The sequence below is a fragment of the Bactrocera tryoni genome, chromosome 1 (assembly GCF_016617805.1).
Source record: "Bactrocera tryoni isolate S06 chromosome 1, CSIRO_BtryS06_freeze2, whole genome shotgun sequence".
Taxonomy (NCBI): domain Eukaryota; kingdom Metazoa; phylum Arthropoda; class Insecta; order Diptera; family Tephritidae; genus Bactrocera; species Bactrocera tryoni.
Window position 1 is genome coordinate 3,660,091 of NC_052499.1, and position 106,459 is coordinate 3,766,549.

The following is a 106,459-nucleotide window of genomic DNA, read 5'->3' on the forward strand; positions in this document are numbered from 1 at the left end:
CATTTTCAAGAGCATCAGATATGGCTTATTGAATAAGAACTTGCAAACGCCAGCCGAAGCAGCAGCACTTGAAAACTTTTGGTTTTTGAATTAGCCACCTTTCGAGCCACGACCCTAAAAATGTATGTTTGTGTGTGGGTGTGTGCTGTGCAACAACATAATTTGCATAAAATTGACGTTAAAAGGTTACATTAGGAATTGCCAAACATTTGCACAGGATGGCTGAGCCAGTCAGCCTGCGCCAGGCGGTAGCCAAGAAGTTCATAAACAGCGCGCCATCGCCAACAAGATGGAGCGCATTGCGCGACCGCCTTCCCAATTTGCGTGCGCCACACATTTCTGCTGAATTCGAATTCCGTTGTGGCCCGTGGCCTATGAATGGCATGTGTAGTGAGTTGGAAATATATATAAAAGTATGTACATGTATGTATGTATATAGAAGTGCATGGACCGGCATTCGCGAAGCGCTTGGCTCCAACATATTTTAATAACAGTAAATCAATGTGCTTGCTACTTCTTTTTGCTGGCCGTGTGAGTAACGGCAGCGCCTTCAAAAACATGACTTTAATTAATTTTTTGCGTTTTGTAAACAAATTATAATTGCATGTGTGGCATATGAAAGGCTCTAGAATATTTAAATTTGTAATAAGCGTAATGTGTAAGTGATATGTGTGTATTTAGTAGCATAATAAACGAATCGCTAGAATTTTTAACACACACGCGAAAGTAGAAAGTGATAAATATGGTGCAAATATATATATATATGTATATACATATGTATGTGCATATGAAAACGCATTAATTATAACCTGCTGTGCAAAACATGTTGAATACATGCACATACACATACAAACATGCAAACACTCCCACTAAAATCTGTGCAAGCTCTTTTCATACGAAATACAGCACTGCAGCTTACGACTTACATACATATGTATATGGCAAGTATACATCTGTAGTGGGCGCCTCTTTCCGTTGGACGATGTGAAAAAGGTACCGAAAACTTTTTAATCACTGACAATAAAAAAGCATTTTGCAGCCAACAGTAGCTTTTCTGGTACTTAGTAAACTACTATGTGTGTAGAGGTGTAATATGCGGGGATTTTTGTGAACCATATACGTATGTATGTATGGCATGTATTTTATTTTGAATTGAAATGACAGTGTGTGATTTGTGAAGTTCCACTACTAAGCTGTTAAAACATCGATCTGGGAGGTTCTACATGTTTTAAGGACGAAGGAAAAAAAGTTCAGAGAAATACTTTCAGCGGCTTCATTTTTTTAAGGGGTTACATAGGTTTACAGGTTTCAAAAATCGAATATTTTTATTTCTTATCAAATTCTACAACACCTCTAGAATATTGCCCTAAATCAAGTTGATCTGAGTAATAGTTTCGGAAATGCAGTCTTGAGAACTTGTCCGCTCGAGGCTAGCTCGGCAGGTCTTTGAAATAATTCTAATTCTTAAAGACTTTGACGAAAGATTTTTTCAATTACAACTATTTGAAAGCAAAGATGTCACGAAATTTTCACTAAATTTTTCTTTTTGTAAAAACGTCTAATTTTCAGTTTTTTTTCCTCCGTCAATTAAGGTTTTAACTAAAACACATATTTTTTTAATTTTATATGATACTGTAAGGACTTATCCTGTCAACTCGGGCGCATCTTTTTCTGAAGGGTCACCGGAAATGACGTCGCAATGGCCGAGTATAAAATATTTGTTTCAAAAATTTCAGAATTTCTTTGTTAATAGTGTATGTTTGTAACAATAAAATTTTTTTATAAAATATTCCATTTTTTATATAAGAAAACAATTTTTAAAAAAGGCTGTCTTTTAACCTAGGAAACCCATGTGACCCCTTAAGCTGGATTTAGTACCTACACTCAAGATACTCAAGCAGTTCGGGGTTTCCTAACACCGTTCGCCGTATTTTATTCCAACAGAATTACAAAATCGTGTTGTCATCCAACTTCTGCCAAACATTAAACAAAGCTTTTAGGAAAAGCGAACGGCTATATGGATTCTTTCGTAATTAAAACAAATAATTCAAGAAATATATAATAAGTGTATAAATAAATCATATAATATAATTTTTACCCTAGTTCGAACAACGAAACTCCTAATTTATGGGCTGGTACGAAATGCATGGGGAAATTCTGGACTCCAAGTATTTCTTCTTTATTTTTCCTAATATTTTCTTGTTTAACTTTAAATGAGAAATCTACGAAAAGATCCCGAAAAAGTTTCTAAAACTTTCGCGAAGTCTTTCACAATACTCGTACCTTAGTTTATTGTTGTGCTTCATAACATGTTGATTCCAGTCTTATAATATTTTACCTTTGTTTTAAATCTGATTCACAATATAATACAGAATTATTTTATGGAAATGGGAAACAAAGCGCCTCCACTGGCAAAAGTTTCGAGGCCTTTAGAGTTCAAATAGGCTGTAATTGATATGTATATAGTATGTTAGATCCAAAGATCGCACTGCAATTTTGCAAGAATTTCTATATTTTATTTTATTTTCCTTTATATGTAGGCATTATAACGAATGAAAGAAGCAAATACGACAATAAATGTTAAAAAAAAAATATATGTATGTATGTATGATAAACGGCTAATTTACATTATTTAAATCTTAATATCCAGTCTCCAAGCAGTTGTGGAGTTAATGCTGAATCTGTTCATAGTTGTGGTTTTGTCAAGACCGTTACAATCGGTATCCAAGGCTTCTAACTTGGCATGTAAGTACTTGATCGAAAATATATTCTCCGTCGGTGCAGTTTTATAAAAATGTTTGCCTAATTGAATAAGATACACAAAACCCAACGGTTCAAGACGACAGAACATTTTAGTGAGACCAAATCAGTTGTTTTGCAAGACAATAGTATATAAAAATCACTTAATTCAACAAATGCTGTCATAATTAAACACTTCAACAACACTTTCCTTAACTTCAGCTCACTTACGCCAACGACTAGAATGTATTGTTCAAACTCCGAAAAGGCTAATCCACCTGCAGAAATGAAATGTTACTACATTCATTCAAAAACCTCGAGTCTTAGTACATTCATAAACGTCAGCAACATTTTTCCATGACAGCAACAAGCATCCAACACCCCAACAATCTCCATATGAGTTTCAATTGTAACTGACCGACTGTGTTTGCGATAAACCTGCAAAACGAATGGTTGGGGACGATTGCAAAGGCAGTGATTTAGTATTTCCATTTGGACGGTGTTAGTTTCGTGCACATTTATTATTTTAATAAAATTGTATGGAGATATCATAAAGACAGCGTTCTCTGGAGCGAGTAAAATTTCTCATAAGCGAAATTGTCATGCATTCACATGTGTAGTTAAGTCAAAAAATGTGGCTATCAGGATAGTAAACCAGAGCAGGCAAATCCGCTTAAATGTTATGGTGATTCTGGAGCTCCAAACTCGTGGTTTAAAAGTTAGTGAAATTTGTATAAAAGTGTTAAAAGGTGTGCGTTGCAGATAAACAAGCTAAAATCACATAAAATGTGGATATGGTAATCATTTAACTCAAACAAATTCATTGAGAATTGAATATACTAAATATGTAAATATTATTCTTTTGCAAGAGTACAAATCTCAAATAGAGCAGAGAAGTGGTTAATCGAAATCGGCTAATAGACGCAATATTTTGGTGATTTACTTCACCTGATGATCATTATCTTATCCTTATTTGAAAAGTCCTAAAAATTATTACTTTAAATCACAAGTTTCGCTGGTTATTTAAAGATCTACCAAAGTTTTTCTTCTGCTTCTTTAAGTGGACTGTAAACAGCGAAGGGAATTCTTTAGGTACATCGAATTTTTTTTATTGTCTTATAAAATTCTACAACGCCTCGAGAATATTGTCTAAATTTTCAAGTTGATTCGAGTAATAGTTTAGGAGATATAGCCTTGAGAACTTTTGCGCTCAAGGCTAGCTAGGCTAAATGCGCTGTCTTTACACGCATTTTTCTCGAAACTGTGTCTTTAAAGTCGGTTGGTAAGATTTGTCGAAAACTACTCAACCGAACTTCATGAAATTTTACAGGTCTTAGAAATTTTTTTCGATTACAACTATTTGAAAAAAAAAATTCGCGAAATTTTTACAAAAATTTTCATTTTATTGTAGAAATGTCTGCCTAAAATCCAATTTTCAGTTAATATCCATATTTTAAATTTAAGGTTTTAGCTAAAACACGTATTTTTTCTCACTTTCTTTCATCCTGTAAGAAGTTATCCTGTCACCGGAAATGGCGTCGCAATGGTTGAGTTTAAAATATTTTTATTCAAAAATTTCAGAATTTCTTTGTTAATAGCGTATGTTTGTTACAATAAAAAATTTAATTTTTTATATGGGGAAATAATTGTTGAAAAAAGGCTGTTTTTTACCCGAGGAAAACCATGTACATAACTCCTTAGGGGGTATTCTCATGTAATCACTTCGAAAAATCGATTTTTTTTATTTTGACAGTAAAACCTATTGACAACATGCTGTGAAAAATTCAGACCGAAATGTATAGTATTTGATAAGTTACAGCTCATAATCGCCGACGTGTCGTAAGCGACTGTCTACCAGGCGCCATGACAAGTCTGCCTTTTTCTCGAATCATCATCTTCTGAAACTGTCATGGTCCTAAAAAAACAAGTATTCAACCGATTGCTTTAAAATTTACATATGTTCTTCTACTCGTTTATTGTTATCGTCCCTACCAGAATTGTTTATTTTCGAAAATATTTTCATACTTTTTTAAACGATTTTTAACGAAAAAAAAAGATGTTCGTGATTTTTTTTGGAGTTCGACATTTTTTTTTAATGAAATTGATTATATTTGGTAGGGACGATAGTCGCAGAAGTACTGAATAATAATCCATTAGTGTTTTTTTATTTCAGACAACATGAATAGCCGCTATCACCATGACCAGTGAACTACTTTTTTTGTTGGGGACTACTTTGATTTAAAAAAATTTATTAAAAATGTAATAAACGAAAAAAAAAAAATTTTTGTACATTTTAAAATACAAACAAAAATATATTAAAAAATTAAAATGATTGGATTTTGTTGTCGCATAAAAAAATCTTCCTAAAAAGTGGTAAAATGCATGCGTTCACATGAGAGTACCCCCTTAATACCCAACAGTGAAAACATTATTTTTGGGTGCTATAAAGCCAAAACCAATTTGTTTTTGTAGCTCAAATTGAGTCGGCTCAAACAAACGGTCAAAGCTTTCCAAAAACATTGTCATCAAATCCAATTCTAAACCTCTCTGTGCTAGAGCTAGAAGGAACAATTTTTTAAAACTTCGAAGTTTTGACAATCAGCCATAACTTGATAGCCAAACATATTACCTGCGTCTTCCGTTAGTTCATCGAGTTCCATTCCATTATTACTGCATTACCATATTATTAGGAATATTTAATGCCATTAATTGTCCATTCTGAAGACTTAAAATGAGACTTATTCTATACAAATATTTGTTATTTGTGTTTCATATAAGAATAGGCATAACCTGCCGCCTCCTTCATGCACCCTCAACTTTATAATTCTCAACATTTATTGCGAAAACAATTTAATAATATTTAAAGAAGACCAAAAAGTCGAAAAAGTTTCTGCTGCCGAACCACTTAAACGATTTGTTGGTTTTGCCATTAACTTAGACCGACCCCGCACCCGCTTACCAATTTTAATGGAGCAACTTCGCCTAGTCCCGCTAAATAGCTACAGTCCCAAACAAGTGGGGTAAGTCGCATTATCCAAGCGTATTGTTAAATAATTTCCAGCCGACATGCCCGTGGCAGTGAGTGAAGCAGGAAAGTGGAAATTCGGAAACCAACACCCCCGCCAGCACATGCTCATTATAACGGCTACGTCAAAAACTTTAAAAAACCATTAAAACAATTTAATCTCTCTTGAAAATAATGCAAAACTTTACTTTTCATTGCGATTTGTGCGAGGCGGGCATAAACACGCTGCACTGAAGCAGATAGAAACCGCAACGGCATCCGAGCACCAACCACCGTAGCCACCAAATAACAACAAACCGACAACCAGTAACCAATTGACGCCAAGCAAAAAACATACAAAAAACAACAATAATAATCAGCTAAGGAGTCGTGTAATTTTGTACGATCAAGTAAATCGTTGAATCTTACTTGATTTCCTAAGAAATGATTCCCAGTGGTACACTCCAGTGGCAATTTCGTTGCCGGCTGCAACAACAAAAGCAAACAGAGCAATAATAAAAACAAAATATATGCAAAGTAAGTGAAAGCACTTTCTTCAAGCAGTCTCCGCAACACTTTTTACGCTTTTTTGCACACAAGGCACGCGAAACGTTTCAACGCCAGTAAGTATGCTTCGACTTTTGTATTACTCTGAGCATTTAAGTAGCTGCTTCTGGTAATGTGCGCCGTGCGACTTATAGGTGTTGCCCGGTTGGCGCTAGCAAGTTAATTTCTTGAAGGCGGCATCCTCACGACATTGAATTGACGCCATGCGCGCTTTTAAAATTTGTGGAAAGTGAGCCAAGTGGATGTGCGTGCGAGTGCAAGGTGTAAGACCACAACCGACTCCAGTTTTGTGTCAAGGTTTCTTTCTGATATAAATATCATACTCGTAAAAAAATTGTAATATTTTTATAAATAACTTCTCCTATAGAGTCTAATTTGGTTGAGATCGGTCAAGTGGGTCGATTGTGGTCGATCATGTGATTCATGGAACATGAACCCGCGACTATCAGTCAATAGTTTCATAGGTAACGTTCTTTTAGCACAAAATGTGTGAAAAACGGGAAGGCTTGTTTTGAATAATACTAAATTGGTTTGTTAGCCAATGTCCTTCTTTCATTTTTATTTCTCCTTCCTAAGATGTGTATTATCTTATATGAGCGCCTCAAGTTTAAATACAAGCGAAAATAGTTTCTTCCTCAAATAAAGATGCTAATAATAACTTAAAAATAATCTCAATATAATTTTGTTTTTAAAATACTGCAACAAACCGGTGATTTTTGAAGACAAGCATATTTTCGGCAAAAAAAATATTACTCTCAGAATCAAATTATTTTCAGAACGAGACATACTACATATGTATATATACTCGTATTATAAATAATCTTAATTTCCCTTTAAAAATACCTCTTCCTATGAAAGCTTCTTTTTTAAACTTTAAAGCTTTGGAATTCTTATTATTTAAAAATTTTAAAGCATTGAAGACTTTCTATAGCGTAATATTGCTCGCTCTTACCACATCCCTTTCAATGCTAATTATCATTTCTGGTTGTTTTGATTTTTACTTTTTTCCATTGTTGTAAACGGTTTCGAATTTCCTGCGGCAGCGTACGGTAAGTTTTGACAGAATTACCAAAACTTTCAGCAATTTAAGTTTCAGGCAAATAAACAAAGAAGCTAAGCAAAAATCTAGCTCAAAATAGAATGGAAGAGAGTAGCAGGGAGGAGAAGAAGTGTAGAGAAGGCAACAGGCAATAAAGGAATGCCGTTGGCCGTCAACATAATTTTTATGCCTTCTTAGTGATTTCGCTGCGGTAATGACGCACAGAAGCGCAAGCAAGCTGGGGTAGCGGGCCTTCCCTTTTCTTAGTAAAAGTAAAGGATTTGTGTGCACTGGGCGCCCGGCACTCACAGCCATTGTCTTTATAGTGGCACTAATTTTGATTGCCACACAAAATGTTGATGATAATTTTTGCACAACGATTTGCTGTGATTTTTATACCGAATTTGCGACTTTTATGTGGGAGATAATTTTCGATAATTTATGTTTGGCAACGCCGCCAATATATTAAACAGTTTCGAACGACTTCGGCAGAAAACAATTTGTTGTATTACTGTAATTGCAGCATTGGCGCCAAGTGAAACAGTTTGTTAAACCAAAAACAACAATTTCGTTGTCAGGACACCCAGCAAGGCCAACAATAAATGCCGCTCACTTCGCGTGCGACATGGCGTATGAGTAACCAGCGTCCGAATGAGTGATGCCCGCATTTGCACGATTCGTTTAACAAAAGGACACGTTATTAACAACAACAACAAGGCACAAAACAGCAATGAAAAGAAAAAATTGAAACACAAGGCAACACACCGAACATGGAATTGTAAAAAAAAAATCTGCTTAAATTGTACGAATGAATGCATTTCATATGAGTAAATTTTGCCAACTCAACAACAACTCCCGCGCACCAATCCTTCTTAACCTTCAAAGCAACAATGTGACAGTAAACAAATACTCGCACACAAGCACACATACACACGAGTGTAATGGCATGCTGAAAAACGGTTGTGCGCCCATTGCTTTTAACTTTTGTTTACTTAAAAATTTTTGCATTCACATAGAGTATAACTTCAGCATGCTGCCAGCACAGACATTGGTCCACCAACTTGCTTGCCACTCGGAACTACGTACGTTAATGTGGCATGCAGCAGTCATACTACACAAAGGTATACCCGCGCGTTATGCAATCGTCATAAGCTTGAGTTTTTCTCTTTTTTTTTTTGTTTTTTTATGCTTCAATATTTCATTGTCCAGCTTTCGTCATATGTCGTCAGTTTTTTCCTCAATTTGGTTGGGCGTAAAAATGTAAAATTGTTGGCAAATATTGAATTTGCAACATACTCGTTAAAAGAACAATAAAAAGGGATCACTTTATCAACATTTACTTCGGTAATCAGTGACATATCAAAAATTATATCTACATTTCCATATAAGTATTGTATATATGAAGGTTTATCTGCTTCTTTATACTTTTGGATGGGCATTTTTTGTGATAAATTAAATAGGATTTTTTTTTAATATTTTTATTCCTCATTTTTTATGTAGAGAATATCTAATAATTAGGACTTTCATGCGCCAATAATTATTTATAACACATGCAAATCTTAACCAGTAATTAATTCTTCCTTCAGGTTCTGGGAATATTATAATAAATGCGTATACCGTATCACTGTATCTCAAATTTAGTTAAAAATTAACTTTATCCGACGATAATACATATTCGTTAGAACAGGTGAATACTGTTATCGTCAATAACCAACCATAGGGCGATGATAACACCAGTTTACAGTCATTTTGCGACTGTGGTGTTAGAGTTATTTCTTGCTAATTTTGGGTTGCTAAACGCGAAAATTATAGTCAAAATTTCCCAACATTTAAGATTTTTTATGTTGTAGTCAAGGGCTGTAGGGGTCAAACAACCATCATTTACTAAAATAACAAAAATAGCTGTACATAATGGAACATTTTTTAACTCAAATTCATAATCAGAACATCTCAAATACCTCACAGACCTCTTAGCACATTAGTCCCCGATTTTTCCTTCAGATTTGTCGAGTAGTGTAATCAGCATTCTGTTAGAAGTAAAATATCTTCTTAGGCGGCTGTCTCTAGACGAACTCTATATTAATTTGCATTGCATTACATATAAAACTTTTTTGATGATAACAATATGCCACCCCTTTAATAGATAACTCAAAGCACTCACATTAAACACTATAGAACCTGTCCAAAATAATAACGGTCTAATTTTATTTACCCCATATATCATTTTCCACACACGTCGCCACGAACTAAATATGTAGCGTGTGTGTATAAATCGTTAAAAACAATTTCTTGCTCGTAAACATTAAACCAACTTTTTGAGCAGAAAGAACAGCTTGGAAGCTTGAGCAGCACAAGCGCTGAAAAATGCGCTTATTTAAAGCGTAAAAAGGCAAACCTTACGCCCTAACCTAAATTTATATGCCATTTTTATGGATGACCCATACCGTTGCATCTCAGCTTAATAGTTAAGTTGCTCATATTTCTATTTTTATGACAACGTTTAGAATTTGCCATTGTTTTGTTAGACCATAGCCACCACCGCTGCGCCCACTCCAGTCAGCACTCAGCTCCGTTTGGGCAAACAAACTTCTGTTTCAGTTGTTGGCTATTTTGTTGTTATTGTTGTCGTTCGATTTTCCACACCATCGGAGTGGGTTTTGACTTTGCCTGCAACGTAATTTTGCTTACCGTATTGACATTTGATCTTTATGTTCTCATAAGTTGGCTTACTCCCTCCCTTTCAAGGTTTCTCTTGTCACTCTTGGCTCTCTTGTTACTATTGTGTACGTTTTCAATGGTACGGATTCAGATTTCTTCGCTTCGTTTCGCTTTGTTTGCCTTGCGGCATCTTTTTATGACTCGAGTGTGTTTGTCTTTTGGCTTTTTATGCTTTCAACAATAAAAAATCAAACTTTTTCTTCAATGTCACAGACACGGACACATGCTGGCACTTGTGCGTAACATACGTGTGTGATGTAGGTATGTGTTTTGTTGGTATATCCTTTATGGCCACAAAAAATATGAGGTCATCTATTACTGACTTTCAAGCGACACTCATAAGACGCCAAATGTTTTGTAAGTCCTTTTGGCAAACACAAGGAAAAATACCCAGCAATCGTTTAGCAGACATAATTTCTTGGTGTCTACTGATGTTGTTGTTGTAATTTATCTATATACATTTGTCAATATAATTATGAATGGTTTGTTTGTTGAAATGAAGCATTTGAGATTGCCGAAAAGCTTTGGCAATTTTTTGAAACCTCTTTTAGAAATAAATATGCAGAAAAGTTCAATGAAATGTCGAGAAAAGAAAAGTTCGTCGGTAAACAAACGTATTATGAAGCCTCATATTAATCAAACATCAAACGCTTCCCTTAGAATTCGTAAATAAAATCTAAAAAAATATTAATGTTTGTTCGGTCATAGTTATTATTTGCAGTTAAGCCAAGCCTATGATAGATGGCCCCAGAGCTGAATTAATGCCAAAAAGTTAATTTATTGTCAGATTTAGCTCATATTTGAGATATAACCTAACGAAGATAGGCCAATTGGAGATTCCAAACTTCCTCTGCTTCCCCCGGCGAGTACTGCATTGAATACTTTCAGAGCTGCAGTGTTTTCCTCCATACGTAGGACATGATTTAGCCGGCACAGCCGCTGTCTCTTAATTCGTTAAACTATGTCAATGTCGTCGTAAATCTCGTACAGCTCATCGTTCCATCGAATGCGATATTCGCCGTGGCCAACGCGCAAAGGACCATAAATCTTTCGCAGAATCTTTCTCTCGAAAACTCGTAACGTCGATTCCAACAGATGTTATCATCATCCATGCCTCTGCACCATATAGCAGGACGGGAATAATGAGTGACTTATAGAGTTTGGTTTTTGTTCGTTGAGAGAGGACTTTACTTTTCAATTGCCTACGCAGTCCAAAGTAGCACCTGTAAGCAAAAGTTATTATGCGTTGGTTATCGAGGCTGACACTTCTGTTGCTGTTAATCCTGGTTCCAAGATAGGCGAAATTATCTACAACTTCGAAGTTATGACTGCGGTTAAGTTCTGCAGCTCGAAATATTATCTCTAGCAGCAGGTTGAAGAAGTCGCACGACAGGAAGTCGCCTTGTCTCAAACCTCGTTTGTTATCGAACGGCTCGGAGAGGTCCTGCCCGATCCTGACGGAGCCTTTAGAACTATCCTTGCTAATAATTCTACCGCTAGGTGCCTCCAAAGTTGTACTGATACCAAAACAGATATATTTGACCCAAATGATAACCAGAAGAAATCATATAACATCGTCAATTCCTGGCACCAAACCGCATTTTGTTAAGACGCATTGAAAATTAATTATCCTTCATAATCATAATCCTCGAAATTGGCTATATTGAAGCTAGGAAAAAGTCTGGACTCTCTTCATTTACTTTGGGGATTAAAAAATATGTTGAAGAAAATAATTCCAATGAATTTTATTATGATCATATTGGTCGAGATCATAATAAAATTCGTTGGAATTATTTTCTTCAACATATTTTTTAATATGTTCAGTATAAAGTTATCAAAAAAAAAATGCAAATAAAATTAAAATGGGGTTATTGCTACTATCAGAAAAAGATGTCCAGTTAGCTTCATTAAGATATCTCACAAATTTTTTGATATTCGGTATCTGGGGCGACGAAATATGGAGTCCGGTTTCCAGCATTTTAAAATGATAGCTGGCATATATTGGAGACACTATTTGTGCTCAGTTTTATGCCTAAATCTTCAGGTTAAGTTTGGATTATATAATGTGGTCCAATTTCTCCTCACCTGAGCACAAGCTTGATTGTCTTGTCCTAAAAGAGGTAAAGCTAGAGAACATAGACATTCACGCTTTGAAACAAACGACGTCATGCTAGGGATCGTGATATAGTCCGATTTGCATTTCTTTCTCACTATCTCCAATTTGAAATAAAGAAAGGGACTCAACTTAGAGCAAAGTATTGCACGCATTTACTCATTTCTACCATAAGCACCAGTGGTGCCGGAAATGCATACATAACAATCAAAGTAAAGCCTTTGAAAATTACGAATATCAAGTGAAATGACCATAAACGGCGGCGAAGACTAGAGAAAGGACAAGAAAATGAACTTGTCGCTTAATTAAAGTTAAGCCGCCGCCGAGCAACGACAAAGCTCAGCCACCTTTTTGCCAACAATAATAAGTATAATTTTAACAAGAAGTTATAATAACTGCGTGAAAAAGAAAAAACATAAAATCACGTAGAAAATTAGATGGCAGAAGATGTTGCAAAAGTAGAGACTGAGAGAGAGAGAGCGTGCTGGATATTAGTCGTACTCATATTGTACGCATAGATGACCAAGTTTAATTACAATTTTATTGTTAACAAAATTATGTAAATGTTGCATTGTATACCGCACAAATGTGGCTAACGTAATTAACATTAATTTTGCTAGTTAGAAAAACAAAACAGCTAGAAGAAGAGACAGCACGGAGCGCATAAGGAAATACCATCATCACTCATACCGCGCGTATGCAGACCGACCGCATGGAACGTGTGAACCAAACAGGAAAGTTGTTTTTGCTGCTGTCTATTTTGGTACGCTGGTTTGAGAAAATCTTAATTTAACAATTTATTTTCAAATTATACCAACATCTTAACGACATTATTAACTTTGGTCGACTCATTGCGAGTGAGAGGCTGAAAGTTACCTTGAACGCCTGAAAGCTGTGTGCGGACGAACGTGTTGTGGTTAGGCAAAAACAAGTTTTAAGATTGTTGTTATTGTTGTTTTTGCGGTTTGCACGAAGAAATACAAACAATTAAGAATTTATGGTACATATGATGCACGGTTAGTTAGATAAATCAGTAACATAAAATGCAATTTTAATGACTCAAAGAAGGTCTTTTTATTCAGATTTTTTATAAATAGAGAGTTTTGAAAGGAATGTAAAAAAAATGGGCATGTCAACGAAAAAGGTTTGCTAAGCTTAGTCGTGGTGAAATGAGCACTGGAAACGGTGAACGCAGTGAACCAAAAGAGGTTGTTACCGACGAAAACACCAAAAAAGTCCACAAAATAATTTTGGATGACCGTAAGATGAAGTTGTTCAAGATACTTAATGTGTACATCATATCATTCACGAATATTTTAGTATGAGAAAGATCTGTGAATTCCGCCCGAGCTTACTTCTGACCAAAATAACAACGTGTTGATGAATCGGACCAGTGTTTGGAGATGTTCCTGCGTAATAAACTCGAGTTTTTGCATCGATATTGGACAATGGATGAAACATGGCTCCATTATTTCACTCCGAAGTCCAATCGACAATCACCCGTGTGGACTGCACACGTTGAACCCGCGGAAAATCGTGGAAAAACGCAACAGTCGCTGGCGTGGTTATGACGTCTGTATTTTGGAATGCGTGTGAAATATTTTGTATTGACTACCAAAACGGTATCGAAAAGTTGCAGGGTCGCTATAATCAGTATATCACCCTTGAAGGGAAGAATAAAAAACTAATTTTTTCCTAAAAAATATGTTTTACACTTGTAGGCCGAGAACTTTTTAATTGACCTGTTTTAAGCTATATTCCAGATCACGGATTTATCGAACTCTCCTGTTATCGAAAGCAGAACATAGTATTGTTACACTAAGAATAGTGTCACTGATTCCGGACAAGTGGCAAGTCCTCACTGCGCGATAACAAGCAACAAAACGCTGCACGTACAACAAACTAAATTATTCATAACGCAAAATGTTAGTTTGTTTGCATGTTTATGTGTTTTGTTGCCTCTACAAAAGACAAATGTCCCTCATAACTTGAAAATGGCAGCATGTTTTGGGTCTGACTTGTTAGTCTGCAGGCGTAGCCACTACTCGACTGCCTTTGCTATGTAAAAACTAATTACTAAATGGTCCCTTTACGGTCAACTATCGAAAATATTATACACGTATGTATGTATGCACGTATGTATTGTATGTGTTTATACGTTCACATATGGACGATTGCTTGGAAATTCGTCTGTTTATCTTTGCATGTCTGCAGTTGTCTCAAGGCATTATCAACTCGCAAATACACCTAAGCAAACCTATAAATACATGCCCTCACATACACACAAGCAAATATATTAATAAACGTATGCTTGCGACCCGCATATGTTATGCTTAATAGTTTCATAAGCTCCATTTAAGATTCGCTGACACATGTTCCAAGGAGTCAAGTGGTAATTGCCAGAAGCATCCCTTCACATGTACCCCTTTCTGTGCCGCCTCCCTTTGTCGTGCAGTAGTTGTAGTTAAGCTAATTTAGTGGAATGTGTGACATGGCTGGAATAAATTAAATCAATGCTATCATGAGCGCTTAAACTATTATTAAGTACTGCCCTATCCTCTGACGCTTTAGTGGGGCGGCTACTTCTAGACAACATTGGCGCAAATTTCACTTTCTATGAGGGTACTTTCTTGCCTCGATTTTGATGAGACGCTGTACAAATATATAAGTATGTATAAATGTATGTTTGTATGTAAAATTAAATATTTACGTTGACATAAATTGATATAAGCAGGTTAATGTCTTCATTAAGGACAAGGGTAGCAAATTTCTTGAGATAAAATAATTATAGCAATAACAACATAACGTTTACATGTGCATTAGAAGTGTGATATACATATAGATACATACATAGACAGATAAGAAACGAGTTTGAAAACAAGTAAAAGCCTTAATTCATATAGAGAAATGGAGAACCAGCAGCATTTATCTAAGTTAACGAGAAACTTAATACTAAATTGGACTCTGTACTGTACAAGTCTTTTAGAATATAAAGGGAATAATAGAATAAATATATCACTTGATGAAATCTCACCCGGACTGGTTCATTTACCCTGCGCGCCGAATCGATAAATACTTTTTTCCCAGACTGGTACAATAGTTTTTATGTTCGCGTGAAGTTTGATCTTCCTAAGTCAATTGTCAATGTTTAGCAGCTTTTAGTTTAAAACGCGAACAGTTTGGCTGACGATTTTTGCCATGAAAAGAGTTATCAATGAGTTTGCTTGAAATTTTGTGTTTCCAATGAAATCACGGCTACGGAATCATTGAAAGTGTTGCACAAATATTTTGGGATGCCTACTTTAGTCTTTACCAATCAGGAACACAAATATTTGGTGGTACAGAACAATCAGTAAATGTCATGAAGACATCGAAAACTTGCCTCATGCGAGTGGTTTATCCATCTCTGTCGCTAACAAAGTTAGTGCAATTGTGTTTGAAATCGTTGTGTTGGCATCAGAGAGAGATCAAAAGATCTCAACATCTGATATAGATCGACTTACCACATTCTGATTAATATTTTATCAATCACATCAACGCTAAACTCGTACTTAAAGACTTGAAACTTTAGCAAAAACGACGTCGAGTAGAGGTCGCAAACGAGTGATACGGAGATGGCACTTTGAAATGGAGCCAGAATCGGAAAAAAAATATCTGTTGAAGGCAATAAAAGCACTCCAACCGAGGCTTATAAGAAGTTTATAGCTAATTGTACGAAGCGTTCTCATCCCTCTGCTGGATCAAGAATCTTTTTTGAAAGCAAGAAAATATTTGTCTTTTACCAGTCCGGGTCAAATATGATCAGATGCTGCATATGTATATTAAAACGAGCTAGACAGCGGTATTTTGAGAATTCAGGCTAGCCAGAGTTATGAATAGATTTCATTCATTTTCGAAATCAAAGAACATGGTAGTATTAAATTTATAGGGGCTTATCATTACAATCGATATTTTAAGCAATGTTGTCTTTGAGTTTGGATGAGATCTCTCAAATAAACAGGTTCTTCAAGTAACCCGCTTTTCTAACAAAAACTTTCTTAATTCCCATTCTTGGTTTAGTTTAAGGCCACCAAACTGAGACAAGGATGAATACTTACAGCCGAACTTGGACTTTTGTAACAACAATGCAATTGATTCCACACAGTTTTTTATGTACAATAGCGAAGGTATGAGCTACACCGGTGTTCCTAATCAGACATGGATGGTACCCCAGCTGAGTGCAGTAAAATAGACTATATTTTGATTAGCTCCATAACTATGGTTAATCCCCAATATGATTTGAAATCAGAGCTCCTAAAGCATTTAAAGTGAATACTTATTAGTATGGCTGTTTAATATAATCTGAACAATAAACTTTACTTAAAGTTTTTGAACAATACTTTCGCAAGTTTTTATAAAAACTATTTAATAATTGCGCAAACTTCTAAAGACCTGACACAATGAGTCATTTAATGTTCATTCTTCCGACTTTTCGTCTGCACGAGTCTAAGGAAGACGTCCACAATCGGTTGGCAATTTCAATTAATAACAAATCAGGCATTAAAATTGAATTAGCTGTAAATTCGAGTGGCAAATAACTTTACCACAAACTTGCAGAATAAGCAAATGCCAAAACTCAAATCATACAATGTCTTAGAAATTACAACTCCAACTACAACAGAAGAAGAAGTGAACAAGTTAAAAGTGCAAACGACGGCAGCCACATTGTTTAGCAATTTTGACGCTAATTTCCGAATTATGGCCAAAGGCATTTGGTGCGTTCCACGCCACGCACACACAAATGCATATACTTGTATGCGCATACCCAGCCAACAAGATGCATAAACAAACAGAAGCGGCTGTGATATTTTGCCAAAAAGTATATACAAAGGGCTTAATTATAAGAAAACACAGGCAATCGGGAGAAAGTGGAAGCTGGGAGGTGGCCGAGGTGGCTCCAAGAAAACAGCCAAATGAATGAGTGTAGAGATGGTGAGGGTGAAGGTGGCGACCACGCAGACGGCCAACATTTAGCGAAGAAAACTAAAAGTTTCTACATATTTAAGGAACAAGCGCGAACCGGAGAACAAGCTTGTGATGTTGGGTTATAGAGAAAAATAGTAAAACACGCGACAAGTTTTGTATGATTTTCAGTTATTTAAATATTTCAATTAAAAGAGTAATGTTAACATTTTAATCATTAATATTTTTGTCTTTTTAAAAATGAAATAAGTCTGCATTTCGAAGGTATGTAAGGGTATATACTTACTTATTTTCCGAATATGCTGTGTAAAAACAACTTAGGTCCAAATCGATACTATTTCTTGAAAGCCTATTGTCAAATTTCTTCAAAGTTTTGACTGTCAAGCAGCTTTTGAGATCCATGGAGAAATACGTAATGTATTTTCGTGTAAAACTCTATAATTTGTTCCGATCAAATAAGGGGAAATAAGATAAATCAATAAGAAAGAAGAGATCTTAAGCGCAGGTCCAAGAAAGGAAATATATTTAATATAGACTTGGTTCTTAATGAAACGAGGGCATTTGTTATAGCTATTGAGTTCGTTCATAAAATTAAAAAAAAAAATCTCAGGAGGATCCCACCCATATTGTATCGTAAATAATATTTTACCAGCTTTCTGATGACACTGTGCGTTACGCCATCGTGAAATCCAAATCACGCGAATTCTCTACAAACACTGCGGCTCTTCTGTGCATATTTTGGCAAGCCACGCGCTCATCAGTCGTGCCATGATATGTCAATCTTTGCTTGGGGTAAAAGTGGCTAGGAAACAAAAGGATTGTGTGTAGTTTATGCACTGGAATTGAGACATTTAACCTACGCCACTATAATTCAAACCGTCGTTTATGGCATTTAGGCGTTGAATCGCGCGGATGACGTGTTGCGAGGTTAAAAACGTGGGGTTACGATAAGAAAACATGATTTTACGACAGGAACAATGGCAAGCGACAACAAGCATTTAAACGAGAATGTATGTATATGCTGCCTGTTCAGGTTTCCATGCGAGGATGTACGAACGCGTCGATGCTATGTTTGTATTTTATGCTCATAACTGAGCGCTATTATTCTGCCGGCAATACTCGGTAGCCAAATTGGTTCACTGCATGGCAAGGCAGGTGAGGAAGGGCCAAACTTGCGCATAAACGACAGAACAAGTTGGTGTTATGAATAATTAAATATTTTACTTAAATGCAACCGTGATTTTAACGATATGACTATGCGCAAGGCTGTGGGAAAGAAGGAGGTTGCGCGTGAGTTTGTTATAGTTGAAAACGAAATTTGCCAAAATTGAAAATACAATGTAGTAAAACAAAATTGAATATATGTATGTATATATGTAAATGTTAACTTTCCACTCTTCTGCTAATATTCTTAATATTATTTTTTAAAGCACACACTTCACATTCAATTGCTTTTTGTTTCCACACTTTCAATTTTCCTGCGATTAACAAGCACTGATAAAGCGCTCAACCACGCAGGCAATACCAGCACTTCCTGTCACGGTGGTCGGCCAATTGTTGTTAGTTCTACGAAACAATGATAATCCAAAGGTATTAAAACGCCTACAAAACGCTAATCCCACTCAATTACGCTGACGACTGTACTTACTAACACTTTGTGCCTTAATCCTTAGTGACTAGCTAACAACAAAGTAATAAACTGAGTTGGTATACACTGCATGACGATTTACCGTTATTTCATACTCCATGCTGCTAAATGGAAGCCATGCAACGTTTAAAATTGCCGTAAATTAACGTTTTATGGTGGGAAACATTCACACTAAAAAAATCACTTTTTTGAAGTTTAAATGAACTTTTCTTTTGTTTGCACCGCCAAAGGGTGATAATGTTAATGAAAATAATTACGTTTGAGTCGCAATTGTGGCCACAGCAATAAGTCAGCCAAGTGGAAATTTCAAACGATTGGGTTCGGTGTGCCATTAGCTTCATTACAGAAACATTACATACTTGGAAAAAACATAAACTGCAATCCAAAAAATTTATGAATTACTAGTAAACATACATATGTACTAAATATGTACAGTTGTATTATAAAATAAATATAATTTTCTAGAACTTAGAAAACAAAAAACATAGCACATATAAGAACACTAGGCCTGAAATTTCTGCTTACATAGCTTCCATCCAAGCATTAGTCTTCTTTCCCGTGTAATAATTTAGTATGCATAATCCTAACAATACAACCCAGCGAGAGTGTTTCTTCCAGAACGCAACCGCATACATATGTATGTATCTACTTTCCTATATTCCAACATCTATTTTATTTTGTTTCTGCTTTTTATGCACGCAATTAATTTACGCAATTGTCTTATTCGTTTTTTTTATTATTTATTCCTTCTTATCATAATTTAAAACTGTCAATATTTGCACTCCGTCCTCGGGTTTACTCTAGTGAAAAAATACAATTTTCTTTCTTTCTGCACAAACAATTTTTATTGTTTTACTTTGGTTATCTCGGCGCCTGCTGATGCTTTACACATTTTTCGCGTTTCATTACGGCTTTGTTTTCCACATTTTCTGCACCTTTACCACCCAAATAACAACAACCTCTCCCACACCTACATACAGGCGCTGCGCTACAACGCATTGTACAGAAACTTTTGATGGAAGTCATTGCGCCATTTGTTTAGTCTGTTATTGTGCTTTTGTACCAACCTGCTGATGCATATAATTATGGAAATTTAAAATGTACGCAGCAGCAGTTGGTGCATTTGCTTTGTGACGCCAGCGTTGCTGCTCAAACACCCAACGGTTGTGATTTTCCATCACATTTGTAGTGGATTGCCGGATATGAGCTCTTATTGCTGTTTTTGTAGCAGCAATACGAAGATACATTTTTTATTAGAGCAAATCAGTAACGAACTTGTCACTGGAAATTTATATGTGTATTGGTAAGCGGAGGCTAATAAAAAGGCTTCTCTGCAGCTCTAGATGCAGACATTATCAATCACTGATAGGTATTATACATGCATGTTCATTATTTTAAACGCTACTTTCAGTCTAGTCTTAAATTTTCGATCCTCACTTACCTTACGATATTTCCTCGTGATTTCCGCTTTGAATTCATTTCCTTAAAAATAAGCACGCATGTTCCATCACACCCAGTGAAAGAACTCAATAGAATTTTCATATAAAACACTGCACATTTTTCACATTCACTTTTTTTCAACACTCGCACTTAGGTTAACCCTTAATAAAGACATTTACGTTATAATAATTTTATTAAGTCGCATATTTTGAAATAAAAAAGCTATTTAAATTTGCCAAAGAACTCGATTGGAAATTATAATTTTTAGCGCGTCTTTTACCGTTTCCACTGCAATTTTTATTGTCCATCGGCATTCAAACTGCTCCAGCTTACTTCCACAATAACACTAGTGTTGCCACTACAGTTTATTTGCTTTATTATTACATCATTATTTAATATTCCATGCGCTCCATCATCTACTGTGTAATATAGTTTTAATAAATTAGATCTAATCTATAATTTTATTTACTTTTATATAATTTCTTTATTGTATTTATATGAATAAGCAGCCTAAAAATACAAAACATTCTTTCATTAATATGTGTTTGCGTATGGCATCACTTGTATGCCAACAGCTGACGGCTCTCATCACATAGCTAAAGTAAAATGTGCGTAATCTTGCTCTTTTCAGAATAATATAGTTTAAATTGTCTTAAAATTAATGATATCTTGAAAATAATTGAAACATAAATTGTTAAAATGACGCAAGCAATATTTTCCGTTCATGGAAACGGTATCAAAGTGCCTGTGTTGTGAAAACGGTGAATGATGCCATTGTGTGCAGAGTCAAGTAAACAAGTTGGTCTGTGGAAGCGAACAATCACAAATAAGTTTACTGATAAAGTGTTTTGGTTAATTAATTAACTCATAGTTATTAAAATGGATATACCCAAATTGCAACCCATAACAAATAAAGCAAAACATAATTCCGGCAATGCAAATAATAGTGTACCGGACAATGAAGGCTCTACCGGCAACAGTTATGGAGGCAGCACTCACTTTAATAACAACAGCGGTGGGAATGGCTCTAACGTCAATGGAAGTGATGTCTCTAATCAGTCGTTTGGGTCAAACGAGTAAGTAGTAATGTTTATTATTAAAATGATTACAGATTAGGATTAAGTGATTTTTTATCTTTGAAAACCTAAAGCAGCTGTTTGCGTTTGTCTAATCAGATTTTTATCGCTATGTTTTGACTCATTAAATGTTTGTAGTCACAATAGACACTTGATAGAAAAAATTATAGTCTGGGGCAAATTATTTGCTGATATCTATTAATGACTTATTGCATCTTTCTACCACATAATAGTTATATTCCTGTATTAAGATTTTATTTAAAATAATTAAGGATCTTTTTATTTCATTAATTCAGCGAATAATTTTTTTCTCTGGAAGAGTATTAAATCTCACCGGGCAAATATTGATAAAAATATATGTATGTATGCATGTACATATATAAATCACCGAATATACGTGGAATGGTATTAATTTTAAGATACGATTTAATTTACAGTATTGAGACTCATTTGCTTGTTTTATTATTGGCTATTGTGTTATACTTATGGTTATGAGCTAATAAGAAGTCAAGTTTTGGATGTATCAGTATTTCATTGGAAATATAAGAATTTTTGGTGGAAGTGGTCGCTTAGAAATCTTCTCTGCAATGGCGGCCTTCCGCCGCGATTCAAAAAAAATATAAAAGCATTTTTATGCATTTGGCTTTATTTAGACAGCGAATTATCCCAAAATTTATTACACTTCTTTTCACTTTAATTTTGTCACTTTTTGTTTTCCAAATGAGCAATTTCTTACACGATATCTTATGTGCACACCGATCGAAAAAAATCTAAAATTTTTGCCAACATGAATTCGCATGCATACAAGCACATATACATACGAATAAATTTCATAATGAGAAACCATCAACACCATTTAAAGTATGTTATTTTCCCAACACTACACTTAGGTTATGGAGCAGAATTTAACTTCACCCCCACCACCTTAAAAAATCCAAAGGACTTATTTTATGCAATCCAAGCCAAACCATTTACAGTGAAACCTCTACTTGGGGACTCCTACAATAAGCGGACACCTCTCTTAACCGTACAAAAATTCAGGACCCAAGTTTCAAGCTGAGTTTTCAGAACAAATGCCACACTACAACCGAACACTCTCATGACCGGACGCGGAATTTTTTATTCTTTTTGATTTTCATTTAAAAATAATTATTGACGGCGTTACTGTATTCCAGCAAGCCAAAACTTTGAAAAATCGTCTTGAAAGCAGTTTTATAATACGGAATCAAGCATAAATTAACCATAATACATCTCGCAATAAAAATGAAATATATAAATTAAATTTGTCCTAAGCGGACAAAAGTTGTGGAACCATCAGTGTCCCGTTGTGCGAGGTTTCACTGCATATTGTATTTTGAGAATTTTTTACAAGCTGCGATGTCTGGTGTGGGCCGAATTCCTTTTTACCCCAAACCTATGGGACTGCTCGGTATCATCATAATAACATAACTGATATTAAAAGTATGCGATATTCAACATTCTCTCTGTTTTCGCGTATATCCTTGCTGTTGCGGCAAAACTGCTACCTCAACAATTTTTTTAAGTGGCTGTTGAGATTTCCTCAGCCCATGCACCACACTTGCGTACAAGCTCTTTCCCATCTCGTTTTCATATTTTTTTTTTGAAGAAAATTTTAACAGCACATAAAATACAGCTTGAATATTTGCTTTTATGCGCTCTTAAGTAGGCGAATTGTTGTTGTTTTGTTTTATACTCGTATGTACATAGGTGTATGAGTTCTATTTTTTGTTTGGCCACATGTGTTGCCCATCATATGTAACGCCAGTCATAACGATGAATTTTTCGTTTGGAGCCACCGTCTTATAGCTTTTCAATGTAGCAGCTGTTGTAAAAGAAATATTGTATATTGAAAATGGCGAAAACGTGTCGATTTGTTTCCAAACCAAATGATTTGTAATAGTCACAGCAGTGGATGTGTAAGGATATTAACTGTGGGCCACCTTCACATGTGACATGTATGGTAAATGCCCCTATGTATGTACGCAAATGTTAGAGAATTTGGCAAATTGTTACTTTCAACCTCCTCATGTTCTTTTGTGGACCGAATCATAGGAGACATTTAGCTTTAGGCAACTTAATTCATCTTGCTAACACAACAAGCTTCAAATTTCCCGCAATGCTGGCGATTAAGACAAAACCACAATTAACTACGGTTGTAAAAAATTGTTAGAACACAAGCAAAAAAATACAAAATAACAGTGTTTAACCGAAAGACATGCCAACTCTGTATGTCCTAGACACAATATTGCCAATATTTTTTTTGAATTTTTTTTAGAACTAACAGATTGCAAGCATCTTGACCGCAGGATAAATGTCTGCAGCTTCTCTACAACTCCAAATCGTGGATTTAGCATGAGTTGCTCAACTCAATTTTCCAGCAAATGAGCGCCACATGCTGTAGACTGGGCTCAAATTGAATCGGAGATGGGTTAATGTAAAGTAAGCTGTCCACTCAGCAGTAACTTCTTCTTTTACACCAACATATCTATGATTAGTAGTCACATTTTTCATTTTGCAATTTCTGACATCTACACAGTGTGTAAACAATTGTTTGTAATACGAAAGTCCAGCAACATTTGAAAAAAAAAGAACTCAAACTCCAAGTTATGCAAATCTCAAAGTTTGTGGTTCATCAGCGAACACATAGTGCGGATGAGAGCGAGTGCTCTGCTCATCATTTCATATATTCTTTCTACGATACTCTTATGGAAAGCTTGCGCACACTTGCACACACCAGCCTATTGGCCTTCGGCTCAAGTGTCCTTTACGATTTTCAGCCATGGTATGCATTTGGCTACTACATTTTTTCACACATTCCATCATTACAATGTTTACTTAACCGTTCAATGTGGAAGGTACGATTTTTCACGGCTAGTGAAATAACTTCACATGCGGCTTGTGGGAATTCAATTTACACGCCTGATTTTTTTTTAGCAAATCCTCATCGCCTTACCATTTTGTGAGTTCGACGAAACCAGACTTTTATCGATAATTGTTAAAACAATTTCAATATGCATGTCCGCCGTTTTTTCCTTTGCCAGTGGACAGAAAAAATAATGCCGGCAACATTTTTTCCAACCGTAACAAAAGGTAATTTATTGAAATTCCTGAGTGCTTCACATACACATAACTTTCATGAAAAAAAAACAAAAATGGAGGTAAATAGAAAAAACACATTCCTGAAATTAACGCAATTAATTTTGCATGTTAAAAAATTAGCGGCGCCATAGGACGATCAACGTTGTTGAGAAAAAAAGGCCAACCCATATCAAAGCAGAAAAATACTAAAGAAATTAATAATAAACAAATGACGTTGAAAATCCAAAGAATAATTCTTACCTGTTCAGAGAAGAACAAAAACGTAACAAATTATTTGCAAACGGCTGTTTTAGACACATAGCATAAATATATACGTACATACATATGTACATACCTAATGGTGTCCATCGGTGGTCCGCATACCTGTTAAAAGTTTGAAATATTTTTGAGTTATTTGCACAGCAGTGGTCACTCAAAAGGTCGTTTTGTTTATTATTAACTCATTTATTATCACGCTCATTTTTTATTTTATTTTATAACCTGCCTTGCGTTTCACTGACGTCTGTATTTGTGTGTTTTCTTCAGACCTCTGAAAAACTTCAACGCCCCTTGGCTTTCATTTGCACCTTTTGCGCATATTTCAGGAAAACTTCCTTACCAACGTCCTTAAGCACAAAATGTTTAAAGAAAACTCCAAAGTAACCAAAGCAATTTCAGTTTTTCATACTAGGGTAGCTGCACATGTTTTTGTTTTGAGTGGATACTGATAAACCGGTTATAACATCAGACCCGGTTTGGTTACGTATAGCCCGATCTTGTGGGTACGTATAGTATGGAAGGTACATGTAGAGAACTGCAATGTGTTTAAATAATTTTCAATTATAAAAAAGCCTAAAGAAAGCATATTCGTGTGAAATAAACAGATCCAAATCATTACTTATTTTCATCTTACTATGTCTCCCATAAAAAGCTAACCTTAAAAGTATTATTTGTAATTGGTTTAATTTAACATATACCAGATGATCGATATTTGCATATTTCCCATAAAAAACTAACCTTAAAAGTAATGAAAAAAGTTCTGCATATACTGGGATCAAATAAAACAACACAATGGTTTATTATTTACTGCTAAACTTCACATATTTCCAACAAAAAAGTATTAAGAATTACACAATAAAATACAAACTCAACTACCCACCCTCGTAAATGCATAAAAAGCACCCCTACAACAATATTTTATAAATGGCCACTAAAGTATTAAGGTGTGAATGAAAATTAACACATAAATTTTCAGCCTCCTCAGCGTAATAGCTTCAAACGTTGCGCCACGCTACTACCTCCTCACACCCGTATTCCCCAACTGCTTACCATTGCATATAGCCCATGGCCCATGATACTTTGGATCATTTTCTTATTTTACCTTGGCATTTTTCGTATGCTTTTTTGTATTCTAATGCCTTTCTTTTTTCGTTTTTGTACCTTAGATGGTTTGGTCGTTTCCGTGCGACTAGCTGCTGTCAAAGTTTTTCAATAGCCTTTGTGTGCATGTTTCGGATTTTTGCGCATTTTTTTGTTTGCCGGACTCCGAATTGAAGCCAATTGACGCCTTTGCTACGTGATGTCCTTCCACTTGTGGCTACTGCTGTTACTGATACTGACATTTTTATTATGTTTCATCGAATTGTATTGTTGATTACAATCGGCTATTCTACGCGCTGGCTTCTTCGCTTCATAGTGCCCCCTCTAACCGCTTACAAACGCGCGTATTAGATTGACAACAGCATCTTGTGTAGATGTGAGCACTCTATACGCCTCCCAGAGTGCTTTTGCGGTTGGTAGAATCATGTTTAATTTATTTTCTCAAACGTACTCGCTGCAAATTAAAAATAAACAAAACTTGTTTGCATTATTCCACAACGCTAACATACAAACAAACCTACATATTTACTTGCCACAAATGTGCTTGTATGTGTTTTAGCCATTTACCAATGCTTGCCGCCGGCACGGGAACGCTCTGCGTCAGCACGGCGTTGCAAGTTAATGAAAAATCGCGGATATCCTTTCTCTTTAATTATGATTTTAAATTAAAATATTCAAAACCAAATGCTGTGCTGAAATTCAAATTTGTATTTATAGTCTGCGCCAATGGCCAGACGACATTTATTTATACTACTTGTACTTTCTTAAGGCCGGCGTTAAGCAAATGCAAAAATAAAATCAGCTTCCTTTCGAGTATGACAATACGATGCGCGCCGCTTCCGCTTCTCCTAAGAATAAGAAAAGAATACGGAAATAAATAAACGTCAAGACTTTTTCACCAAGCAAAGACAAAAAAATATATATATAAAAAATCAAATATCCAATTGCTAGCCGCCTGCAATTTACTGTCAGCGCATAACTCATCCTCGCCCGCAGTATATCCAAAAGTAATCCTCAGCCAGTGCCAAACCTCCAGCAGCAACAGTCGGCAAAGGAAAATTCAAGACGACAGCAGGAAGACACCATTTTGAATAACAAAATTATCAGCTGTGCAAACTTTCACCTTGAGTCACAGAGCAAAGGAATAAAAGGTGAAGTAAAAAAATATGCACCCCTCCAGCAGGACCATGCTTGGCGCAAAAAAAGAGCCGAAAGAAAACTTATCCACAAGGCGGTGTGTGCAAACATGAAAAAATAGGACAGGCTTGCAAAAAAAACCAAAGCTCAAATACATATGCACGTAGCCACCTTCTTCAGTTTTAGTCCGCGTTAGTTGACGCTTCTAAATTCATTTGGGACGGCATTATTAACACTCGACTAAATATGCATTTCTTATGTCAACTCGCCGAAGTTGAAGAAAAACAACAAAAGGGGCACCAAGTCTTGTACAATTTATTGGTTTTGGTAGCAAAGAAAGCGTATGGAAGATGGTAAATTTGTGGCTTGAAAGCATTGTTGTGGATATTTTAGCTGAAGAGTTAGGTTTCCTCGAATACAAAAAATATTAAATTAACTAAAATTTTGTGATTTTTAAGCCGAAATATCTGAATAACAGGGGTGGAATTGCTAAAGTCTAACGCAGTCGAAGATTCTTCGAGGTTTTAATGCGAAATAAATCGTATATTTTTTAAATAAAACCGTTAAATTCTCCATTTCTCTGTACGCTAAGTTAGAGTTACGCTGAATGTACATTCAAGGCAATAGAAGCGATCAGTCCTATCTTCATTGGATTATACCAGTATCTTTTCATTATACCAGTTGTTTGTTCGTTTGGTTAGTTTCACAAATTTGCAGAACTGTTACGTTCAAACTATTCTCTGCCGAAAACTAAATAAATGCGGTTACTTATGATAAGAATAGATGTCTAAATTTGATGCCCACTGGCGAAATTGCCTAACGCTAGCAGTGCTCAAACATGTACAATAGAATCCGATATTGCCTACTAAGTTATCTTCTGTTAATATTATATTCACAGGATTACCAACGTTTTGAGTTTACAGAATTCTCATGTTTGAGGTGTATTTTCAATCAATGCCAATTTTTGTGAAGATATCAAATCAAAAATGTTTATACCTTAGTTAGTAGACTAGTTTGTATGGTGACCTCATATCGGCGGTTCCGACAAAAGATCAGCTTCTTGGAGAGTAAAGCACATTGTGCAAAATTTCAGATTGATGTTTCAAAAAAATTAAAAATCCAGTTACTATGCCGATTCGCAGTTATATTCTATCGCATAACTCATTTGAAAGTTACCATCATTTACGTAATTTTGCCACAGAAGAACGGCATTGCGAATTTTCAATCAACGTGTCCACGTCTCTAGAATATTCAACTCCAACTGAAACGAAAAATGCTTCGCAACAATTTGCTTCGGTAGAATTCGCCAATTGTAGTGTTCAAGGACATGCGCAGTAAATCACTTCCAACGACTTTCATTCATAACGTTTTTGGCGCGTTCTATAACTTTGCGACTGTTTTGCACGTTGCTCTCTCCAAAAGCAGTACATTCGCTCTCCCGAAACGTGTTTAGCACGTGCTGTTGTCGCACAATTCGATTACAATAACAAAGTTACGCTTACTTCAGGTTTTAATTGGATCAACACCACGTGATACTGATGCTGGTGAGATTTTTCATCCGACTACACCGTCCTGCTGTCTCCATGCTCTGCATTCTCACGGGTGAAGAATTTTGCGCTCAGCATTGTTTTACTTTTGCCCCACCCACTGCAGCTTAGCTCTGAGTTGTTGTTGCTATGAGTTTATAATTTGTTTTTTTTTTTTGTTGTTTGGTTGTTTCGTTTTGTTTTGATTTTTGCATTTATTTATTTAGTTTTTGATTTCGTTTTTCGCTCGAGAATCGTTCTGCAGAGGGTTGTTCGTACGTTCTCCGTAATAAAATGATATCTTTTGATTTTTGTTGCTCTGTTTATCTTTTTGTTGTTGCATACTGTTGTATTTTAAGCGAATACCCCTATGTCTATGCTACCAACTACTTATACACAATACAATTGTAGCGTTGCCTGTATAAATATGCTGCTACTCCTGCTGGTGCTTCTGCCGCTGCTCGTAAGTGGCTGGGTCCTCACGCCGACAAATCCAGCTGCCAGTCAGTCAGTGGTTGCCTGCTGGTTTTTCGTGGGTCTGTCCAATGTGTGGCGTTCGGTGATTTGGCATTTCATCGCACGACAGCTCCCAAATCGGTCGTTATTAACGCCGTCCGTATCGTTGCTGTGTGAGCGCGTGTCGCATGCGGTTCGCGGATACTTGCACAATCTCCGAGTAGGCACGGTGGTACTTTCTTTTTTCCCAACGGCCTAAAGCATGACTCGTGCCGTTTGCTCCGCTGGCCAGCAGTTTGGCTGCTTACGCTGTCAACAACATCAACCTTATCACCGTGTGTGGCCGTTTCCGGCTTTGATATCAACGCGACGCAACAAATTCGCACGCACCGCTTTTTCCACACCCACTACCGTGAGGTTGATGTGTATTTCGCCCAGCTGTGCTGTGAAACGTGAACTGGTTAATGGATATTTAAGTGGGTGTTAATTTTTTTGCGTTATGTGCTATGTGTGGTGTGTTTTTATTTGGCCGTTTTGTTGCCGGAAGTTAATGTGAGTCATAAATGATTAAGCGTTTTTCGTGGCCTTGTTCGTGGTGTATAAAATATCTGACTGATTGTGTTTTTTTTCCTGATATTCTTAATCGTATATGTGAGATTATCTATCTTGGATTGAGTGTCCGTTGTGATGAGTTTTTAAGTTTATTAAAATGCAATTTAATTGCAACTAATTGGCATAAATGACTGATTTTTCAAATTAAAGACTGCAGTTTACAAAATTGATAAGTTGAAGGAGAAGAAGAAGAAGCAACTTAGTTGCATTAGCGTTATATTTTCAAAGAAAGTCTGCGCGAAATTATTAAAAATAACAACAAAAAAAAAATAAAAATACTTTTCAAATAAATTAAAAAACAAAAACAAATATAAAAAACTTTTTCGAACCTAGAAAATATAATATTAATTACAGTGAATAAGAGCAAAAAAGTTCATGTGTGAGCGAAAGAGTTATGAATTCAATGCAGAAAGACATTATAAAAACGAAAGGTGAGATGTATAATAAATAAATAAAAAAAACATATGAAGTATTAATAAAAGTGTATTATAGGTTCATATTTTTGAAAACACGAAAGACACAAAATCGTTGTTTTCAATTTTTAATTTTGATCTAATCTTCTAAATCTGTAAGATCACCAATTTTATTCGAAAATTAATTAAAAATATCTCTTATATTGCTTTTAAAAGAGATTGTTTTATGACGTTTTTATTAAAATATATTTTTGAAAAACATTTTTTTTTTATTAAAATCTACATATTTTTAAAAACCAATGGCACAGTTTAGTAACACATTTGAAGAATATTCTGTTAAATTTCCATGGAGAAATATTAGAAAATGCGGCAATGGCAGCAATTATTCGGGATTGTCTCAGAAAATAGTTCAGTTGCATTAGCGTAACTCGTTGTTGCATCATCTAAAATTAAAAAAACTAAAATTATATCGTTAAAAAATTGTTTTATAAGAAAACGCTGGCGGTTTTTCGAAATTTAAATTTTTCAAATATTGCGAAAATTTTGAAAAAAGCGAGTTATTTTGTTATAGTAAAATGCCCCACTGTTACCTAGTCAATTATGTTTAGAATTAGTATTCAAAATTGAAAACGATTACTACATTAGTTTTAAAGGAATGAGTAGCACCGATTTTGATAACATGAGTTGTGGCGAAAACGCTTTAAAGTTTTGAAGTTAGATGTAAAATAGAAAGATACATATGTATTCAGTTAAGACACAAAAAATGTTAAAAAACTCTTGTTCCCTATTAATGCTCTTAATAATGTCCATCATGCAACCATTAAATAACACAATGAAACTTATAAAGCTGTGGGATCAATTGCAATCAATTATAGGTATTTGCGATTCCTATCTTTGGAGCAAGGCACTTTGCATAAGTTGCAGGCAGCAACAAAAATGCATTGAAATAATATTCTCGATATTATGACTTTTAGAAGATTTTTAAAAATAAATTCTAAAGCCCGATCTCACTAAAATTATATATTTAAATTTTTTTTTCGAGGAAGTGAACCCCAACATCATTTTTTTATATCAGAGTTCTTAAAGTTTTACGATCGTTATTGGAGAGACGGTGAATGAGGTTAATTTTCAACAAAATAAAAAAAAATTTTAAATATAAGATCTCTTTTTTCGACAAACCTATATAATAAAACAAATCTATTAATTTGTGAAATCAAAGCCCGCTCGCTATATCGGTTTAGTTTTATAAGGAGCTTATACTTTTTAACTGTGTGTGACGCAAATAAATATTGTATTTGCTGTGATTTAATATATTCGAAACTTGTCTTAAAACTAAAATGCAAAACAGAATCGTTGTGATCTGCAAATTTCAGATACGAAAAATATACAAAGAAGCCAATAACCAATTTTTTAGAAACTTTTATTTTATAGCATTTTTCTCAAGATGTTTCTTTTGTTAAGTGATGTCTCTAAAATAGCACACCGCACAGTTAATTTTTTTTTTTAAATAATTATAAATAAAAATACAATAATATATTTTTATTAAGATATACTCTTACAACGAATCGATGGATCCAGTAATAGAAGTTTCAATGCCATGTTTAAAATACCTCAATTCAGGGGTCATTTACTGTTAGAAGGCCGTAAGAAAGCGAATTTTTCTGAGAAAACTTTTAAATTTATTGATCCAAAAATTTCTACACATACTATTATGATATCTTCTTCTAACTGTATTTTAAAACTTAGTATTAGTAAAAATATTTATTTGGAAGCTGATCTCCGGGAGCTCCACTCAAAAAAGACGTTTTGTGGTGATCACTATATCTCTGAACTGGATCCTCTGAAATTAAAAAAAACCAAACAGATTTGGTTAAACTAATGTTAAATCTAGTAATTAAACGAAGGATTAAGCAAAATCAATTTTTTAACAAAATGGCGGTTTCTCAAAAAAAAATGGTTTTTTGACCAAGATTTCGGACTTAAGGGGCTATACCAGTGTGACGCCTAAAAAGTTATGCGATTTTCGTGAATTTTTTAAGAGAAAGTACGCGATTGAATATTTCGAACTTCTTTGAACATAATAAGGTATATTTTCAGCTTTATTTTACGATTTACATTTACAAAAATGTTGAAAAATAACGGAGTTATGGGCTATCTTTGGAGGTGCCAAAAAACAAAGTGCCACAACTCCGAGCATGATTCCGGCCGAATGAGTAGCTGAAACAAAAAAATTTGCAAAGTTTATTAAACTTAAATATATTTTCTATACAATGAACTACGATCTTTGAAAAATATCAAAAATTAACAAAATGGCGTAATTTTGAAAAAAAAAAAATTGTCAAATTATTTAAAAAAAAAAAATATTTATCGATGAGAAAAAATCTTCTTAATTACTTCAAAAATTTATTTAGAAGCTCGTGTTCAAAATTGAGACGGCTTAGCCGTTTTCGAGTAATATTGATCACTGACCGAAAACGATTTTTTGAAATTTCTAACTGTATATAACCCCTTCAATGGAATCAAAAAGAGATGTTTCTAAATATCGTCACCTAAAATGCAAAATAACGTAACAACATGTTCGAAAATTTACTGTGGCGTGAATGAAACACGAAATAAAATGGAACAAGAGTGAAAAAAAATTTTAACATCGGTTAAAACTGGTTTATATATGAGCGCAAAACCTGAAAATGTGGGACATATGTAATATTATGTATGTAATTTGAAGTAGTGAGTCGTAATCAATAAGATACTCAATTTCGAATTTTTTGATGATACGTTATTTTGGAATATATGTATTTTTGAACAGCAATGCAATTTTTCTGGTATTCTTTCGTAAACAATTTTTTACGGCTTCAACTTACTTCTTATCGATAGCTTTTCTTATTTACCAATTAAATAGCAATCTTTCAAGAAAACTAAATGCAGATATTAATTTATGTCGTCATACCGATAATTTTTATACAAAATTTTGTGTATCTACAATAACTACCTCGATTAGTTTTAGTTGTTACTGTAAGCTAAATGTAGTCACATATTAGAATTCTGGAACGGAAAAACTACGCGACGGTAAAGTTTATCGGACTGAAAAGCTACTATTTTGTGGCTCTCTGCATACAAATAATACCGCAGTATATCTGTTGACCGTTGCCGTTACGCCTCGTAATGATTTCCAGATCCCATTTCTCATATGCTATTTTCGTTCAATCTTTCCGGTTCCACACCGCTTTTCTCCAAAATAATATGAAACGCAGTAAGGCATTTATTTAGTCCAGACTGCTCAGATAACTGCATTTATGGTTAAAAAATTAGTTCGGGCTCAACCGGGATTTGAACCCGGGACCTCTCGCACCCAAAGCGAGAATCATACCCCTAGACCATTGAGCCGCTTATCGGTCACATTTTTAAACAATCTAAAATTTTATAAATAAAATATGTGTATTGCTAACTCTTGACTGTTGTTGTTTTTAGAAGTGCTTCAGCTGCTTAAGTTAAAACAACAAAATGTTTATTTTAGTTATCTCACTTTTTGTCGCTTTTCTTAAAAAAAAAACACATAAAGAACGGCAGCGGAGCTTACTTAATTAACTCAATAACGAAAGAAGTTGTAAATATTTATGCTCTAATGAAGCTCTTGCTTTTCTTATTAAAATTGAAATTCGACTAATCATAAGCAGGCGTCAAAGCACACACCAAATCCTCTTATTTGTTCATAAGCATCTGGCAATTGAAAGTTCCATTTTTAATTAAATTTGAAACACTTGCATAAACTTTTATTATTGTCTATTGCGGCGGTTAGCTGTGAGCGACACCATCAGTGGCAACATAAGTAATGTATAGTGCAAACAGTGGTGTTCAATAAAATAGCAGTAAGCCGGTGATAAAAACGAAATTCGCTATGTTTCCAAACAAACTTGTCTTCAATTTCTTGCAATAGTTTAAGAAAATCAGTAATATTTCAAGATCTAATCTTAATATATTTTCACTTTAAATGTTTGTGATTTTATGATAATGTCTCTCTCCCATCAATTTTTAAAAACTTCTGTTATCCCTTCGCTTGCCAAAAATAGAATAATCTGCTACATTTTTATAAAAATTTAAAAGTGGTAACCGTTTTGAACTGAATCGTTAATTATCAACAAATTACCTGATTCGAGCCAACCTGATATATGGTTTGTTTCAACTTATTTTAATGTACGTATGTATATTTCCTAGAGTATAATCTACACGCTACTACGAAAGCTCCCAGATATACATATTTGAGATTAAGTTTCAAGGAGGAAGTTGTTGATATTCTTAGGGGAATATGAGAGAGAGACATAAAGTGAAAGTTTGAAGCAACTGTGATTTCACTAGACAGCAATTTTGTACCCAAAAAAGAGGGCAAGACGAAATATCTCCTATCATCAAACAAACAGTCGTCGTACTCGCGACTTGGCTCCCACGTCACTGTTGACAGTCATAACTTCGAAGTCGTAGATAATTTCGTCTATTTAGGAACCAGTATTAACACCATCAACAATTTCAGCCTCGAAATTTAACGGAGAATAACTCTTGCCAACGGAAGCTACTTCGGGCTGAGTAGACAATTGGGAAAAAAGTCCTATTTCAACGAACGAAACCCAAACTCTATACATCATAGATGATGCGAACATCTGATGAGTCGATGTTACGAGTTTTCGAGAGAAAGGTGGGGGTGAAGATTTGTAGCCATTTGCGCATTGGCAACAGCGAATATCGCATTCGATGGAATGATGAGCTGTACGAGTTGTACGACGGCATTGACAAAGTTCAGCGAATTAAGGGACAGCGGCTACGCTGGTTAGGTCATGTCGTACGTATGGACGAAAACACTCCAGCTCTGAAAGTATTCGACGCAGTAACCGGCGAGGGAAGCAGAGGAGAGGAAGACCTCCACTTCAGGTGGAGAAAGACCTGCCTACACTTGAAATCTCCAATTGGTGGCAAGCAGCGAAGAGGAATACTGATTATTCTAAACTCCATGAAATAATAATAAGTTTAACTATACAAACCTTCAACTCTTCGATTATTATTTCATGTTTCTACTTCTTTTTATATATTTCTTACTATTTCTGATTATAAAAACGCAAACCGAACCGAAACGGAAGTTCAGAGACAAGACGCCGCTTTGGAAAACAATCTTAAAGTACAAATATATCTGGAACCGTAGATTGGCATTAAAGAGCAGTTATACAACACTGACTCCATTTTTTTTAACACAGCTGTAGCAAAATAATATACAGTTGTGACGGAGACAGCTGATAAAACACTGCCCATCGCACATTTTTGCCAGCACACAAATTATACTAGGCAAATTCGATGAGTTCCGCACACTCGCACTCACACACACACAACAATGGCACAGCGAACACGCTTAAATAAGTATTTGTCAATTTATGATAAAATTTTCATTTTTCATTATTGAGCATTATGACAGCTTTGGTGGCGTACTGAAAGAGCGTGCCATAAATAAGTATTCCGTGCACACTCTGCTTCGGAAGGAAATTGCTGTCTCACGAAGGTGACACTGGCAGGCAGCTATCGAGATATTGTTTGCCGATAAATGAGCAACAAATTATGTTGATTGAGCTCAATGCAAAGAAAATGCGGTGGCTGGCAGAGTGATGGTGTGATGTCTTCGCTACCAAAGCTAGCAGCAATCATGAGTTTGAAGTCTGCAAATGAAGAGCTTAAACCCTCAGCCGAATTAATGATTGTTGAGTGGAAAAATCGTAAATTAAGGCATGGCTAAATGCGAGCTCATATTTACGGATTACTTTTTTATTTGATTTTTATTCTTTTTTGTTGTAAAAAAGACAACTTCATCAAGCGTTGAGAGCACCAAATACTTGGGCAGACAAATTTTCGGGCACCAAGAAGGAACAATTACAATAATAAACCTCACCAGCCTCCAAACACGCGCCCTGCAACTTACGAGTATTTGGTGCGCAGGCAAGCAAAGCGGATTAATGCCCGGAAAAATGCGTATGAAAATTTCTTTGCATTATTTTAAAACTTTCTTCTTCACGAAAAACAACCACGTTCGGCAGTGCAAAGTGGCAAGTAAGACAACCGACAAACGCATGTTAGGAAGGTAGCCGCCACCTTGGTGTTGTATTGTTTTTGTTTTTATTGCATACATAAGGAAAAAGACTTAAAAGTAATTTTACGTCTGACTAAACATTAATGTGCCAATATTTTATTGTTTGTTTGAAAAACAAACGGCAAACAATGTGAAATCGGCAAATTGCGCACTCTGATTAGATGGCGGCGGTGGCAGAAGTTGCGGCAACAGCAACGACCATGTGGCAGCATCAGCGCATTTGTTTGCCAAAATCAGTATCAGCATAAAACTTTCGCATTACATATTTTTTTGTCAATACATTTTTACAGATTTGGTTATGAAAAAAATCGGTCGGGCTCAACCGGGATTTGAACCCGGGACCTCTCGCACCCAAAGCGAGAATCATACCCCTAGACCATTGAGCCGCTTAAAATCACCGCAACTAGATTAATAACGGTTTTTTAATATTTATTATTTGTTTTTGGTTTTCCTTTTTAATGATATTCACTTCAAAACTTGCTTAAATCAAGATTCCACTTTATGAATAGTTATCGCATTTGTTGGTGTGTGAATGCAACATTAAAAGTGATAAAATAAAAGAAACCGGCTAAATTGGTTAATTATTGAATAAGCGGCCTTGATTGTTGGCCTTTCACTATATGCAACTTTATTGTGCTTTGCTTTGTGTTACACCCAATGCATAAATAAATAACTATGTATTTTTTTAGGGGCGCATTGAATTAGACTCATTTTTATCGACCTACTCGATACCAAACAGTTTCATTTTCTTACGATAATCAAGCCCTTAGAATTGTATATTTTATATAAGCATGTAACTGGATTTCTTTTGCTCGACCACCACGGGCACGCGTGCAGAAGTCCAGACGCTGAACCTAATTTTCGACGGGTTTCAAGCATAAATCGGCCGATACTGCTGCAGTCAATCAATCGTCGCTGACTTGTTGATATAGACCATAGACTTGGCGTATCCCCACAGGAAATAGTCTAACAGCGTCAAGTCGCACGACCGAGGCGACCAATTGACTGGACCATTTCGTGAGATAGCACGTTCACCAAACTTGGTTTTCATTAAATCGATTGTGACATTCACTGTGTGGCTTACGGCGCCGTCCTGTTGGAACCACATATTGTCCAAGTCCATACAATCCAATTCGGGCTAAAAATAGTGGGTTATCATTGAGCGGTAGCGATCCGGTCTTGATCCATAAACCGCACCAAACCGTAATAGTGACTCATGAAGTACGTGTGGATTACTGCCTACCAACAACGCATATTTTGCTTATTGCCGAAGCCATTCAGCCAGAAATGAGCCTCGTCGCTTTCGATGAAAATCCGGATCATTTTCAAGTTGTTGCTCAGCTCAATCCACGAACATACGACGATTCTGGTGGTCAAGCGGCTTTAGTTCTTGTGTCAATTTGATTTTGTAAGGATGTAGGCCAAGATCTTTTCGCAAAATTAACCACGATGACGTCACAAAGATGCCCAACGCTTGAGAACGACATGTTAGAGACTGATTTGGGTCTTCCTCAATTGATGCGCTAGCGGCCACAATATTCTCAACAACAATATACGGGCATTTCTTTGTCTCACTGGCACGGGAACATTTTGTACTGTTCTTGTGAATTCAAATGTTTCCACTAGACGCTCAATTTTTGATCTGATACGACGATTATGACGGCCATAAATTGGGCTTTTTATGTTTAATTTCGGTAGTAAATTTTAATAATTTCGACTCGTTTTTGGTTCGTATACCATTCCATGATTAAATGGCAAACCTTACTGAAGAGAAATGTCAATAAAGCGGTGAAATATATGGCGTCGTTTGCTGTCCCTAACGGTCTACTTTTTTAGCGTCCCTATTGAAAACTGCATTATCATTCAAAAACATAAAGAGAGTAAAGAAATTATTTTGGGCCGTCAAAGGACTTTGAAATTAACTTGAGCAAAATATATGAAATTATACTATTTATTGAGAAAAGTAAGTTACAAAAATTTTGGAGATTTCATGCTTTCTTTACAGTAATTTGTTTGGAAACTTTGGTTTTTTTTAGTTTCTTGAAATATGACACCGCTATATTCATATGTTAGGAAATGGTCACAACAAAACTCTGTGTAAGACCAAAAATATACGCTGGGTATAAAAATGTAGCTCCATTTAAATGTAAATCAATTCATTGTCTATTTTGTTATTTAGTATTACTTTATTAATACTATATCTCTTGGACTTGGACTTTTGTTGACCACGTCTGCATTAACTGACAACAACAATGCCACTTGTTTTCAAAGAAAACCCGTTACGGTGAGACCAAATGCAACAATGGGGATGTAGCTCAGATGGTAGAGCGCTCGCTTAGCATGTGAGAGGTACGGGGATCGATGCCCCGCATCTCCAAAATTGTGTTAATTTTTTAATGAATAACTTATCGAACTAAATCCGAATGTTTTCTTTCAAAACTACTACCAATTTGTATATACATATATTTGCATGCATTGTGTTATGTGTAAATGGTTCTGTAATTACGTATGAAATGCTGTACATTTATTTTAGTCCTTTTGCCACATATGAGAAATTCCGCAGACGACAGCAACTTTTTTACCACTCCTTCCGCACGCCGATAAGCTTTCTTCTTCGTTGAAGTTTATCCGTTAAAAGTAATGAATATTCAAACAACGGTAAATGTCTTGAAAATAGCTGACTTGTAGAAAAGTAAGGAAGAAATTTTCTGAAGATAGGGTTGCCACTATACCTTTATGTAATAAAAATTCTATCCTATTAAATGTCTCATAAAATGTGTGAAATTGTTGTAAATCATTTTCTGAATATTTAAAAGATGATTCAGTTATCTCTCATCCTTATCTTACAAAGGAAATAATAAGAAAAATTTTAACTTTTTTTATTAAAAATTTTAATTAAGATATTTCACTTTGTCTCACAGGTAGTTCTTAACTCGAAATATTTACTGTGATTAACTATGTCCGTTATAAAACAAAATATTTTATCATTTCATTATGAAATATGTGCATATAGAATTCATAAAGTATTATGAAAATCAGTAATACATATAAATTTTTACTGAAAGAATCTTACATATACTTATAATATGTTTCAGCAATAATGTGTTGCAACACATTCATAAAAATCTTTACACTGTAATGGTCAAAAAACTATATCTGGAGATGCGGGGCATCGATCCCCGTACCTCTCACATGCTAAGCGAGCGCTCTACCATCTGAGCTACATCCCCGTTATAATTTCGAAAATATATTTTGAAATCCAAAATACCGTTATTCAAACATGCACAACGAAATGTATTTTTAAATTTAAAATATCGCTGATCATGCGCACATTGTTTACTACTTTATAATTAAAATGCAAGTCACATCTCTGCTGCGCAGACATTTAATTTCTACTATATGGTTTATGCACATATGTACATACATACATACATATGTATTAAATACAAAAGTCCATATGATCGGCAAATTCACATTTTAGACAAGCTTCTGTTGTTGGAGAAGGAAAGGATGCATGCAGGGAAGAATTACCTTTCTAAAGCACGTAATTCTGATTTATTTCTGGATCGTCTCTTATAGGACCCTCATAGATCTTTGTTTGACGAGTGGTTTCAACAGTGGTCGTGAGGACATACGCACAAATTGACTGACGACCAAAAATTGCTCAGAATCCAACATTCGAAGGAAGCTTGTGACCGATTATTTGACCAAAACTCACAGTTTAACCATTAACCACTCCCCTCATTCACCTGATATAGCACCGTGCGACTTCTGCCTTTTCGGAAAAATGCATTTGCTCATAAAAGGAGAGCGTTATGCAGACGTAGAGGCCATTCAAAAGGCTTGCACCGGCATACTGGCGGCCATACCGGCCAACGTGCTAAAACACTCGTTCGACATGATTTTGGACCGTGCAAAAAGCTGTATTGAAGCAGAAGGATACTATTTTGAATAAAATAAATTGATTTTGCCGAAAAAATCATTTTTTCTGTTTTTTTTAAGTCCTCTTTACTTTGGAATACTCCTTGTATATGTGGGCAAATTTGTAAACATTAATCTCAAATATATTTCGTTTCAAGTTTAATAAGTCTGCGATGAAAAATGAAGTTGGCAGTATGTATAGCGTGCGCTATAATTTTACTAAATATATCATTTTCTGAACAAAACTCGAAAAAATTAGGAAAAATTTATAACCGCATTCTGTGATCTCTGTCTTCATTTTTATGAAAAGCTGTAATGAAATCATTTCATTTCTTTTTGTTCATAATTAATTGGCAACTCGGCCTCTGCACATACATATGAACACATTCCAAAATCGTATATGCTCACATCCAGTATCACCCTTTCCTAAGAGCTTACCGCGCATAAATCCATTTATCTCACAACAACCCCTGCGATCGTTCATTCGCCCTCTCAATTTCATTGTAGAAGTTATAAATCAGACAATATGCCAATGTTTGCTCACTTGCTTTTTCATTTTCATCTTGACTGTTAAGCAATTAAACAGCAAAAAATTGCAATGTGTTGGATTCTGTATGGAGAGGCATTGTTGTACTATATGAACATATTTACATAAATATATAAAAAAGTATGTGCGTGTGTTCAAATGTGACTGGCGTCACACGCTCAATTGCGGTGGTCTAGTGGAGGATATGCCAATGATACACGACGTGCTATTTATGACGACAGCTTTTGTTTTAATTTTTAAACGAAAACATTAGTGAGATGTGGCGGCGCAAGGCACAGCGCACATCGAACGCAAGCAGGCTAGTAGACAGTTCAGTTGCGGCATGGACTGTTCGCCATAGCAGCGTTTGTTTGTTGTTTGCAAAAGCAACTTTTGAACTTCGTCCTCGGCAGTGTTTTGACGACAATGAAATGGAGTTACGCCTGGCCACCCAGCCGATTGACGATAGAAGGAAATGCCTCAAGAGGCCAACGTGGGGTTATTGCCGGGCTTACGATGACAGTTTGATAAGTCTTTGGGAATTTTAATGAAAACCAAGTGTATTAGACAGTTCTGATTGAGCTTTAAAAAAGTGTGAGCTTGCATTTATATCTCTCTGTATATCACATAGGGTTGGTTTTTTCTTACAGATCTAGAATTTTGTTACTTTGTTCGTTTAATAACGGTATTACACTCGGATACCTCTGTGAGGAAAAACTGGTTGCTGAACTTGACAGTTAGTCAATGTTTCTTCTCTAAGTCGCCGTCTTTCTGTCAATATTACCAGCGATGGACTTTTTTGTAGCCTTATCAAACTACCCTCGTAAATAGGTACCACTGCATGTATTCTTTAGCATATGAAGAGTTTAGAAATTGCAGTTTGGGTGTGTTCTTAACATTTGTGGTTGTTGTTGCTACTTTATTACCAAACAAACAAGGCTGCCACTCTTGCTGCTTGCACTACAGCATCAGCTATTTTGTAACATAACAAGTTACTTCAAACTCCGAAGTTCTGGTCTTACTCTGCAAGTACTGAGAACTTTCAACTCCCTGCGGATTCCTGGATGCAAAATTACATATATGTATGTTTCTACTACAAGCATGCATACCGCAACATTTGTTTGCTTACACATATTTACTAACATATGTATCTCATATAATATACATATGTATGTACATATATAGATCATTGTGGCGCCCACCTTGCACGCCACGCGTTGACGGCTAGTTCCCACATAAAATTTGTTTTCGGCTTGTTAAGAAAAACAACAAGTGCTGCCACATTAGAAAGACACATTTCAATGTGGCTGAGCGTATATTAAGGTATACATATGGATTTAACTAGGTTTACGCATAGGCATTTTTTTATTCATTAATACAGAACTAAATGGTTATTTAAAAAGTGAATAATTAATTTGATTAGTTAACACATCAAATATTGGGTAGTCGAAAAAGTCTTTATATCCAGTGCGATCAATCTCATTGTGTCATTTGGATCGATGCGGGTGATTTTGGAAGACAAATTGGGCTTGAGAAGAGTCAAATCGCGAATGGTTCCATAAGCCCTCAATTTTTTCGAAAAAGACCGACGTCTTAACATCTGTGAAACAATGCTCTCTGACTATCAGAAGGTAATAAAACACATTATAACGGAGATTAGACTTGGATCTACGCTTACTATCCCGAAACAACCGATCAATCGAGCGAATATTGTGCTAAAGGCGAGCCGAAACCGAAAAAACCACGTAAAAGTCACTCAAAAATCAAGGTCATGTTGACAGGTTTCTTCGATTATCGTGGTGTGGTGCATTATGAATTCCTTCCGCCGGCCCAAACTGTCAACAAGGAATATTATTTGAGCGTTATGCACCGTTTACGTGAAGCTATTCGTCTCAAGAGCCATTCGGCCAGAATTGTGGGCCGAAAACTCTTGGTTTTTGCACCACGATAATCAACCAACTCATACTGCATTGGCTATTCGTGATAATTTCGCCAAAAATTCAACAAATAGCATTCCGCAACCACCGTATTCACCTGATTTGGCCCCGTGTGATTTCTGGCTGTTCAGCAAACTCAAAAGACCACTCCGAGGTCACCGTTTTGACTGAATTGAGGGTATAAAAGCTGAATCGTAGAAGGCTCTGATGCACGACGGAGGATTTTTCCAAGTGCTATGATGACTGGAAAATTCGCTGACATAACTGTATTGCAGCGGGAGGGGATTACTTTGAAGCAGATGAAATGGACAAAATTCACCTTACAATTTGATCACAGTCGTATGTAAAATTGCAAAAACGAACTTCTGGAGATGCGGGGCATCGATCCCCGTACCTCTCACATGCTAAGCGAGCGCTCTACCATCTGAGCTACATCCCCTTATTACTTTCTAAACAAGTTTTTACCAAAATATTTAAAAATCTGCATTACAGAAAATAGCAACAAAATAAATATTGCAAAATATATATGCCAATGCTTAACTCGTTAAAAATGCAAACAACGTACAAGCTGACGGTTGAGTTCGGTCAACAGACCTCGTCACAACGCTGCAGACAATGGCAATAAAATGGTCAAAAACCAACAATTTAATGCCAAATAAGCAAGTAATTTGGTATCACTTACTACAAACAATGTTATATGAATGCAAGAGGTAGAATTTCCGATATGGATAGCTGTCAAACCGGCTGTCAAAAGAAACACTTTTCTTCTGCATACCTTGTCATATTAACACGCAAAGACTTCGCCGGAACAATCTTTGGCAAGCGTGACAATTTTTCGGTACTTTCGGTTCCCTGCGGGAATATTAATCGTCGAAATGTTACGTGGCTCCAACAGGATAGAGCAACAAGATTCACCTCTCGTAAATTCAAGATTTTATTGAAACAAACTTGCCAATTAAACTTAATAGCTGATTCATTTTTGAACTAAGCATGTGAATTGACTCTATTAAAATTATTATTAAACTACTAAAATAACAATCTGGATAAGTAAGGCTTTGTAAAGCTCACGGCAGAGCAAGGATTTTGTAGCAAAAAAATGTCGCTATATTCTGCTTTTACTGGGTGAAGGTTCGGGTCAGATGTTCTGAGGCACATAATTAAATCTTAAGAGAATGTTTAGCAAGTTGAAAATGGATGGTTTCGATATTTTTTTCCAAAAACATTGTTTCACACTGAACTCGACAACTCAATGAAACTTGAATGATGATAAGCACAAATGAAAATAAAGGAATACAGATATTTTTTTTCCAAAAACATTGTGTCAAACTGAACTCCACAACTCAATGAAACTTGAATACTAATAAATACAAATGATAATAAAGGAATACAGATATAAAAAAGTACAAAAACGAACTCCTGGAGATGCGGGGCATCGATCCCCGTACCTCTCACATGCTAAGCGAGCGCTCTACCATCTGAGCTACATCCCCGTTATATTGTTTTGAAAATGTTTTACCGACATTTTTGAAAAAATTGCATTAATTAAATTACCCATTTAATTCAATAACAAAAAACTACTGCATAACTTGTTAAAAATGCAAGCAACGCACAAATTGTCGCATGAGTATTGTCAACAGTCCGCGCAATAACACTGCAGACAGACGCGAAGAATTGGTAAAATGTATTACTTTAATAAAAAATGAGCAGTTAATTTAGTGGGACTTATTTACCGCTTTGTATACGTTTGTATAATAAATTTCGTTATTTTTGTCGCCTTCACCATCATTTTGGCGTCATATCAGTTTAAAGAGCAATTTTTGCGTAAAACAATTAAACAGTAATTTAAGTGTCTTACCAAATGTTTAATTACGCAGCTCTAAGCGTGCACACTTACAATTCCGCTGCCAATCTAAATTCAACCCACCTGTTTTTGGTAATCCTTCGAAAGAGAGCATCTTCACCCACCTAAAAACACAAAAGGAGGACGCTGCGCTCATTAAAACCTACGAAACGAGAAAACACTTGTTTCACAAAGTTGAAAATTACCGCAAGCTGTTGCACTTCAACCCTTCCACACGCCTATATGTTTTTGCTACGCTTGATATTACAACATTTATATTATTTTATCAAGCAAAACATTACTCTACGCACAAGCAACAATTAGTTGCTCACGACAAGCTGAATTCGTTGAAACCCCATTCCGTACAATCTAAATATGAGTACATTTACATGTAACTCTCCCTTCCCTTTAGCTTTTGTACTTCGGAATCCAAGAAAGCAGCTAAAAAGAGTTGCGTGCTCGTCTCATATTTATGAGTCTCATAAAACTCAATGTTACACGCAAAATTAATGTCAACTGTGTCGTTTGTTGCTCGCTCCTTGCACAAGCTTTGTGGCATCTTAGCTTTATAATTTTTACTAAATCAGGTAGCTAAGCAAAATCATCCTCACCTTAAATACCTTAACGTTCTTGTCACAGCTTAAGTTTTTTTTTTAATTTTTACTTATACGAAGCCAGTTTAATAAGTCAGTGACCTTTTTTGCGACACGCATGTTTTCTAAAAATCCTATATACAAGTTGCGTTCCAAAGTAAACAGGACCTAAAAAAAACAGAACAAATGGTTTTTCCGGCAAAATCAATTTATTTTATTCAAAATAGCTTTTTGCACGGTCCAAAAGCAAGTCGAACGAGTGTTTTAGCTCGTTGGCCGGTATGGCCGCCGGTATGGCCGCCATTATGCCGGTGCAAGCCTTTTGAGTGGCCTCTACGTCTGCATAACGCTTTCCTTTCATAGGCAAATGCCATATCAGGTGAATACGAGAAGTGGTTAATGGCAAAAATGTGATTTTTGGTCAAATAATCGGTCACAAGCGTCCTTCGAATGTTGGATTCTGAGCAATTTTTGGTCGTCAGTCAATTTGTGCGGAACAAACCGTGCACACACCTTTCGTAAGCCCAAATGTTCGGTCAAAATGCGATAAATCGATGTTTTGGAGATGTTCAATTCCATTTCCACGAATTTCAATGATGATTTCGGCTAATTTTTGATGAATTCACGCACAGTTTCGATGGAATTTCCGTTGATCACGGATTTTGATTGGCCCACATGTCGATCGTCATTTATGTCCTCACGACCACTTTGAAAACGTTGACACCACCCGTGCGCTCTGCTCCTGGATAGGCAATTATCGCCAAAAACTTGTTTCATCAATTGAAACGTTTCGCTAAAAGTTTTACCAATTTTAAAACAAAATTGAATGTTGGCTCTTTGTTCGAAGCTCATTTTCGTACCGATAACACAAACATACTGACCCTTGAAACGCAATAACTTCACTTCCAATCGATTAAATGTCATGAAATTCACTGGACAATCGATAAAGATAGCAGATTCTAACGCACCAGTCGACATATAGATGGCGCCACCAGGGGGCGCTAGATTCAAAAAGCCTTTGGAACACTTAGGAGCTATATTTAACTCGATCCTGACCTTAAACTCGGCGGATTTGACTGTGATCAAGCATTTCTATTTCCTAAGAAATGAAAATTGGTTCAGAGTCTTGAACATTCCCAGCATCGTAAGTAGTATTCAAAAATAGTTATCAGTAGGTTAAAATCCGATGTAGACACAATAGCATAATTTTATCTCTTAAAAGTCCGTCTTTTCAAGTTATTTATATAGAAAATATTGATTCAAAACTATTAAATTCCCAAAGCTATCATTCTAAAGTTGTCTACCAATAATATTGTGAATGAAATATGATGATTAAGAATGATTTTAAAACCTTTGGAAATACCATATATAGATACTAGATTGGAATCTGCCTGGCTGAAGTCTCATCAAAGAAACCAAATTGCTCATGTTTACTCAAACAGTTGAATAAGCTCATGGTTTGAGAAATATTTGTCTGAAAAATTCACGGACTTAAGAAAATTCCCTCGTACAATGTAATTCAAACATTTAGTAATATTTTTAGTTATCTTGTTTCATTGTTGCTAAAATATTTGTGAAACACTTCTTAATGTCTGCGAAGAGCACTTTTAATCCGAAATCAAGTGGTTGAACGCCAATACTTAGTGTAAAGCACATCTTCGACACCCACATCATCTGTTTTCCTGTTCGCCGTAATTATCTTAAATATTTCACCTGTTTGTTGTATAAACACATTTCCCACGTTGACAAATACTTTTAGTCACGTATTTGAGACAGACTTTTTAATTGACTTCACTGTGTGACAGCATTTCCACGTCCAATCAGTTTCGTCATCCACGTTTCTTAAATTCAAATCTTCCACAAATGGGCAGGAAGCCTGCTCACGCACATCTACGAGTTCATTAAACACTGTCCTTTTTAGTAATTTTTTTTTTATTTGAATGTTGAGTTGAAGTATTATATTCTTTCTTGGATCCCTTCGGCGTTGACTTTTTGCTGCTCCCTTGACTGGCACACATTTCAAGTGATTGTGTAGTAATTTTAGTTTTCTAATGAAACCGTAAAACTTCTTAAGTTCACAAAAAATATGCGTGTGAATTAAGAAGGAAATAGAATCCTTTCACAATCAACACCAAATAATTTTTTTGAGTTTTGCCCTTACGTTTTTTGCATATTAATTTTTGGACGAGAAAAATAAGTAAAATTATACATGTCCAAAAGTTTTTCTAAAGTACAGTGGTACATAAAAACTGAGCAGCACTTTACTTAGAATGCATTTGACTTAGACTTCAAAGATAATATTTCTGTTCTAAATGAAACAAATAATTTGCATTCTCTCCATCATTAAATCTGCCAAAAATTGGTCAGCGGGACGAGATGAGTCGTTTTAGCCATGTCCGTCAGTGTGTTTATACGTGTCTTCAGTTTTTGAGATACCGACATGAAATTTTGCACACGTCCTTTCCGTCTCAAGGAGCAGCTCTTTTGTCGGAGTTACCGATATCGAACCACTTAATATGTTATACAATATGAAGACAAATCGAGATGTGCAACGAAAATAAGTAATATACAGTGATGACTATCTTCAGCCCATTAGTTTGGAGCAAATTTTCAGTATCTTCAAATGACTTAGCATGGCTATTTTGCAGATGCTCGGCAAAAGTTCAAAAAGGATTAATTTATATTTATTCATATTCAAATATATACTTGTATGTATATTAAATTTTCGAATACCTATTATATATTCCACAATTCGCTTTACTAATCCTGTCCACGTTCCAGCCATAAGTCAAAGCCTTCTTGTAGTCAAATTATGTATTCACAGCGAAATTTTTAATTAGTTAAGAAAGGTGCAAATGAACGAGATTTGTGGTTGCGTACGTGAAAATATTTGCTTTAGCGAAGGGACTCTCCGTTTGCGTCTTTGAACTTTGGAATGTCAAACTTCTTTTGCTGGCATATTGCACAGACTTGTTGAGGTTATAAATTTTAAATCTACTAAGTTTTTAGCTGCCCCCTCTTCTTTATTTCTTTTAACATACCTTACATATGCATGTACATAAATACCACTGTATAAGTAGGTGCCATCGAAGGTGCTTTCTTTGTTCACGTGTCAAGAGCGCTAACGGTCGAAATTCGTATAATTTGTGGCACATTGAAAAATTACATTAATTATTCCTTTGTTGTTTGTATACAAGAAATCAACGATATGGTTTTATTAACAAAAAAGTACTTAAACCAAATTTTATTTACCTAATTGTAAATTGACAGCTTGAGGAGCAAAAAAATTAAATTATTTTATGGATTAGTTACCAAAAGAAAACCTTGTAGAACTTTAAAGATTAATATGAAATAAAAAGCTTTCAAAATGAGTAGTTGTCCGCCCATTCTTTTCTTTCATTCAATTCTGGAAGCACTTTTGCCACTCTGATTGAGGTATCTCCAAAACATGCGTTCTGAACGCATCAACCGCCTCATTCGGTGCCAAGCCAGAACTTTACGGAGGATGACTCACCAAATCGATGTTTATAGTGTTTAAAAATGCAGTTGCTTCAGTCTGTGTGTGAGAGTTCGCATTGTCGTGGTGAAGATTGCTCCGTCTTCGGCAGTTGGTTTTCCAAATTTCTTGAAAGACAATTGGCAAAGAAATAGTTGTATAACACTCAAAATTTGTTGTTCTGTGCTGCTCTAGGAGTATGGTTGCGACATGTCCAGTTTTTCCAAAAAACAGGCAATTATTTGCTTGGAAGTATTTTGTGCGCGAACAACTTTTGTTGAACTCGGCTCATTTTGAAACAACCATACTGTCCACTGCTGTTTACTTTCGGCTTCATGCATAAAAAACCATGGTTCGTCACCTGTCAACTTGTTATAGACATGTTCGCAGCACCGTTATCGTATATTTTTAACATTTCTCTCGACCAATCGATATAAAAAATTGTGTGGGATCCCACGTGAAAAAAATGTCTACCATCAAATGTAATATTAGTTGACGCACAGCATCAATAGTTTCCTGAAATAGAACTGATTTTGGACGACCGTAACGAAATTCATTTTGAAGTGATCTACGACCTCGATTGAATTCATTATACCATTGATAAACACTGGTCCTAGATGGAGCTTCATAGCGAAAAATTTAATTAAGTTCATTGTATATAAGTAAATCTTTCCAATCTCAGTGTTTTATTAATTGCTCCTCAAGTTTTACTGAAATAATTGTATTATTCAACACTTAGGGCTCAAGTAGTTTCGGATCCTATCCAACTCAAACAAACAAACCGTGAAATATTTCCTCTTTATAATATTAGTATAGACAGCAAATAACAAATAAAGCAACAAATTAAAGATTTACTTTATTTACAGCAAAAGATACAACTATGCGGCACCTCCACGTAGGGATTTTGTAGCGGGAACACGAAACAAGGTAAGGATTCAAACTAATGCCCTGAATTTATCAATAATCTTAAAATACACAATATTCTTTTAAAACTTTGTGTGGTGTTTCTAACAAAACTTCCAGTATCAAACCCCCTCAGATACTTATTTCTCGCTGCGTTCTGATCAGTCGCCCTATTATTCAACACAATGGAACCAAAATAGATATAATAATGGACCAAATAATCGAAATAGCAACCATTGGACGAATGATTACAATTACAATAATTACAATCTCAATTCGAATTACTGGCAAAATGACCTCGGAAGAAGAAAAGATAATACGTCTTCACCATATGGTAATGAAGTAGATCGGAGAACTTTTAATACCCAAAGAAAAGATAGTAACACACCGACAGCATCTAGAACTGAGAAAAGAGCTGACCTTACATCAACTGTGAATAATAGAAATACCAGTGAATCACCAAATGATACTGGTAAAACACTGACAAATACAACACACACTTCTAACGAAACTGACAGCGAGAAAATTGAAAAACCAAAATCAACTGAAAATAGTAAGGCTGTTGAAAAACCTAGAAGAAATGCCGTGAGATCGTCACCGAGAAAAAAAGTGTCTAAAACGAAACCACTTAATGTTAAGGATATAACTGAAGATAAAAGCAAAACGGAAAAAAAAAGTTCATCAAATAGTGTCAAGAAAAAAACCACAGACGATATTGCTGAGGATTCTAGGGAAGATTCTGTAACGGAAGATAAAGGCGAAACAGAGGGGATTGAGAATTTTACAGCTAGCGTTTGTAGTCAAATTGAAAAATGTAAAGAACAAAATACAACAAAAACTGTTAAGCAAAATAAAACTTTAGAAAGCTCTGATAATAAAAAAGAAAAAAGTAAGACAATAGAAAACATTGCAGACCAAGTCTGTAGAGAATCGGAAAAAAACAGATCTATAAATAAAGGTTCAAAAATTTGTGACGATATAAGTGACAAAACCAGAGCAGAACCGAGTATAGATTTAAATAAAGATATCGCTAAAGTTCAAACTACTGAAAACTCTGCAGAAGTTTCTAAAGATGAAACTACCAATTTAAGGTTTAAAATTACAAAACAAGCGAAAAATACCAATTTTGACAAGACGAAACAAAAATCGAAAGTAAGTGGTAAAGAATCCAATAGTTCCGATATTAATTTAATAGTAGAGCAGCCTTTACAGCAAACCACGATTCAAAAAACTATTCCAAGTGACATTTCAAGGTCTCTTGAACAAGAAAAAAAGACTGAAATTTCGGATAAGAAACAAGAAACTGACGAAAGTATTACATTTATTTCGGAATCACTTTTGGAGCAAAAGGATAGACAAATAGATGATAATATAAATTCTATAGTTGTTAGCAGTTGTGACGTAAATATAACGGAGACTACGACGACTGATGTTCCCTGCATTGACAACGATCTCAATGCTTCAGATATATCTGAAAATCGTGAAATTATTGATGAAGAAATTTCTAGACTCGTGTGCAGAGTTTCGCCCATTGAGAAAACTAACCCGAAAAAACCTAAAATCTCGATAATACCACTGTCGAGACTTATACGAAACGAGTTAATTGAATTAACGGACGATTCCAGTGTGACGGAAATCGAGGACGTGCCTCCTGTAACTTTGGCCACATTTACACCAAATAAACGGATTTGCCGTCCAAATCTTGTAAAGAGACGACGAAAAATTTCAACTTGTAGTAATTCAAGTGGTACCACAGAAAATCTGATTGAAAAAGTTGCCGGTATGGATAAGTTTGGGATAAAACAGGTGATCAATAGCTGCGGTACGCGCTTTGATGAGGCATTAAAGGCACAGGCCCGCAAACGGCTGCGTGAAGAAATTCGAAGACAGCTGAAATCAATGAATTTGGAAACAGCAAAGGATGACGAAAGTGCTAATTTCGTTCCGGATGATATTGTGGATGCGATATGCATACCAGATATAGTTTTAGAAGAGATACGCAAAGCTTTCGGTATAGAGATTTTTTGTAATAAAAGTACAGATGCGCTACAAGATGCAGCTTTAGATATTATAGTATCCAATAAGCAAGAACAAGCTACTACGAGCAATCAAGCGACAGGCGAAGAAAGTACACCGATGACAATTGTTGCGGCACCGCTACAGGAAAGCATCGTTGAAACATCAACTGCAACGGTACAACCGATACCAGACAGTGTTGATGCAACAGAAAATGTTGCGGAAGATGACACAACATTACAAAATGAAAAGGTTTCAGTTGAACCTGAAAAAGTGTCAGAAACAAACGTTGAAAACGCGAGCCCTAAGGTGGCGGAAACAGCAAATCCGACTACCAAAGAAACGGAGAACATATCAAATGAAAAGAAGGCAAGAAGACGCAGAATTCCAATGGGGCGTAAAAGTAGTCGGAAAAAAGTTAACAAAGATGTAATACGTGTTGATTCGTCATCCTCTTCGAGTAGCTCGTCTACGTCCAGCTCGAGCAGCAGTTCTGATACTGAATCGGAGTCTTCGGATAAGAGCACATCATCTTCAGTGAAAAGACGTCGACTAAAGTTGCGTGTAGATGCACAAAACATTGTCGAAAGCTTTGAAAAGCTGCTACTACCCAATTTAAGTGAGAATTTAAAAAGTCGTTATCACAATAAATTTTCAAACTCTACGTACACGCGCCTACATTTCATATCTTGTATCTGTACTAGTGAATACAATACCAAAAAGTTTACCAAACCTGAAATTGCAAAAATACAATCTAATCTGAAGTCCGAAGATCGTACCGTCGCCTTAGAGTTCCTGATGCGCGAAATTGTCAATGTTTTCAACAAGCAAAAAGAAGCTGCCAAAAAGGAACGTAGCAGTAACCGATTAAGGAAAAGCACTGAAACTGCTGATAAACCGCATGCAAGTGAAACACCGACAGTAGAAACTTCAAGACCACACGAAGCAAATGACGGCGGTATATTCGTCGACAAAGCTAATGGGATTTCCACAGTGGCCGTAAAAAGTACAAGCGGTAACAGCATTCGGAAAAGTGCCAACGCTGCAGAAAAAGTTGATTCTGCTAAGAATTGTATGCAATCAAAGCCAAGGTCTACGACTCCTTCAACGACGCCAACGAAACATCAACATCAAAGTGTGAATGGGCAAACATTAATGAGCAAAAGAGCGGAGGATGGCGGTAGAGCAAAAAGTGCTGGCAATGCAGAAGCCACCGATAATGCGGTTGGTGAAAGGCATAAAACAGGCGTCAATACACACTCCGAAGCGTGTAATAATTCATTTGAAATCAACAACACCACTAATCAAGAAGATGCTTTAGCAAGTGTGACGACACGTCAGCCTCCAACTGCTACCACCACTTGTGGTAGTGGAGCTTCAAATGAGCAAGGCTCGCGTAATATCGCTTTCGAAAGCATCAACTCGCGAACACATTTGAGTGAATCGAGTTGTTGTAGTGAATTACAGTCTCCCACTAATTTACGTTCGCTGCAAAGAGACCATTTATTCGATAACAAAATCAGTAGTAATGGTGGTTCTTTAATTGGATATGAAAATGGCATTACGGGGCTTTGTGGCATCTCAAGCATACCAACTTTGATGCCAAGCTCTCTATTTCCGAATGTAGATTTGGAAGCATTGCGTCAAAAAAACATTTTAGGTGAGTTCGTTGTGAATAATCTGCGGGAATTCGATATGAAGTTGATGGAATTGCATAAACGCAAAATGTTCATCGAAGAGATGATACTGAAATTGCAAAAGGACAAAATGGAAGTGGATATGCAAACGATGCAATTGCAAAATGAGAAATTTTTATTACTTAACACCGCTATGACAGCAGCTGCCAGTGAATTGCCAACACGTGATACAGCTAGAACAACGCCAGTATCGCAAAATACAGAAACTACACCTAACACGCCTGGTACCTCATTAAGGACAACAGCTCGTGGCATACAAACCAACCTTCCAAACCAACGCAAACGGAGATCTAACGGTAGCAATGCACCGGCAGTAAAGCGAAAACGTGGTCCACGCAAACGAGGTGGCGTTCGCAAATCAGGTGGTGCACGTAACGTTGGTAAACAACCCAAGTCTCAAACTGATGCAGCTAACGCAGCAGCGATCGGTGAAACGCCAGCAATGGGTGAGGGTGAAGCTTCTCCGTGTACTGCAATTTCCGATTTGGAGCAAGCCTTCAGTGATATAGAGCCGCCGTTTGATGGCGTGGATATGCCTGTCTCTACGATTAATGTTAGAAGCTCACTGACACAAGTACATCTTTATGAACGTTGGTTGGTCGCAACCGGTGAAGATGGTCGGCTATACCAATTCAATGCCAAAACTCTTAAGTTGGAAAAAGAATTCTCCAAACACAGCGAAGCTATTACACATTCCTATTTGTGTCGCGAAAAGAAGATGCTTTATACCACTTCACTGGATGGATACATGAAGAAGACATCATTAGAGGTAAGTTAAGAATGAACTAACGAAATCCAGTAATATCAATTATAAGTCAAAGAAATGCCTACATAGAGGTGTAGTATTTCTTAGAAGAGAACACAAACATTCCTTTGACATTTATTTTGACAAATTACCGGATTTGTCCGGAAAGTGATAGGACTGGTTTTCTTCCGCCACGACTGTACTTCCGAACGTGCGCGCACCGACTGAATTCCGTAGAAGGCGTAAATTCTGTGTGAAACTCGTAAATCTGCGAAAGAGATGTTTGATATGATCACGCAGACTTACCCAAATGTTGCTTTAGCAAGAAGTGGTGTGTTTCCGTGCGACCAGGCCTTTTTGAAAGGCCGGAAAGAGGTCAGCGATGAATGAGCAAATCCAAAGTGAAAACGATGCTCATTGTCTTTTTTGACATCAAAGGAATCGTCCACCATGAATTTGTTCCTCCTGGATAAACCTTCAACGCCAAGTTTTACGTGGAAATCCTCAAAAGGCTCAAAGGAAGGGTTAATCGAGTGCGACAAGACATCGCAGCCGACTGAAAGTTGCACCACGACAACGCCCGTGGCCCCGGACTTTTATTTGTTTCCTTGCCTGAAAAGGCCGATGAGAGGCAAGCATTTTGAGACGACAGAGGGCTATTCCGGAGAATGCCTTCCGTGACGCCTTCAATGCTTGGAAATCGCGCTCAGAGCGCTACATCAACGCAGAAGGAGCGTATCTTGAAAGTTTTTAAAGCATTGTACGATTTTTTAAAGCGACTCAGTCCTATTACTTTCCGGACAAACCCTGAACTTTTTGAGCTCAAACCAAAAAAGTGGTACACCAAAATGTTGTTGAACAATGGTTTTACTTCCGAAACTCACGCTATCAGCTTCAAATTTATCTTCCATATTTACATATACAGTAAAATTATTTTCAGATTAGCAAAATAACAGAATACTTTCTACTCACAAACTTCCACTCACAAAAAATTTGTCTGCTATAAAAATATGGTGTTTTGAGAGAGTATGCAAACTTTATTCACACCTTTGTATGTACGAATTATACCATTCTGTTTTTCAAATGAAAAGGAAGAAAGTGGAATAGAAATATGATTACATAAAATGATATTTAAATGAAAATAATTAAACAATATTTTATTTTATTTCTCTTTACTACAGAACTTCGCCTTGGATATACAATCCGTATACCTGCAAGAGCCCTTACAATGTATTGAGGGTAAATGGGGTTCGGCTTTTATCGGAAGCAGATGGGGCAACATCTTCACTTATGACATTTCGGTAAGCTTACGCAGTAGAAGTTGCAAAATGTCTTTCTCCAAAAATTGTTCTTTCAAAAATTATCATAACTGGACTTACAAAAATTATGTTTATGGTATTTATTTCTACGCTAAAATCACCAAATGTTTTATTCCACGAAAGCTGTGTTGTTAAGCAATACTTTGGAATATATTATGCTTTAAACGCTTGTATAAATATGCAACCTGCATTGACAATTTTAGGCGTTGTTGAATTCCCAAAATGATATATTTATCAGAAATTGTTGAAATTCCTAGGCTTTCTGATTTACTGTGTTTAGGTAGGGGCGTTATCGTCGTGTATAAACAAGTCTGTCCAATTATTTTTAATTTGTTGATATGTATAGTAGATATTTTATTATTATTTATTAAATTAAAAAATTAACTTATACGAAGAATGTGTAAAGTAATACGAAAAAAATATATATTATTTGTTATACTTAAATTTGTATACTTTTTAACAACTTTACAATTTAAGTCATTTTTCCGATATTTGAATTGAGCTCACACCAAAAAAAACTTTCTCAACTGCTTCTTGAACATGTTTTCATTATTTTTTGTTTCCTCCCATTATATTTTTGTACCAGTCACTTTGTATACCCCGCAATCGATTTAAATTAGTTGGTATGCCAAACTCATAAGATTCGATTTGTAATTTATTGCTATAACGTGCTTATAATTCCCATTCTGAGCTGCCGTTATTTCGCCTCGATTATATCGCGTTTTTAAAAGAGAATGAAGTAGCATGCAATTCTAGATTTAAATAAACATACAATAATATATACATACATACATTTGTATATACTTGTGGAATGCTTCTACCCTAATATCAGTGTGATTAGAGCCATCGAAAGCGACAAAAAAAATAGTTCAGCACACCCATTTTGCACCGGAGAAATCACAACAAAACTCAAGCTATTATGGGAGTGCACCAAGCTCATTGGGACCAACCCATATTGCAAGGGCGTTACTGCGCTGAACTTAACGTGCTAGCGTATATAATTTAGTTTTATTTGTTTATGCTTTTTCTTCAGCTAAAATGGCGCATACCCATTTAGGTTTGCAACAACTAACTAAGTATTGCACCACTTTTACAGGAACGGCAACAACGAATTTGGGCAATGCATTTGAATGCATCGCAACCATCCCTACGGCAGTGTAAGTTTTCTTTGTTCACAACAACAGTTCGACTCATAAGAGAGCACCTTGGCCGATGATGATGCGCTCTAGTTTGGTCCTGAGTCTTTCTATCTCTCTCCAAATTGCATTTCTAATGAAAGCGCAGCGTTGTTGTGCGCATGCCAAGAATTAACCGTCGTCAACTTACAGCTGTGGCGGCCACTGCAAGACTTATGTGTCGAATATAAAGATTTTTTTTTTTGTAAAATAATGGAACAAAAGAAAATTATATATTATACACTACAAATCAATGGTGTATACTATCATGCCACCCACAACCACCAAAACAAATTGCTGCCAGTTGCCATTCTTTTCTTCGTCCATTGCATACAATCTGTGTATGGCATTTATTGCAGTTGGAAATCCGAATTCCACTCTTCACTTAGTTTATTTTCATTGTGTGATACTTCCCCTTCGTCTGGAAAATTTCGTCGTGGGAGTTTTCTCTCATTTTCATTGGCTACTTCGAGCGAATCAGATTTCTTGCAACATGCAGTGCAGCGCTCACTTGCACCTACATATTCACACATATTTGATAGCATTGTTATTTTAAGGATTTCCATTGCATCCACTAAATAAACACGAAACTTGCAGGCGCTTATAACAACCACCAGCTGAAATTTCTTGCTTTTCTTTCTGCAGCTTTTTTGGCGTTCTAAAATGGCTGCACTATTTGATATACACTTATTTGGTATTAATATGTATAATAATTGATACAGCACTGTACACACATATGTACTTATATATGTAGCCGCAGAGGTGCACGTTAATTAAAGACATAAATCGTCTAGATAGTTCTACTAGGGGCGTGGCAATTGCCCAAAAACAGATTTGTAGTGCAAACTTGTTATTCTTTTTTTATTTTTGTGAAAATAATTTATATTCTTAATAAAAAAGAGGTAGATATAAAATATTGAAAATGTGACTATCATTCGGTAGATATCACTGGTCTATAGTGTTTTTGTTGCACCAGATATGAGACAGATTTTGAATATATATGTGCTAATGAAACTATCAATGGTTTTGGAAGATTTGCCTTCGTTTATCTATAAGTCTTTATTTGCATCTTACATCTCAAAAAACAGAAACAATATAATAGATAATGTCAATTTGTTTTGAAATAAGGCTACATTTAAGTAAGCAGTGAGAAGAATGACGAAAACATGTGTTATATAGTACATATTTCAATAAAACTCCTTTTATGAGATTTTATTTTCAAAATTTCCAGATAGCAATCAATATCTTTTTAAGATATATGACTATCCCATCAACTTTGGGGCCTTTCTTGCATCACTTTTAGACCTGGTGGAGTCGTTTTAACGGTTTCTTACTATTATCTCTAAAATTACCCGAAATTTTATGCCGACGATAGTCTAAGTTAATTATTTTCTTCCAGAGTCTTCAAATTTTTTTGGATATTTTGCACAATTTCTTCGCAAATTGGTTTTTCATGATTACCTAGTAAAATTTCGATTCTCAACACGAAGCTTTACCAAAATTAGCTTTACAGGAGAGTCATATGTTTTATAAATTCTGTATTCATTAATTGCTGTATTTGAGGATCATTAAGCATTTCACCTTTCAACTTTTCCGCAATAACCTTCGTAAATTTTCGACAAATTTCACTTAAACAATATACTTCCCCACCTTGACTTACTTGTCCCAACTTGATCAATATTAGATCACCGAGTTACTTTGAGTAAAACAGGACATTTTGTAGACTGCAATTCTAGATATATCCACGTTTAATTTTTAGTAAAATCTTAAAACCTTCCGCATATTTTTGAAAGTTGTCTGAAAGGAAGGGCGACAAATGTGCGCAGAACCCTAGTGATGTCTGCAAAACTAAATTTTTAATACTAAAAAGCCGATTTATCAAAATATTAGATATACAATTATCTTAAGATCAGGATCACATTAAATATTTTCGTGAATAAGGTCGTTATGTCGACACCTAAAAGCATCACAATTTTTGGGCAACAATAAAAATGTTTGCTTTTGTAGAGCTGTGTAATCAGTTAAAAATTTCTAAGATATAAACATATGTAGAGTCAACCAAAGAGACAGAAATCAATCAAGCGAATTCCGGCAATACTGACAAATTGTTTAAGAATATACATATGTAGTTATTGTTTGTAGTCGTGTGAAAAGTGCGAATATAAGCTGTTTATAGATTTTTTTAACATAGGGTTTTGTATATCTGAATGCACAGAATGACAATATGACGGTTCCATCTGTCCGTCTCATAAATAACTTGAATAAAATTGAAGGTGTATTATGTCTTGAAAGACAAAAATATTCCTTGCAACTAAAGGTACGGCAGCCACGTCTGCAGAACGGCAATATTGAAAGCCAATATAAGCATTTTAAAGACAAAATTTCGAAAAATGTAAAAGCATTGTATCGATTAAATAACAATTGTCCAATACGTACATAGGTTGCCTTTTAAATTTCGGGAATTGGCAATACTAGAAACTCATAATTTTATCGTTTGACATTTTGATGGTATGCACACTCAGCATTTTTTGATACACAAGCACTATTTGTGTTATTTACAGTAACTTAAAATATTATTCTCGACCAAAAACTTTCAAGAGTGCATAGTTGAACGTAATTCAATTCTTGACGATGAAGCTGCGTCAAGGACCAATATTTATCGATAGTAAGTTGAATTCAATCGAGGTCGTAGGTCCCGGAAACTAATGGTGCTGTGCGCAAACTGATATTATAGGATCGTTATTGAGACTATTATCAGCAATAGTAGGACTACCATACATTCAATATTGTATTAACATTTCACTGTAAAAAACGTTGTTCACGTTGGGTCGCACACAATTTGTCAATCACTCAAAAATCTGTCGATCGGTATTAACAAAATGCGATAGCAGTGCTTCGAAACGCGTCTATGATATCGTTACAGGTGATGAATCGTGGATTTACGTGTATGAGCCCGAAAGTAAACAGTAGTCGACTGTATGGCTGTTTCAAGTCCTTGCAAGCAGATGGTTGCCTGTTTTTTTTTTTGGAAAACCCGGGTATGTTGTAACCATACCGCTGCAACAACACAGAACAGTGAATTCTGAGAGGTATAAAATTATTTGTTTGCCAGTTGTCTTTCATGAAATTAGGAAAGCTAACCGCCTAAGACGGATCACTCTTCACCACGACAATGCTAGCTTTCACACATCGACTGAAACAACTGCATTTTTGAGTAGTCAAAACATCGATTTGATTAGACATCCTCCGTATACTTCTTTTTATTCCCGTTCGTAAGAAATAAACTAAGAGGTCAAAGTTTTCCGACGCCTTAAGAGGTGGTTGATGCGTTCAAAAGGCATGCTTCGGCGAAACTTCAATAAGAGTGGCAAAAGTGCCTCAACAATTGCTTCAAACGCATGCAAAAGTGTATAGATCTTAATAAAGAATATTTTGAAAATAACAAAGCGATTTTCGACGATTAAAATTTGTTGATATTGGTGAATCCCTTACCTACGTAAGAGCCAAACTATTTTGGTGGATCTTTTTTCTTCGCCTTCGGGCCATTTTTTGTTTAGTTAAATCGGCAGTTCTGCTATTCGATGTGCGTCCGAACTTCTGAAACTTCAAGAAATGTTGGACGTCCAGGCGCTTTTTGATTTCATAGTGTGATGGTCTTACCGAAAACATTAATCGATTCACTGACTGATAATGCCCATTTAACATTTTTCTACAATCAGCGAATACACCTACACATCCAGACATGATCCGCAATAGTAAATTTACAGTAATCACCCAACCATTTCCCCTTTTCCAGGACCGTTCGCACTGTCTATTTCTAGTTACTTCTTTGATTCATTTCCTTTTTTTCTATGTAAATACTACATCATTTTATAGCTAATAAATTATTTATATGCCCAAACATTCACTTTTAATATATATGTTTATGTATATTTTTGTATCTTCAGTCCAACATTTTGAACAATTCCACAATTTCATCATCTGAAGCTTCAATAACCGCCATCAAAGCGACTAAGGAGGGGCCACGTCGAATTCTCATAGTAGCCTCTAAGTCTAAGGAAATACAAATCCGTGACGCATCTTCCGGACTATTGTTGCGCACTTTGACTCTGCCCGATGCAATGAAAGCATACAGTTTATTATTGGATGATGGTTCTATCTACTGTGGCACTCAGCGGCGCGATGTACTAAAAATTGATTTTACGGTAAGTAAACTCAAGGAGAGACTTTGACTATAAAGCTGGTGAAAATCATAAAACCTGTGTTTATTTTTCCACAGACTGGGCAACACTTATCCCCATTTAATTGCGGCAGTGGGGCGGTGTCGATGCGACTTTATCAAAATAAGTTTCTACTCGTCGGTTCATACGATGGTTTTGTCTATGTAATTGATAAGGCGAAGGAACGACATTGTGGTCGTTATGCGGGCTGTTCCGGCAACATTTTAACTCTAGCGGTGATCAGCAATAAGGTGATTATTTTTGTTGTATATCATATTTTTATTACAAGGTTATTAATCTAGTTTATCTTCTTTTGGACTTTTCAGATAATAGTAACGGCTAAGGATAAAACTCTGAGAGTTATTGAACTACCGCAAAATCTCGGAACGAAACGGAAATAGATAATACTTTTTGTTTCCTATTTTTACGGTCTGCTGAAATTTTGCATTTGTTGTATTTTGGTTTATTTAATACATTCTTTGGGGAGTGTATCCTTTTAGATTTTAGGTTATGATATACAGTTTAAAGTAATTTTTAATGAAGTTAATCTTTCATTTCTGGATATTAAATATCTTTAATTTTTTAAGATTGTATTAGTTAGCATTTGATGTATAATCATATTTCTTATTGTTAATAAATTTTAATAATAAACTTGTTTTACGGTGAAATATAATGCAAAATGTAATTACCACATAACAGTTTTCAATTTATTTTCGTGGGAAATCTAATATGTCAGACAGTAACTAATCGAGGTGGGGGGTCTCTAGTCACAGAGATATGAATGAAATGTGTTAAAGAACTATCCAGCTAGAGCGTGGCACTTGGAGAAAACGGCGAAGAATGAAATCTACTGGCCTCAAATTTCTGGACCAAGTGATGACGTTCTCGCGACAGTTCGGTCTTCGAAACCGAAACGGACCGACCAAGGACTTTTAAAACGGCAGCATTCTCCCAAATTACTTTAGCAATGTTTTCTACCACTACAATAACAACAACAACTAACACACGTATATAGTGAGAGAGCTGTAATCCACTCGTTAAATAGCGTCCAACAAATTATTTTGACCAAATAAACATACTCGTATGTATGTAAACTGGATGGAACCAGACAAAAGTCCGAAAAGGTAGTCTTTAAAATTATTTAGGTGCAGCGTCATGTTTTTCATTTGTTTTCACCAGAAAACTTAGGGAGAAGATAAAAAATTCCAAGTTGACACTAGAACTACTTCGGCCAGAGGAATAGATGCTAGCGGCTTTATAGGTCAATACGTCTTTTCTTCTTTCGGTCTATCGACAATTAATTGAATAGGCAGGCATAAATAAATTTGCATTTCGTGTATAAAAACTTGTTATTATAGCTTTATTTGAACGGATTAAAACATCAGTCCATGTTTGCCAAATTTACACAATGATTCAAATACACTAAATTATGGTAGTAATAAAGATAAAACAAATCGCATATACATATTTTGCATACAAACAAAATTTGGAAAATATCAAATTTCAGATATCGTTCTCTAATAAAAACTAGTAACCAATAAAATGGGTATAATAGTTAGTATATAAGTAGTAACACGTAGTAATATAGATCGCAATGATTTGAACTCGATTATAATTCTCACTTGATATGACAGTAAGATACTACTTTTCAATTTACTCTTTCGTTTCGTATTTAGTTTAATATGTTATTGTGACTCCGAACCTCTTTCAGCTTCAAGCTGTCAAGTTCACGGTGCGCGCATTTAACTGCATTTGGTGCAATTTTTGATTTAATTTCTGATTATGATCCTTCAGGTAGGCAATAAGATCGGCCTGTAATAAAATGTTATATGCCAAATAAATCATTTTATTAAAGACACTTGTAATAATAAATAACTACCTGTTTCTCTAGCAACTCAGTAGTATTGCCACCAGGTTGCATTAGGCCCAGTGAACCGGAAGCACTATTACCACCGCGCAGCGCATCGGGTGGTGGGGCGGATTTATTAAATTTCCGCACTTTCGCTATTTGGTACAAAAATTCATTTTAAATATATTAGAATATATATTTAATTTTACCTAAAGCTCGGCATACTTACATATATAGCAACCGTGAGTTGCACTCAATACCAGTGTCTCTAAAGTGTTGAAACCGGCAATATAAGAAACCGGCGAGAGAAACCCTTCCGCACAATGTTGCCAGAAATTTACACCATAATAGTGATGAATACCCGCTTGTACAGCCAATAGCATGGAGTTCCAAAGCGATACCACATTTAGTGGTATACTCTTTTGCATGGCCGTGGCACGATGGAATTCATGATAACCATTCAGGCGTAAATCGTCGTGATGCTTTTTAATTAAGTGATCGAACAGCTGCCAGTAACAAAATGTTGAATATATTTATACATATATGTACACATGTATATAACATTTATTTGAACTTACAAATGTTATCACCCAAAAAGTCGCACGTAAGTATAGCATAATAAAATACGCTTCGCAACGTTTGTCCTCTGGCCATGCAAATGCAAGCACAATGCCAATAAAAGAGATTACGGTTGAAATCAGCAAATGAATACTGTAAAAACAAAACGTAAACTTTTGAAGTTATATTTTTCAGAATGGTAGGTCAGGGTAGTGATTTACACATGCTCTATTAAAAAATTTTATATATACAAATTAAAATGTACGTAATTGCAAAATTAAATTTATTTTCTCCAATCTCCAAATGTCACATTGTCTGATCACGAATCACATCAATATTAAAACTTACCTAAAAGCCGGTATTGTTTTGAGAGATTTAAAGGTACCATCCGTATTTGAAGTTAATACTGGATCAAGCAGCTCTTGTGTGTCGCTACCAAAGTTACCAGCACCCACACCGGCTGCAGCGTTGCTTGGCGTAACAGATGCACGATTATCACCCATGTTCATGTATTGAGCACTCTGTTCAAGTTATTGCAAAAAATGTAATTGTGCACCTTTATTTTTCACTAAAGTCTAATTACGTTTACCCTATTTGCGTTGAAATTGTGTCCCAAACTGACCATATGAATGAGTAACGGCTGTGATTCAGCAACACTGTTCAATGGGCTTAAGTGCGCATCAGCTTATCGCTCCGAAAAATAATTAAATTGATTACAAGTATTTTTAGTTGCTTTTCTTTTATGCAACTTTTCGCTTTTCGTTGATTGGCTAAACGTTCACAAAGAAAGGGATTCCACTATTATTTGTTTTCTAGTTTTAATTTTTTTTTATTTACGTTTTGTAGTTTTACGAATTTGTTTTCGAAAGTCATTCGCAATTGGCGGCGTCAGGAAAAACATATGTTCGATACCTTCGAAACAGTGTTGTTAAACACCAACTTTTAATTATTATTTTTAGAATTGTCTTGTGGTTAATATTCAATAGTATGAATATAATATTTATAGAAAAAAACGCAATCCCTAAATGCGTGGATGAGAATTTTAAGGCAAAGACCACAATTTTACTATTAATCGTATAATCGGAATCGTGCCGTTTTACATATAACCAATATTTTTGGGACAACTTTTCTATAAATGTTAAAAAAATAACACATTGCAACCATTTTGCGTTTGAAAAGCATCCACTAGAAACTCAACCCCAAACTCCCCTGTATATTTCTCCATTGACACCTATCAGCTGTACCATTGTTTACATGGTATCAGCTGATAGTTCCCTACTCCTCTTTTACGATGGTTGCCTTTGATTTTGTACCGTACTGTCAGAGATCTCTACAAGAAGCATTGAAAGTTATTAGAAATAGTTTAAACTTAAAAAGTTATTTATTAGGCAACTTTATTCTCTTGGTTATAATTGAGATGGATGTAGACACGTAAAAACGATAAAGAGGTTTCATGTGTAGCGGATCAAAACAAAAAAAAATATTATGTTTTAAGCACATTTATTTATAAAATTAAACTTATTTATATATATTAATTTATTTATATATATGCATGTATTACTTTGTTTGTATAATCAATGCATATCTGTGTATATATGTGTATTTTTGTAATGTGAAATGCGACTCTAACTAAAGGAGGTAATCGCAAAACATATAAATATGGTTAAATGTCAAACGTCAAAATAAGCATACGAATCGGTGGATTGACTTTTGGTGTTGCCTTTGATTTTATAGCGTACTGTCATTGCGTTAGCGTGTAGAAACACGAAGCACTGAAAGTTATTAGAAACAGTGTAAACTTAAAAAGTTATTTAGTAATTCATTAATAAAAATGCAGGGAGTTTCGAGTTTAGTGAAAACAACAATTCCAGACTACTTGTCCAACTTGCCAATTCCCGATTCATTCACCGGTTGGTTCAAATTGTCATGTAAGTAATGCAAATTTGCATACAGTTGTATATTGAACAAATCTAGAGTGAATGTGAAAAGATTGTCCATACTTATATTTCTTGTGCCATAAAACGAAATGAGGTCAAATATTATTTGAAACTAATATTAACATTTTTTGCACATTCTTCATATGTGAAGATTTCTGTCAACCACCACTCCACTCCCTCGTTTTCAATTACTCGCCTGTCCTTGCACTTAAGTTGCATTAAATGCTACAGATTTATATTTACATTTTCTGATTATGCAATAGTCTTTAGAATCAAATGCACTGGCGTAGGCAATCAAAAAACAAATGAAATGTAAATAACAAAACATTATTTGAATGACAAATGCAGATAAGAATATCCATTTTTAAAAACCAGTTAATCAATGTTGTTTTAAGTAAAAGACGGTTTTGTACTTTGTGCCAACGGAACCGCTACCTTCGAATTGAATGTTTTTAAACATTTACTTCAAATGTTCTCATTCATATTAATATGCTATGTTAATTGGCGCAAGCAGAGGTCAAATTAGTACTACTTTTTATGACATAAACACATAAGAAATAGAAATAGGCTATACTCGTATAATATACTAACACAATTCAAACTTTTATTATTTTGTGTGCAAATAGTTAAGGATTGGTTGGCGCTCGTTCCACCCACTGCCGTTGTTGCTGGCCTTGGTTACGTTTCATATTTAGCATTTTGTCCAGCGGCGCGAAAGGGCTGCAGCGGTTCGGGCCGCTGTAATCAATCTATACGCAAATCGGAAGCGAAGGTGGTAGACATGATTGACATTGAAAATATCGCCGAAAAGGCAGCTTTTTGTCGGTGCTGGAAAACTAAGAACGTAAGTTAATCAGTAAATTTTAATTCATTGTTGTTGATGGCTAACAATTTTAAAAATTAATTTTGTAGTGGCCTTATTGTGATGGCAGTCATGGTGAACATAACAAACAAACTGGAGATAACGTTGGACCCGTTGTTTTACAAAGAAAAAAGTAAGCTAGAGTTCCGTTCGCTGCTTTCGACGATAGCGGCAATCCACTGTTGTTGGTATCATTGTGCCAACCGATACGATGACAAAATATACGGATATATAGAGCATTACAATAATACGTTATTGAATTTGATATTAACAGTTGGTTTATTATTTTGATTTATCTCACTAAAAGCATTTTTTGAGCAGTAAAATTATACCGATCCGTTATATGTCAAATGACTTCCCTGAAATGAAAAATACTTTAATATTTGCTTTGGAAGCATGTTAAGCGAGCTAAAGTTAATCTATAATATTGATGATATGTGCTACTTATACAATAAATTGTAAACAAATTAAAAAACGATTTTTTTAGTCAACTAAACATGAAATCTGATATCAGTTCATCAGTAATTTTTATAGAAACTTGATAAATGAAGCTAGTTTTATTTTTTTTTTAATTTTTATTAAAAAGAACAGTTTTTGTTTAATATAAATAATATTTTCTCAGCTGGCTGTTTGCTGCACTTATAAAAAGAAACAAACCTACGAATGTTTATTACAAAAAGGCATTGATTTTCGTGAGCTTATAAATTTATTTTCAGGATGGCTGATAGGGTTTAGTCGGTTAACTTTAAATTAGGACACATTTGGTGAGACGATAACTATTTATTGATGCTCAAATCTCAACTACGTATGATGTGTTCATCCACTTATTTGAAGATTTTGCCCTGGTTGAATTTGCGACCATCCTTATCTGTACCAGTCCATGAGAAGTACTGTTGCACCAACTTTTTGGTTTCTTCGGAGCTGGCGTCAAGTTTCTTCCACGAGTAGCAGTCGTAGTCGATTTGCCAGTCGGGTGAAAGAGTGAAGGCCAAATCTTGGCCGCGCCACACCCAAACTCCTGAGATGGTGCTGTTGTTGTCCTCGCCAAAGAGACACACTGAAGCAAAAGCTTGCTTACGCATTTTATCCAAACGTTGGAACATGCCAGTGATGAGATTGCATGACATGAATACCTTGCTCAGCTCATCGTTGTATTTATATTCTCCGAACCAGATGGAATAGTTTTCCGGATCGAATTTTTGCCAGAAATAAGGAATGGATACAGACTCATCCTCGTTGGAGTAAGAACGTTTGAAGTCATCGAAGTTGAAGGTTCCTTTTGGCATTGCATCGAAGGGATCCTTGGACTTGGGTTCAGCCAGAAGTGCTTCCTCAGCAGCATCTAATTCTTCCTTGGGTTTTTCCTCCTTCTTCTTTTCTTCTTTCGGCTTCTTCTCTTCCTTCGCTTTAGCTTGTTGTTTCTTATCGCTAGCACCGCCAGTTTTACCAATGAATTCAGCATATTTTTTTGGATCGAATACAAGCGCTGTCTCACACAAAGTGTAGTTCTTTACGACAGCCTTTACTTGTGGTTGATTGAGGATAGTTACGAACCAACGGTTTACATTACCGAATTCAGCGCGTACTTTCGGTTCCAAAACATACTGATACAAGTGCAAAAGGCTGCTAAAGACGACAATGTCAGCTAGTGTGATACGTTCACCGACCAAGAACGTGCTATTTAACAGCTTGTTGTTCAACACACTCAGAATAGCGGTGGCGTCTTGTTTGGCGGTACTGTTCTTCTGTTGTGGCATAATGCCCAACAAGGGGAAGACCCATGAACAGGATGCTGGAACAATCTCATTGTCAGCATAAGATAACCACTGCAAGACTTCAGCCTGAGCCAATGGGCATTTACCACCGCGCAACTGTTCATTAGCTACATAGAAAGCTATGGCATTCGACTCGGACAAGTACTTGCCTTCAGCGGTTTCGAAAGCAGGCACCTGGAAAATTTGTATATAAAAAAAAGAAAAGTGCGTATGAGTAACAATCCAATGGTGATGACGTGTGCACACGCAACCTTCTAAGCAAGTTGGTCTATACAGTTAACTATAAAACTTATTTTTTTCGATAATGAGCCTTACCTTGCCACTAGGGAACTTCTTCAGAAATTCGGCAGATTTGTTGGTCTCACCGAAAACGAAGTTTTCGGCTACTTTCACCTGAGCTCCAGAGTACTGGGCAGCGATGAGTGCCTTGTACGCACGGAAATTTTCTGGGTAGGTATAAAGCGTCTGTAAACAAAAAAAATTTCAAATGAAAATTATTTATACTGAAATTATCCAGTTTTGCAGAAGCTTATTTGCTCCTTAAACAGATCGATGTTTTAGATATTTGCAAATAAAATTTGCGAAATTTTACTTACGCCTGTCGCCATGATTTCTACTTGCCGGAGAGAAGGAAGAGTGACAGTAGCCGGCCCGCCGTTGACATCTGTCGAAGGAATTGGACAGAATTTAGGAGCTGCCACTTAAATGTTTTTCAAATTTTTGTGTAATTAAGCTTAGTAGAATCTAACATTTTGGGAGCAGTTATAGATTTTAATAAATTAGTAACAGTTTCCATATTAAAAAGAGTACGCACTAAATAAAGTGCTTAAATATATTTTAAGCCAATTGGATTTCAAATAATACTAGGCCCATGTATTTTTAAATAATTTTTTATGACACAAGTCGTGTTTATTTATAAAATAAATACGTCAAAAGTGAAAGTCAACAACTGTTAATATCAAATAAATTTGCGACTGACAAGCAAAGAGGGTTATTTAGGGAAAAGTGTATGTTATTAAAGGAATTGTAGCACAATCCTTTGCAATTTCCAATTGGAAGAATATGAGTCACCTTACATTTCACATGAATTTCTTATCTGGTAACACTGCACCTTTCAAAGCTTTTCCAGCTCAGATTTTTCACTCCAAGCTGAATTGTCACATTCCAGGGCAGCTAACTTAACGCCGATCTCGGAAAATTTCCTAAATTTGCTCGGCCGGTCCTACAAATTTCTCATATTTGCAGCTTTCAACCATAAAATCTCAGTGTTTTTATTATAGATTTATGTTAAAGAATCGTTTAAGTATAGGTAAAAAGAAATAATTGCAAGACGCAGCCTTGATTTTGGCTAAAAAGGCAAAAAATTGGATTGCTAATAAACTGTAAAGATTATTCGCGACGTCTGGAGTAGTGTCCATTGCATATATTTGTGTGCGGCGTGAAAAAACGGAAAAGGTGTTCGATAAAACGACATACGGGGAAATCAAGAAAAAAGCAGAGAAAGCGAGTAGGCGAATATTATTACGAGTATTGAAAACTATAGATTGGATAAACGGAAAATCGTTATTGCAGTTAGCTTTTGATAAATTGTGCAAAACAGAGTGGAAATCAAAAAATTGTCAACAAGAATTTTCTATTATAAGACAATCTTACATATGCACAAATATGCAATCTGCTTGTGGAACTGGTAAAATCATCACATGATTGGTGATGGTCCAAAATTATCCCGAACATATAGAATAGTGCAATTTACACGCCTATGTGAAAAACATTAAACGTAGTAAATGTGTGTGCGTGGACAAATAATCGAACCCGAAGCCGTAGCGAAAAAATCGATTTGGTACAAATAAAAAACTATGAAAGTAGTAATTGTATGCAAATTCTAATAACGATTGAAAAATTATAGTAACACTTCTATCAGAGGATCAACATCATCATAAGGAGATGCAGCTATAACGTGAAAGTTTGGTTGATTCTTTTAACAGACACATAGTCGTTAGACCTGCTCCAAATCTACGGTCAATTGCCGACCCAATGCGATAATAACGAAAGTAGAGCCGCCAGCTGTAACTGGACATCTGACGACTACAGTAACAGTAGCAAATGCATTTCCAAAAGGCTATGTAAGTAATCGAAGAATATACAATTGTTAAGAAACTGTGTAAATGCATACAAAATAAAAAGTTTAGTACGAATTATATGCAAGTGAAAGACGATATACAAATATATGCTAACGATTGCAATGGGACGCTTACTAGATAACAGACTAATATAAGTAGACAATACAATACATACAACGTAAATAGGAAATTTGCAAAATCTAACAATATCAAATAACAACAGTGAAGCTAATTTATAAAGCCAGCAGAACGCGAGCATGTAGCAGTGATAGCGGCGGTGCTATTACCAGCGATATACATACGTATTTATATAGCGACAGCGAAAGTAGCTTCTGCATTACCTAACTGTTTCAAAAGCTTACGTATAATAAATATACAGTCTACTTTTTCCTGCAGCCGACATCATGTAAAGGCTCAAAGTTTTAATATTTGCTACCTTTTGAAATATCAACTGTCTGTTATACTTGTTTTGCTGTTATATTTACATATATATGTATGCTCATGTTTTTTTCTGACATGTGACCTTCGATCCAGCAACAAATCAATAGTAAAATTGTTTTTGTCTTCCTTCAAAATATGTTTATAAACCGCTTATGTGTTCTTTAGTATACCCGGTTTAAGTGCATGTTTGTGTGTGCTGTCACAGTCGCTGCCGTTTCTTCTGCTGCTGCACTTGCTACCTCCACGACACTTGTGCCCATTAAATGCACCCTCACCTTTCGCACATTAGCCATTTGCACCCCATTTGTAGGTTCATATCAAGCCTGCGCATGCAATATTAAAATATACAAAACGTCCATAGTAGTGAAATTGTGGCAAATGTATAAACATATTTAACTTGTAGTACTAGTTAGTAGTTTAAAGTTGATGAGTATGCAGTGCCTTGCCTTTGGCCTTGCTTCGCCGGCGGTCACTCGACGTTCGGTGGCGGTCATCGTGCCATACTTTCAACAATACATTACACACCTATGGTTGTAAATATGTTTACATGTTGTGTTTGTAAATACAAATTTCAATAACTATCAATTCTATTCAAATTTTTATATTCGATTTTTTTATTATACACTGACACTACTATAGCTGCCATACAACCAAAATCATGTCTTTGCATGGTAGTTTGTTTTATTTGACGAGATGTTATTATATAAGGCAGCAATCTCCGAAACAATTGTTCAGATCGGTCCTCTATAGCGTATGTATGTACGTGCATAACCGTTGTTTTTGTGAAGGATGAAACCGAAGTTATGTTTTTTCTGATCTTATATTATTATATTACGAGTATTATTGCGTAGGTCACCAAATAAATATTAAAGAAACACAATACCAAATTGTCGATAAATGATATACTATATGTATAGGGCATATGATGTTTTTTTCTATAAAAGCGTGTATGCGTGAAATATTCGACGGATCATTCTGAACAACATTGCTATGCAACATGAGACAAAGACCTGGGTCTATATATACAAAACTTCATCACTTTGAACTCTGGTACGAAAGCATCTACACCAGCTATGTGCTTTTGTTTAACGGGATTAAACAAATGCTGATTTGTCGGTGTTTATTTTATAAAGTTATTTTTTAACAACCTTGTCAAGGAGATAAAGCGCTAAATATTTAATATCATTATCAATGAATATTTTTCTTTCTCCCATATCTACTTCAGGTTTTACCGAAATTTTCAGTTTTATATTTACATCTATTTTATCGCTTTATCCATCATGCTCATCATCTGCGAAAGCTTTTTTACCTGCTATGTTAGAGAGTCTCAACATTTCACTACAATATGGTTATTATCACTGGAATATGTACATACTTGTATTTATGTTTATAAATAGTTATATAGTCGCCCCTTAGCTAGCTCACTAAATTAAAACTGAAATTCAGATGTATGTATGTACATGTAGATATGTATGTATATGCATATCTTCTATCCACTTATCGGTTGAATTCTAAACTTAAATTCAAAAATAATTATGTCAAATTGTTTACTATGGCGCTTGTGTGTAAGTATGTAGATATTTTGGCATTCCTTATTATCGTTTATAATCATCAGTTAATGATTCATTGCTTTGCTCGCTATGTTACCCTTCTCACACCGCATTTATCACTCCAGCCAATAATGTTATTTATAGCGCATATGTGTATGGCTAGGTTGAATCATACAATTAATAAAAATTGCATGCATGCAAAATAGTAAAAAAACCGTAAATTACTCAGAATAATAAGAATGATAAAAGTCTTTACAGGGTCTCCTTTATCACGAACTACCAGTGCAACTGTGGACACACATAGGTACACCTGTATGTGTGCGATAACACCTTACGAAATTGATTATATTATTGATAGCTATATGTACATATGTATGTGTCAAAACTTAACACCTACATAAATGCAACGATGGGAAATTAGTTTATTTACAATGGGCAAATAACAAGTCCATGCAGTTAGATTATATTTTCACTTTCAAAAGATAAGCTAATATATGAATTGAAAGTTTTATGATTTTATTAACATATATTTACAAAATCAACTAGTACTTTTGTTGCTACACAAAAAATAAGAAACAAATGTATATACAAAATTTCAACTAAAATTTATCAATATACAATATTTGTATTTTTTACATTAAATTTGTATTTTTTATATTAATTTGTATCTCGAATTGCCTTACAGTTAAGTATGTGCCACAGAAAGTGCTCTAACGTTGATAAGAGGAAAGTGATTAATGCCGTCAGCAATGTGTTATACAGCGTTAAAGAGGTTCTTGATCGATTCAAGATATTATATTAAAGAAAGAGATAACTTGAAACTTGGAAGCCTTTTAGAGGCGCCTTTTGTACTCTTTCGTTATATAATATTTTTTTACAACACTGTACGCCAAACGTTCAGTACCGCATTAAGTATGTATGTCTTGCTATTTTTCTATCACATCTGTTATTGTGTATGAGCCCTCCGCTCTGATAATGTCCCCAACATTCATTCTTCCATTAAATAATCAATGATTATTTAATACATTTTGTAGGCACTTTGCGTACATACATATATACATGTATGTGAGTGGCGCATATCACAAAAAGGTGTTAAGTGTTTATTTATTTAACGTCGTTTTCTTCGACAAAAATAAAATAAATCAAAGCGAAAATCAACTGATAAGCGCTGCTAGTGTCGAAAAATTTGCTCACATGTTCTCCCACTTGGAAATAACAGTAGTAAAGTTGGTGTTGAATGGGAACATTTGAATAAACCCAGTAAAGTTTGGTTAGGCAGGCGATAGTGACACACGCGTTTCTCGGTTTTATACTTTTCACGCTTTTGCTAACAATACAACGGTCCTAAACAGCAAATTACCAGTTTCTCCAAAGCATAGACGAATTTGATTTTGGGATTTTGTGGACAATGAACTGCTCCGAAAATGGGGTACAAAACGCGGTTTGTGGAAAACCATAAAAAAAAATTATATAGATTAAGCTTTATAGTAATAAATGAAAATAATTAATTTATAATGTTTTGTTTTGATGAAGAAATGAATTGTACCGCTTTGCTTACAGGTGTTCAAAAAATGCCCAGAAATGCTGCAAAAAAATTAATTAACGACGAGGTGTGTCTTCCAATACAAACAGCTAAAATCGTAACAGAAACAATAATTCTTATAAGCCCTGAGTCCGATATACAGCAAAATAATACACCAACAGAATACACTTTAACACAACAACAACAAACACAAGAACAGTCAAACGAACAAATAGAATCAGAACAAAAACAAAGACAAGACGAAGTTAAGAACAGACGACAACGTAAAAAACGACGAGGCAGACAGAGATCCAAGAAACGTATTACTCGTAAGACCAACGCTGGTCCAGATAGTGCCAAACCTACAGTCGAAATAAGTGACGAAGCTGCTAACAAAACACTCACCAATACCCGAAAGTACGCGTCTAGAAAACGCTATTCCCCACCATATTTTCCCACATTATATCCCATTGTTATCGAAACTTGTCCGGAAGCAGAATTACAAAGTGTTAGCGCAGGCGGTAAATCGGGTATCACAGCAGCAGGTGGCACAAGCGCTGTTGTAGCGGGCAACGCTGTTGGTGTACCTCAGGTTCGCCCACCAGTTGGCGCCGGTGGTAGACGTCAACTGCGCAGACGCCGAAGCGTCACCAATTTTACCAAACGCAAGAATAAAACTAAAGCTAAAGCGGCGGCAGCAGCAGCAGCTACCACAACATCCTCTGCGCTCAAAGTTTCCGTTAAGAGCAAGGAAACTGTTGAGCGCCTAGCGAGTTTACGTAATCGCAAGAAATTAAAGGAACGCATTTCGGAGAAGAAGAAACAAAGCGCATTCGAAAGAAGCAGTGGCGACCTGCGGGTGAAAAGACACGCAGGTGAGAACATACAATAAAAAAAGTAACAATGATGTTTAATATTAAATTATGTGGCAGCATGATAGTATAAAATATTGTAAAAAATCTACCTTCCGTTGCAGCTTGGTTCCATTTAGATGAGGCGTTGCTGAACAAAATCGAACCGCTAGAAGTAGAGGTGAAAAAAGGTGGTAGCAAGCGCAAACGCGACAGCAGTGTTGCAGCAGCACGCAAGCGCAACAGCAACACACACAAACTCACACCGCCACCGGTGTTACACTTATCGCCGAGCAGTTTCGATTTTGCTGCGCTCCATTGCATTGGCGTCCCGCCAGCGGCTGAGATTATCGTCACACCCAACATTGTTATAGCGCCGGCAGCTGATAGTCCAGCCAGCGTAAACCCACCGGCCGCAACATCACCCTTTACAGTATCTGCAGATTTAACTGGCAGAACAACGCCAACGGCCGTAACTGATACCGCATTAACAACACCAGCTCCAGCAGCAAGAACAACTTGCGTAACACCGGTAAGTAGCGGCAGCGTTAGGAAACGCCCACGCGGCATAATGTCGCTTTACGAGCGCCGCTACCAGACTGCAGACACGGACACGCGCGCCGCCGCGGGCGTTGTCACCAACGGTTATCTTAGCTCGACGCGCACTTCTTCCGCGTCATCCAGCGCCGTACATTCGGATACCGATAATACACAGGACATCACACAACAATACTATATGCCAGTGACATCAGCTTCCACCAGTGGGCTCGCCGGCAGCGCCAACAGCAGCGGCAGCGCTGTAGTTGCCACAACTCAATTAGGCAATGGTAACACACTGAATCACGCGCCTTCCATGGCGACGCTCTGCAACATCGGTAATACTTGCTACCTAAATTCGGTGGTGTATACATTACGTTTCGCACCGCAATTTCTACACAACCTTCACCATCTCATAGTGGACTTGTCAAGCATACAGCAGTGCATTGCGCGTCAGCGCGCAGCCAAGTCTTCGTCATTGGGACGCGGCATTAGCGCGGTGCAATTGGAAAATACGCGCAGTTTCAGCAGCAAAGACTTGGCAGCGCTAGAACAGAACGCGCTCATGAGTACGAGCGGATGCGGCGGCGGTATCGGGCAAAAGAGTAGTCACCAAATGCTGACTGAGCGCTTGCATGAGCTCTATCAGTGCTTGCACCGCAATGAGGTGGCCGAATCGACGGAGCCCTTTCACGCCGACACTCTGCTACATGCTGTGCAGGATGTGAATGCGATCTTTGAGGGCAACCAGCAACAGGACGCGCATGAGTTTTTGATGTGTCTGCTGAATAGTATACGGGAAACTTGTCAATTGCTGATCAAAGCGATCGGCGAGTATCCCGATCTAATAATGAATGGGTGAGTGTGTGGCATAATTATTAATAAACAAAAATTGACTTTAAAATGATGAAAAAAAACTTATAATTTATAGTTACATACGCAATCCCGACGAGTTGGATGGCTATGCTAGCGAACGCGACACACAAAGCGGCATCACCGGTAACGCCAATAGCAGTAATGCGCTTAGTGCTGGTGGGTCTGCTGCAACCAGCTCTACCAATTCAACGCTATCTAGTCTCAGCGCAAGCAACATAACGAAAGCGTCGTTCTTCTCGCGCAAGTCCAAGCGAAAAGACGAATCGAAAAACTCCAAGAACACACGTCTGCAATCTCCACTCAAGGATGGGCAAAGCGGCGCGGGCTTGCAGGCAACTGCAAACAGTCTCTTCTACTTGAATTCAGTGGATCTTAGCGGCGCCGCGTCAACCAACACCAACGCGCTGGCCGCAGCGAACGCCACATCGGCGAGCAGTCCCAGCGCTGTGGTGAAAGGTGTTTCGATCTACACCACGGGCACTGAATCCAGCAGTGAACTCTCATCGCCGGTGAGCGCGTTGAAAGATAAAGAGCGTTTGGCTGAGAAGATACGCGAATTGGGTTTGGACTTTTTTAGCGAGGACTTCGAGGGTGTTACCATCTCTACTACGAAGTGCTTGAGCTGTGAAACGGTGACGGAGCAGAAGGAGAGTATGATTGATATCGCGGTACCGGTGCCCATTTCCGGCTACGATTTAACCGACTACGCAGACAAACCCAGCGCGTTTATACAGGTGTGTTTAACTGTGATATTTGTTTGTTTTTTATTTCGAAATATTTGTAATGTTTCATCTTTATACAGAATTCTTGTGTGACCCGTGAGTTTTTCCGTGGCGAGAATAAATATCGTTGCGAACAGTGCACCGGCTACACCGAAGCAATACGCTCCATTTCGTATGAAGTGCTGCCGCGTCTACTGGTCATACAATTGAGCCGCTTCTCCGGCGGCATGGAGAAGATAAACAGTTACATACCCACATCCTTCACATTGCAATGCTTCTGTGCGAAATGCTGCAAACTCAGCGACGCCAACAAGCTGCACATCTACAAATTGTACAGTGTGATAACGCACGTGGGCGCCACCATGTCTGTAGGGCATTACATCGCCTACACTTGCTCACTCGACTGGGCCAATGAGTATGTGAATTGCCCGAAAGATCGACGCAACGTCAATACTAATAATAGCTCACAACAAATGGGCACGCAGGCGAACGGTTTATCGAACAATAGTCTCTACCCGCTGGCTGGCGCGGGCGGTTCGGCGGCATCAGGCGGCGGCTCGACGCCTAACGAACGCAGCAGTCCCGGCATACAAGCCGCCTCGGCAGCGAGCGCAGCCGCTTCGGTGCTCGCCTCGTCGGGCTCCAGTCTGATGAAGAAGATGAAGTTCGGCCGCAGTAAAGCGTCGAGCAGCGGTGATATGAGTAAGAATATGAAAAATTTGAATGGCATCACCAGTAAAACGATTACGAATGGCATTGGCAAGCTCAGTATGAATACAACATGTCATAGTTTGACGTGTTGCGCGACGCGCATTTGCAGCGTGCAACAGCAACAGCAATTGCAACAACAGCAGCAACAGCTGAGCGCCAGCAACAATGAGTTGAGCGAAGAAACGCTGCAGAATGGCTCGAATCACGCGTCTTCCACCATGAGCATCAGTGGTAGCAGCAACACCGGCGCCGGCGGCAATGGCAGCGGCAGCGCCACTGGTAGCGCCGGCAGCAGCACAACCAGCGGCTATAATAGCTACCCAGTCGGTTATGGCAGCACTGGGCGCGGCGGCACCAAAGCCAGCACTCTTGGCGGTTATGCATCCAGTTGTGGCAGCCTGTCGGGGGCGGGTAGCAGCAATGGCGAACCCATCTGGTACATGTGCGACGATGATAAAATCAAAGCGATGACACAACGTGAATTCGAGGAACTACTGTCTCCAGCGCGCAAAATCACAGTGACGCCGTACCTGCTCTTCTATGCGCGCTTCGATTTGCAGACATCGACGCCGTCTAGCGCTAAATCCAACTTGAATGCGCCGCAGCAGTCCGCATGGTCCAGTGAGAGTTTGACGCAGCATCCAGGCGCCACAGCCGCAGCACTGCATAAAATGTGAGTAACGCTTAGCGAGTCGGCCCAACAGCAAATGCAGCTACAGCAGCTGGACCAGCTAATGGATGCGGTGGCATTGACGGCGCATATGCGCAAATCCAGACAGCATAGTTGTGCCCGTCGGCGCTGCAACTGTGAACAGGTAATTTAATTGGCGGTTGCGATGACGCGGGAGAATGACAAACGCGCAGCGGCAAAACGTTATGAAGTGAAGCGTAGGAGGCGTCGCGTGGCAGCAAGCAGCGACCGCATTGCGGACACACGTTGTTGTGCTGGTTGTGAACGAAAAGGTTGCGCAATGGCCGCGTCATCGTTGGCGAGTACACATCAGCGTTTATTCTTCACGCCTGCATCTTTTCCCATTGTGATTGTGCTAATTTTAATTGTAATTATTATAGCAATTATGCTTATTTGTATACCGTATTATTATTATCAGCGTTATTTTAGTAAAAACACATACTAACACACACACACACACACACACTCACATACATTACAGTAAGCATTCAGTTTGTTATAAATTATGCTAATTAAATAACATTTTCGCATTTCACATTTTCACTAAGCAATTAAATATTATTATTGTACGTGGTATACTAATGATAAGTGATATATTTTTGTTATAACCGTAGTTTTTAATTACATACTCTTCTGCTCTAGGTAAATAGCTAAGCGATTTTGGATTTAATTTCATATTTTCAGCCAGACAAGCAAGCAAATCTGTTTGCAACGTTTACTTTTACATTTAAGTTGCGCTAACCTGAGCGAGTAAGCAGCGTCTAGCCGTCGCTCAGCATAGCTACTCATTATAATGTATTTATATTCCGTTTTAATTTTTCACTTAAAAACTCATTGGTAAATAACATATATATAAATAGCCCGTTCAACGCATTAATTCGGTTTGCTTATGTTGGAAAATCGGCTATCCCATCAACAGCTGAACTAGTAAATGTTATTAAAATTGCATGCATTTAGGCGCTGGGCATCTTCTTGACAAATTTCAGTTGTTCATTTGTGTTCTTTTGATATTATTGTTATTGTTGTGACAACAAGAAACATTGCCCAGATAGATTTGGGGCGGGCTGCTGAGCTGCCGGCCATGGCCGTGTAAAACACCGAGTCCTTGTGGTTCTGTAGACCCGACTGACTAATTATTATTTTTTTCTGCAATTTATTTTTTTTTTGTCATCGCGCGCTCCCATCAGTATTTCAGAATGCATACGATTTTTTAAACCTACTTTTATTGCAGCTCTAGTCTTACAGCGCTTACTAAGTGCGTTGAAGAATTGGAAATTTTACTAGCTTTTCATTCTTTGCAAACAAAAAGCGACAAAGTGTTAAAACTACACAAAATCGCGTGATTAAATTATACAAAGTGTTTCCATATGAAAATAAAAACTTTATTTTATTCCAAAAAAAAAAAAAAAAATTGTTAAAATAAATGAAACAAGAAAACAAAATCAAATTGACTGATTCCTCCCATTTATACATATTCTTATACGAACCTAAAGGCAATGCAAGAAATTAAAATTAAAAAAACTAATCAATATAAACCCGATTGGCGCATTAAAAATTAAGTTTCTATGTTTACAAAAGCAAAAAAAAAAAAAATACTACTTAAAAAGCCTTAGGCTTGTTTGTATTCTACAATTAAGCGATAAGTTATGTTATAGAGAGCTGTTAAGAAATAAGTGAGACAAAAATAACAACAAAAATATTACAAAAAAATGTTAATTATTAAGCAAATTACAAGAATAAAGAAACAGCATTATTAACTAACGAGAAGTTTGAACGTTTGTAAAAGTCTATTGTTAAACTTGAAACGAAAAAAAGGATTTGCTATATACGTATATACTAATTTTCTAAATTTCTGCTTTCTCATTTTACAAAGAAGTACATTTGACATATAAATTTTATTATTTAAACAAATTTTATTATTTAAAAAAAATAATTACTAACTGTGAAGTCACAATAAAATTCTTTTTGTCGCAAATCTAGTAAATAAGCATTTAAACAAATCTTTCTTATTTAATTTATTTTCTTTATTATTATTTAGTTATTAATATTATAATTATTCTTTCATTATTTTCTCTTTATTGTTTTTTTTTTATTATTTATTATTGTTCATTTTATTATAATTATTATTATTTTTTTATTACATCTCAGTTGTTTTTACTTGTTTGTTGTTTTTATGAATTTTTTGTTTATTGTTATTTTATCTTTATGCGTTTATTTTTTTATATAAATATATTTTTGTTATTGTTATTAAATTCATTCCGGTGCCACTCTCTAAATTTGTTCACTGTAGTTAGGAGGCTACAAAATCAGTATCGCCTTTGTTGAGTATAAAAATTATTTTTTATTAACTGATCGATGGAGAGTTGTGAAGTTTTTATCGTAGCCTACCTTTAGGGGTAGCTTAAATAATTTTTATCGAACAATTGAGCCGATTGTATATTTCTTTTTAATTTAATATATTTTGTTTATTTTTTATTATGATATCTCTTTGTTGCTTTTCTGGAATTATTTTTTTTTTTTAATTTTTTGCAATTATTTTATTTTTTTGGTTTTTTTTAGTCTCGTGTTAAGTTTTTTTTATACTTTTACTTAATTGTTTTCCCCTAATATATATTTTTTTCTTTGTTTTTTGGACATTTTTTATTTAATTTTATTTTTTTTTTTGGGATTTTTTTTATTTTTTATGTGTTTTTATATATATATTTGTATATTTAATACTTTTACATATTAATAATAATAAAATGTATACATGTTGTTAAATTTTATATTTTTTATAATATCTTTGTATTTTCTAGTAATGACGTATTAAATTTTGGTCAATTTAGTTGCAAATGTAATATTCACATACATATATTTTCTAATTTCACTTGGCATCCATTGCGGATTCCGTGTGACTCCTTTTCAGGCAATGTTATAAATTTAATTGAATTGATTAATAAAAAAATAATTATAAATAAACACATGAAAATTTTGATTTGTTTAGTATTTGAAAAAATATTATTTGAGTTTCACTTTATTGATAACATTTTTTTTTTAATAATCTAGAGCATAATATCATATTAAGCAATTAGAAATTTCGAATAAACAATTTTAAAAAATAAACAATTTAAAAGGATACATATGTATGTATATAAAAAATACAATTATATAAAAATAATGACCTATTCGCATAATTTACAAACACAGTTTGCAAAACCTACATTTACAAAAAAAAAATATTAAAAAATAAATAATTTCATAAATCAAAAAATTTCAGAAAAAATTAAAACACAAAATACAAATTTGGCAAAAATTTACATTTCTAAAATGTATCTTTTTTATTACAAAACTTTATTTTAAACCTAAAATATTTGATGAAAATGTTATTTTTTTGTTTGGAAGAATGAAAGTTACATATTATATATATTTATTTAATTAATACATACGTAACTAGATATGTAATATGAAATAATTATATAATATTTTAATTTAAGAAAAAACGTTTAATCGCCATAACCTAAAAAAGAAAACCTACCAATGTCAACTTTTAGGAACTTTGCAGAAACTCAGTATTTTATCAAAAACTTTCTTCGTTTTTTTTTGTTTTTAGAATAAAGTGAAATCTCTGTTTGGTTAAAAGTCAAATAATATTATAACAGATATGTATTAAAAAAATAATAATTTTAAAATTGGTTCTGTATTTTATTATTTTATTTATACATTCATACATATGTATAATTTTTTTTATATTTTTTTCCAAAACTGATATTCCGAACTAAACCACGTTAAAACTGTTTCAAACCATTAATTGTATTATGCGTGATATTTTATAAAAATTGCTTTCGTGTTACATGCTTTCAATTTTTTTCTAGTTCGTTTATATTTTTTGTTTCCTACATTTTTAAATTTATTTTATTTTGATTTCTTATTATATTCGCATTTTTATATTAATTTTTTGTATTTACTTTTTATTACTTTTCAGTTTATATTATTATTACTTTTTCTAGCTTTGATGTTGATGACATTTTAACTAAGCAAGCTTTCGTTCTATTAAATATACTACGAATTTAAAGCGCTGGTCCGAAACAATTATGAAATCAATTTTATAAGAAAAAATTCACTACAGTTTAAAAAAGAGAATTTTACAGCTGAAAAGCATTATACATATAAATTAAACGCAAAAAAGGTTATAACAACAACAATAACAAGCTCGAAAAAATCTACAATTGTTATAAGCAACCATAAATACACTTGCAAATTGAAAGGCCTAACATAGATACTAAGTAAATAGCTCCAGAACTTTACAAAGCCTATGCACATGCACATACATGCAAACATAAATACATATGTAAAGTAAAACTAACAGGCAACCATAACTACCATATATATTTGTTTTCCATGAAATATTGCATAAATATATATTTAAAAAAGTTACATGTAAAGGTTAAATCTAATAATATTAGAAAAATATAGTAAAAATATGAAAGATTTGAATACAATCTGTAAAAACACAACAACAAATTGCAACAGTAAATAGCTAAACATAAAAAAGCAACTAAAAGAAATTATTATGAGAAATTGAACTTCTATCGAATACCTACATACACACATAAATATCTGCAAACATATGTATATGAATGTTATGTTATGCCAAATGTATTAAAAATATATATGTATATATAAACTTTCATACACACGTATGTACATATTATTGCAATAAATATTGAGGGCAACAAAAGCGAAGCAGAGAACTGAGTGAAAAAACTTTAGAAGTTTCTAGAAGGTACATTTGCACATTTGCTTATTTCACAACTTATTGTTATTTTATTTAACCTTAAAATGATGTAAAATTATATGAAAATATTTTTTCTTTTTGCAATTCATTTGCATACTTTTAGGCTGTTACGAAATATAACTTTAAATTACATTTGATTTGCTTAAACACTGCGTGCACTCGGCATATAAATAGTGCACTTGGATAAGTGTTTTTAAATATTGTAAATCCATATTTGTTAAAAAAATTGCTTTTTAGGTTAGAATGAATTTTTTTTTAAATTTACAAAAAAAAGTAAAATTCTTTACCAAAATTTAAAGTTGTTATAAGCGTGTAAAATGCCTTTTAAATGGTAGTTTTAAATTTTATTTAATTTTTGAAGCTTCGAAAACTTTATTGTAGCGAAAATTTCGGAAAAAACTTCAAATAAAAAAATATTTTCATTGATATGCTTTTCAATATTGATGAGCTCAATAACGTCTTCAAATAAAACTGTATACATCATGATTCTATTATATAAGGTTGTGTCGATAGCCCGAAAACATCATTTTTGACAAAGTGTTTCAATAAATAATAACAAAATCGGGCGTTTTCTTTTGTATTGCCTTTTTTCTTTTTATGTGATACAAAGATTTTAATAATGCATATTTTGGGTGATAACTGAATACCAATAAATTTGAAATAACACAAAATCATCAAAATGTAAACAGAAAACTCATGAGAAAAATATAAAACAGCTGATTATGACATTTTAGAAAAAAATACTTTTTTGTAAGAGAAAGCACGCTTCGTAACGACACAACCTTAAATAATTAAACATGGTATACATACCTATGTACATATACATACATATGTATATACGGCTCTGCAATTAAAAAAATATATATGTTTCTCTTTTATTGCCTAGTAAATAAAATGAAATAGAAATATTTCGCTGAAAATCATACTCGCAAAATTATCAAAATGCAAAAGAAAAAGCAGTACATCGAATAAGAACACACACTTATTTTAGTTATCTTCCATAACCCAAAAAAAATCTTGTTATATATACATAAAATACAACAATATTGTAATACATACATATGAGATACTAAGTAATAGTAAAAACAAAAGCTAAGCTCTGTTATTAGAAATCGTAATTAAGCAAAGCATTACAAATGAAAGCTGAACTATTTAAGAAAGTTTATTAGACCAAGTCAATGCTGAAGGCAAAACAAAAAAACAATTTCCAAAATTGCCAATAAAATAATTTATGTAAATTACAAAATTCTCGTAACACTTAAAAAATATGTAAAAAATAAATAAAAAAGTAACAGTTATATTATAGTATAAGCTTAAAAATAAAGTTGAAGTGATTTATTACTAAAGCCTAAAATAAAACAACAACAAATGGAAATAAAGAAGCAACCAACCAATTATGTTACATTATATATTGTACAGTAAACAAAAAAACACACATGCAAGCATATTATTTAATATGAAATAAGTGAAAGCTGCATATACATAACAGTTAAAAAATTAAATTATAAGTATTAAATTATGCTAAAAAATATGTAATTATTGTTTGCTGATTGCTTGTTTGGTTGCGTGGCGTACGGTTTGATTGAGCGTCTGCCTAATTTGAGCGCTAAGAGCAGCTATGTACATTCACTTTCATTTAAGCTGTGAGCAATATTTAGCATACATACAGGCGCAAAATGCACATGCATTTGAGTTTTTGCAGAATACAGATGCATATGTCTTTGGCTGAAATACACAAACATGCCTGAAAAATAAGCAAAACAGTATAACGGTCTGTAATTCAAAAGCTTTATGAGTAAAAAAATTTCCGCGTGGCAGTGCAAAATAGTAACGAAGAAATGTGGAGAATAAATGTAACATACACACGTGTATTCTTCAGCGTTATCGAAGAGTGAAAGAGAATCCAACAGAAAGTGTTAAAATGTTAACAGTATCACACAGTAAATATATACATACAAGTACATATGCATACACAAACAAACATACATCCATATATTGTATATACATACATATACTATGTATATATATACATGTATGAGAACTAGTTATGTGGATACCATTATAGATACATAAATATATATATTCAAAAATAATATTGATGACAATTATTATTATTATTAAATAATAATATAATTATTATGGAACAAAAAAGAAGTATGTAATTAACTGATCATGATTATGATTATTAATTCTAATGAAACATTGTACTGAAAGTAAGCCGATGAGAGTAAGTGAGCAAAAAATTGAAATAAAAATGTAATTCTTATTAACAAAATAGCAATATGGTATTTTTAATGACAACCCTAAAGCAGTTTTCAATCGTGGAGGTAAAATCGAAAAAAATCGCAAAACTAAATGACTTACAGCGAAGACTGCACAACCTTCGAATGAATTGTTGACTCACGTGGTAGAAGCCAAGGCTAATGTCAGAGTGGTTGCGAGAAGCGATGCTCTAAGATGGCGCTATTACTAGCTATAAACCACTGAATTTACTTCTTATGAAAATCGCTCAATAACTAATGACGACGGCATGATGGAAACGGACGAGTAAAGACTTTGATCAATTTAAACATTCTAAATTCATGGTCCAAAGGACCCCAACCCGAATGGCAGGTATCATCCGGGCCAAACACTTTTCAGAACAAAAGTTGTGTTACTGCAGCAAGGACACAAGCTCAATAGCCATTCTCCCGTTCTGTTAGTTCAAAAGTCTGAGCGGCTATGGACTATACTTAACTGGTCATTACGAATTGGTGCCATATTTGAAATAAGAAGATTCGATTTTTTTTATTTTTATTGATTTTTATTTTCGGAAATATATGAAATTCTGTTCACTTAAATATTTTGTTCACATACACATTACGTCGCCTTCAAACATCATGAGCTGGTGATATTCTTAAATAAAAAATATGAATCCAGTGTATATTAAAAAATAATAATGCCGTAAAAGCTTCCACGAGGGAGCACATAAAACTAATACATAATATTTATTGCTACGTTCTAAGACGAGCTTGAGTTATTGCATCTTTTAAAACTCGTCCACAGTTAGGCGGCTACGCAGACGACGTGAAATTTCATTGTAATTGCGCTCCTTCCACTGTGCATTGATTTTGATCGTCTCCAAAGCCTGTTGGACACCCTGTTCGACCTTGCGCAAAAGTTGTTTGTTCTCTTCACAGAATGCACTCATCCTCTCATACTCACGCTGACTGCTCATTTGGCTTGCGATAGGCGAGAGGAGACGACGCAATTCAGAGCCATTCGGTTCAAAGCTGCAATGATGCGAGAAGGAGAAAAGGGGGTAAATAGGAAAACACAAAAGCATAACCTTAATAAAATATTTACTATTCGTGCAGGAAATCGATGTTGGCAATTAGATAATCGCGCGCTAAGTGGAAGCCAACTTCACCATGTGCCACAGCGCCGAAAGCGAAAGTTGAATCCTGTCGGCGTATATGTTTGTCGCTGTCGAATGCCCATTCCAAATAGCGTTGCAAGATCCAAACTTCGCGTGAGCAACCCAAAGCTGAGATTATAGTACGCTTCTCAGCTGCCACGTTCGAGTTCTTATAGCGCGCCCAAAGGAATTGCCAATCATCTTCGTTGCCATGACGTATAGATGTGCAGTAGATGACTGAACGCAGATCCTTCGGTACGGGATTGTATTCGTCGGGGTTGTCTACGGCACGCCAATGTTTGAAATATTGCTGTGCACTTGGTATACAATCTTCGACTTCGAAGCGACAGGCCCAGTTGGCAATGAGCTCTTTGTGGAGTATGGTATGCGGTGCCGCTTTAATTTCATCAGTCACATTCAAACCGCCGAGGTACAGGTAAATGGGGGAGAGTATCTTGCGCATGTATTTCTAAAATTTGTTTAGAAGATATTTAAAGAGAGATTCAAAATAAAATATTTCACATAAATGTCAAGCATTGTTAAGTACATAGTTCGTGAAAGTCAGGTAAAGAGTAGTGGGGATGCCACTTTTTACTTTTCTTCAGAGGTGTAAGCTGTGTAGTATGTGTTTCTTACTACTTACAGTGAAGAAAAGCTGCGAACATGAATTTCCAATTTTCAGTTTGATTTAATTATTCAGGGCAGCATTCCAAAATTCCAGTAAAATTTTACACTTCGGAAAGATAAAATTTTGTATCACTAATCACTTACCTTAAAGTACTCGTACTCTGGAGTCTGGCGCAAAATTCTGTTCACGTCACGCAGATTATCCAAAGCTGCTTTCCATGGAATATACTCGCGTTCACGTACTAAATACTCAATCAGACGCATTGCGATGTCATAATCCTGATCGCCGGTCCAGGCTAAGGTCAAAGCGTCATCGATGAGGTGTGCGCGATTGATAACATGTACCTTCCGGTAATCATCGCTGGTCAAAGTGTCGATTAACATATTCCAATTGCGTTCATCATACTTTACTTTATACAAACCGGACATTTGTACATTGAAAATGATCCATTCGTTTGCCTCAGGCAGATCCTTAAGAGTCTGAGTTACCGGCTCATTCATTTCATTGCATTGCAGCCAGTTTTTAGGTGTAGTTGCACCAAAGTCAATCTCGTTTTGAGTCGTAAAACTCAAGGGCACCCACCAGCAACTATGTTCGGCTTCCCGTGAAGCGGATGTATCGAGTAGGTAACGAATCTGTGTGACCTTGGCCAATTTACGATCGTAATCACGTGTTATTGTAATTATTGGATAGCCGGTTTGCAAGGTCCATGAATCCATAATGGTCTTGATATCGAAAGCTTTTGGCAGTGTGCGGAATTCGTGAGCTGCTTCGGTGAGTGCATACCATAGATCATCTTGCTCAGCATTGCCGTAAGCGTGTTTCTTGAGGTAATAATGTAAACCGGAGCGGAATGCCTCATCGCCGAGGAAGTGATGCATCATGCGTAAAACGGTGGAGCCTTTCTTGTACGAGATAGAGTCAAAGATCTCGGCAATTTTGTTGGTATGTGTGATCTCCTGCGAAATTGGGTGACTGCTCTTGAGCGCGTCAAGCTTAAATATAGCCAAAGTATTGTCGACCGACTCCTTTTCCAAACCACGCCATTCGGGATTGATGTGTTCAATACCCAAACTAGCTACATAAGTGGCGAAACCTTCATTCAACCACAAATCCTGCCACCATTTCATTGTGACCAGATTGCCAAACCATTGATGAGCCAGTTCATGCGCAATGACTGAAGCGACACGTTGTTTATTTTCCAAAGAAGACACATTCTCCGCATAGAGTAATGCAGTTTCACGATAGGTGACCAGGCCCCAGTTCTCCATGGCGCCGGCGCTAAAGTCGGGTATAGCGATCTCATCGATTTTATCCAGTGGGAATTTGATATTGAAAATATCTTCATAGTATTGCAACACCTTTGGTCCCACATCGGCGGCATAGTTGCATTGATCGATGGCATCAGGGCGTGCCCAGGTGCGGAATTGCACTTTATTCTTCAAACTGGTTTCCGAATTGACATAGGCGAAGTCGTTAACGGTATAGGCGACCAGGTATGTCGACATAGGCACCGACTCTTCGAATTCGCTCCAAACCCAATCCTTTTTATCAGCCCTGATGGTGGTATACATAAATAAAATAAAAATAATTCTTGAAAGACCAAGCAAGAAGACTTACATAGGACGTGTCTCTTTAAGGGGCATATTGCTCAAGGCCGTGTACTTATTGTGATGTCCGAGTATAACAACGAATTTCGCTTTGTAATCGGGCTCATCAAAGCAGGGGAATGCTAGACGCGCCGACGCCGGTTCAAATTGTGTAACCGCAAGCCATCTAAAAGCATCAAAAATATTTACATAGAAGTTGTTTAGAGTGGGTATACCTTGGCGGATAGTCTAACGTACTTTGTCTGATTGCTCGCACGATCCACATACGAACTACGATAGTAGCCACGCAAATTCAAATTTAATATACCCGAGAACGGTATGGTGAGTATGTATTCCTCTCCCCTGCGCAGGGGTTCGCACAAATGCATTATATAATAGTCATGGTAACTGTTCACCTCTGTGGAGCGCACACAATTCTTCTGTTCGCTCTCCTTGGCAATCAGATTGCGCAGAATAATTTCGTTACTATTTATGGTGAGATTGAGCGCATGCAGCGTGATGTTGCTTGTGTCCTCCAATGCGATCAAATGCATGGCGACCTCACCTACAAATGTTAAGTTTTCGGGATTCTCGAGGTGTGTGATCACGTGTAGCGTGTATTTTTGTGGTTTCACGGATCTTGGCAGACGGAAATAATTGTAACTGCTAGCAGCTTGTTGCACTGCTGGCCCCGCCGTTTCATATTCCGCGGCGTTTGTATCGGTGAAGGCGAGCACGAGAGAGGCTATGGCCATGAAGGTCAAGGCCGCGCAAGCATAACGTAGTTGTGATGCCATCTTGATTTGTCTCTGCGCTGGAATATCAATAAGTATTTAAATATTTTTTAATAAACAGATTTCTGTCACAATTTTTACGAAATATATACTATATACATTTATTTTGAAAGGCAATGAGCTTATTTTGATTTTTTAATACTTGACTGCACCTAGTAGCAGTTTTCGTAAACTCAAAAAATTTCAGGGGTGAATTTTAAAACCCTCAGAGGTCACTCAATGCAGCGTATGTCTATTATTTCCTTTACTGTTTTCAATCTCCATCGTACGGATTTAATTTATAGTGGTATCCTCCACGTCATATGTTGTTTTTTTTAATATTAGGTTAGATTCGGTTGGATAGCCCTTCAGCATTGCGGGGGGATCACACTTAGACTGTTATGTACAGTGCTTTGTGATGTCAAACGAAAATTCCTAAAGTTGAATGTCAGCTATCAGCAAAGCGCCTTGAACCTATCACAAATGTATGAGATCCGACTTGATCTGGCAAAAGCGGTTTATTCAAGAAAGAAGAGTTGAGATTATTCTATCTCATGTTCTTCGAAACATCTGCCGCAGTTGGCATCCGATAAGATATTCAATCTTACTGTATCAATCAAGATAAAACAGTGTGCAGTTAGAATTCCTACAACCATTGAAAGGTGAGCCTCGTTAAGAGCGAAAAGTTCCTTAAACCATAGAACAGCATTTGCTGATTTGGTCTGAGGTCCAACAGTCCAGTAGTGAACCTCAAGATGCTAATGGAGCTCTTACTCGAGGGCATGTGAACAGAGAGGATATATTCAGTTCCAGAGTGCCCAAGCTCGCAGCCATCTAAGTACCCATATTTTCTGAGTCTGATGGCAGCTATCGCAAAACATTCAGTGCAATAGTTTGTGCGGTTCGTGGTAATTTAAATTGAAAAAGAGAGCGAGATAAAATTGTAAATATATACATATGTACATATGTATGTCTTTTGTTTATTCTTTATAAAAAAAAATCAAATTATAATAGATTGTTTCCATAAATTTGACAAGTAAACAAAACCTCTATAATTCTATATATTTGTTGATTTTTGAATATGGATCGCTTTTGGCTCGTGTTTTCATTGCATATACCTATACAAACACACAAATGTTAATTCAATTATTTCTTGCTAACTTTATTGCCAAATAAATTTTAAAGCTCATGAATTTTCATGTCTTAATTAATGACAGGCCTTAGAAGCAGTCGAAATGGGAAAGAGGGATTTTTGTTTATTATTAGTTGTAAATTTAACGATGAAAGGAGAAATCGAATATTTTAGAAGAAAACATAAACAAAAGTTGGAAATGAATGGACACTAACACTGTCGCAAATTAATTTTTACTTACAATAAATTATCATTCAAATATTAAATTTCTCATTACTTTTATATTTTTTCATAATTCATTTCAACTAGCCAAAATTAGTTATATTCACAATATTAGTGGGCCGACTCCATATACACATGTATGTATGTATTTTCTTATTAACGAAAACCATTAAAAACTGTAAATAACTGCAAAGAATTGATTTCGATCGAACTTTTCGTAGAAAACTAATCAAATTGGCATTATATAAAATAAATTGCGAATTGCTGCTACTAATAATAACTAATAGCGGTAATAAATTTCTATTTCGAGTTGATATCTGAGTATATCTCTCCCGCCTGCATATGTAGACCGTACAGGGGTATAGCTGCTGTTAAAAATGCTACTGGATTAACGTTGAATGAAACGTTCAAGGGTTTGAGAGAGAGAGAGTTATTTCAAATACAACAAGTAAGGAAGCGCTACGTTCGGCTGCAACCGCACATTTTAAGCGCGTGACTATCGCCCGGGGATCTTAGATTCTGTTAACTATTTTTTTCCGAAGGACATCGTCCCGCCGAATTGATATAAAAAAGTTTTTTATAAAGGTCTCTATCAGTTCGGTGGTAGACTGAATCATGCAAGCCCCTTTTCGCATATTCATATGACGTATGCCCCATATAGAAGACCAAAGATATGTATGTATAATGGACGCAAATATTGTAACCATTAAGTTCTATGATGTTTTTGAACTCTACATACATTTTTATAGTTCTTTCTGTTCGCTGCTTCCTAATTCGGCCAAAAGGAAAGTTGTTTTTTACAAGAAATTGGAAAAATTTTTGGTGCTTGATAGCAATGTAAATTACGACAGGTGGTGCTATATTTATTTAATTATGTATATACATATGTTTATGTTATGTTCCACATGTATGTACATTACACTCAAGATCAAATATGAAACGGGCTGATATTTTCACCTCAGATTGGTACAAACTTTTTTATGTTTGTGTGCAGTTTGATCTCCATATATCAATTAGTGCTTGTTTGGCAGCTGTTTGTGTCCGATGAGAAAGGTTTATCTGGCCGTGCGAGTCTAATTTGATCTGGAGCGCTTGATTTTTATAATGAAAAATTTCCTCCATAAGAGTTTTTGAAAATAACAAAATAATGTATAAGACTTTGGTGCCGAACCTAAAAATATCCAAATTAATTTAAAAAAAATCAAAACGAAAATTTATATTACTAAATCTTCATAATTTTACAAAAAGCCGATGTCATCTTCATTAAAAGATTGTGAGAGCAGATTCGACACAAGTGATTTACAGAAAAATATGCCACCCTAATGTACATGCCTGTTCCAATTTCTTTCATGAATATACAAATTAAAATGCATTTTAAGTCACTCGATTTAACACACTTGAATGTGAAATAAAAAAAACACAGATGAACAATAGTAAACAGTTTAAAAGGCAGCTAGAGCAGTGAGTTGTCAGTTAGTTCAACTTGAGAATTTCATTAAAATGTAAGTCACGCATCGAGGTCTGGGCCAATGAAACCGTTTACCAACTTTGCTCCTGTGTCAGCTGTTTAACAAACTTTAAACATTTTCGGTTAAATGAATTTTTATATACATATATACGAGCATATGTATGTATGTCTGTATAAAATAGTCTGTACAAAATAATAAAAAACTGTATATTTATACCCTGAACAGGGTATATTAAGTTTGTCACGAAGTTTGTAACACCCAGAAGGAAGCGTCGGAGATCCTATAAAGTGCATATATAAATGATCAGTATGTTGAGCTGAGTCGATTTAGCCATGTCCGTCTGTCTGTCTGTCTGCCCGTCTGTCTGTATATATACGAACTAGTTCCTCAGTTTTTAAGGTATCGTTTTGAAATTTTGCAAACGTCATTTTCTCTTCAAGAAGCTGCTCATGTGTCGGAATTGCCGATATCGGACCACTATAACATATAGCTGCCATACAAACTAAACGATCGGAATTAAGTTCTTGTATGGAAAACTTTCACATTTGACAAGATATATTCACGAAGTTTGGTATATGTTATTTTCTAAGACAACAATGTAATCTCCGAAAAAATGTTAAGATCGGATTACTATAGCATTTAGCTTTCATACAAATGGACTCATAGTTACTAACATAAGTGCACCTGTGAAGGGTATTTAGCTTCGGTGCAACAGTTAACGTTTTTTCTTGTTTTAAATTAAATTTCCAATCGCAGTCTCAGGTATGTGTATTTTACCGTATATGTGTTGTATACTCACACATATTTTTAGGTTAAATAGAGCTGTTCTAATTGTTTATGGAGATTTAATGGATTTTTCAATAGATTTTTTTTATTTATTTTTTGTTTCGTTGATGATAGTTTTTTTATTTTAAAATTATTATTTTTTTCTTTTTTCGCCTGCGTTCAATGAAATTTTAGCGACGACTGGACGAGCATACAAATCTTTGTTTCTGTTATTCCAAAGCTAAACAAGAAATTGTTTAAATCAATACAGGTAAACAAAGCACGAAAACGCTAATGAAAATGCAGTAAACGTGTATACGAAAAAAAGTCAAATGCTCGAAACTAAATGTAGCAAAGTGTAGAACAAAATTCAGCCAAAAAAAAAAGTTGCCTACACCATAATTAATTCGGTAGCTTTCGATATGGCTGAATCTCTGTTCTTTCTGTTCAACTGTTTAGTTTCATTGTAATGCAAATGTAGCGCTGTTTAGTTATGCCTGTATGTATGTATTTTAGTTTTGTGAACATGATATGCAAATATAAAAATGAGTAGCTGTTTTAGAACAAGATCAGCCAGTTGGCCGCTTTGTTGTTGTTAACATGTGCTTATTATAATTTCCAACCAGGGATTCACATATAATACTTATGTAATATGTATATAAGCAGGTGCAGACAAAGTTGATCACTTTCCGAGAATTAATCTCAATATTTATATGTTAAAATTACTTAAGCCGATTTAAGCTGAAGTATTCTATCTTGTTTTGCAATAAAATCCATCTTAATTTATCCATATTATATCTTAAATCAAAGTTGATGATTCTAAGTTATTAAATATTGTTGTTATTTCAAGCTTAGCATCATTTGCCACATTGGCTTAAAAGCTCTTAATTTATTCGCATTGAGTTTAAACAAAAAAACATGTTCGACTTTTCCGGTTCCAAGTTTGGGAGGAAGTCCCCAAATTTTTGATTAATGTTTCCATTAAAACTTCATATACTCCTTTCCAGTATTTTAGTAAAAAATCAATATGTAATAAAAGGAAATGACCTATGTTGCGATACTAGATTTCCTCAATTTCGAAAAACTTTTTGTCAAAGTGAAAAGTTGTTTTAAAATCATCGGACGCGAAATTTTTAGGGAATTAGATTAAGGGGTTACATGACTTTACGGATTTTAAAAAATCTAATATTTTATTGTCTTATAAAATTCTACAACGCCTCTAGAATATTGTCCTAAAATTTCAAGTTGATCCGAATAATAGTTTCGGGGATACAGCATTCAGAACTTGTGCGCTGGAGGCCAGCTAGGCTAAGTGCGCCGCCTTTAAACGCATTTTTCTCGAAACTGTGTTTTTGAAGTTGGTTGGTAAGATTTCTCGAGAACTACTCAACCTATCTTTATGAAATTTTACACAGGTCCTTAAGATATAATTGTTAAAGACTTGGACGAAAGATTTTTTTCGATTATAACTATTTGAGAAAAGCAAAAATGCCGCGAATTTTTTATTGAAATTCTAATTTTTTTTAAATTCAATTATCATGTTTTTCCTTCGTTCACGTTATAAGTTAAGGTTTTAACTAAAACACGTATTTTTTCACTTTAGATGATCCTGTAAGGAGTTATCCTGCCAACGCGGGCGCATCTTTTTTCCGAGGGGTCACCGAAAATGGCGTCGCAATGGCCGAGTTTAAAATAGTTTTTTCCAAAAATTTCAGAATTTCAATAGTTAAAGAATTTGTGCTTTCCAACTGGCTGTTTTTACCCGAGGAAACCCATGTAACCCCTTAAAATACATCAAGCATCAATGAAATTACAAAAATTCAAGGCTTGATTATGACTTATAACTTTCGGTATTATTAGTATTATACTTTTCGAATCAGTCTGTGTAAGAACATAATGTCATCATTAAGGGTCTGAACAAAATTATAGAAAATTTTTTAAAAGCTCGTCAACAGAAAAAAAGCTCTTAAAAAGCTTTATAAATTAATGAATTAGCTATCAGTCGATATTATTAGACCCAAAAGAAAAATATAATAATTTTTGACCATGATTTTGCACATTTCTATATTATCAGATAAATTTAGAATGCTAAAACTGTGAACCACCTTTCGAACAGCTGATTAATGTGTATGGGAAGCTCTCTGAATTTGGACTGACGATAGTTGTAACAGAAATAAAAGGTATATATATGGTGCTTAATAGTAAATAATATGAGCCATTAGAATTAACTAGTATACACTGAAAAAAATATTCATATTGCTTATTAAATTATTTATAAAAATATATATTTGTCAATGGTAACTTCAATGTAAACTTTTGTAAGTGTAACTAACAAACTCAAAGAGAATATGTTCGAAAAAAGCCTAGCCTATTCCAGCCTATTGGTTGTTGGTGATACTAACTATGAGTATAGGAGTAAAATCCTTGAAATAGTGTGGCATTTGTTGTTTTTATACAATGTTTTTTTTTATTCACCATAGACGCTCAGCTCCGTTTGACCGCAATTGATTGGAGACAATCAAAATCGAATTTAAAATTTGCGCTCACACAACCTAATTAAACACTCGAAGAGCACGCTGAAGGGAAGAGCGTGGGGCGGGGGAAGCGAGGATATGAGTGAACACTCACGCATACACATATTACTACTTACCGGCAGCGGTTGTCTTAGGTAACGGTAACTGCAAGCGACTTCTTGCTCATAATTGATGTGCAACGAAAATGCAACTATGTATTGCAAGTGGGTTGGGAGCGGAATCTAAGCGGAGAGTTCAAAATTGTCATACGCAGATAGCTACGTGGTTGTATTTGCTGTTGTACTGCAACAATGTCATTGCAGCAATTTGCATATGAGCAGCAGAGTGAATTAGAAAAAAAAAATACGACAATTTAATATCGATTTGCGAAAATTACAAGAGAGTGGTGAGGGGTAAATTAATTGCGGAGATATGTTTGTAGAGACGTGAAAGTTGACTAATTAATTTGATTAAATCTATTACAAATTACTTTTAAATAAAAGTTACAGATAACGTTTAAAAAATATTCATTGCGAGTTCACTCTTTAAGGTTATCTCCGTTTGAACTGTGTTTTAAAAATAAATATTGTAATTTTATAAATATAATAAAGGAATTTATGAAAACCAGACAGTTTCTAAGGCGACCTTTACTATTGTGCGGGCTTAATTAAGTGAGACAATACTAATTAAAATTGACTTTCACGGTTTTTGTAATTCGATAGTGTTAAACTAATCTCTAAAATAGCGTAAAAGAAGAAGTGTGCAAAGGAAACATTTTGCTTCGCTAAAAACCGTTTTTTCATGGAGCTCAAACAATAGTTACTGGCTATAACTCAGAACCCTCCTTCGATATTTAAATATAATTCATCGAAGTCTTGGAATATAGTTGAATGCTGTAAAACGTATATTTCTCGTCGGTAAGCCATGAGTTTCAATAGGCTTAAGCCAGAATCCTAAATATCAAAAACTAATGGTTTCTGAAAAACTTCAAACAGTACAACAGTTGGTCTGAGACCGCTCAAATGCATCCTTCTACTTGCAGAGAACCACTCACTGAAAGTCAAGACATGATGCTTGATGTCAAATGAACCACATCCACACACATAATTCTAACTACCAGTGAACCTCGCACCTCGAAATTAATTATAAGGATCTGACATGTTGTAATTTCAGAAAAACTTTTTCTAATAACTTTGTCTCATTCATAGACAATTTAGGGTCTCCGAGAGCCACATTTGTAGAAATAACAAAAACAAAAAATTAGAAACAAATTATTAACCGCTGTGTCGCCATAAAACTTATAAGTTCCACCAGTTGTTGGATAATGTTGAGTTTTAACACTCTGTGTATAAAAGATCGTCGAAATGTCTAGCTAATATCGATATACTTGTATGTATATAAAATTGCGTGTCACGTTTTACCCTGGTGTTCATTTCTAAACTTGTGTACCCATTTCAGTAAAATTTAACACATTCAGTCCTTTTTGATCCAACTTAAAAGATAGGATAGCGTATATCTCAACTGCGTTAAGAGTAAAAGAATTCATAAATGAAAAAAATTTCTAGACATAAACCTGTTTAAAAAAAATTTTAAAATTTACCAATTTTTTTTTAAAGTAAAGCATTTTTAGTAAGTAAGGCGTATGTCTTATGACCGGTAAGTGGTTGCCATGTATAATACGCATTATAGTCACCATACATAATATAGATGAAAATTATTAATAATAATGTACTGGAAAACAATATGTACTTTTTAATATATATTTATATTTTTAATTCATTGAAAAAAATGTTCATAATTTTGAATAAATTCCACTGTAATTAAAGCGGAACGCAAATAAATTATTTTCAACTCCCTGATTATTTAAACTCAATTAAAATCTGTCTGATTGCTTTTTCCGTGACTGGTGTGCTAATTTTTTAAGCACTTGTAAATTTATATTTTGTTTTGATTCGATTTTAGACTTCCTGTTTTCGTTACTGGAGTTCAAAATTGCGTTTTTTCTGAAGTTATACATTTAATGTGTTCACTGCACTTTTTGGCGCGTACTTTCACATTCCAATTAATGAAATTTATGGCGATTACATTTGAATTGTTATTCAATGTCTACAACTGTAACACAAAGTTTAAGGAAGAAATCACAAATTTTCCGGTTTTACATTTGCTTACACTTACTCGAACGAAAACACAGCAAAATGTTGACCGAAAAGTCTTCTGTTATTACTATTTATATGCACAATTTAGGAAACGTACGAAAATTCACACAAAAAAGTATATATGTGTGCTTGTAGCAATGATAAGTCGCGTGCGCGCACCGCCTTTTATGCTGCGCTTATTTGAGCCCTGCTACTATTTACTAGCGCCACACTTAACTAACCCACAACCAGCACCGCGCACAGGTACTGTCTATCTGAAGCGTTCTCAACAGCGCGCCGGCCACTTATAAGCAAGCGGCCAGCCAAGAGGGAGCATGCATGCACGAGCGCGCGCTTGGCGCTGTCGTTGACTCGGCTGTTGGCGACTGGGCGGACAGCGCTGTCGTATGCGCAACGCCAGTTGTTGCCGGTTTCGGACGCTTCGCTAGGCGTCAATACACTCTTTCACTGGCGACAAATCTAGCTATGCACGCACAAGCACATACATACAGACAGACAGACATACAGCTAGACAGACGCACAAAAATACAAATGAAATTAAATGCAAATCAATTAATAAAAATACGGCTTAATACACGCTGCGTCTGGTGGAAATGTGCCGCTGTGCGGTTGCGCGCGTGAGCAGATTACCACTTAGCCGTGTGTAAGCGCACATACGAACATACGCACCACAAAGAATAGTGCTGTAGCAACATCTTGTAAGTGTTCCTTTTGATGATAGCAACAGTTGTCATAGCTTCGGCATAAAATATGCCATTTTGTTGTTATTTCCACTCGTTTGTCGTTGTTAGCGACCAGCTGTTAAGGCTCCAACGTCGCGCTGCTGCCAGTGGTTGTCTATAAGTACTTGCCAACCGGTAGTGCATGCCAGCGGCTGATAATTTTTGCGTAGACAATAAATTGCGCTTAGCTGGTGTTCGACGCACAGAAAGGAGTTACAGAATTTCACGCAATTCTATTTCGTTATACCCTCAATGACATAATGCTATATGCTTGTTATGCGCACCAAAGCGACTGGAAGAGCTTTGCCGTAATAATGATTGGTCATAAATTCACGGATCAAAAGCGCTCTTAATTTTAATGCACAATAAGATTTGGATTGACTTCAATATACAAGCCCATACACATACATATACATTATGTATATGAGGCTTATTTTAAAAGTATGGCGATTTATTCATGAATATCTATTTCTTTTGTATTTAAAAGTGTTGCACTTCTGTCAGCGTTTTTCCAATCCTCAAAGCATTTAAAAAATTAATTATTTGTGATCTGGTTTAGTTCCTCCTCCGATGCAGTTTATAGCCCTCAATCGTAGTGTAGCGTCGTCCTTTGTTGCAAAAGCCAATTTTTGTTCTTCCACAAATCCGGGTGTTTCTGGTGGATTGCTTCTCGCAAAGTGCGCATGATTGCCGGCAATAATTTTTTATTGACCAATATTTACGACCAATTGGCACGAAGTCCCTGCAATCGAAGAAAACCTTCATATCCGACCTAAGTTGGCGCGTTTTTTTCGGTCTTGGCTCATGCGGCAGCTTCCATTGAGATGATTGGGCTATGGTTTCCACGTCACAACCATAAACCTAAACTCGTCACCAGTTGTGACTCCCTGGAAGAGATCTGGGTTATCGCGGACTTAGTCCAACATCTCTTGAGCATTGGTACAAACATCGCGGCGAACCAAAACGCGTCCACGCAAAACAGCTGCCAAAAATTAACCAAACATCATATTCACTAGATTTTACATGCTTGTGGTAGTATGTACTATAAGTTTAGGAAAAGGATTACACACAGATAAATCCACACTTCTTACCAATTATGCGTTAAAGATTTCGAAAGTACAATTCCATGCGACTCTCGAGAGAGTTTGAATATCTTGTCACACATTTCCGAAAGGGTGGATAACTTTATTATATTAAGAATCAACAGGCTTCTCTAGTTATGTATACGACGTCTACTCTACCTGCGCCTTAATTGTTACAAATTTTATACGACCAAGTAACTTTTCAGATTGATAGAGGAAACGAGTCTATACAAAAGACATATTGGAGATGAAGCAAGCTATTTAAACACCAATTCAGTGTCAGATTAGTTTCATTAAAATCTATTTTTGGATTCTTATAAACCAACCGATACTTTGTTGTTGCTAAAGAAGCAAAGACTCCCTCGTCATCAGATGAACGTGTTGGGTCGTATAAAAAAGGAATCATATTGGATAGCTCTATAAAAAATATGGCACAAGGACCAGAGCTTGTTTGTGTACGCTAAATTTGTATATTTCGGAAATATTTAACAGACATTAATGACACTGAATGTCACAATCACCTTTGCCAAAGTTGACAAGAACTTCTTCAAGTTCTCGGAGAGAACTGCTCGGGTTCAAACAAATTTTGCCAATTTTGGTGTGATACCTTCAATTTTTGATTTTAGAAAGTATTACATAATGCAGTGAACTGAATCACACGAGACCCATATTATCACTCTTTGACACAGCATGAATGTTATACGATCAAAAGTAATGCAAAAAGACTTACTGTATTCTATGAAATGTACACTCATAGTGATAACCTTTGATATTTGATAAAGCTTTTTCTGTTTACCAGAAATGGCTTTTTCCTCTTAAGCATGAATCAAGCCGAAAAATATTTGATTTGTTTGACTCGTTCGAGTAGCGAATTAAGAAGAATTAGATAAGGTATGAGAGTGGTACACAAAATTATAAGCTGACTACGCGCTGAAAGCCACGACGACAAAAATTGTACAAACCCACCCAAAGGTTCAAAAACCTTTTTTTATTAACAAACTTTCTATTTCAAAGCAAGTTTGTGTATTTCAAAGATAGAAAGGTAATCTTTCTTAATACTGTTTCTTCCTTAACGACTCCTATATAAGTTAATCGCGTCTTAAATTGTAATGTATTGCTCCAATGAGGATTTTCTAGCAATGAACACGCTAGCACACCTATGTATGTACATATGTATGTATGTGCATATGTACAAATATACTTATGTACGCGACTCTTAACCTAATCGTATTAATTTATTATATCTTCATACTCTTCCAGCAAATATTGGTTTCGAATGCTATATACTATATTTTTTTAATTTTGTCATTATATCTCAGCTGACGTACATATGCACATATAAATGCATATAATATACATATGTATATAATCCCCTATATATAAGTACATTTGTATGTGTGAAGTTAAGTAGGTGTATTGTTGTCTTGCGGCTATTTTGCATTTCTCCAAATGAAAGAGTGTTGTCTTCTTATTGGCACTGATTGCTGCGACTACTGTGGCAAAGATGGATGGATGGATGAAATACTCCTACGTAAACAAGTATTAATGTAGAAATATATGAAAGTAAGGCGATAAACATGTGTGTATAGTCGATCTTGAATTAGAAATATGATTAATCTAATAAAAAAGTAACTCGCGATGGTCACTTCAAATCCTTTGAAAGATACTCAAAACTTGGATAAATATTGATACATATAAATAAAGATAGTAGGGATGAGGCACTTTTGAATCTTGTTGGGTCTATGGAAAAACATTTGCCGAATTGGGGCAAAATCTTTTCGATTCTTCATTTAAGAAAATAATAAGACCATATAGGAAAGTAGCTACCAAACACATACTATTTACTATTTAAAAATACTAAAAAATCAAGGTTTCACGTCAAAAATGTATTATTTTTCAAAGAGTTATAAGTACATACATATATGGTAAATGATTCGGATAGGCGGGAGTGGCTTTTTTCGAAAGTGATCGATTGGTTTTTCTGCACAAATTGGATAATATTGCTTCCTCTATACTTTCGTTTTGATGACATTTTTATTTAAATTTGATGGAATCAGTGATCTCTTTCTTTACCCCTAGGCAAGTCAACAACCTTTACTTACATTTAGCCAAATCAACAACCCTTGATCCATTGCTTACATTTTATGGCGTCAATTGCCCTTTTTTACATTATTTATAGGGTTAATGCCATCTTTGTTTACATATTATGGGGTCAATGACCCTTTTGTTTGCATTTTTTGGGGTCAGTGAGCCTTTTGTTTACTTTTAGCAAAGTCAACCACCTGCCCTGTCTGTAAAATACTCACTTCTCCATGTATTAAAAGACTTCCTTTTAAGTACAAATAAATAAACACCAAATTCGTATTTGTTTCATTCATTTTGACATCTAATTATGTATTGTCATAATTAAGTTTATTACATAATGATCGTTGCTATAATTAAGTAGATAAGGCAATTTTGCCTAAAACTTATTTTAATTATTAGTCGAGACCACTTTTGTATACATAAATTTGTCAATAAATAAATAAATAATTGCTTTATGGTGAATAAATTTGAGCAAGAAGAAGCACAATGTGTCAGCTGTGCTGTCAAACACCAACAAAATAATAGATTGCCCGCGTAAAATGCTATCCAAGCAAAGTACATCAACATTTTAAACATCTGCTCGTTTTTGTTGTCTGTTATTAATTTTGGTTACATGTTTTATGAAATAACTTTATTTGTATTACTATAGCTGTGAATTTTAGCAGTTTAATAAATTAAAGTCTTAAAAATGAGTGTTACACCAACGAAACGAAGAGCTTCAAAAGTAGGCCGGACGCGTTCCAGTTCTAGTTTAAGCAGCACCGAAGATGTCATGGTAACAGTGGACGACTCGGATGAGGAACATGAATCATCTAAAGGGCGTCAACTGAGAAGATCAGCACGCAAACCCAGCCCACAGAAGAAATATGCCGAAGACTACGTATTAACTGACATTCTACCCAGCAAGAGGAGTAATACACGAAAGAATGATACTGATGACGAGGAAACTGCTGAAAATGATGATGAAAATTGTATGACAAATACTGCAGCACATCCTGATATTGTCGACATTCAGTTATTACAAGATGATGATATAGCAGGCAAAAATATGTACGGATTTCATACGCCAAAAAAACGCAACGGCATGGCACTGGCGGCCTTGAATACTCCAAAAACACCTAAAACGCCAAAGACACCGAAATCTGTTAAGACATCACGCTCCTCAACATCACAGCTGCAAGCAAAAACACCCGACACAAAGCGACGAAAATCGACTGTTGAACCTAAAACACCTTCGCATGTGCGGCATCGTGTCAAAAATCGTAATACAAATTAATTAAAAAAAAAATAAAAATTAAACTAGTATATTTCCAAACTTTTCTTTGATTACAGAAATTGCCAAAATTATGGACTCTGATTCTGACTTCTCTGCCAGTGGCAGCGATTTTGTACCAACTGACAGCGATAGTGATAGTTCCAGTAGTAGTGATGAGGATGATGCCGCCGACGATGAACCGAAGACTCCACATAAAGGGCGACGGCCCATAGTTGTACCAGTGTTACCGAAAACTCCTTCTGCGGCGCGTTCACGTCAATCAGCTCGCGCTAAGAAATCTTCCGTTGACTATGTACCTGAGAGTGATGGCTATTTCCAAGCACATGCCAGTACCAAAATACTCACTTCCGATCACACACTCGATCGTCTAAAAAATCCACGATTACCAGCAGATCGTTTATTCACGCTATTGAATGAAATGAAACCAACTCCCGAACATGAGGAGGCAATCAGCGCCATGATGGAAGAATATCATTCATATTTTCCGAAATGGTTGTGTATCTTACACGAAGGCTACAGTTTGCTACTCTATGGGTTGGGTTCAAAACGTCAGCTACTACAAGCCTTTCATCGTGAAATACTCGCCGATCAATCGGTGCTTGTTGTGAACGGTTTCTTTCCCAGTTTAACGTTGAAAGACATTTTGGACAGCATTATTGGTGAATTATTGAATGGTGATGCTAATGTTAGTCCGTCAAATCCTCACGAAGCGGTTGACTTGATTGAGGAAGAACTTTCGTACACCCCACAAACACATATATATTTAATAGTGCATAATTTGGATGGCAGCATGTTGAGAAACACAAAGGCGCAAGCGATATTGGCGCGTTTAGCTAGTTTAAGGCAATTGCATTTGCTTGCGTCCATTGATTATATCAACACGCCACTATGTAAGTACATCTGTTTAAATTAGCTTTTCAGAAGAGAACTGTCTATTTTAGTCAGTATGTTTTTATTTACTTATTTTTATTTTTATTTTCTTTTAATTTTATTTTTATAGTAATTATTATTTTTTTGCTTTGTACTTAGTGTTTTTTTTAATATCTTTATTACTTTTTTGTTATATATATATATTTTATTTTATTTGTTTCTATTCCTTGTTTTTAATTTTCTCTTCATGCTATCAGTATGGGATCACACGAGGCTAAGTAACTTTAACTTTTCTTGGTGGGATTGCACTACTATGTTGCCGTACAGCGATGAAACTGCTTATGAAAACTCACTGTTGGTACAAAACTCCGGCGAATTGGCGCTCTCGTCCATGCGTAGCGTTTTCTCATCGCTTACAACAAACACACGTGGCATTTATATGATCATTGTTAAGAATCAACTCAAAAATAAAGGCAACCCCAATTTCCAGGGTAAGTTCACGCTACGGTTTTATACTCAGCGTTTGTGTAATAATGTTTTTTAATTTTCCTTCAATCAGGCATGTCGTTCAAGGATTTGTATTGGAGTTGTCGTGAAGCTTTTCTTGTCAGTTCCGATTTGGCATTGCGTGCACAACTTACAGAGTTTCTGGATCACAAATTGGTGAAATCGAAACGCAACATTGATGGCTCGGAATTGTTGAGTATACCCATTGAAGAAGCGCTGTTGCAACAATTCTTGGATGAGCAAGAGAAAAAATCCTGAAAAGGCGTACAACTTACTCCCTTTAAATGCGGACAAAAACTAGTTCTAGTTGTGTTTAACGACACCGCTAGAATATCATTTACTTTTTGCTTATGTCGCCATGAAATTGTTAAGTAAGTGTGAAAGTTAAACATTTGTTAATTCAATAAAAAATATGTTAAGATTTTTAAGACTTATTTTGTCATACAATCATTTCCAAAATGTGTTTACTTTATAATTTAATGATAATTAAAAAATAAATTTTGTTTTATCTTTTTTTATTTATTTTTATATTTTTTTCATATTTTTTTATTTTTTGTATTAATCTTTGTAATAGTTTTTATATAACTTAACAATAACTTTTCAATTATTTTTGAATTTTTTTATTTTTTTAATATTTTTTTATTTTTTTTAATATTTTTATTTTTTAATATTTTTATTTTTTAATATTTTTTAATAATTTTTTATTATACTATTTTTTATTTATTTTTATTTTTTTTAATAATTTTTATTTTTTTTAATATTTTTTATTTTTTAATATTTTTTATTTTTTAATATTTTTTTATTTTTAATATTTTTATTTTTTAATATTTTTTATTTTTAATAATTTTTATTTTTAAATATTTTTTTAATTTTTTAAATATTTTTAGTATTTTTTAAAAATATTTTTTTAATAATTTTTATTTATTTTTAATTTTTATTTTTTTAATTATTTTTATTTTTTTAATAACTTTATTTTTTTTTAATTTTTATTTTATTTTTAATAATGTTTTATTTTTTTAATATTTTTTATTTTTTTAATATTTTTTCAATAATTTTGTTTTTATTAATTTCTTTTTATTAATTTTCTTTTCCCATTATTTTTTTTAATTATTATTTTTTTAATACATTAAGGCGTGCATAATTAATTCTTTTGTTATTGTTGAACACATTTTTGAAGTAATTTCAAGAAATAGTGCAGAGTTGACAGTCCGTGATTGGATAAACATCCGAGCCAGTTTCGGTTACTTAGACCCGACTGCCGTGAGAACGGTATTAATTACATTAATTCATATATTATACTGTGGACCAATTTAATATTTATACATACCACTACGTTAGGCTGCAGACTTCTCTGTATAAAAAGAAATACTCGAAACATCAATTTCTAAGCCACCCAAACCCCTTCATGAAGATGAAAAGAAACAAACAATGCTCTTAAGATTTGTTTTTTTTGTCTGTGTTTAATTTACTTTATATTTGTAATTATATTATAATTGTATTGTATTGTTGTTGTTGTAATAGTACTTTAATTAATTGCTTAACTATAAATAATTTTAAATTTACGCTTACTTTAATGTTTGTTTCACTTTGTTTTGTATTTACTTGTTGTTGTTCCAGCGCAGCATCAGCACGCTGAATTACATATTCACATACATACTCTCAATGTTAATTATTTGAAAATAACGCACGAGCTTATAATTCTTTACTTGATGTGTTTTGTTGTTTTTGCAATTTCGTAACAAAATACACAGAACCACGCAAAGCAAATTGCGCATTTTTGCCTTGATTTCTCACGGGATAATAATGCAGTTCTTTAAATTTTCTTGCTTGCAAGGCTGCTTGATTGCCTTGTTCTGTCAGCTGCTTTTTTCCTTGTTCAGTTATTTTTTGCTAATATTTGTTTTTTGCTTTTTTTGTTTATTTTTTGTGTTTTTATTATTTTTGCAGCTTTTCCCTGGCTTACACTATGCGAAGCAAATTCAAAAAATATGCATTACAACAAACAAACAAAAAGAATTAAATTACTTTGCTTAAAATTAGAAACAAAAATAGAGCTACAAACAAAATTTAAAAACTAAAATTAAAATTTTATGAGTTTCGGGCGCAGAATGTGCGTACAACTACAAATTACATATAATTACAAGTGCTATGTGTTGATAATTTTTATTTAAAATTCTGCATATTTTTACTTATTAATTATTAATTAAATTTATCATTAATAGTGTTATCAACTGTGTTTCATTAACATTTAAATGGTGGTCTCTTTTTCACTTAATTTTAACTTTGACATTTCTGCATATTTTAACAACTAAAGTGATTTAGTAGAAATTGAACGCAAAAAATAAGTCGAAGGGGTTAAGATAAAGAGAAAATATAAGAAGGCAAAAGTAAAATTATGGTTGATTAACAAATTAATTTAATTTAATTTATTAAAAATTAATTCATGTTGATTAAACAAAGTTAAACGAAATTCTGTAGCAATTAAAACGGAAATTAATTCGGTTGTGAAATTTCAGAGTGTAAAAAAGAGCGAAAAATATTGAATTGCAGCAAATTTATTTCATATATTCACTTATCCATAATTAAAACTAGTTATAACATAATAGTAGTAGTAAATAATAATAATAATGAATTTATAATAATATTAATAAAATTATATTTAATAATAAACATAAAATTACTTAAATTTAATTAAATGTAGACAGAAAAAATTATGAATGTTGCATTGTGTATTATGCGTTTTCACAATTTTCCCTTACACTGCCCATTTTTACAGTTAAAATTTAAATTTGTAATTTTTTGCAATAATTTTTGTAGTAAATTTAAAGTTGTAATGTTTGTTTTCTCTTTGCAAAGTTTATTTTTGAGTTGTTATTTTGTTATTTTTCACTTTTTTATTTTTTTCCATATTTTACTTAATATTATTATTTGTTAATTTTTGTTTTTATTGTAGAGCATTTAAAAATACCATTTTTACATAACAACAACGTGTGTGTGTTTGTTCCTTTTGTTTTTGTTTTGTTTTAGCAAATTTTATTTACTTTTAAATTTTTCTTTAT

General features: G+C 35.2%; 7 protein-coding genes and 6 non-coding genes across 16 annotated transcripts; 5 read left to right on the forward strand and 8 right to left on the reverse strand.

The window, feature by feature from the left end:
• The first annotated feature begins 20,850 nt into the window (after positions 1 to 20,850).
• LOC120769325 (FK506-binding protein 5) lies at positions 20,851 to 61,123 on the forward strand. Of its 3 annotated transcripts, XM_040096289.1 has the most exons (8): positions 20,851 to 21,306; positions 49,230 to 49,290; positions 49,387 to 50,418; positions 50,470 to 53,748; positions 54,906 to 55,025; positions 60,166 to 60,423; positions 60,498 to 60,689; positions 60,765 to 61,123. In XM_040096289.1, the coding sequence occupies exons 1-8, from the start codon at positions 21,110 to 21,112 to the stop codon at positions 60,837 to 60,839; spliced, it is 5,214 nt and encodes a 1,737-aa protein (XP_039952223.1). In that variant the 5' UTR covers positions 20,851 to 21,109; the 3' UTR covers positions 60,840 to 61,123. The 3 variants fall into 3 exon arrangements, with proteins under 3 accessions (XP_039952223.1, XP_039952217.1, XP_039952230.1); XM_040096283.1 differs by having other exon boundaries at positions 49,387 to 53,748; XM_040096296.1 differs by lacking the exon at positions 20,851 to 21,306 and adding an exon at positions 29,811 to 29,947 and having other exon boundaries at positions 49,387 to 53,748.
• Trnap-ugg lies at positions 33,242 to 33,313 on the reverse strand. Its single transcript has one exon. It is a non-coding gene; the product is annotated as a tRNA-Pro (tRNA).
• On the reverse strand, positions 36,365 to 36,436 carry Trnap-ugg. The gene has a single exon. It is a non-coding gene; the product is annotated as a tRNA-Pro (tRNA).
• Positions 38,355 to 38,427, forward strand: Trnaa-agc. The gene has a single exon. It is a non-coding gene; the product is annotated as a tRNA-Ala (tRNA).
• On the reverse strand, positions 39,208 to 39,280 carry Trnaa-agc. Its single transcript has one exon. It is a non-coding gene; the product is annotated as a tRNA-Ala (tRNA).
• Positions 42,801 to 42,873, reverse strand: Trnaa-agc. Its single transcript has one exon. It is a non-coding gene; the product is annotated as a tRNA-Ala (tRNA).
• On the reverse strand, positions 43,852 to 43,924 carry Trnaa-agc. The gene has a single exon. It is a non-coding gene; the product is annotated as a tRNA-Ala (tRNA).
• Positions 61,124 to 61,758: 635 nt separating the features above from the next.
• LOC120766459 (transmembrane protein 192) lies at positions 61,759 to 63,704 on the reverse strand. Its single transcript, XM_040091987.1, has 6 exons — positions 63,435 to 63,704; positions 63,194 to 63,366; positions 62,866 to 62,998; positions 62,517 to 62,793; positions 62,318 to 62,442; positions 61,759 to 62,250 (listed from the first exon to the last, which is right to left on the reverse strand). Exons 1-6 carry the CDS (start codon positions 63,468 to 63,470, stop codon positions 62,152 to 62,154), a joined length of 843 nt encoding a protein of 280 aa, XP_039947921.1. The 5' UTR covers positions 63,471 to 63,704; the 3' UTR covers positions 61,759 to 62,151.
• Positions 63,705 to 64,561: 857 nt separating this feature from the next.
• On the forward strand, positions 64,562 to 66,119 carry LOC120774392 (CDGSH iron-sulfur domain-containing protein 2 homolog). The gene is made up of 3 exons (XM_040104012.1): positions 64,562 to 64,773; positions 65,409 to 65,626; positions 65,695 to 66,119. Exons 1-3 carry the CDS (start codon positions 64,677 to 64,679, stop codon positions 65,779 to 65,781), a joined length of 402 nt encoding a protein of 133 aa, XP_039959946.1. The 5' UTR covers positions 64,562 to 64,676; the 3' UTR covers positions 65,782 to 66,119.
• A 208-nt stretch (positions 66,120 to 66,327) lies between these two features.
• LOC120774385 (elongation factor 1-gamma) lies at positions 66,328 to 68,088 on the reverse strand. Its single transcript, XM_040103999.1, has 3 exons — positions 68,016 to 68,088; positions 67,735 to 67,884; positions 66,328 to 67,593 (listed from the first exon to the last, which is right to left on the reverse strand). Exons 1-3 carry the CDS (start codon positions 68,025 to 68,027, stop codon positions 66,469 to 66,471), a joined length of 1,287 nt encoding a protein of 428 aa, XP_039959933.1. The 5' UTR covers positions 68,028 to 68,088; the 3' UTR covers positions 66,328 to 66,468.
• Positions 68,089 to 68,584: 496 nt separating this feature from the next.
• LOC120770229 lies at positions 68,585 to 79,211 on the forward strand. The gene is made up of 6 exons (XM_040097514.1): positions 68,585 to 69,259; positions 69,326 to 69,542; positions 73,091 to 73,927; positions 74,029 to 75,298; positions 75,372 to 76,050; positions 76,119 to 79,211. Exons 3-6 carry the CDS (start codon positions 73,102 to 73,104, stop codon positions 77,424 to 77,426), a joined length of 4,083 nt encoding a protein of 1,360 aa, XP_039953448.1. The 5' UTR covers positions 68,585 to 69,259; positions 69,326 to 69,542; positions 73,091 to 73,101; the 3' UTR covers positions 77,427 to 79,211.
• A 5,794-nt stretch (positions 79,212 to 85,005) lies between these two features.
• On the reverse strand, positions 85,006 to 97,103 carry LOC120779631 (aminopeptidase N-like). 2 transcript variants are annotated; one of them, XM_040111982.1, is made up of 7 exons: positions 96,878 to 97,103; positions 88,087 to 88,642; positions 87,860 to 88,015; positions 86,383 to 87,796; positions 86,255 to 86,266; positions 85,560 to 86,080; positions 85,006 to 85,486 (listed from the first exon to the last, which is right to left on the reverse strand). In XM_040111982.1, the coding sequence occupies exons 2-7, from the start codon at positions 88,623 to 88,625 to the stop codon at positions 85,243 to 85,245; spliced, it is 2,886 nt and encodes a 961-aa protein (XP_039967916.1). In that variant the 5' UTR covers positions 88,626 to 88,642; positions 96,878 to 97,103; the 3' UTR covers positions 85,006 to 85,242. The 2 variants fall into 2 exon arrangements, with proteins under 2 accessions (XP_039967916.1, XP_039967923.1); XM_040111989.1 differs by lacking the exon at positions 86,255 to 86,266.
• Positions 97,104 to 101,336: 4,233 nt separating this feature from the next.
• On the forward strand, positions 101,337 to 105,449 carry LOC120782538 (origin recognition complex subunit 2). Its single transcript, XM_040114868.1, has 5 exons — positions 101,337 to 102,009; positions 102,080 to 102,913; positions 103,151 to 103,384; positions 103,453 to 103,771; positions 105,348 to 105,449. The coding sequence occupies exons 1-4, from the start codon at positions 101,436 to 101,438 to the stop codon at positions 103,656 to 103,658; spliced, it is 1,848 nt and encodes a 615-aa protein (XP_039970802.1). The 5' UTR covers positions 101,337 to 101,435; the 3' UTR covers positions 103,659 to 103,771; positions 105,348 to 105,449.
• The last annotated feature ends 1,010 nt before the right edge of the window (positions 105,450 to 106,459 follow it).

Excerpts from the sequence above, each read along its gene's own strand:
- LOC120774385 (XM_040103999.1), bottom strand. Across the intron at positions 67,594-67,734 it reads AGAAGTTCCCTAGTGGCAAG|GTGCCTGCTTTCGAAACCGC; the intron begins GTAAGGCTCATT and ends CAAATTTTCCAG.
- LOC120782538 (XM_040114868.1), top strand. The coding sequence starts at position 101,436 with ATGAGTGTTACACCAACGAAACGAAGAGCTTCAAAAGTAGGCCGGACG. Across the intron at positions 102,010-102,079 it reads GCGGCATCGTGTCAAAAATC|AAATTGCCAAAATTATGGAC; the intron begins GTAATACAAATT and ends CTTTGATTACAG. Across the intron at positions 103,385-103,452 it reads AGGCAACCCCAATTTCCAGG|GCATGTCGTTCAAGGATTTG; the intron begins GTAAGTTCACGC and ends TCCTTCAATCAG.
- LOC120766459 (XM_040091987.1), bottom strand. The coding sequence starts at position 63,470 with ATGGTCAGTTTGGGACACAATTTCAACGCAAATAGG. Across the intron at positions 63,367-63,434 it reads ACAATTTCAACGCAAATAGG|AGTGCTCAATACATGAACAT; the intron begins GTAAACGTAATT and ends TAACTTGAACAG. Across the intron at positions 62,999-63,193 it reads AAAACAATACCGGCTTTTAG|TATTCATTTGCTGATTTCAA; the intron begins GTAAGTTTTAAT and ends TTGTTTTTACAG.
- LOC120774392 (XM_040104012.1), top strand. The coding sequence starts at position 64,677 with ATGCAGGGAGTTTCGAGTTTAGTGAAAACAACAATTCCAGACTACTTG. Across the intron at positions 64,774-65,408 it reads CGGTTGGTTCAAATTGTCAT|TTAAGGATTGGTTGGCGCTC; the intron begins GTAAGTAATGCA and ends GTGTGCAAATAG. Across the intron at positions 65,627-65,694 it reads GGTGCTGGAAAACTAAGAAC|TGGCCTTATTGTGATGGCAG; the intron begins GTAAGTTAATCA and ends TTAATTTTGTAG.
- LOC120779631 (XM_040111982.1), bottom strand. The coding sequence starts at position 88,625 with ATGGCATCACAACTACGTTATGCTTGCGCGGCCTTGACCTTCATGGCC. Across the intron at positions 88,016-88,086 it reads CGTGCGAGCAATCAGACAAA|ATGGCTTGCGGTTACACAAT; the intron begins GTACGTTAGACT and ends TGATGCTTTTAG. Across the intron at positions 85,487-85,559 it reads ATCGATTTCCTGCACGAATA|CTTTGAACCGAATGGCTCTG; the intron begins GTAAATATTTTA and ends GCATCATTGCAG.
- LOC120769325 (XM_040096283.1), top strand. The coding sequence starts at position 21,110 with ATGGATATACCCAAATTGCAACCCATAACAAATAAAGCAAAACATAAT. Across the intron at positions 21,307-49,229 it reads CAGTCGTTTGGGTCAAACGA|CAAAAGATACAACTATGCGG; the intron begins GTAAGTAGTAAT and ends CTTTATTTACAG. Across the intron at positions 49,291-49,386 it reads TAGCGGGAACACGAAACAAG|TATCAAACCCCCTCAGATAC; the intron begins GTAAGGATTCAA and ends CAAAACTTCCAG.
- LOC120770229 (XM_040097514.1), top strand. The coding sequence starts at position 73,102 with ATGCCCAGAAATGCTGCAAAAAAATTAATTAACGACGAGGTGTGTCTT. Across the intron at positions 75,299-75,371 it reads CCCGATCTAATAATGAATGG|TTACATACGCAATCCCGACG; the intron begins GTGAGTGTGTGG and ends TATAATTTATAG. Across the intron at positions 76,051-76,118 it reads AACCCAGCGCGTTTATACAG|AATTCTTGTGTGACCCGTGA; the intron begins GTGTGTTTAACT and ends ATCTTTATACAG.